The following is a 139,948-nucleotide window of genomic DNA, read 5'->3' on the forward strand; positions in this document are numbered from 1 at the left end:
TATGTAGATGTAGTTTTGAACAAATTACAACACAACTAATTCTGTCAATGCATGAAATGGCATTCATGTAAGTTCAAGTTTGAGGTAACTTTTTCTTTTGTTCTGGGAGTGTTCTTTTTTAAGTTTTGTCACTATGCTTGAACAAATGAAAAGCTCTTATTTTATTAAACCTTTATAACAGGTTATATGTGTACACATAATGATGCTATGATGGCCTGAGTCATTTGTTACACAAAAAGCAAAATATGTATAAAATATTAGAAAAATGGACAGGTGTCCTTATAAAGGCCTGTGCTTTGTCCATCTGTCAGATGTAGACTTCTCCATCTAACAGAGAATCCTCGTTTGTCACTCCACAGGCTCCCACTGCGCTGCAGCCGAGTGATGGTGAGTGTAACACGGATAACACAAGGTTGCCATGGCGTTGCAGTCCCATCTAAGCCATTTTCTTCCGATTTTGTAAATGCAAACTGCATGGGAGGATCTGTAATTTTATGCCATAGAATTTGGTTCCAACAACTAAAATCAACATAAACGTTAACATAAACAAGATGTAAAATGTTTGTTTACCTTCATTAATTTAGTGTGTCTATGTACCATAAAACCTGGTCCCGTAGGACATTACAGAAATTTATACTTTGTGCATTGCACTTGTCCTGATGTTTTTGTTGTTTCAGTGGTCCCAAAGGGTCGACTTTGCCATCAGGCTGTCATTTGTTACAGCCGTCTGTCTGGGGATGTGCACACACAGCTATAAACAAACCACGCTGCAAGCACCAACATTTATTGGCTTCACAAGAAGCAAACAATGACAATAAAGCTCTGAAACATGTGACAAATGGAGTCATTGTGCAGCAAAGGTCTGTGCACAGCTGCATCTGTGCAGAAAATATCTCTCTGTCTCGTATAAATCAAAACGAAGACTACAAGATCTTTTCACAATGCAGTCAGTCTTGAGTCATGCAGACGAGGTTTTCTGATGATAAATGTTTCTAATGTGGAAATTGTAGACTCCTTTACAATAAGAGTTTTTTGAGAATTTTAGAACAGAAAAATCTGTCATACGGTTCAGGTCGTAAGGCAAACGGGAAACCTTTCAATTTTTTAATAAAATGGACAATCTGGTGCGCATTTTCTGTGAATTCTGGTTGTGCTTACTGACCAGGAACCGATTTGCTATAGTACACGGTGCTCAAAAGTCTGTCAAATGTTTTAGTAGGACCAAACTATAAAGATGCACCACGTCATCGATTGTTGGAACGCTATCACTACCGTAGTAAGGGGCCTGGCAGAGTGATACGTACTGTGCATCAACATACTGAACTGAAAAAATGAGAGTATTGCTTTCTAAGTGTTATTAGATGTTATTCTCAATAAAGTTTGACCTATCTGTCTGGTCAAATTTCTGCAAAGTTACTGCATATAAAATATAAAAACATTAAGAGCAACACAGTTCACTAGAAAAACTACCCTCGGCATTCTGGGTAGTGTAATCATACCACATCATATGACTGTTTGGTGTAATGCACCCCATAATTCTGTGCCCCTTGTAGTTTGAGAAATGCAGTATAGAAATCTTAAGTTTCATTTAATGATTCAATGTTCATAAAATCCTCTCTTGTCTTTTTTGGAGCCCACAAGATTCATGGAGTAGAAGACATTACACAAATTGTCAACACAAATAATTAGTTGTTTTTGTTTACTATATAGTGAAGAGACAAAGGATAAACATACCGGGAGTCTTTGGATTTTAAATATTTTATTTCATAAACAATATTGAAATTGAACTTGTTCAGATACATGTACAGAATAAAAAAAGAAAAAATGCGCAAGTTGGTGTAAGAGAAAAAGAAGGGAGCATTTGTGTCTTCTCTGGGGTGAAGGTTACACAGGTCAGCATGTGGACGCTGAGAAGCTACCTAGGTCCACACGGTTTTTGCTATTACAGCCTAATTTAGTCAAGTTGAAAAGGGGGAAAATGGTGACAGAATTTTGAAAAAAGTACATTTCAATGAGGGCATATTAAGTTCTCATTTTTTTTTATTATGAAATGCACTGAAAAGAATCAAAATTAGAAATGCCTGTGTTTAATTTTATTCCAAACAATCCAATAATTTAGTCTGAATTGGATTGAACTTTATTTTATTAATCTTTATTTCTATGTAAAGCACCCTGAGATCACCTCTGCTGTCCTACAGAAATAAATGGCATCACATTTAACTGAGATTTTAGTCTTTAATTACAGGTGGAAGGTATAAATCAGCTACGTGAGGGTCATGGTGGCAGTGTTTATGGATCTCTCAAGTGCAATTTCAAAGTATTACAAGACATTGCTCAAATTTTCTGGATACAGTTGCTGACTAATGTGTTGTCAGACCTACAGTGAAACTCTTCTGGACCAGAGAGAATGTGCTGTCCGTGTACAACCCTCTTTCTATTCTCACCCATTTGTTTTATAATCTTTGGACTCTTGGGATCAACCTTATGAGTGTCATCACATGAGGGCTTCATGGTCCATCCCAAAGGTTTTTTTTTTGCTTTCTTAAGGTTTTGTTGTGTTGTTATGAAGGTTCGTGTGAAGTCTGGTGCGGGTCAGACAGTTAAGCTGAAATGAGGGTTTAGGGTTACCCAGGGATGAAACTCATACAGCCTATATCGCCAAAGAGTGGATGTAAGCTAAAGAAAGACACACGGCTCATATGGTAAATGGCGTATTCTTATATAGCGCTTTTCTACCTACAAGGCTCAAAGCGCTTTACAGTCACAGACCCATTCACCCATTCACATTCACACACTGGTGGAGGCTCATATCCACATAACTATAAACCATAAAGAAGTGGCTAAATATCTTGTTGGATGAATTTTCACAATGTTTTGGTGCTTGGTCATTTTTCATGATTTCCCTTTTGCACCCATGAATTTTCTCCTGGTAGTAGTGTGTTTCTCGTAATTGAAAGTTGGTCCATAGGGGCAAGTGTTAGCCTTAGTCTGTTTGTGACCTGTCATCAGGCATCCAAGCAGGAACCGCAGGGTACAGGTAATGGATGAATGAAGTAAAGAGGTGTCGGTGCGTAAGAGCATAACCACTACTTATGCTTTATTTTCTTCCTGGTCTGTGTACATTTCAGTACGAACTGTCCAGTGCAGCCTGAATGTAGACCTAAGATGTAAAAGGTTTCAGTTTTGTTTTCTCAGTTGGCTTGTGCACAACTGAGAACTGAGACATTCTTTATCAAAGTGGTTCTGTTCATCACCGATCATTCAATGAACTCTCTTGGTGGCCAATTGGTAGTCAGTTCCACTCTATTCATACAACGGAATAGAAATATGTGCACAGGTCAAAACGGATTCTGTTGTTTTGCAGGTGAAAAATTCAAATTTATTCCAGTTTTGATTATCGAAAGCTTCATCTGAGGGAATCATCACTGAATATTACCTTTACACCCGCATTCATATAATAAAGGTTGGAAAATAATAAAATCCGTCCTCTAAAGTAGAGTTTCCACGCCAAAACAGTGCTAAGGATTCTCCTGAATTATCGTTTTTCCATTTTGGTAGAATAAAACAGCAAGCATTTTGGTCCGTCACCTAAAGAGAGCATTAGAAAATATTATCACATTATTTCCCTGCCTTTAAACAAGGCTAATACGTTCCTGACAGGTTGGAAGACCTTCACCTACATGGCTAGAACGTTGTACATTTCCTCGAATACTGAGCCAGAATATTGCAAAACATTGTGCAACAGCAAGGACACTGTTTGTGCAAATAATACGTGCTCAGCTACTACAAAAAGCTTTCGATGGGTCTGGGGGGATAGTTTTCAAAAGAATTTCCCACACTAACACCAGCACGACACTGAAAAAAGGCATTTGCTGCTTAGACTACTGTGGATCAGTTAGAAGATATTCTTTGAAGAAAACACAGAAAGCACTCGTCACAAAAAGCCATTAATGTTAGATAGAAATCCTGCCGTTGGTGAACTTCCAGGAAAACTTCCGGGAAAATGTCAGCAGAGTTGCTTCGTTCTGGTGCTTTTTGCTAGACCTCACCTCTCTTTGTAGTGTTCAGCCCGCTTGACCCTTGTCTTTTTTCCTTTGCACTGTTGATCGCTCTAGTTAGTGGAGCACGGTGCTGAGCAGGATAGATGGGCGCTTCATTGTGCAAACGCTGCTGTGCTTTTTCATCCTCCGGACCACGTCTGCAGTGCACACAGCAGCATCCCAGAGGAGAGGCCTTTGAACTCCTCTTTAAATGTGTTTGTTACCAATGTTGGTCAGGCAGTGAAAATCTCTGGTCTCCCCTTAGCAGACTGTAAACAGCAGATTTAGTCTACGGTTTCACACACAGGCGAGAGCAAAACCATGGTGAAGCAGAGAAGCAGCTCTGAAACCAGTTCTTTTTTTTTCTTTGTTCTTTTTGTTTTTTTTGGCTTCACAGCAAAAAAGAAAAAAAAAATCTCATCGTCTGGTTCTTATTTGTCCTCTGGACCGGCACTCTGTTGTAAAAAAGGTATCCAGAGGCGATTCTCCCTGGTAGCTAATACAATGGCTGTTTATGAGGTAACCAAGGAGTAGATCATACTGAAACACATAGAAAAGACAGAAAATACAGAGTTAAAACACCTTGAGAGGAAAAGAGACATTAAAAAAATCAATCTCTTTTCAAATTTCACCTTCCCCCCAGAAATTTTGCCCTAAAATTTATTTTAGATGTTGTTTTTACTTTCAACCACCACATTTGTTTTCAAATATGTCTGGCTTTTCAAATTTTGTTTGATTAAAGTTAAAAAACTGTACCACCTCTTTTATTCCTATGTTTTTTTTTTTAACATGTGGAAGTAAAATCCTGTAAAAAAATGAGTCCAACGATTAAAAACATAAATAAAATTAATCATTTTAGTCATGAAAGACAACATTTGTGGAAAAAAGTAGTAAAACCTGCCCTTGACTCAATTTAAAATCATTTAGGGGGTTGGAAAATCTTTAATTTAACAATTGCGCTTGGATGAGGATTTACAAACTACATGTATTTGCCACCGTCACGCGTTGACTGTATAAAAGAGCTAGACTGAGTGAGCTCTTCCAAATACGACAAAAGGTTTTTCCAAGCAGGTACACTGAAAAAACGGGAAAAGTGGGGTTGTTCAATTTACAAATAGTAAACATGTTTGTTTAATATGAACAAATTATGTTTACCTTCGAAACATAATATAATCTTGAAAATCACACATCATTTCTTGCTGTGTTACTTTTATATATTTAAATCATGTTGACAAAACATGAAATAGTTATGCTTGATCCTTTGCCCCTTAATTTTGGATCAGTAAACCCCATCGGTGAAGAAGAATTCCAGGAGGGGAAACTTTGCAGTCAGCCATTTTAGAGAAGCTACAAGCACCTGCTCTGGCTGGAGGAACTTAAAAAAGGTAAGTTAATTTACTCTAACAAATTAATTTAAGAAAGTGGAAGGCGTAAATGTATCATTAGTGTTATTTTTTTCCACGGGGAAGAGCTTTGTAATCCACTTTTGTCGTAGTTATCAAAGTTAAGGCTCTGCGCGCCACTTTTGTCCCTGCCGGCCGCAGCCCTCGGACGGCAGGTAGGGGGGAGGTGTGTGCGCGCGGTACATTGTACTTTCATGTCGCAGGCAGATTCAGCTGTAAACGCGGTGATTTCAAATGATGTACGGGGAAGAGTGGTGAGTAGTTATGCCGTAGGAATTCGCTTTTGACAGAGGGCAGTGGGCGCTTGTGGGCACGGCTTTTTTTTTTTCCACAGGCAGGGGAATTTTCATCGTCACTAAGTCAGTGGATTTCTTTTTGCTAAATTCTGCGTTGTGGAGACCGAAATTGAAGGAAAATGTGAGAAGCTATCATTACTATTGTCATTATTTAGTTTTTCCATACCGTTCCACCATGAGCTAGTTTAAGGACAGCATTATTTGACCAGTAAACAGCAGCGCACTTCTGTCTCAGTCAGCTGTCAATCATTCTCCGTGCGCGTCTCGTGCACAGAATGCGTTTGGTGTGTCCAGTTTACATAAATCTTTGGTTTCAATCAGAGCTTTGTTTTCATTCTATGATGCTGAACATATTTTTTATTTTAGCTTTGAGAGTTTAATTGAGTGAAAATATTCATGTCCTTTTGGAACAAGTGTATAATGTGTAGTAAAAAGTTTACTGCCTTATAATAATGTCTGTAATCCTACTTCACATATTCCTCCCATTTGTGATAAATTAATATGGGAATCCTTTATGGGTGGGGGGGATTATCCACTCCCGATCTGCTAGTTTAGTTTTGCAGTTTCCATTTCAAAATTCGCGGGTTCTCATAAGCCTGGTTTGAATCCTGTGGGGGGAGGAGGTGTCTAATGTTCTTTCTGGTCTAATTTCTTCAGAATATTTTTGCAGCTATTTATTTCAAACCAATGCATGTTTAGTTATTAAAATGATACAACAAAGCTGTGGAAGTCTCACTCTCTATATATATTTGAAATTTAACTAATAAACCTCCGTCCTGATTACAGTGCTCATCACACAACACTTCCAACTGCTCCTCCCTGATCATGCTGGGGTCCATGCTCCAGTCTTCACTGAGTCAGGTGGGTCACCATGCATTTACTATATATTATTGGAATTATTGTCTCCTGGATTGTCATCGAATCGGGAGGTAACCAAGATTGCCAGCCCTACTCTTTACACGCACCTTTTATGTAGAGAGATACATAATAAACCTAATAAATAATGAAATTGATGGTTGATCAGTTATCCCACTACCTCTGTTAACATGACACTAAGGATATAATGATTTTGTTAACACAGTAACTATAACATTTATTGATGAGCCAAGAGTAAGAATTGTATTTTTCCAAAGTTTTCATGTGAATTTAAAATTTTTTGACTCTTTGTATTTCAGACTGCTGAACTTCTCGCCAATATAAGCAAGTTCAGGGGTTTATTCAAAGTATAGGTGAGTTGTGTAATCTAGACGCTTTAACTAAACTTCAAATGTGAACTGTGCACACAAATATCTTCTGTGTTCTTCAGAATGAAGACCATGCAGCACTCCAGGAGGCAATCGAGGACACCACGGTGGGAATTTCCCTCCTAATGGAAACTGGCAGTGGTGAGGAAGAGGACATTCTCGTGGTCCACATCTCCCAGGCTGTGGTGGTCGACCCACCAAGTGTCTGAGTGGCAGATGCCAAGGCTTTTTTGGCCTTATTTACAGCACAAATCTGATTACCATCCTCATCTCAGAAACACCTTGTCATGGGGCCGTGACTTTGCTCCTGCTATGATCTCCTGGAGGCCCTTCCCTTCTTGAGCTCTCCCGCTGGTCACAGGTGTTGTGTATTATGTTGATTGGTTTGTCTATTTATGCAGTGTCTGATCTTGTTTCTGTGTCGGAGCGTCTTCGTTCTACGCTCTGGTGTTATGGTTCTCTGGCATTAAAGCCCCTTCGAGTGAACTATTGGATTTGGGTCGTTCTTCCTGCTCTTGGGTTCTCTCCCTTGGACATTCCGTCACACACCTTTGAGGTAATCCAAAAAAAAACTGTATTAGAGTTGTAAGGCAAAGTGGTGTCTAAGGTTTCAGGCTTAAAGATCCAACTCTTTGAATAAAATGACCTTTAAATAGTTTAACTTTTTCCTAAGAAGGGATTCCAGCTGTTTGCTTTGGCTCTGTTATCTTCTGTTTAATAAAAATGGCAAGCCCAATTTATTGTGATTTGTCATTTTATGCTACACTGTAAACATATTTTTCAAGTTTAGATAATAAAAAAGTTAAATCTGAAATTTGTGTTCAGTGTCATATGTTCATTGGATTTTCATAATGCACAAGAAAGTATTTGCTTTAAATAATAATCTGCAATTGCAATTTTATTTTTCAATTTAAATTTTATTAAAATAATTTATAAATTAAATGAACTATGTAGGTGATTTCAAACAAATAATAGCGTTTTAAATGTTTGAAAAAATTATGGTAAATGACATAATAAAATCTTGTTTGTTTATGTAAAATTATTAGGTGCAGAAACAAAGAAGCATTCATTACAGTAGAACATGATTTTATTATGAGCAATAATTATATTGGTTCAACATGATTTTTTTGCGCGCAACCGCTGTCCATGATTTTTTTATGTCAATCCAACAGGTCTTTTTTTTCAGTGTAGTTCCAAACAGGAAGTACCTGGTGACTCCAAGAAGCTTATATCCCATTGACTCCTATTGAGGAAGAAACAGTTATTACTCAGTCATTATATTTGTCAGAATAAGCATTTTTGCTCTGCTACCTTTACACGTTCTTGCTAATCCTTTTTTTTAATATCATATTTATTTCTGTAGTGCCAGTTATTTAAATTATAAACTAACCAATCAGATGTCTTGATAGAAGTATGCAGTGGCTACATTCAAAGCATTTGATTGACACATTTTGGATCAATCATTGCTTACTGAAGACCTCTGGCTCCTACATGGCGGCGTCCACGTAGCAAAAAAGTGCCGACTTAATTGACTTAATTTCTTTGGAACTGAAATTAAGCAATTTTCTATGGGTGACATCCTATTCACTATAAAGTTAATGGTGTCACTAAAAGCATCAAAAATTTCCAATAAGGGGTAAATTAATTACTTTATTGTTCCTTTTTCCTAAATAGAAACACTTAATTTTATCAATCTTGTGGAACAGATTTGCGATCAGTTTCCCATCATTCATTTGAAGTCAGTGTTCCTTTTTGGGTACTCCTTATCCATTTATTATTGAGTCTTTTTTTATACAGAAACCTTGGTGCAAACTTTTCCCCAGGTGGGAATTATGGGTAAATCTGTCAAGAAATATAAACCTTCTTGTCATGATTTGAACTTGTCTTGTTTTTGGTCCTTGTTCTGTCTTGTTTCTGTTTCCTGTTTTATTTTGAAAGTCTCCTGTCTTGTCTGTTTTCTTGAGTTTTACTTCCTTTGGTCCCCATCAGCCCTGATCGTGTCCACCTGTGTCTTGTCTGCCCTGTCTGTATTTAAGTCTTGTCTCTGCCTTCCTCCTGTGTTGGTCCATTAGTGTTCCTGTTCTGGTGTTCTCGTCTTGTCATGCCAAGTTCCTTGTTTTCTTGCCACGTCACAGTGAGTTATGTTTCAGTTCTGAGATCCTGCTCTGCAGCGCTTTTCGTTTGTGTTTCGCATTAAACCCCTTTGCCTCTGATCCTCATGCCTCCACCTCTGCGTCTGGGTCCAACCGGCTCTCGAGCCACCCTGCACCATGACACTTCTTAAGGATATATTGCAGCAAAAAGCAACACAAACAGGAACTTAGTCCAAAGTTAAGTATGTGTGACACAATGAGACGTTGGTGATGATCTCAGAAAGGTTGATGTTTCACATTAAACTGGAAAACAGTTTCCAAAAAAGTATATTGTAATATTTTATAAGAACAAAGACACCAGACACAAAGTCACCGTGACAACAGACTCATGCCCGACTCATTAGAGTCTGATAAAAGATAAAGTCCATTTCAGTACAAATCCCTTAGGTCTAAGTAAAGGGTGGTACCAAATAAACTTTTCATATAAAAACTAGTCACAAACTACAATCCACGCTGATCCGCAAACTTTATTTTACAAGTGAGACCAAACTGGAGATGTTTGACCATGTGGAATGCTTAGAGCTAAACTCAGCAGTGGCTGAATTTGTAGCCAAAGCACCTGGCTAACATGCAGTCACCTTGGACTCTGTATACCAGAGGCATGAGGCCATCTGTCCAAGAGCATTTTAGCAAAAGTAGGTCGTATGGCATTGTAAAAAGCAGGAGCACTGTCCTTTATATTGTGAGGTTTTAAACAAAAAGCATAGGACTAAAAGAGGAGGTACAAACCTTCATGATTTCATGATCTTACAACAACAGTTTCACTTGATCTTTCTTATTGTTGACCAAACAAAAAGTTTTTTTGACTCTTAAAAAACTCCCATCAACTTCCTTTCCTTATTAAATGTCACAAGTTTACATTTTTAGGTTTTTACCATGACCTAGAAATGTAAAACTGCTTATCCTTCCTGGCAGGTGTTTGTCGAAATCGGACCCACAAATCTGTGAAAAACTTGCAAACCAAAAAAGGAAAAAGCCGATGAGCGTCATGTAATGCAATGAGCATGTGCAAAACAAGCTGTAAAGCACAAGTTAGCAGTGAAATGGCCAAAGGGATTTTGCCAAGTTTTGTATTTTTCGCATTAGCGCTGTCGCCCAACACCGCTCGGCTGTTTGGCCTCAGAACGGCGCTGCTGTGTTTACCTGAATAAAAAAACCCATCAGAATGAAAGTCCCTCCATCAGTAGCGGCTTTATCCCCGGCTGAAGATTTGACACTTGTCAGGCTGAGCTTGGACATGACGAGAACAGATCAGCACCTCACAGACAGAAAGCTATAGCGCTCCAAACGTCTTGTGCTCTCTCCTGGAGGACTCTGCCAGCTCATGCCGACTCAACCAGTGTCTTATGGTGACAAAGATGCAATTTCACTCTCTGGTTTGTGAATGTTAACAGACAGAATTTAAAAAAAAAAGTGTTAGAGAGAAAAGGATGGGTTTCTTCAGAGGGAGTCCTCCTGTTAAAGTCCTACTCCGATCATCTTTTGAGCTATTATAAAAACCTTTCCAGTGGTCTTTTAATTATGATTACGCCGTTTCTAGAAAAGCAAAAAATAAAAATAAAAAAAATAGTGTGTTTTTTTAGGACATAGCAGTGGTTCATTTGAAATTTGCCTCTCAGTTGTGGGCGGGACCAACTCTGCACGCGCACCCTGTCACCCGTCTATATGCACACTCTCCCACCAGCTTATAGCCCGTCACACTCAACTGAAAATTAGTGGAGCAGCACAAAGGGCTATTCAGCTATTCAGCCTCATCTGAGCCAGATACCAGCTCCAACAAGGAAAACAAAAACGTACATGGATCTAGTCGTATACCAGTGGGGGATTGCGTGTTTTCTACGTATCAAATGATCTCTTTTAGAAAACAGCATTTTTTTGGCTGCTCCTGATTTACAACGATTTGAATAAAGCAATACTCAGAAATGCACATTTATGCTTAATTTCTTTAAAATATGTCCTCCATTGTTAAAAAAAAACACAGGAATGTGTTAAAAAAAATTTTTATGGGAGTGGGTCTTTACAGTTTCACCTGATTAGTGGATAAGAGATCTTTAAAAGTTAAAGTTTGATTTGGCTATTTTACTTCTAAAGATCATTTGCAACACTAAACTCTGTGTTCAACATAAATACTGTTGTTGATTTAGTTAATCACGTGACTAATTTATTTATTCCTTTATTTGCCATGATTATGTTTAATTTTCCTTAGAACCCCAACATACAAAATTAAATAGTGTGGCCAAAAAAATGAACAAAACCCTTAATTTCTGATGTTTGCATAAAGAGTTGAGGTTTTGCGATCAGCTATGCAGAAAAGACTACTGGTTAAGAAATTGAAATGACTAATTCACCAGCAAAAGCATTTGTCTTCTCAGTTTGTAATTGCATGACTACCTGTTCATGCATTTCAAACCCCTGTCATGACCAGCGAAGTGTTTGTCAGCTTATTTAAGACACAGGTCAGCCTGTTTGACATACTTAAATAAGAATCTGAGCTGAATTGTATTACTGGAGGTAATCCCACTACATCATCCGCTGGTTTGTCTCCTTCTGCGATTTATTTCTCGTCTGTGTCGTTGAAACACAGTGAGGTCAAAGTGATGAACAATCTGTCCTGATTTTCTCTAAGAAAATGCAACCATCAAAAAAACAAAAATGTTAACCTTTTTTCTGTATTTTAATTGAATCGATCATGAATAAGGAATGCATGGTAAATTAAAATTATATATTTATATTTTTTGGATACTTGTATTAAACAACAAGAAATTCATTAAGAACTTTATGTGGAAATTTTCTGTAAATAATTAGTGATGACCTAATATTTGTTAGATTATACTGTAAAAATTACATTAATGTTTATTTGTGTTATAGTGTTTTAGTATGAAGTAATGTTAAAATACTGTTGAAATTATTACATAATAAAGTTTGATAATTATAATTATATTAAAATAGGTGAAACATACTATTTATGATACATTTTACTGTTAGACCATAAAGCACACTTAAAATCCTTTAATTTTGACCATAATAGACAATCCAGAGCCATAAAAAAAAAGAAAAAAAAAGTTAAAAAATGTCAGGTTTTTTTTAAATTACAATTTGAAGCAATATTGGGATTACCTGTAGCTATGAAAAGTGCATTCAAGGGCATTCCTTAATTTTTTGTAACATTTTCACATCACAAAACAGTCACTCTAATTGAAAATGTTCAATTTCTAATGTACAACTGCCGCTCTGCTGAAACTATTTCTTAGAAAAGGACAGTTTTTGTTTGTTTGTTTGTTTTTTGGCTAAAAATGACCACTGGGAACGCTTTGAAAATAGATAAAAAGATAATCGGAGTGGGACTTTTAGGTGAGTATAGTATAATATATCTATAGTATAATATACAGTATATATATATATTGGTAAGCACAAAGTATCCTGGTATTGTGAGATCAAGTTCTTTGTGGGGGAAAATAACAGACGCCTTGATTAGCAGTACCATACACTCAAATATAATTCAATTAAAAATAATTATTTTTTTAGTTTAAAAATGTTATCGCCAAATGTTCTGCCAGAAAAATTTACCACAAAAATGGATATTCTGGAAATCAGTTTTTTGGTTACATGTGGCTGTTGCTTTTTTATGCAGCAAGTTAACCAAGCAAACATTCCATTTTCATGCTCCGGAAAGACAGAGGAGAATCAAGGTTGGGCTGCCTCAGTGCAGCACACAGGCTGATGCATTTAACAACATGCTTCAGATCAAGCAATGAAAGAAAACCTGTTTTCATCTTGCAAGGAGTGAAAGTTTTTGTTATTGGGAAGGACAAGGAGGGTGAAAGGTTGAGGAGTCACAATCCGAGCAGGTCTGAGGAGGGGGAGCCGATGACAGACAGTGCTGTAGAAGCCCATTATTGACGCCTCCACTCCTGTTTTTCCAGATTTATTAGGGAAAGGTGAACTCCATGCTGTTGGGAGTCAGCACTTCTGTTTTGCTGCACGCAGGTGGATCAAATGACAGGTTAGATTCAGCCCAGTGAGAAAAGTGTGTTCATCTGTGCCTGATAGAGCATGCTTAGTTCTGTTCTGTGTTTACAGTGCTTAAAGACAAGGGTCAGTGAATGTGAGCTTTGTTTTGAGGGTTAACATAATGCAGGTGAGTTGGTTTCTGGAAAAGAGCACATCAAGCACAGGTGCAAAAAACACATACAAGCCCCGCCCAGAAATGAAAGAAGGCTTCAGGCTGCTTCACTTCCAGTGAAACCAGAACCATGGCTTCCAAATGCCATTTTCTTTTAATTTAAGGAGTTTTTATTTGGAATAAATAGAAAACCAAAAAAAGTAAAGCAATGTCAATTAGTTTTTTTCTTAAGTTGTAAGAATCATTCATAATAATAGGAAAAAAATTAGCCTCCTAAAACTCTGATGCTATGTTCACACCGAGCATGTGACTCATGTTCAATAATGTGCTTTTAGCATATAGTGTTCACACTGGACTGCCGCTACCTGATACTAGTGGGTGTTTACCATCTACAGTTGGAATAGGCTTGATGCGAAATGTCGGAGCGGTTCAAATATTGTGAATCTTGTTGGGTTGGTTTTTTTTTTTCAGTTTTATTCCGATATATGAAAGATTTCATATAATTCCGCCCGGGCACAAACCACAATTATTAATTTCTCCTCCATGATCAATTTTCAAATGTTTAGCATGTTTGTTAATTAATGGAGACTTTATCCATTCGTCATGACCAAATCTGAGTCCCTGATTGGTCAAAGTTCAACCTTGTTTCTCTTTTCAGTGTGTGCGTATTTAGTATGTAGAGCCTAAAAAAAATAGTAAAAACTTGTGTACTGCTTAGACACATGTTTATTTAGGCTGAATTCCAAATTCTTCCCCTACTCCGACAGTCATGGAAAAATTTGTGTCTTTGAATCCGAACGTTAATCCCACTCGATGACATCATCAATCGTTAGCGTAGAGCTGCTCCTGCTCGGAAAATCCATAACAACACAAGTTTTATAACCTTAAAAAAGGTCTTCCTAAAACAAATAGTCATTAAAATATAAACTATTTCAGACAACCCTTTCCCTCCAAATGCCCTTACAATTGGAGAGGAAGGGAGAAGCCGTAGGGGTAGTGGAAGAATTCGGATTCTGCCACAGACTTTTATCGGAAGTGGTCGGTAGAATGCATCTTGCTGAGGGCGGTGTGAACGTAGCTTCAAAGAAATTGTAACAAACTGGAAATGTTTGATTAACCACACAGAATTGGAAGTGAATGCACCATCACCTGGAACAGCAGAATACCTTCCTCCTGCCGTTGCTGGCACCATGGGGTCTGTAAAGCAGCACGGTCCAGTATGAGCCGGAGTGGGGCGGGATGGTGTGAGATGAAGAAGCGAGATGGTTTCAGTTCAAGCTGAGCACTTATTTCACAACCATGGATAAGCAGTGCCCATAGCAAAAACAGCAGCTAGGAAGACGCTTTACTTTGCTGAACTTATTTGTTGCATTTAAACTTAATAAAAAACTAAACCCACTTCTTTAATTAAAATTTTACATTTTTAAATTTGAAGTTATTTTCTTTGACAATGGTGATGCTAAAATTAGCTAAATACAACCTCAAATGAAAACCAACCTTTATCTATGTCTGCAACAAATCTAACTAGATAGCTAGGTATTAAGTAAACATCTCTCAAAACGGAATGCTAATTAACACAAACCTTTTGTATTTAAAGCTTTACTGCATTTAAAATTGCGTTTTTTTTTTCATGTTGTAGACCAATTCCTACTCCTAAAAATGTCATTAATTTAGTTTTATAAAAAAATGTTGGGATATATTAAGCTTTTCTTCGGTCTAATGATGGCGCCTACTGCACTATAGGACTGACTACATTTTACCGCCTTGTCTCTATCAGTGAGACAGACATTTGTACACAAAGGTTTTTTATTCAACACTTTATGGTGGTAAACTGTTGAATTTGGGTGCAAAACAGCTTTGTTCAGCTTCAGAATTTGTTGTAAATACGCCAATAGTGTAAGCACTCAAAGAGTTACGGTAGTTTGAAGAGCGTGTTATTTCCTATCACCGGCGTCACTGGTATTTATTTGAGGTTGAATCTGCCTATTTCATAGGGTGCTGTTTTTTAAAGACTTTATGCATTAATTTTTATTAAACTGTAATTAACAAACAAGCATTGATGTGGATAGAGAGATTTTCTTCATTAAAATAGAAGCACTTGGCATTGAAATGGATGCACTACAAATGAAAATCATAAATTGCTTGCTCAGCTTTATTGCTTCATAGAAGAACAACTTTGTGTAACACCGTGCCAGGAGGGAGCCCTCAAGCGCCACAACTTATTTGTGATGGTTGTCAAATTTAAAAAAAAACTTGGACGAATGTTTATTTCTCAGAATCTCATTATTCTTATCAAATGCTGAAATGACTGAGTTTAAAACGCAGCTATAAAACACAGACTAACATTAGTACAGCATTTGTGTAGCTCAGACTTTAACTTTAAAAAAGTCTGTAAATTTACCATATTGGCCCAGATATAAAACAACTGAGAATAAAAGAAAACCCCTTCCGTTAAATTTAGAAAATGTGTTTGAAAACCTTTTTTGTTAGTTTGATTAAACTGGTAAATATGTGTCTATTACAGTACATACAAATATGCTTTCCTTTAAATCCTAAAAACCAAGAGATGTTTATCCATAGATTCAGAACTAAAAAAATCGTGTTATGATGAACGTTTACTCTGGACCACATAAGAGGCAGCTAACTTTAATGGCTAGGCTGGGTTGGGCTCTCCCACCATCTTCCACTGGTGAAGGAGGGCACTTACAGCGGGGTATTTAGGCCTCACCAGAGAGACAAAACCCTCAAACTCTAGTCTACCTGAAAACAAAAAGTTTCCATCTGGTCGCTCATACAACCAGTTTACATACATTTCAAGTAGGAATTTCAAAAACAGCTCAGTCTGAATTGGAAAAAGTTGTTTAAAAGAATCAATTTTGACTTAGCAGTAAAAATGAATTATCCTATAAACAAGATACTCCTATGAAAATGTATGGGACTGCATGGATTTCCTTTTTTTTGTCCTGGTCCATAACTACCAGCAGCCTGTGCATCTCCTAGCATTTCATCCCAATTTATTCTATTCAGTTCGAAGCAAACCAAAGTAGATTTTGGCATCACCCAGACCATTATAAAGGCTGTAGCTCATATATTTTGCTCATTCTGGGATTGAAACAATTAAGATTTTAGAACACTTAAAGAACACACTGTCTTATATTGGGACCAATACAGACTAAAACCCTTTAAAATCTCTTACTACAAAAACAAGAACAAAGCAAAAAGTATAAGGGTTGTACCTTTAAATGTTTCCATTGATTAGACCTAATAGAGGGATATGTCCAGGTTCCAAACACTGCAGCACCCACAAGACGCACGGGACAGGAATCCAGAGAGATTACAGTTGGACAGGGATAGGAAAGCTCTGACTGTTGCTGTTACATAACAGTGAAAAATTCTTGCAAGAAGCAGGTGAGCATTGGAGAATCCCAGGTAATTCAAAGTGAAGGCATTGGAACAAAAACATTCTTGAGCAATAAAATGTAGCAAACATCTCTTACAATCTGTTGGCTGGACCTTTACTGGTGGTGCTCGCCAATGAAGTAAAGAATCAAGTTCTCCTAATATCACATGCATCTAACGACTACAGTATACTCAAGAGTTAGCATGTGATTGACAGAGAAATTGTTACTTTATTCAATGATTTGCACACACTTTGCTACAAAACTGAAAAGAAAAAAATCTAAATTCAATTGAAAACATAAAATTTCTACAAAAAAATAAGATTTTCTCTACAGAAAATCCAATGATTTCCCCACGCCTTGTAGCTCCGCACTTACCAGTAGAGATAGTAGAAGAAGGAGAGGACAAAGAAGGAAAGCTTGCACCAGGCCTCCTTCAGGCAGAACTTGAGCGTGTCACCATTCATCACAGATGCGGGGTCGTACAGCAGCTCCTTGGTGTCCGTTGGGGAATGAAAGTACCTGCCACAAGGGGCAAAAAAACCACACCCCGGGTAGTTGACCCGTTCCAGACCACAGACAATGGGAGATAGTTGAGGGAGGTTATGGGAGGAAGAAGACAGCGCGGGTAAAAATGGCTTGTTAGGCCGGGACACCATCATGCAGAAGACGTGTGTAACGCTGGTCGATTGGAATCGACTTTTTAATAAGATAGCCTCCAAATCTAGCACACATATCACTGGGGGAAAATGGCACATCTGATCTAGGTAATCAGCACAAAGGGCAAACTTTTGTTTTTCTCCATGTGGATGGGGGCAAAAAAAATGTTTCCTAGAAATCACACACTCAAAAAGTCATGAGGAATTGTATTATGTGCAAGCAATGTGAGTTCAAAGCAGTCTATGTGATGCTAAAACCATAAATTAGGGTAACGCTTTTTCTGCTTTACTGTTATGGCAAGAACTGGCACAGTTATAGCATCCTTTGTACTTTGGTAAATCAGATGGCAACCTGGACGAGGGAAACAAAGACGTACATGGATCTAGTCGCCTGCAAGTGAACGCATCAGCATAGAGTGGAGTAGAGAGCTTGTGGCCAACCGATTGTAGGCCCTACCTCACTGCTACGGCCTTTTGCTTCACTTTAAGTTCTGTTTGGTTGGAATTTAGTAATTTGTAAATATATTTGTATGGAGACAATTCTTTTGGTGTTTTGTTAATTTACAATGGGCAAAAACATTTTCTTTGATGTTATGCTCCTCTACGGCCCCTAGACTTAAAAAGGGGCTTAACATAAACATTCAGAAGATAGATTTTAAGTTTAAATTTCTTTATGTTTTTATGTTATAAGAAATGTTATAATGTAATGGAACTTCTTGCAAAGATTTGATCGTTAAATGTTTCTACTGGAAATTGGATAGTACGTGGGAAATTGTAAAACTCTCCATGACTTCCCAACACCAAATTTCTCACTTTCAGAACATTTTGAAGCAGAAGTGTAGAAGCACTCTGCCTCTCTCTGCTTTCATTTGAACTCCCTTTAATATCACCCCTAAACAAGCCAAATTACACACTTCTGAGAGGACTGAATCTCATTCATACATTGAGTTCCAAGTCTTCTCTGCTGGATCTGTCTACCGTCTTTCATCATGGCGTTACTTCCCTTACACTTGCCCCCCAATCTCTTTCTGCCTCGTCTCCTGTCTTCTTATCTCTCATCTGCTGCATCTGTAGCCAGTGGGCATCTGGCACAGTCTGCACTTAATGAGACAGCAAGATGCTCTGTACTCTCTGACCAAATAACAGCGCACAAAGATAGAGAAAGTGGGGGAAAAAACCTGAACATTACCAGTTTGGCTTCATAGGCATTATAGTAGTGTGCAAAGAGACACAAAAATATAGGTATTACAAGCCTTAACAAGGAAGCAATTACTGTTTTTTAGGTGCTAGCTTTATACCATTGAATGACACTTGTTCCAAAATTGATTCAATGAAACATGCCTGTGCAGATTCTCAGTCATTCAGGTCATTATAAAAGGAAAGGTTCTAAAAAAGCTTGTTTTAAAAATGAAATTTTTAGAACTTTTCATTTGATGCAATGGAACGTTATGAAATAAATCTTTAAATTGTATTTGTGTGAAGTTGCTGTGCAATAAGACCTCACCATTGGGAAGGAGTTGATGGAAATGTGTATGTTAGAAGATGTTAACATTTATCGTTGTTACTTTATGAAGATACAATTACCCAAAGTGCCTGAATTATTTAAATTTCCAATGGGATTGTTTTTAATTCTACACTTTAGCCTTAAAGACACAGAGCACTGACTGTATATGGGAACTAGACTAAGAAACCCCTCAAGTTAGATACTTGAACAACTTGAATCTCAATAAATGTATGTGGCTTCCATGAACGTTCCAAACATTTCACAGATTTTCGGGTAGCCCACTTTCAAGTGGTAGGGGTGTGGAGTTCCAACAAGCTCGCTTCTGATTGGCTAGAGTGGTTGCCATTGAAATGTTGGCCCAGACTAACTCAGACCAATCACTGCTTACTGACGTTGTCTGGCTCCAACAAGGCGTTGTCCATATTGCGAAAAAAGCTGGAAGAAGGCCATTTTCTATGTGATGTCACACCCACTTGGTTCAATTACATTATTCAATCAATGACACCGAGGTAGAGGGTAAAGAGGAAGTGTTGGTGAAGGATAACGAGAAAGAAATGATATTGGGCTAAACTGTGCAACAAAAAAACCCTCATACATTCATGTTTTGTGACATTTTTGGACATGGCATGGACCTGTTACATAAGTAGATACACCTGTTTTCCTGAATGTTGCTAAACAATGCACCTCTCCTGCTAGGAATGAGTAGTTCAGGCTGGCAAGTAAATAGTTTTGTGCCCATTGGTACCAACTCAGCATGGTTTTAATACCCAAACTCTCATCTTCTAACTGCTGCCTTCATTGCAACAATGTTAAAGATGTGTAATTGGTTTCTTCAAAATAATGTGGTCAGTCCTCTCCAACTGCCTCCTGTGTCCACATGTCCATCCATCAATGCATACCTGCCCAACCCTGACACCCTTTCTGCCTTACAGATCTCTTTGAAATGTGTTTTGCTAATTTCCTGTATTGTGTGTTTTCACATTCTGATTGCCTGAACACATGATTTAGGTATTCAACAAGAAGGCCAGGAAAAGCTAGAAAACAGGGTGGAAGATCCCAAAGGCCATGGTTGGGCAGGCTGTAGTAAGGGGTCTTTGATGTGTGACAAAAGTTGATATTCGTTGATAATGTCTTGTGTTGATATTGTGTCAATTTCAAGCAAATGTATGAGAAATGCATCCACTATTAGTTTAAATTTAATAGTTACCTCCATGTGTTGTAAAAGAGGAGGGGGATGTTGAGCCCAACGGTCAGCCACTCCTGTGCGCACAGGAACATGATGCAGAAAAGCCCATGGATCGAGTACTCTGGCAGCACCAACTATAAGACAAGAAGAGACACCAAACAGCTGAATTAGTCACAGGGGGATGCCAAGTCACCAGTGCTTTTATTTTGTTGTCTAAGGCCTATTTTTCTGTACATATGACACAGAGGATAATCCTAACACATGCAGTACACCTTTTGTAACAGACTAGACTCAGCTGTGATGGCGAGGAAATAAACTACCAAGCTTTAGGAAACCCTTGATCCCCTGTGGGAGGCAGTTTCCCCATAACTTTCAAGAAGCAAACAGAAAAAATACTCCCACCAAAAGTCTCTTTTATTTTTCTTTTTCACAATGACAAATAAAATTATTGTCATATTAACAGTTGTGATAAATTCTTTCCTCTTGATGTGTGGATTCTACTCAAAACTCCATCTTATAATAGTATAGTGTTAAAAATATGAAACAAAGACAAGCATGATTGAAGTTGGATTACTAAACATGTTTTGAGTGTTGTTCAAGAGCTATACAGTTGTCCCATGCACTAGTTAGGTTTCATTAACAAAGGATATGTTTCAGAAAACATCACATTTGTGCATTCCGAGCTTCCGTGATCAAATATCTCACCTACACATGTAGCTACACCAGTATTTACAGTTTTTTTTTTGTTTTTTTTACAATGCATGGTTATTGACGGACGTTGACAGTTAAACCAGGTTGAACTTTGACCATCAGGGTCTGAGATTTGATAGTGACGTATAGACAGTGTTTGGGGTTAAGGATTTCAGAGTAACAAATTACTGTAATTTAATTAATGTGTCAGTAACTGAGTAATTTAATAAAATTACATTCCAAATTTTGGTAATTAATTACAATTACTAGACTATAGAAACCCTTGTTGCTTCATTACTTAGGTTTTGTAGGCGCTGACATTATCTGTAGAAGCAAGTTTGAACGGATCATCTGGTAAGTATACAGGCTGATGAACATCAAGAACCAGGGTTGGGCAGGCCTGGTCTAAGCAATAGTTCACAAGGTTATTTAAACTCTACTACAAGAAAACAATCCACTACTGTAGACTTGCGTGTACCTGCAACTGCAGGAGTTGTCATATTGAAAGAAAAACTGTCAAGTTGCTCAACCACCATCGTTAGACTGCTGTAAAAGTTGCTTGTGGTGCAAAACCCTCTGAACACCTCAACAATGCAAATGTCTGCCCTAAACCAGCTTTTTTTCTAGGTGCTTCAGTTAACATTATGCACAAAGAAAAGCCACTTCGCAGCTCATGTATATTTAACAGCACACAGTCAACACATTATGTTGTCACACCGGACAGGCTGGCCTTGAACAATACGGCACATGCAACCAGCAAGACGGCAACACTCCTGATGCATTATTCACATGAGTACATGTGTCCTGATGGCAAAAAGCACATTTGAACTCAAGAGCTTTTGGACTGCTGGAGAAAAATGCAGCTATAACAAAATCTATTCATTTACTTGTACACACATTTAAAAACACACACACACTTTTCTCCTTAGATGGCATGCAAACACCATTAAAGTTTTGAAAGTCCTAATGCACATGGTGTTAAAACGGTTGTTAAAATACATACTTTGTGGTCGCAAATGGAGTCCCAACAAAAAGTTGCATTTACTTTTTAAGTGGGATCAACAGTTTAAATTGAAATAGTTTTCAGAAAGACATGTTTTATTTTAGTTAAGCTACAAACCATCAGTTCACAATCCAGTCTCAACGGACTTTGCAAAAAGTTGAAAAAGAGATCATCTAGTCATGATAAAAAAATACAAATGTTTACACGTTAGTTTAATGTAGAAAACACCAATGAAATGCTAAGAATGACATGAATGTACTGCAGCTTCAACTTTAGCATGTTACCGAAAAAAGAAAAAAAACGGACTAATCTCAACATTGTAAATCTTAATGGACAGATACAACTTAATATAACTTTTGACTAACTCAGACAACACATAGTCAAAACTGGAAAATGATTAAGGACTACCTGACTGCTCTCTGTGTCCGATTGTAAGCAAAAACATTGACTATTTAATTATTATCATTTTTTCAAACAAAACTATATTTTTTTTAGTAAGCATCATGCTTCTTGATCATAAATAGGGGTTTGTTATTGATAACAAGTACTGTAAGTTTGCAGCTGGGACAACAGAAAACTCAAACTAAAATCAGAGATGATTTAAAACTAGAAAAACATCAAAGCATTTTGTTTTTAGTTTTTTTTGGTTTCCCTACAAAAGACACTGAATCTTGAATATGGAAATCATTTCATAACTGTGGGTGTGAGTGTCTTTGTGTGCATGTGCGTGTGTGCACAGAGAGGACCCATCTGGGACTCTGCCCAATGAATTGTAACTGCTTTTCTGGCTGGGGGGCTAGGGGTCCCCCCGTACTACCATCTGATTCATTCATGAAGGACAACACCGCAAGATGTAAACAATACATTTCTGATGGTTTGCTCCGTCATGTGACCACAGTTGATGCAGGAGAAACACACAGACATGCTTTACAGACAAACAAAAAAAAAAATACTGATTGTATTACATGCAGGATTTTTACTTTTTATTTTTAATCGCTTTATCAACCTATGTCCTTTCATATTTATATTGGTAAAACTAAAATGTAATCTTAAATACACAAAAAAACTTTTTAAACACAAAAGTTGCCTGACTAAGGGAGGCTGATGACCCCATTTGGAGCTATTGAAGTATAAAAAGTGAAATATTAAAATTGGTCCGTTAGTCTGCCACCAGAGCCCCCTGCAACGTCAAGCATTTCTGCATGAATTATGCATGAAGTAAATATTACAATACTTCCTGGTCAGAAGGAGAGGAATATAATTTTCTGGCTAGATGAGGCATAGAGGATATATGGAAATGTTAAAAGAAACCCATCGGTAGCAGTCACCGTTTAAGCAGATGAGGTAGCATTGCCTCACATGAATAACTAGTTTTAAAAATAAGCATTGGTTTCAAATAAAATACCTTTTTGTAGCAATATTTTAACCGATTCAGTGTTTATTTTGGCACATTTTTGCCATATTTGAAACCATACCCATCAGATAACTCTGGAGGTTTTCTTTCGTGCTCTGAATGGTAATATTTTCACATCTCTACAAAATAATAGTGGTGGCACAAATACCATAAAAAATAAATAGTTTTCAATTTCCAAATTAATTTTCCTAATTTGAACCCATTATAAATAGCCTGCTTGTTAGGCAGCTGAAATTCTTCAACTGTAGGCTACTTACCCAACTTTTGACTACAAGAATGTAGTTGTGAAAGAACATGCTAATTAACTAGCTCAGTGTGCAAAAACAGGTGTTTACGCATTTGTAGTCCAACAAATGTAATTAAAATTGTTCAAACCAATAGAGGTGTGATGTTACGATTACAAATCAGGATTACCTGAGGTAGCAAGAAAGTGCATGTTGTATTTGCTTTTTAAGCTTTCAGCTAAAATATCTAAAAAGAGCATAAAACTTTAAAATTACTGTGTTTTTTTTCTTCCGCGTACTTCAGTTTCCTTCCACAGTCCAAAGACATGCTTCTTGGTGACTTTTTTGCCATTTTGCTGTGACTGTAAAGCTCTTTGGGCCTTAAGAGAAGGTAGTAAAGCTCTATACAAGTATATAACATTTACAATTTTTCAAATGAGTGTCCAAAATCCTCTATAGCTAAATGAGTCGATCTAGTGTAAGTATGCATTTTTTACAGTCTACTTCATTCCTTTAGGTTTAAAAGAAAGTTGCAACCCGAATTACTTTTTAATGTCTGTAATGGATGTGAAATAGTATCACATTCATGGAGGTTAAACAAGTAAGCAAGAAAAAAATAACATGTAAAACAAAAGAGAAAACTCTGAAAATTACAATGAACTACAACAGTTAAATTGGGGTGGATACAAAACATTTAAGGAATGTGACCTCTATTCCTTTACATAAAAGTGCATTAACATAAAAAACTTGTGCATTTCATGTCCTTTTTTTGGCTCCCGTCAAAGCGTTTTGTTTATTTCAAATGCTGTGTCATCATCCAGCCTTTTCTGGTGTAAACATCCAAACATAACATGCTCACACGTTCAGCAGATGAGATGGAGGCCTGCACTCGCTCAGTGACAGTTGTTCCTCACCCTCCAGGGATTTTATGCAAGCTTGACTCCTGTATTAACCCCACAGAAAGAGTAAAATCCCTCACAATGATGCAAGAAACAGCAAATTACAGCAGCGTACCTAGATTATCCGAACGGAAAGCTCCATTTAAAACGCCTTTTTGTATATGGCTTAATGAGATTAAACCTCTGTGGCCTGATGCAATAAACTAAGTAGAATTGGTTCTCTGTGGCTGTTTTTAGAAAACCTTTATTTTTACTTTTGGCTTTTAACACAAGGGAAACATTTTCACTTTCAAGCTTGTCTTTTTAATGCTTACAAAGATTGAAAACCTTTTGTTTAGACATACTTTACCAGATCTTAACTTATCTTATTTATCAAGACCTTTCGAAGGTTTTAAAATGCTTTTGTGGAACTCCTTGTTTTCTTTTTATACAATTTCTTATGTAAAAATGACGGCTGCATGGACAGATCATTTTACTACTTTCTAATGATTTTCTTCTCTTTTCCTATTTTTAGGCAATAAGTTTTTGCAGCATAAAGTGCTTAAAACAAATCGAAGTTTTGCATTCAAAATAAATAATATTTTATACAACAATTTTCCAAAAAAAGTATTCATTTAATTTACTCGGTTTGATTTCTATTTTCTTACATATAGCACATGTGTCTTAGGAAATTCATAAAAGTCCAATAAAAATGTTGGAAAAGTTGGCTAAGTCTGACAAAACTGTCTCCCCATGGCATACAACGGTGCTTCATGTAGAGATTGTCATTCTGCATGTTCAGGAAGATGGTTCCTTACAATTTTATGAGACTTGAACGATGACAATGTGCATATTTTTGTTGTTGTATTAATTCTCCAAAAACCTCTTTCAGCATGCGGAGGATCCGCTTTTTAATTGATCTTTTTTGTCCAGCTTGTATTTTCCTCTCCTCCCCGGGGCTCCTTCTTCCTCTCATTACATCTGTGCTGAGGCAAACACCTTCACCTTTGACTGCAAATCACCCCCCAGCACTGAAAATGAGGGCTCCGGCCCACGCTCCTTTCAAAACCCAAGCCAAAGCTGACAGCTGTGTCGAGGCTCGCCCTCAACCTCTTCAGGTCCAATTAACGAGGGTCCACCCACCAGAACGCCTGGCCTTGCCTCTAAAAGGAAAGCCGGGGAGCTTTTCAGATGTGACTTTTCAGCCTTTTCTGCTGGGAGGGACATGGGGTATGAGCGCTGGGTCACCGAGCAACACTCTCAGCTAATGAGAGACTTTTTTTTTTAGAAATAAAAACAGCAAAACAAGAATGAGACAGAGATTGGCCACGGCGGAGCGGTGACAACCCGGCTCTCCATTTCACCACGCTCACTCTGGCTCGGTGACTCACCTGGTTGTGCAGCTCCCTGAATAAAAGCCCAGATATTCACCCAGATTCCTGCTGGCTTTGATTCGGATGACTCTCTTAAGCCGCCTTCAGAGCTGTCATTGTTAAAAGCAGCTAGAATCACCACTTTTCCCCGACTGCTGAGGTTGGAAAATTTGTTTTTTTGGGATTTTCAGTCAGAAAGAGCAAAAAAAGTCAAAGAGGACACAAGTAGTGACCACAGCCATAAACGAACCATTACATGCATAGTAAAAGCTCAAGGTGGCATTTAAACATTAAAAATTTGGGTAGGTCCGTTTTTTAATTGGGTACTTTTGCATGAACCAATTATATATGGACTTACGTATTTTCACCCTAAAGCTATGTTCACATCGCCCTAGGCAACGCATGTTCAAGCGATAACTTCAGTTGAAAAGTTAATGTAAACACACAAAAATGCATGTTTTGGCCTTTGGCGTTCAAAACTCCTGCGTTCATCTGTCGCTATGCGAGTTTCTACGACCGATTTTGGGCTCTACTTCCAAAACTGAACACGCATTAAAAGTTAAACCAGATCCAACTTTGACCATTCAGGGGCGCGGATTTAGTGACCTTTAGATGGCGTCCCTTTCGAATCATAAAAGCGCCAATTCTTCAAAAATTGATCATGAAAGAGAAATCAATAATTGCGGTTTGTGCCCGGCTGAAATTATAAGACACCAAGTATTTCATATGTCGGAATGGAGCTGTGAAAGAAAAAGACTGGAGCGAGATTCACAAGACTGGCACTGCTGTGGCAGACATGCGCTAGTATTGGGTAGCGAGTGTAGTGAGATTCCAGAGTAAACCTTAGGCTAAACGCGCATTCTTGAACGTCACATCCCGGTGTGAATGTAGCATAATAGGTCTGCTTTGTAGTAAGAAACAAAAAAGATGAAAGTGTTCATTTACTAAAGGACTAAAAGAGAGAAGTACTGATGCTATTTGAACTCTTTTTCTCTGTGGTTGCAGAGGTTGCTTGTGTAACCTGCAGCGGCTCAGATTTAGTTCCTCTCAGCCTTCAAAAGACTCATTATCCAACTGTAACGAACTCCTCAGCTACAGTGTGGATGCAGCTTCTTGTCAGCATCTTCTGGACTGCAATATCTGCCTGTAATTAAAGCACTCCTCATAAAAAAAAAGAAAAGAAAAAGAAAACAAGTCATGACTTCAGGGTTCTCCTCATTTTAAAGCTTTGCTTCAGATTTCGAAAGGAAAACCTTCTTCATTTGCATCACCAAAGGCTCAGTTTACGGTGCTTGCTTATCACCCACTGCATCATGATCTAGTTCTAGCAGAGACACAGCCACTGCTGGTTTATGAACTATCTCAATTTTGTCTTTTTCCCTGCACAAACTCCAACTTGCATGGTAAAAAGAAAACCTTCTATTTGCTGTTAGAAATGTTCATAACTGAGCCTTGAAACATAAACAGTACCTAGGTGATTTAACTCAAATCCTGAATAAAAGCCAACAGACTGACCATAAACAATCCAGGTCCAAGTACGATGCGATTTCAGTGGGTTTTAAGGGTGGAACCAGCATGCACTTGCTCCCTAATGAAGAAATAAAAGGTATCAGGATTTAGAGGTGCCATTTTACCAGTATGTGTGACCTTTAAAAAGACAATCTTTCTAATGCAGCTAAGTACAAGTAATATCCAAGCCCTCACCTTCCATTTCAAAATCTGATGATAACCAACGATGCAAAAATACTGCCGTTCTCCAAATGACCTCTAGGAGGTGGTTTTTGAGGAGAGCTATTTCCCATTGACTCAATGGGAAATGTTCTGATTTTACACCAAGGATGAAAGTATTTATAGCCTAGGAATAGTTATTTTTTTCAAGTTCATTGGTTTTGTCTTCTATTCATGACCAATTAGAGCTCAAATTTGTAAATTGAGATAACGTTGTTGACCTCTGCTTGAACGAGGTTTGGTTCCCACTTTGGGATGTGTCCTTGGGCAAGAAACTGAACTTCACATTGCTCCTGGTGGTTATAGCTTGGCGCCAGTGTTCGGCAGTATGTGAATGTGTGAATGCACGGGTGAATGGAATTGTGACTGTACAGGGCTTTGGGCTATAAGGCATGACAGAAAAGCTCTATATAAGTCTACATTCTTAGACACACTATATAAGTCTACACTCTACCACTCTACTAGAGGCATCTTTCTTTGATTTTCTATGGGTATACTTATCAAAACTCTCACTTTTCCATTCCCTAACCAGTTGTCCATTATTTTAAAGCAAACTCTGGTCAATGTGCCTTTTCACACCAGGGGCCTCATTTATAAGCATTGCGTACGCACAAAAGAAGGCGTACACCACTCACTACGCAATAGTTGAGATTTATAAAAAGCAAACTTGACGGGAAAATGCAGCATCAACAACCTGGAGCTGAACACCCAGAAGACAGTGGAGATGATAGTGGACTTCAGGAAAGTCACAGCCCCCTCACCCCCTCTCACCCTGTCAGACTGTCCCATCACCCTAGTGGACTCTGTGCGTTTCCTCGGCACCACCATCACGCAGGACCTCAAGTGGGAGCCCTCCATCTGCTCTCTCCTCAAAAAGGCCCAGCAGAGGATGTACTTCCTGCGGCAGTTGAAGAAAGCCCGGCTGCCGGCCCAGATGATGGTGCAGTTCTACACGGCCATCATTGAGTCCATCCTCACCTCCTCCATCACCGTGTGGTACACTAGTGCCACAACCAGAGACATTAACAGGCTACAGCGTATTGTGCGCTCAGCAGAGAAGGTGATCGGCTGCAGCCTCCCATCTTTCCAGTAACTATATGTCTCCAGAACCCAGGGACGTGCAGGCCGGATAGCTGCCGACCCTTCTCACCCTGGACATTACCTACTGAAACTACTCCCTTCAGGCAGGAGGCTAAGGTCCATCAGGACCAGAACCTCCAGACACAAGAACAGTTTCTTTCCCTCTGCAGTCAGACTCTTAAATGCCCTGTAACCCCCCCCCCCCAAATTTCACTTCAATGTCCAATCAGTCACCAGCCCACTACCTGCACCTTGAACATTCTCAGTTTGCACTGTTTTGTCACTCCTTGCACTACTGACTCTATTTATATTTTTGTTCTGTCCATTGCGTAAAAAATTTTGTTGTTTACTGTTCTTCTGTTTTATGCTGCACATTTGCACCGAAACAAATTCCTACTCTGTGTAGCTACACAGAATATGGCAATAAAAACCTCTTGAATCTTGAATCTTGAATCTTGAAAATGTGCGGTCCTTCACGCAAGCTCTGACCTAGGCGTACGCACAAAAACGGATGAAATGTGAAACGGCGACACCGTCGGCAGATGGAAGAAACACGTGAAAGTGAAAATGACAATACTGCCTCTCAGAAATTACATGAAGACTTCACAAAGCAAGTCTTACAATTAACAGCCTACATGAACACCCGTTTGATCGATCAGCAGTGAAACAAATAAAAAAAAATCAAACGAAAATTACAACAGAAATTCAAATGAACACTTATTTGCAGAAAGAAAAATGAAATATATTCTGCAATATTGGCATGTTGTGCAATTCATCCTCATAAATAATATAGTTAACAGAACGAAATAATGTACAAAACTGATATTCTCGTTAATGTGTCCGTCTGGCGGAGCAGATAGGTGCGGGTGTGCGGACGGACGGACAGACATATTAATTGTCCACTGGGGAAAGTTGTTTTCAGAGCAAAACATTTCTTCATAAGCTATGGAATTATGGTATTCATGCATATGCCTTTAGTTTGTTTTATTTTTGATAAAACAATGTATGGCGTATGTCTCAACCATTCAGAAAGCAACAAGAAATTACATTCGCGCTGAACAATTTCCCATTTCCACGTCGATTATTACTGACATCTGTAGCTTGTCAGATGCAATAAATGGAGGGAAATAAAATGCCCCATCACAATGCGTAATGACGCACAATGGCTGATCTTGCGCTTTTAGAAGATGTGGCAAATGGAAGAATTCGGAGTGAACGCATCTTTAGACAGCAAGAAGACTTGCTGGCAAATGGGGACGACATCTGGCGCTCCGGTGCCCCGGTGCCCCGGTGCCCCCTCCTCCCGATTGAGCGCTAGAAGTTCTTTCGCCTCGACTTTGATGTCCGACCATTTTTTTTTTATTTCGTCCACGGTCCGAGGTTGTGAGGCTACAGCATTTTCGGCGCCTGCCGCCGTTTGCCACTCACGTGCCTTTTAGGCATTAGTAATGCCCACACTGTGCCCTCCAAACAACACTTTTCTCCTCTATTCCACCTCGCCAACGATAAATTCTACTTCACATTGAGTCAAGTTACGTTTTTTTCATTTCCTCTCGGTGTGTGCCATGGTTTCGCAATCAATGAATATTCATTTGTGGGCGTTTCACGGACTATTTATGGGCAACTATGGGCGTGTCATGAGTCCGCAAAAGCTGCGCTGCATTTAGAATTGGTTGTGATTTATTGAGGGAAAGATGCGTAGGATGTGCGTGCGCACGGTTTTATAAATCCGAATATTTCTGTGCGTACGCACGTCTTATGTTTCATCCGTACGCCACTTCTGACGCAAATCCTACGCAAAGTTTTATAAATGAGGCCCCAGATGTATGACCTCAAACTTCATGTATGGATGTACAGTATAACACTGTGTTGAATCCACTTTTAAAGACCGACATGTTGAGCATTGCACTGTTTTGCAGTTTTGGTGATGCTGTTGCACAACTGTTTACCAGAGCTTTGGCTAGTGACAGTCAAAAAATTCATCTTGTTCTGTTTTGGAGTCACTGCATCAAGAACTACCACACAGACAAATACTAGACATGGGCTTAAATTGTTGCATTCCTCATATCATCCACTCCTGAACTACAGCCATCGCAACTTTTTTTACCTGGACTAGTACTGTCATCAACCAGAATCAAATCTGTCCTCTTACCTGTGTTTCTCTCCACTCCTAATTTGTTGTTTTCTCATTGGTTTGCCTTCCTGTTCAGCATTTTATAGTTTAAGTCCAGTTCATATGGTTCTGACCCGGAAATGTTCTCAACCTTGTCTCTGCTTTAACCCTCATCTGGTGTCACGCTTCTATCTTTGACATAGACATCAGGAGTCTTCCTGTTGCAGGACTTGTCCCGCCCTCAGCCGAGGACCAAACTCTTGTAAACTTGGACTTGTGGAACTACAATTTCAACAGACTTCCTACTTTCTGTTTGAAATTTCTAACCTCTATCTAGATTCTGTCACATCCAGCTAATACTATTATTTATAATTAATTCACACAGTCCTACAGTTTTTCTTGGTTGTCCATTTTCTTAGTATTCTGACCCTACAGTTGTTCAATCATCCAAAGCCTTCTTTACAGATAAAAGTACGCTTTCATTTTTGATAGAAAATAATGCCCCGGAGTCTGGAGGAAGAGTAGAGAGGTTCAGAATTCATGATGCTTAAAGTCCAGTGTGAATTTTTTTTTTATTGTGTCTCATGGAGCAATAAGTGTCATCAATCGAATCAGACATTGACAAATTTTGTCCAAATTTTTAATTAAGATCTGAGAAGAAGACTCTAAGATGGGCCGGAACATTTGCTTAGATAGTAAACCCAATTCAATTTGTCTTGTCAAGTCAAAGGTGAAATAATTTCCTGCTGCATTTTTCATTAAAGACATTTCCAAAGCAGTTCAGACTCATCAGCACTACTTTTTTTCATTAATGGGGAAATGTCAAGACTTATTTTCCACCTACAGCGATTTTTCATTGGTAAACTAGTCTCCCCCACTGCAAGAGTACTCGACAGTGCACAGTTAGTCAATTATCTATAGCGGGTGTCCTACTGCCAAAACACCACAGGACCCCAGAGGTCCCACACGCCTGGACAGCTCTGAGCTGTTTTGGAGGCTTGACAAAATGTCAAGCAGAAATGTAAGGTTTTGCTATCAGGTTAAGCCAGATTGATGTAACTGTGGCAGCGTGTTCAAACTGAAGGATGAGGAAATAATGCTCACAGTGTAAGATTTCATTGAAGATCATGTGCAGCGTAAAAAAAAAAAAAAACATGAGCATGGCACTAAAGGCTGGCAGACGGGCAGCGAGCCGGCTGCAGATGAAAACCACAGATGTACGGAAAAGTCTTTGCCAGCAGGAAACATATGGTCCTCTTTCTCCAGTCTCCCACTTCAGCCTCATCACTCACTCCACACTCCTATCCATTGAATTTTCTCAGCCCCATTCTGTTTCTGGTCTGGAAGGTCAAAAACACACTTAAATATTTCCCAATTACAGTTTCAACCACCATCGGAACAAGAAACCATAATACAGCTTGGTAAAGGAAATATGTCTACATATTTCATGACTATTAAATGATTTATGTTTCACTAAGATGCTTCGGAACAGAAGCCATGTTTTATGTAGATTTTCAAACAGAACCACAGATGGAACAACCCACAATGGAAAAACTTTTTTTAAGTGGCAAAAAAACTTGACTACACTGAAATTATTTAAAGCTGGTATAGTTGGGCTAAACTAAACTTAACTCAATCTGAGTATAATGACAAGCTGCTGGTGTCTACCAGTCAGAACAGGTTTGTAATAAAGTAGGGCAACAACTATGAATTTTGTTTGATAATTGGAAAAACTCTTCTTTGATTCTTTAAGGCTTCTGGTATTTTTCTGTATCTTTGACCATCAATCACCATCAACTTTATGTCTTAAGCTACGTTCACACCAGGCATGTTCAAAGCGTTCAAAGCTAAATTTATGTTCAAGAACCTGCTAAAAGTCCATTTTTGAATGTTCATTTAGCCCATGGTATTTACACTGGACTGTCGCTACCCGGAACTAGAGCATTGGCACTACCTACAGTTGGAAGAAGCTTGGTGTGAAATGCCAAAGTGGTGCAAATCTTGCCCCATACTTTTTCGTTCACAGCTCTCTTCCGATATGTAAAAAACTGGCCACGCAAAAATACATTTTTAAACAGTTGGCACTGAATGCAAATGGACGCCATCCATATGTCACTGCCACATCTAAAGTCCTTGATCGGTTGAAGTTTGGCCTGTTTTAACTTTCAATGTGTGCTGGACAGTTGTGCATTTTGTACGTTTAACTAGACTTTTCATTAGAAGTGGTGGCTTTGCACGGCATTATTGAGACTGCTGTGAACGTAGCTTCAGACCATTATGGTATCAAACCAACAAATCAAGACAAGAAAGTTGGTTTTGCTTCTGGTTGGTACCTAGCTCTTCACGTTTGTTTTTATTGTAAGTTCTTTCCTAAAATAAAGTCAATGTTACAAAGAACTGTGTCTTCACACAAATACAACAAAATTAGAGTTGAATTTTCTGTGCTCTTTGTTTCCTCTCCAGCTGACTGCTTTAAACCCAGAGATTAAAAGACAATCCCACTCCCCCTCCCACTCCTCACATCCAGTGGTTCTTGGCATCGTTCAGTCCGATTATACCACGCCCGGGTAGCCACTAAAGACCACAAAACTCTTGCATTGCCTCCTGACGCTATAAACTCCACATCACAACCTTGCTGGGATCGTATGCTCTTAAATTAACAAATCTGTGAGAAGTAGTCACAAAGTGAGTCCAAATGTGCTGGTTTGAAGATCCTCAGGGCAGTAGGATTTAACAGCAGAACTTCCAGTGCGTGCAGTAAGAATAAAACTTATTTGTGTTCTGTTTTCTATCATTTTTTCTTTTAGTTTTTCAGTTGAAACCTTCATAATTACATGGTCTATTAAAATGGAGTAACATGTAACTCCCCAACAGCTGTTTCTCCTAATATAAGATCAATGGTGTCATTATTCCAATGCCTTTGTATGCAGCCTCATTGTCAAATGGTCGAAGTTTCTGCTTTGTTTTAAACTCAACTCTAGTATCTACTGCCCAACAAATGTGCTCTTTGTTGGTCTATTGTCTCTCAATGGGCATAAGATTGAGGATTTTTTCCTCCTGCATCGAGACACCAATTAACTCATCCGATTGAGCATTCCCTTGCTGGGTATTTTACCGTAAATGCTGTGTGAAAGGTTTAGACATTAAAGTAGTAAAGTGTTCCATATCAGTGTATAATGACTTTTCTCAGTGTCAGAATCAGTTGGGATTACACTAATTGTGTAAACAGTTGAAAAGCTATGGTAATTCATAGAGTGTCAACAGCAGTCTTAACTGTTTAACACCTGAATTTAAGCTTCAATGTTGACATTCCTTCGACTACCATAACTCTTCAACCGTTTACACGATTAATGTAATCCAGTTGATTCTGAAGCGGAAAAAAGCAGCTTTGCTATTATATGCTATGGTAGTGATCAATCAATGTAAATCAGCGGATTCTGTCACCAAGACAAGTTGCTATGCTTTGTTATGCAACATTTTATGTTAGTTGTTGTTCACCTTTCGGATTTCCCATCAGGGGTCCCCACAGCAAATTCGATTTAATGGATTCGCACAGGTGGTTTGGCAGAGAGTCTTAATGCTGGATGCCCTTCCTCACACAATCCTGTATTTTCAAGGCACAGATATCCAGATAGGCAGCTGTGTAAAGGATCCTGCCTAAGGTGGATTTTGTCACTTTGCACGCCAGTCCCACAACCAGCCAACTGAGCCATCTAGCCGCTTACAACATTTCATTTTAGCAGTATCGCATAATGATGCAGAGCCGAATTAGTTGAAAAAGCGTGTGTTATTTAGGTGTAACAGGTGACATCTCCATTGCTAGAGGTTTAAATACAAGGAAATATCATTGCATTTATTTTCTTGAGCCTTAGCCACCCTTACGGCTGTATACGGGCTGTCTGCTGGTGAAAAAGGGGCACAGGTGGTCCACACAAAATTGTAAGGTTGTACACCGTTGGGCGAGCCTGTAGGGTAAAATGTTCATACAAAAAAGTTTTACAGGCATGCTGAAAGTGACAAGTTTTAACAAACACTTATACATCATTGAAGGGTAAGTAAGGGTGACAGCGTACCCTTACTGCTCTGCTGGAGCTCACTTTTCTCAGGTATTTGGTGCCTCATCTTGGATGCAAATTCATCAATGCTTGGTGTCAGGCTTTGAAATGAAGAGATCCTCAAAAGTTAACGGAAACCGGAAGCTAACAAAATATTGGACGCCAGTTTCAGCCTTGTACAGACTGGTCTGTGAAAATATTCTCTGACATTAAACCAGTTGGGGGCCCAACAAAAGGCTGGACACCACTGATCTAGAAAAACCCTCTGATGTACATGAATACTGCAATAAATCAAAACTTCAAAGTTTTTATATTTCTTATGATTGATGATTATTTGTGTTTTTCTATTCCTCCTTGGAAGCTAAGGGCATAATTAGATTAGGCACAAAAAGAAAAAGTAAAGATTGCTTTTATAATAAAAAAATCAGTCAGTTACTTTAAAAAAAGATGCCCATTCTGGCAATTAATTGCACAAGATTTACTTGTTAGGCATTTTTTTAAAGGTTACTTAAGGAACCACAATTTACTAAAACCGAATCTATCCCTAGAATCAACTGCTGAGATCCAATTCTTGGATATGATCACTTTATGGGAAGGTACGATCTAGTCACTTTGTGGGGCCAGGAGCAAAACGTGAAAAAAATTGCCACTATCCTGTCACATATGATTTTAAATGAAGGCAGAATGCCATTTAAAACTCTCTGGAATGGAGCAGTGGCAGAGCCGAGACAAAGGCTAAATCTCTCAGCTGACAGTTTTGGCCCCGAGATGAAACATTCCATTTGACTGAACCATTTTCTTTTGTGTCTCTGTATTTACCAGTTATTATACTAGGAGTGTGCTAACAATAAATCACAGGCAGATAACATCATTACTGCTATTTCAAATAATAAGAACCTTTCAGAAATGAAACATATTTTAGGTTTCGTATTTGTGAAGCAAAAGTAGAGACACATAAAACTCAAAAAACCCGCATGTACTACATGTTCATCAGTACATGAGATGACAGAGGCTTAGTAATGTGATCAAAACATACAGGAAAGCATAAGGGTGAGGACGCTTGCTCGCAGTGACTGGTTACCTTTGCCACCATAATTTTCTCTAAACACCTTGGGAACCCCCCCTTTGAGGACAGCAGCAGCTGCCTCTCCAGTCAAGGTTATTTCCTGCCTCGGATCAATGCTGAAAGGAAATCAAACGAGGACAAAGAGCCTCCTTAGAGGTCCATTTCAGAGCATGCTGGGAATCTGCACGCTTGGATAACTAGGCAGAGCTGGTTTTAGTTTGTTTATCAACCATGATTTATGACATGAAGAGGTTTTTTCAGTTCCAAAACTAGAGTTTTCTTGTTGCAAAGCATTGTAAAAACAAAAAGGGGAAAATGACTCATGAAAAATGACAGTACCACAGAATTGTTTTATTTGTAGAATAAATGTGCACCCCATAAAAATATTAAAGCATTTCTTGACTATATACTTGCATTACATTAAATATATTAGTGCTGGGCAACAATTTCAAATTTTAATTGTGATCAAGTACCTTGCTGACGGAAAAAAAAAAAAAAAGTTGAAATGAATGTAAAAAAAAAATGGTAAAAATAACTTGTAGGGTATAAACAGATACACAATGACTACTTTTGTTTTTAAAGCTCTGAGCAGTCAGGCCCCTCGGTCAATTGGCAGGCCTCGAGAAGCGAGTGCTTCTGGACGACACTGCTGCCTGAGTGGGCTCAGATCCCTCAGGCAGAAACCGTTAAACCAGCAGAACGGTTTGGTCAGGGGGGGCGTCACAATATCGCTTCGAATCGAGACACGTGTACAGCCCGGGCCTCAATAAGCACTCCCGCCGTAGTGACCCTTCGCCGGGGACCCAGCACACAGCCAGGCCCGCAAAATCTCTCCATGGCAGGCAGAATGCGCTGGTCGACCACACATCTGAGGCTCAGTGTAGTCAAACACACATGTGCAATGACGTATGTATCAGAGGATGTTCCATTGGCCATTCCGCTTGTCAATCAAGTGACACACTTCTTGTTTATTTATTTTTGATGGCCCGCAATCTACCCACACATCCTTCACGAGCAACCGGTCAACCGGTCTTTTTCCAAGTACTAAATTTTAGAAACCTTCCAAATTTGAGCTACAACCGTCAAATTAAACCTTCATTCTGTTAATGCTAAGCACTTGACATACCAAGGCAAAAAACTACGACAGACACTGAATAAACAAAGAAGAAGAACAATAACAAGCTGAGTCATTCAGTAAAGACACAGCTTCGTGTTTGGAACTGCGGTATTCGGTCAACAGTTACATTGTTCAGCTACAGTTTCAAAGGTGTTGATGTGTGAGATGTATTTACACAATGCTAAGTGGGAGAACTAATAACACACATTTATTATTCATAAGAGATCTTTATGTGAGTGAATGTAATAAATAATGCAGGTATTTTTCAACTATATATAGGCTAGAAAGTCAGTAATGTTGTATGATGAATATCATTAAATTGTTTTTCCTATTTAAGGAGCTGATAAGAGATAATCAAGTTTAAATGTGAGACCTTTCGAAAAATATTTCACCCATAATATTGAATTACAAATCCTAACTTTTGATTAGGATGAACTCAAATGTTTTCCCACATAGACCAACCAGGAATTTAGAAAGTAACCTTTCTTTTTTGCAGAATCGATAATCATAAATACCTATAAAGATGTTTTGCTTAGATATACTGAAAACTCATGTGCAGCAGCGACTGCTGACCAGCAAGAGTGAATGCTTCACATCTGCTGTGATAAGAAATCACTGCTTGATGAGACTTATGGAAGATTCCCTGTTAAGAAAAGTACATAAACATTCAATATGGTGCCACACTTCCTGCAAAACTCAACCTTTTTAACTCCTCCTGTACCTATAAGGTATTTTGCCTGGTACCAGAGGCGGGATACGGTTTGCACATGCAGCCACGACTGACAGTTTCAATGTTTTGTGCATAATCATGCATGTTTGCAGAATTTTATCAGCAGCAGAGATGAAGCAAAAAGATGGAATCGGATAAATCTGAAATTGTAAATCGGGTAAAATTAAATGTGAGGCTAATTTAAACAACCTTTGATGAATTATTTTCCAAAACATTGCAAATTGTCTCCAAAACATAGGGTTATGTTGTAGGCACAGCAGGAAAGTACAAGTTTGAACTATTCATTGGGCCTCTGTGCCAGGTGTTAGCATGTTTTTCCCGTGCTGCATGTCCATTAACACCAGAGATTTCCCAACCTAAATAAGACGCGCTTTGACCTAACATAACTCTTCAACGGTTTACGTGTTGAACGGGAATCGGCTAATGCGGAAAAATACGGCTTTTCATATTGGATTTGCAACAATTACAACACAAAGCAGCTCTATGTTGATTGCAGAAGCACCTCACTACTGTAAAGTGTTGCATCTCAGTGCAAAGCTGCTTTTCTCTCATTCAGAATCTGCTAGATTTAAGTTAATTGCGTAAACGGTTCAAGAATTACGTTTGTCGAAAGAACGTGAACACACACGCTAAAGCACCAGCGTTGAACCAAAGTAAAAAAAATGTTGAATAAGGAGTACAAGATCTCCATGTGTGCTTATTGATCCCTTAATATTGAGAAAACTTTAAATCTGTCAACACAAAGGTTCTGAGATTCTGAAATCGTCATAGAATTCAGTTCCTTTTTAAGCCAAAAATGACAGAATCTATAATACTGCAGTTACACATCTCTATCTTTAAGAACCCGTAGCTACGATGAGGAAACATGAGAAACACTTGAAAAATACTGATATTTCTTTGCAAAAGCAAACACAAAACTATATCACTGAGCAGTTGCAGAAAAACTCATTCAAGGCTGCATGAAAAACCATCCAACACAGAAGTGAAGCTCCCACAATCTTTCAGCAGCAGTTTATGCTTATTACAGTGATTTAAAAGACTGGAGGGCTTCAGAATTTCACACAAAAAAAAAATGCTTTCATGACCCAATAAAGAAAAGGGTGGAAAGAAATCAAAGGAAGAAGGAACTATAGGTCTAAATGCATTTAAAAAGGAAAAAAAAAGGACGAGACCTGAAAATACAGAAAGAGAAAGCACAAATGAGAGCACCCGAGTTTACTCAGTTGCTGTGACAACACACTCGCTTTTTGCCATAAGCTAAACACACAAAAAGTGGAGGAAAAAAATCCCACTATATATGGATTTCCCCACTCTGAGGAAGCATGGCACACATCCATCTACCTGCATGTGTGCCCAGTGAAAACTAGCAAATGGGATGCCAACGCCACAAAACCCGGCCAAAGCTTTCATGCAGACCATCGAGGACTACTGCAGTGGGAGCGAGCCAACACCAGGGTGGAGAAGGGGAGGAACATCTCCACAATGCTCACCTCAAACAGATGACAAGCACTGGATGGAGCAAATGGAAAGAAATGAGGCTCTTCCTAAATAACTCAGTAAATTAAGAGGACATATTGATCAAGTCGGTGTCAGGAGAAAAGCTTCAGTTTCAAACAGCTGAGCAATCAGAGGTGGGCTAAGATATATTTAGATGTGAAAGGTTGTTACATCTGCATGTAGCACGTATACAGTAACCCTACTCCGCATGTTGACCTTGCTTCCAGCAGGAGAACCAACCGTTCTGTCCTGTCTGTGTGCCGTCTGCAAAAGGAGTTCAGAACATGCAAAAAAGCTCAAAGACTTTGTCTGAATTTACAAAACAACAAATAGTAAAATAGTTATAACAAATAGTTAAACCTTAGGAAAACCCTATGTACCGGTAGTTCCTTTTTTGACAAGAACAAAATTCATGAATATATGTTTTTTATTTTTGTGTCTCTTATTACTTCAGTACAGCTTCTTGATGGTTGAATCCAAATCATTTTATCAATAAAGATGGATTTAATTGGATTCGCAATCTCAAATCATAGCAGATTTTTTTGGGGAAGATTGTGTAATTAACACTGCAGTCAGAAGACATGCACACAAATCAAATTAACTGTAATAGTGGCCAAAGAACAGGTTAGAACGCACTCCGCAGATGCAATCGCATTGCAGTCGTCAGTGAATTGGGTTGTTATTTTCCTCTAAGCTTTTGTGTGGAAGCACATCTGCAGCCACCTCCAATGATCTCAAAAGGTCAGAACTTCAAGGGTACTGTCTGGATGAGTGAGTGAGTGAGTGAGTTTCTGTGTGTGTGTTTATTGTACTCTGCAGAAGCAGCGTAGAGAAAAAGCCCTCCCCGAGGACCATCGGTGGGCTTGAGGGCTCCAGTCGACGACACTGATAACAGACATCAGCTGCTCGGCCGATGAGTGTGCGCGCCCCCGCGAGCATTTTAGAGAGGTGTGGTGGGAAACAGATGTCATGCTGAAGCTGAGAGGAGGGCTTCTCCTCTTCCTCAGTTGGAGTCCTCGAGGCGAACACGGTGGCTGGGTCTCAGCGCTCTAGCCACCGTCTCCCCTTTGATGTCAGGTTAACGTGTGGCGAGATGACAAAAAGAAAGACTCACCGTTTGAGTCAGCGCTCCATTGATTAAAAGGAGCTGCTGGAGTTAGACCTATGAGGGATGCGCCACTCTGTAGACCAAACAAAGAGCGGGTGCTGCTACACTGTGTCGATGTGTGGTGCTTGGATTTACATGTATGACGCATGTATGAGTCCAAAGTTCATGCAACGATGCTCATGTTCAGGATTGATAGAAAAATCCTTAGGGAGCACCTGGTTCCTCAAACCAGGCTACAGCGTGGGTCTTCAGTTTCACCTTAGCTGAAATTAAGTTATATATATAGGATATATGGATGCTAAAGGCCAAGGACTGAGCTGTTTTTATGGCTATGTAGCTCAAGACGAAGTGGTGTATCTTGTGGTTTGGTTCATGTTGTGGCTCATGCCATAAACAACGTTACATATGAGAGACGACCACAATCATCCATCCATTTTCTAAACCTGGTCAATGCCGTTTTGGGGTCATGAGGATGCTGGATCCTATTCCAGCTACAGTAGGGTGTAGGCAGGGTACACCCTAGACATTGCAGGGCCACTCCTACAGACATTGGAAGCACTAATTAACCAAGAAAGTATGTTTTTGGTTTGTAGATGGAAGCCGGCATGCCTGGAGAAATCCTACGCATGCATGGGTGGAGCATCATGTGGTGCTCTGGTGAAAAGGCAGAGTGATCAACCTCCATCAGTGTGTGAATTTGTCTATGTGGATGTGGGAATAGGACTGTGACTGTAAAGCGCTTTTAACCTTAAAGCAAAGGTACAATTGCGCTATATATGAATACACTATTTACCATGCAGACTCCGCACAGAAAGAACCAAGGTGGAATTCAAACCAGGACCTTTTTGTCGTAAGGCAGGAGTCCTGACCACTAGACCACCATGCAGCCTGAGACATAGTTTGATAAATTGTGCCACATCTCGTTAGACAATAAGAGTCTACCAAAGTTCTGGATCTAAACGATGACACCAGCCAAAGTACAGGGTGGGGAACTCTAGGCCTCAAGGCCCAATGGGTCTGCATGTATTCCAGATATTACTGCTCTTCTCAACGCTGATGCCCTATATCGGGTGTACCCAGCCAGTTAATTGTGCTATCTTACATGACCCCACCCTTGCATTGACGTGTTCTCCCTACCATGACAAAGGTGGATAAAGTTGGAAAGATTTCATGTAATCCATGGACACCAGTGAAGATCACAAATCATTGAAGAAAAAAGGTTCGGGGCACTGTCTAGTGGGTCTAGATGACCCAAGTCCCAATGTTAAAGTGCCTAGGATAGCACAAGGGTTAAAACATGCCAGAGTTGGGTGTGTTGTAAAACAAGCAGGTTCCCACCTTTAGGTTAGTACAACCTTAGCGTGCAAGGTCAAACTATGGTTGTCCAGATGACTCGATTCAATCAAGAGAGTTTTTCAAATCCCTGTTTGGTTTTTAAAGTAGACCATCTGTCTGGACAGACATTAAGGCACAACAGGTGCCTCTCCTAAGGGGCTTTGTGGCTCACCTTCCTCAGCAGGTTGCAGATCCTCTCGATGTTTCTCAGTCTCTCCCTCTGGTGAAGAAAAAAGCAAGAAGGCATCAGTTTCTTACCGTTAAAGGACTTGTGTAAGCATGCTGCATTTACATTAATAAAACCAAAACAAAGTCAGTGGGCTGTGTGTTTAAAGCTGGAGTGTGACAGGTAAGGCACCTTCCGAGTTTAAATAAACAATTAAGGAACCAAGAAGGGATATAAGACCTTAAATTACGGATTTCTGAGGGGAATGATTGGTTGCCACACATGGTAATTGCTTTCTTCCTGTTTCTAATTGTTTTTGCAGCAACTTTTCCATCTTCGTTTCTCTTTTGAAACATTTGAGTCTTCTCTTGATCAAAAGATGTTTAAACAAGCATTTGTCACAGTGCTGTCACCAACAGGAGTGTATTTCACTAAAGCTTTTACCAATTTTGAAATATTAACTACTTCCTGGATGTGGCGCAACAGTGATGATGAACCTAGCGAGTGTCATTACAGTTTCTCTTTCTATTTTCTTCCTCATAAACTCAATGCCAGAGGCAAGATTGGCACATTTATGCAAACCCAACAGCAGAAAAAGAGGTTAGGTGATAGATGACAGGGAAACCAAAGCAGAGTGAGAAGACTTGCATTTCTTATGAAGCCACTCACTGTCATTGGTGAAAAGAAGAATGCTGAAATATTTTGATTTCTAGATGTTCAGGAAAAATTATTTTTGAATCTGATGCATCAAGTATAGTTAGAGAGCAGACGTGGCATGGCTTTTACCAGTCCTGTATTATTTTATTGGGGGGGGGGAAAGTAGTTTGTAACTAAGACAGCTCCTGTGATCAAAAAAATACATTTCAATTCATCTAGGGGTCCCACACCATTACCATTCCATGGGTCATTATTTACTATCTGACTTTAAATATTTTACTTAGACAAAATGTCTTCATTCTCTCCTCCATATCTGCCTATGACTGATTTTTGTTGCATGCCAAGACATTTTTTGCTCTTCTAAAGTGGCTGCTCTGACAGCTAAGTTGAAAGCCCCAAGCTAGAAAAGTTAACAAAAAACCTTTGTGGAAAATAAGTCAGTTAGAAAGTTGAAGAACTTAAAAATAGAAGAAATCCACACTTAAAAGGACAAAATTAGGGTTTTTTATTCAAAATATTAGTTTCCACACACCAAACCTGCTCAGCATAATGTCATAATACAATATTTTCTGAAAATACCAGTATTTATGGCAGTCGTATGATATTATTTTGCTAAATTATTGGCCACACCCTAAAAGTCAGACTGGACTGGAGTTGGCGTTTGTTTTTTTCACAAAATTCACGAACATAAAGATGTTTCAACTATCTGCAGAAGTTTTTCAATAACACTTAAGTGAAATAAAGTTGCTAATTTATGGAAATTTAAAAATGTTGGACCATTTTAATGTGAAAAATAGTTTTTAGTTTTATTATGATTATGCATTTTTTTTTACCAAAATCAAAAAACCTGTGTTATTTTCTAGAACATAGTGTCTGCAGAGCGGCAGTAGCACGTTAGAAAATAACCTCTGAGTTGTGAGCGGGAATGTTGGTGTGGAGCAACCCCGCCCCCACTTTCCTTCACTCATAACTGAACTTTTTAATTTACACTTGTGCATTCTTCCGGTCCCCCTACAACCGCTGCAACAAAACTGGCGAGCAATATCAGAGCAATCCTGCCTTACAGTTTAGAGCCAGATGCCAGCTGGAAGGAGGAAAACTGAAATGTTCATGGATCTTTTTGTCCACAAGAAGATGCATCAGAATGGAGCGGAGCACGGAGTTGTGTCGACTGTATACTCTACATCCCAGCTGCAATCTTTTTCAAACAGCATTTTTTTTGTTTTTGTCTGCTCCTGATTCACAATGATTTTAATAAAGAAATACTCAAAAATGCATTTTAAGATATTTCTTTTAAAATATTTTATAAAAAAAATATTTAAAATGAAATATATTATCATCTGAAAAAACCACAAGATGTTAAAAAAAAAATTAAAAAAAATAGCATTTTCATCAGATTAGGTTTTTAAGGGAAACCAGAAGCGAAAAAAGACACGCCAACTTTAGCCTCATAGGCCAATCTGCCAAAACAATGTATCACATTAACTGGTCAATGACCCAAAATGGTTGGGGACAACTGATCTTCGACATTTTATTTTGTTTTTTATTTTTTTTTTGCATTTACTGTATCATTTGGAGCAGTGTTCATTGCGCATACTATAAGCGAGTAACACATGACCTACAATTATGTCAGTTGTGTTCGTCCATTGTGCCTCCACATCTGTTCTAGGATTGCAAATACAACTGGCAAAGAGAACCATCGCAGTCCAGTTCTTCCAACATCCCTGTTTAAACTGTGTTTAAAAAAACAGCAATGAAAAACCTTCAGCTGCCATATTTTACTCTAATCACTGATTCCATGTTAAGAAAATGTCATTTATGTTATACAGATTTTTTAACAGATTTAATGTAAAAATGTATGATGATATCATCATGGCTACTAATCAACATCAGTAGTATCAAATCCAAAGTGGGAAAAGGTTGTTACTGGAGTAATTTGTCCTTCTGGAGAAGTAACCTTATTTTCACTGGCATCTGGCGCTTTCTCGCTGCTGTAAATTTGCCTCATCTTTGGATCTTCAAGCATCATCCTCAGGGCCAACAATCCTGTTATGCTCCTCCTGAAGCCCATCTGAGTCAGCTCATCACCAAGCTCTGCACAGCCTGATCATGACACCCATGACACTTGTATTTCTCGCATTTTCTGACATCTGCTCTGAGAAACCAACAACAAAAAAAAGGCTGCAAGAAATTTAGAGCTTATGAAAATAAAAGTTGGCATCTGCACATTAAAAGTCATTCATTTCTTATCTTTGCTGTTTCTGGCATCTCTGCATGAGTGCTGAAACAGTAGGCCATCCCTTCTGCTTCTGTTTCTGTGAAGGAGCCGCATGCATGGAGCGTGACCTTAATTCATAAAACCACACTGCAGGAAAATATGTACAAAGTTTTTTTTCTTCGAAACGTGCAAATAATAACTAACAGGCAGTGCTGTGTACAACCGAAAAGTGCGGTCAAGGTCTGAATTTCAATTTTATTTCCTCTCATTTATACGAGTTGCTGATTCCAGCTGTGTTTACAGAAGTGTTTGATGTTCTCTGGCTCTGTAAAGCTTCATCTCCCCTTCACTGGAAACAAACAAGAGTGTTCTGGTCTGTAGCATCTGGAGCATGAATGCACCGTGCTTTCACTTGTTCAGTCATTAGCAAGCAATTAGTTGGATTTCTCAGTAAAATATTTCAAAGAGCAAAACTTTTAATTTGTCAATGAAAGACCAATCTCTAAGCAACTTTAGCAAAACTTTCTAGTGTTAACTTCCCCGAGATCAAGGACACCTCGAGATGAAGAGTTTGTTGGTTTGCTAATGTTAGCAGTCGTGAAATCAATTTCTTAAGGAAGTCTTGAACATAAGTGGAAGAGACAGCCATGAAGCAGCAGGAGAGACAAGGTGTTAAGAATGGAGAAGGAACATTATGCAAGTATGGTCCAACTTTTTGTTAGAAAATGCCAAAAAAAAAAGCCTTGCTGCAAAACCAAATACCCCAAAGGAAAGGATACATTTATTAAGTCTGAACAACATTCCGATAAGATATAAAAAAGCAGAAACACACTCAAGGCAACAGTACAGTTAAAACTAAAATATGTTTTTGTCACAGGACATCTGTGCTCGTGTGGAAGTGTGAAATCACTGCTGTGCACAGCAAGCTGCTTTCTTTAATGGCTTGTAGACTAAAATCTGTTTAGTGCAGACAGTGTCTGCATACGTGAACTGACGTGTTTGTTTCAAATGTTCTTGATCCTGGAGGAATTGGAGGGATTAAGGTTTATAGAACTATAATCTATGTATGCAGTGGGCAAGAAAACACCAAACATAGGGTTTTGTATGTGCTTTTAGCATATGGTGTTGACACAAGTCTGTTACCCTGCAAATTCATATTCACAAACGTAATGAGATATAGTTGCTGCTTAAACTTTTTTTTTAAGGTAGGCTATAATAGCAAGTCTTTTTTTAAAAAAACGAAGAAAAAGTTTGTATGTTTTGATCAGTCTGGCAGGCTTTGACTTCTCCTGGATGCCCTCTCCTCCTCCGAGGTCTCCTGTGAGAGTCACAGCTGCTATTTAATTCTCATTAAGCTGCTTTTTAAGGTGTGGCCTTCTTGTGTTTAGTGTCTGAGCGTCTTTTAACCTCCTCTGATTTTGGTTCTGTTCATTCTAGTTTTTTAAACTTTCCTAATTGGATGACCTGCGCCTTGTCCTTCCTATTGGATTTCATCGTTGGCCAATCCGTCCCAAGTTTATCTTAATAGAGATCTTTTATTTGCATTTTATTTTTGTAAAAGAGTGAATAAAACAAATGCTAATGTGCTTCCGTTTTACAGCAGTTGCCATAAAGTGGAAGTAACTGCTAACATTTTATCACAGAAATGGAGCCAGGGGCCATGTTACTAACGAAATGTTGATAAATCTCAGAAAAAATTAACTAAAAAGTGATCTGTTTTGCAAAAAAAAAATGATTATAATGGCAATTGCATGAATAGAATTTTTTTATCTTAAAAAAATCAGAGACATGGATGAAACACAATGGGAAATTTGACTGATTGATCTCATCCATTTGTTAGTTTAGCTGATTTCACAAAATCCATGTAGTACACAAGTTCACTAAATACTTAAAAAAGTGAAATATTTTAATGTGAAAGGGAATCACAATTTTATTTCCCAAAGAATAATAATCGAGGTTCCTCTTGTTTTCTTCCTTTGGAATAAATAATTATTGCAATTATATTTTTGTAATTAAGGAAATATAGCCTATTGCTTATATCCCTTCAGTTGGCTTCAAAAAAGTTCCCACTTTCAGTCTTTATCTTGTCTTCCACCCACTTTAGATATTTATTTTTTACTGTCTTTCACTTGTCCCCAAAGATTTAAACAATCAATGTGCTTCAGAGAAACTTTACAGACAAAGCTTTTAAGTCAAGGTCACCTTCAGTGGAAAGTCTTGTTGTGGGCTTTTGCATTATTAAGAGCAAACTGTGAGAGTGAAGGTCCATAAGGCTCCAGGGGGAAGGATTTAAAGCTCAAATTCATCCTAAAACAACTTAACTGCGGGCAGTTTTCCAAACCAGGCCATCCCAAATGTGTACTTTACCTCACAAATTGTCCTAATTTGCTTTTGTAATGCTGAAGAACATACCGCTCTGTCTGATTCAAATGCGATTTTAAAAATGGGTTTGGATAAAGGTATATATTTAGACATCTTTATTTAATAACATTCTGTCTCAAAGACAAATTAAAGAAGGTGGGCTGTTGTTATTTACTTTGGGAGAAATGAGAACAAATCTGAAATCCGCTGTATTACGCTTCAAATTGGCTATTATTAATATTAATTGCTGAGATTTAATAAATAAATTGGTCCATTCAAATAGCACAGTTTTTTCCTAAATCCCTACTATGCTGTAATAAAATGCTTCAGAATCATATTTAAGCATATCACATTTTGAAAGAAATGTAAAATGAGTTTTAGTTTGGGTGCTTAGCTGTTCAGTGATCAAACGGAAGAGTGTACTGTGATTATTCAACATGAACAAACCATAAAAAATCACAACTCAAAGGCAGAACTGCTTGTTGTTTGCATATAAGGTGATTTAAACAATAAAATGAGATTTTTTTAATGTATTTTTAATACACTAAATACATTGTAACCACTAATTTTTATGTATTAATCTTATAATCAGGGGCGTAGCTTCCCGGGGGGGCAAGGGGGCAGCTGCCCTGCTAAAAAAAAAGCCCATCCCAATTGCACCTCATTTATTGAGTCAATATTTGTATCATTATTCACAAAGATTAATAAACCATCAATATAAGCTTCTTTAAGCACAATACATGAAAAAAGAAAATACATTTTTTTAAATGAAGTCTTGAGCCCCTCAAATTATTTGCTGTATTGTATAAGCTGGCCAATCTGGGCCGTCACCTTACACAAAATCTATGCTGCTTCCTTACTCTGGCAAGAGGAAATTGTTGTTTTACTTATTAATAAAACCTTATCAATAATAAAAATGCTTGAAATATTTTTTAACCTTTCATTGCCTTTCACGCTGCTGTCTAATCTGCAACCCTTCCAAAGTCCTCGCCCCCACTTTCTGCCCCCTTATTTAACCCTCGTGCCATCTTAGATGACCCCACCCTTACTTTGACGTGTTATTACTACCATGACAAAGGTGGATAAATGTGGAAAGATTTCATGTAATCCGTGGACACCAGTGAAGATCACAAATCATTGAAGAAAAAAGCTTCAGAGCACTGTCTAGTGGGTCTAGATGACCCGACCCCCAACGTTAAAGTGCCTAGGATAGCACAAGGGTTACAATGTTCTAGCTACGCTACTGTACATAAATTAAGATTAAATATGAACAAACACATACTTCAAATTTTCTAGAGTGACTCTCTCTTTTCCAACATTAAAAACGTTCAGTTTTCCAAAATTTGTAGAAACCTCTCATGTAACGACTAGACTACAGTTGGATTTATTAAGATATTCAACAAGTTTTGGTGTTGAAAGAGAGTAGATTCCTGGTTTCGAAGAATATATTTTTTTACCAGACAGCAGTGAATGCAGTTTATTTTTCTCTTACAACAACACACATGTAAAATGTTCATGTGTTAGTGTTACTTCATAAAAGGCATATATATTAAATTGCACAATATTCACTCAAGGTTCATGTTCTACGTTGATTTACGTTTTCTTTGCGCGGTTTATTCGTACTTCTTTCGTGGTTTTACACATGGTTCATTTGTGATACACCTTTTAAAATTTCATGTACAGACCACAACTTTTCTGCCTTTTTTCACATATATAAATGACCAATTTTCATCTGTGCAATGTTCGCAAAACGTGCGTGTTATCTGTGTGACATGGTCTTTAAACCTTCTTCATGCTTACTGTCAATCTTTAGTTTGAGTTTGCCTATTTGTCACATGAAGATCAACACAAGGTCAATAATGCCATGAATTACTGAGGATAAGACGGACCATTTGAACAGATTGACTCGCTAAGGAAGACAAAAAAAAGTACTCATAGCATGAAATCTTTGCAGATAGCCTACAATGACAGTCAATAAAAGCTAGTGTGGGTTTAAGGACTGCAGAACTTTGTGCCTCGAGAGCGATTGGGAGAAACACAATGGGGAACTCCATTTTTCTCCAAATGTCCTTACAGAGTTTACAAAGCAGGAATAGTTTCATAGGAATTACCGAAAAAAAACAATGCCTTAAGTCTTTGTGTCTGCTCAAAATCTCATGCACCTGTATTTCTGTGCTTGTACACGACAGTTGGGTTAAAACTGTAAACAGTAAGCCCAATTAAAAGTAAGTAATTTAGCAGCAGCCTATCAAAACAGACCGGGCCTTATTCCAGACCACCCGTGTCAAATCACATTTGAAGAGCAAACATCACTGGTTTGCTATCTTTTAGCTTTTTTAATATATTACTGATGTTTAGGTACATATTCAAATATGCTTGTTTGTAAGGAATTTATGAATAGAAGGACTAATTTTACTTAATATGTACATAAGTATTTCATTATTTTGTGGCTGATCAGCAGTTTTTTATTTGATTCCTAACTAAATGGCATTTTTCATAAAGTTTAGCAACTGATGAAAACAAAACCAATTAAATTGAAAAGGATATGTCAAACCTACCGCATGGAGTGGATTCCCCTGATCAATCGGCACCTTAAAGTCAGCCTGGAGCTCATCAAAGGCTGTTATCTGACAGACAAACACAGAGGGAGAGAGGTTAGAATCACAGCGAACAACAGGATATGTTTTTAGAATGAACAGAATAAACAGAAGCACAGAATAAAAATTAGAATCTTACTATATAGGGAGACACTGAAAAAGGGCTTCAGGAAACAGTATTGTTGTTTCAAAATACCATGGTGTGTATAGTTGTTTTCACGTTCACTCTGCAAAACCACACCAACACTTTAAAAAACTGTCTGCTGTTTTTCTTCTCATAGTTTACTTCAAGCTAATCCCAGAAACGCCACAATTTTGCAATGAACACTCAGCAATGAACCTATATTTGGATGAAAATGCCCCCCATTGAAGCATCCTGTTTACTCTGAGCAATGTGTGCAGCAGGGCCCCACTGTTTCAACAGCTGGACTTTCACTCATTGGCTGTTTGCATGGTGGGTTCTTGCCACTTCTGCGTGAAGGGTTTGGATTGGGGCAAGAAGATTATACCTCACATCAAAATGCTAATTTTGTAGCTTGTTATTTTTACTCAGCTCTGATTTGGAGGGATTGTGATGAGTCACTGGTGCAAATGTTGGAACTCAGCTTTTTTTCCCCAGCTGCTTTGAAAACCCTTTTTTTTTTTTTTTTTGCTTATGGTACAGGAATCAGCCATGGAATATATATGTATTTGTAACAAATGGTAAAACAGCTTTAAGTCACTGGTAATTTCAAGTTTTTTTAATACAAAAAAAAAACTGTCTTGGGATGAAATCGGTCTGTGCAAAACTGGCAACTACCCAATATCTGCCCATAGGTCACAACTGCCCTTAAGGCTAGAACTGGGCTTTCTGCAGGCCAATAAAAAGGGGAACACAAGTGGCTCGCACGAAATATCAAGGTGCTAGATGACTCAATGAGCCATAGAGCAAAAATCTTCATACAAATGTATTTCTACTGGCATGCAGCAACAAGTCATAGCAAACATTTATATGACACGTAAGGGTAAGTAGGGGTGAGGTAGGTGAGGCGCAGGCGTGTTTTAAGACTCATCAGACCAGGCAACGTTTTTTCAATTTTCTATTGGAAATCTACTCTGCTGCTGTAGCCCATCTGCCTCAAGGTTGGGCATGTTGTGCGTTCAGAGATGCTCTTCTGCAGAGTTTCAACCAGTTCTTATTTAAGTTATTATTAACTTTGGAATCAGTCTGGGCATTCTCCTCTGGAATCAACAAGGCATTTCCACCCACAGAGCTGCCGATCATTGGAAATTTTCCCTTTTTTGACCATTCTCTGTTAACCCTAGACATGGTTGTGGGTGAAAATCCCAGTAGATCAGCAGTTTCTGAAAAACTCAGACCAGCCCATTTTGGCACCAACATCCATGCTACGTTCAAAGTCACTTCAATCACCTTTCTTCCCCGTTCTGATGCTCAGTTTGAACTGCACCAGATCATCTTGACCATATCTACACATTTAAATGCATTGAGTTATGCCAAGGGATTGGCTCATTAGAAAATTTCCGTTAATGAGCATCTCTGTGCCTAATAAAGTTGCAAGTTAGAGTAAAATATTGTCATTTCGATTCTACCACTACTGCAAACTGGCTTGACTCCGTCACAAACCATCTTTGATCTTATTCTTGAGTCATAAAATAAACTAAAATGTAAAGACCTTTGTTAAGGTTTTGCTGCTTTTCAAACAAAATTATGATTAGTTGAAGACATTTGGTATAGTATTACATAAGAGAAGTAAGTGATAGTACGGGAAGCAGTGACATATATCGTAACTTTAACCAAATTAGTCTGTTTTATCTGGAAGTTAATCCCCGGAGGTCTCCAATCCAATCAGGCAAAACTTTTAGTTCCTTTAATTCCAAATGAAACTTATTAGACGATGGAGCTAAAAAACTAGAACTCAATAGAATATTGCCATGTTGCTTAATAAAGACTCAGAAAAAAAACAGTTTGACAGCTCAGGAAAAATGTTCCTACAAGAAGTCTGATTCAAATCTTTACAGCTGTGAGGGATATAGACTTTTTAGAAGAAATTTCCAACAGCATTATTTTTGCACAACTGCAGTTTCCAACAATCACATTGTTTAAAATCTCATTTGGAGATTCTTTTGTCTCACAGAAGTCAAATCGTATGATATATAAGATACATCATCTTGTCGTCTGTATTTTCTTTTTAATGCTGATTCATCTTCCCCCGTTTATAATCTACTTTTCCTGCAGTTACTCATCATGGCTGGTTTCTAAGTGTGAGGATTACTGTCAGAAATACTTCAGGTAACACATTTTCCAGCAAGACAAATAGCCTTAAGGGCCGTACACACCGGGATGAATATCGGCGCACGTTATTCGCCAGCGTTTTTCAACACGTTTTTTGGGTTCACACCCAAGCGATTTTCGCTGACGATGAGCCGAGCGAACATGCAATTTCATTCCCTGACATTAGATGGCGCTTAATGTAAAGCAGAAATACCCCTGTACACAAGGTGGCGCTGCGCAACTTCACGCTTCTTGAACTCGCTTTTCACTCAGAAGAAGAGAGCAAGTATTTACGCGCTTCTCAAAATCCAAAAAAGAAAACATGAATATTTCCAGCGCCAGTAGCTCCAGCTCCAGTTCCAGCAATGAAGAAATTATTGTTCTGTTGAATGATGAAAGATGCTGGAAAAGACGTCGATTTTGGGTACATCCCATAGTTACGAGAAGAGAACAACATGGGGAGTTATATAGACTGGTACAAGAGCTGAAAATGTATCATGAGCGTTTTCGGGGATATTTTAGAATTTCCGTCAGTGGGTGCGTCTTCTTCGTCTTATTTCTTCGCGGCAGTGTAGACGCTACTTGGCGTATATCTTCTTTGCCGTTACGTATGTGTGCTCAGCAAGACAGTTTTGTGTTTGAGCGCTCCCAAGTTGTGTTTTACTGTAACTTCAGAAGCTCCAGACACGTGTGCAAAAGTGCCATTCTAATTGGTCGAATAGTTTTTGACGCGGAGCGTCGAACCAAAAAAAGAAACCCCAGGTGTTTTTAAAAAAATGACGCTTTTACGCGTGGCGTTTTTCGCGTCGGTGTGCACACTCACATTGGTGCCCTTTGTTTAGTCACGAGGCGTTAAACGTCGGCGAATATCGCGCACGAAATTCGTCCCGGTGTTAACAGGCCTTTACTGCGAAATAGGTTTAAAATATTTCAAAGTTAATAGTTATTGAGGCCAAAGCAAGTGCAAATGGCAAATTTTAAGTCAGTTAGTGACAAGCATAAAAAAAATGATTTCAAAATGACTAAAAAAATTAATGCTATAGATTTTAAAAAACAAATTAGCCTTAAACAGTATGATATGGCCTGCAATAATGTCTTTAGGATAAATGTTGTTTCTCTTTCGGCTTTTCCCATCAGGGGTTGCCACAGCGAACGAGTCGCATGGTAAACTTGGTTATGTTTTGTGACGGATGCCCTTCCTGACGCAACCCTCACAAAGCAACCGGGCTTGGGACCGGCACAGAAGTAGAGAAGGGAACAGGGAGCAGCCTGGAGTTGAACACTGGTTTCACGGACAGAAGGCGCTGCAAACCAGCACGAGCTAAACCGGCTACAATAATGTCTTTAGGATAAAACTAGATTATAAATATAGAAAAAAAAATTTTTTCATTGAGCTAGAATGAGTAAATTTTCCATTGATATCAAATAAAATAAAAAAAGACTGATTATTTTTATTACTAGTCTGAATGCACTCCAGTTTGATTCCAGCTTGTCATCAGGGTGTTAACTGTTTCATTTCAAATGCGTAATCAAATCTGCCCCCCGAGGCGCCGTACTCACTTTTAACATACATTGCGACACTCGAAATAAGACTGTCTTGGATTAGCACTGCCAGATCCTTCCAACCACCCACCACTGCACCATGAGATTGAGACGATGACACAAAGTACTGATGAAACTATTTACCGGATCCAGCGCGGCTGCATATGATGCAGCACCAGTAAAAAAAAACAACAAAAAAGAACAGATGTCACTGCTCGACTAAGTGAGCCTCGGGAGAGGATTGTTTGGTGTGTGTGAGAGCACAACAGAGACACAGTTGGTAAAGATATGAATGCGACAGTTGGTGAATTTGCACTTGAGATACTATACGTCTCCAGTATGTGTGCACCATGGGAGAGCTGCAAGATGATAATTATATTACTGTTTGTGTGTTTGGGTGCAAAACTGGTTGTGTAGTAAAAAATCCATGTGCTGTGGTGTGTTATATGAGCCTGAAACAGCAAACGCAGTGGCTTGTGTTCATGTACATATAAATATGTGCATGGGGGGTTGCCATCAGGGAAATGGCAGAGGTTCACAACAGTTTTCTTCTTCTTTTTTTTTCCTGGGTCTGCCCTCATGCTGGAAGGCAGCTCTTTGCATGTTATTTCCCAGTGGATCCTAATAGTTATCCTGGCTCATTGCCTTGTTCTGTTTCAGTGGGTTAGCTTCCCCCTCAGGCTGCTGCTCATGGGCAACAGACACGATTGATGTCATCAAAAATCCAAATGGTCGCGATTTGTCCATTAAGTCATGTTAAGAGTCCCAAATGTTTGGAAAAAAAGAAATGGCCTTTCTGGACACCTTTGAATGATCATACAGGATGACCAGCGGTTGCTTTCACACTTGAAGGGTCTGTTTAAACTTAGAGTTTAGTCAGGCTGAGCAATTTTTTTATTTTTATTTTTTAAATCAAGCACTTGTTTGGTTCGCTTTCAGACAGCATTTTCTGGAGTGGACCAAAAACATCACAAAGTTATAAAACTACTTTGAGGGGAGCATCGCCTGAACACAAATACTGATCAGGAATAAAGAAAACCTACTGGTCCCTCTATTAATCCTTAAGGCCGTGTCATACGTGAATATACGTGGAAAAAGTGAGAAAAGTTGTGGTATTTACGTGCAATTTTCAGAGATGTATCACGAATTAACCACATTAAAATCACAGTAGTAGCACAAAAAAAAACACACAAAGAACACGTAAATCAAAGTAGAACATGAACCGTGCGTGATTATTGTGCTGTTTATATATTATATTACTTAATTTGAACGTGACATGTGCGCCGTATACGCGATATAAAAATTATACATGCATGAATAATCTGTTAGACATACGTGAAACGGTCGGGGAAAGCCACAACTTTGTGTATTCATCTTACAGAAATCACACACAACTGCATAAGATTTACTTAATAATTTGGTGTAAATTATGTAAAATATGTGTAAACTGTCATTTTCAACAAACTACAAATTTTAAACGACTCAAAACTGAATTCACGTAAAGACCCGACGATCGAAACCCTCGACGGACATTGACGAATGCAAGAAGCACTTTGTAACCACGCATGTGTTACAAAAGACCGAGATTGAGTCATAAAAAAAAATTCATGTGTCAAGAGGTTAATCTAATATCATAATTGACCTTTCAACATAAAATGTCTGTATATAATGTCTGTTGTATAATGTTGAATAAACTTCCCCTAAAAGTGTGACTTTTGCTACAATGCAGCTTGTTTATGCTTCTTTCTTCTTTACATGCAGTTTTTCGCTGCTGCAACATGTACTTCATAACAACCTATACTGCGGGAAAATATGGTACGTTTATTTAATACGGGCCATTTAAAAAAAAAATCCAGCATCTATAAGCTGCTTTGCCTTCCTAACGGGAACCTCTGATGTCAGAAAACGCCATCGGTATTAAGCTGAGAAGGCCATAGGGGGCAGTACACGATACGCCTGGGCTAGTTGTCTGTTTTCCTAGGCAATCTGTGAGTGTAATGATTGAAATGAAGCAACAGAACTCAACTTTTTCCACATCTATGAGCACAGCTGTAAAGGTTTGGATTCTGCAGAACTCAAAAGGATATTGGATTTTTATACAATTGCTTTAGAATTCCAGGAGTTTTAACCTTCCAGAGGTCAACAAAAAATAGAACAGATGATTTCAGTGCAAATCTATAAATGATGAGGATTACATTGTTATAAAACAGCATGATAAAGCCTCTTAAAATTCATTTTCTTTGTTGGATCCTTGTTGTATTTATGCATTATTACATTATAGTTTTATTTTTTATTTTAGTCCTACTTTATCCTGTGTATGAAGAAAACCGTCGCCATCCTCTACATTTCATTTTCCATCCACTGACCTTAACATTACTGATTCATCACTCTATCCTTAAGAGTGAAAAAACTTTTCAGTCCTCCTGGAGAAAACAGCCTGAAACAGAATTTGTATTTCTTGATCTTGGAGGACGCCGTTTTGATCCGGAGCAGATTTTGGCCCTGAGCCACAGGAAGAAAAAAAAAGCCGTATTTACAGCACGACTGATGTATATTTGATGGGCATTTGGATGTGTATTGGCTTAACGTCCTAAATAATTTTGCTTTGCTGACTGTTCAAGCAGTAATTGTTTGAACGCATATATATTTCATTTCATGGGATCTTTTGGATTGTCCATGTCGTAACAGCAGAAGTTGATGGTGACAAAAACAAAAGGAAAGAAAACACCACTTGCCTCCTTTATTGCCCTAGTGAAAAAGTTATACTTCAGACTGGACTTTGGTTTGAATTTAATGGTTCCCAAAAGAAAAAACGTTTATTTTGAAAACAAGGAAAAGCTTCTGTTCGCGTTCCCAGAGGAACAGGCACTAAAAAGTCTGTGCTTTAAGTCCTTCCCTAGCACAACCACCCATTTGGAGCTATTAAGCTGAAGCCAATTACAGTATCTTTTTCCAGTAGTATCACTTACAAATCAATAAATGCAACAAAGAAACAAAGATTCCTCTGAAAGTGCAGGCAAACTGAAATATCAAGGGATCCGTAAGCCCTTAGAGGCACCTTTGATCAAGCTGATCCTGAAACGTCGCACTTGTCACAAGTCGGGCGCAGAGCTCTCAACGACATCGCTATCACCCGATGAGTTCAGATGAACAAAAACTCTGGTTGTGAAAAATGCACACCTTTAGAGTCAAGTGATCTAATACTTAAATGCGAGGAGCTGGATGGACGAGCGGCTGGTGAAACGGGGAAGAAAGAGGAGAGAGCGACAGACGATGAAAAGGAGAGGAGATTAGGATCATCTGTGGAGCCCCAAAGGGGGTGCAGTGTGCAGTGGAACAATAGAAACAATGGAGTCAGGATGATGGATATGGAGCCGGCAGGGGTTAATTAACACGCAGATCGATGGTAAGCCAAACCGGCTTACCACCTCCATTAACCTTTGGTACTTGATGCCAGAAAGCCAGGTTGACTCTTTGCTTCATTGCAAATGCAATCATTTGTTTCCTCCTGCGCGTTCCGTCTCCCTCAAAAATTACTGGGGCACCTTGAGCTGCTATCTCAGACAGACAGAAACACTGTGGCAGAAGCAGCTTAACCTTAGAGGCATCCATTTTTAGTGCTTTTTATCGGGTTCTCTAAAACCGAAATGAGGATCATTAAATATATATTCCAAACCCATTTACCATCGTCTTTATCCTTTCTTTCACTCCAGTTTTCTGCCCTAATTCTTTACTGTGGTGTGTCAAATATCCCTAAGGTTCACTGCCCATCATCACCGTGATCCTGTCATTCTGACAGAACTATGTTACACTCATGTCTTGCGGGTTAATTAAGTAAAATTAAACCGGAAAACAGTTCATGTGTTTTTTACTGAACAAAGATGGCAGCTTTTGATCCTTGGTATCATATGAACTGTAAACAAAAAGTTTGGTACAAAAGTGTTTAGCTCTGACTCTCCAGTTCCTATAACTCTTTGGGTTCTTTAATCTAACTACACGAAGGACCACATGAGTTATTGCTGACAAAGTATCAGACGTTTTTGAATTTGACCCAATTAAATCGATTGTTGAATGGAATTTGAACTCTGAACTTTTAACTCCGATCCTTCCTTGGGCAGTGAAACCAAGCTGTAGTAACAGGCATAAGAAAACATTTGGAATTTTAACCCTTTTTTGTGGTCTCTCAGCTTTTGTTCTATGGACCATTTTTCTTTAATTACATTTTCACCAAACATCTAAATGTTCACCCTTTTACCGTTTATTTACAGCAGGGGTGCCCAATACGTCAATTGAAATCAATCAGTTAAAATCGCAAGCCATCGAAAATAAATAAACAAATTAGCTATATCGTGTTTTTGGAGTACAAGTTACTTTTTAATGGCCAGGTGTGCCAAATACTTACACTCTTTGGAGCTGGTTGTTTTAGAAATTGCTCGCATACCAAATAAGTGTGGGCATCCCTGATTTACAGTCATAAAACAATTGTTTTAAACTGCTTTTGTAGTTGCTATCTTAATTCTTTTAAGCTTCAATAGTCCCTATTGTTAACTATAGATGTAAATGTAGAGTGAAAGATAGGATTCTTTTTGTTCTTGCCAGGGCTAACCCTAACCCTTATATTTCCTGACTAGCCCTGACTTTTACATCTATTTCTTGCATTTCTCTTGTGCTGTGGTACAGAAAATACACCTGAGTATTTAGTCTACCATGCCTGAGATTTTTCCCAGATCCTTCACATTTCTGAAAAACAGTTTTTCTATACATCTTCCTAAATAAAACTGCCAGAAAGTTTAAAAAAGAAGTGTTGTGGTTCAGCAGAAAGGGCTGTTACACAGGACCTCTGTTGAATCTGCCAAAATCGTGTACTTGTCAAAATCCCAGCATGATGCTAAATCATAGTCCTTCAGGAAGTAACGGTTACTGTGCAGAAGGAAAATGCAGTCAAAACCATCTGAAAGTGAGAAACCAAACAAAAATAACCAGACGCCGATCTGCTATTTCAGTCATCATCTTTGGCGACAAACCGCAGTCAAAGACACTCCGTATCATGACCTTTAAGAAGATCAGTGTCGGGAAAAAAATCCATCCATACGTTATCTATTGTTGGTTGTAGAGCCCAACCCAGTTGTCATTGGGTGAAAGCAGGTTATACCCCAGCGAGGGGCACATGCAGAGATGTGCATTTACACAATCATAATTTTAAATCTCCAATGAACAGTGGTTTTTAAAATGTGGGAGGGGCCTCTGGAGAAGTTGTGCTAAAGAAACCCAGCTGGGATTTAAAACCAGGAGGCCACATTGCTATTGTTTTAAACCAATATAAACCATAACTATACAAGACGTTCAGTTTTTCAATCCTAATCATAACTTTTTTTGTTTTACAGTAAAACATTTTACACCAGGGGAGTCTGAACCTTTCACAAAGAGGGCCATATTTGATGAGTTGGAAATGTGGGAGGGCCAACCATTCCAACTGTTTTACCAACAATACATTGAAAGGAACTATTTAATAAACATTTCTTTCCCATTTATTCCCATTGAATAAATGCATTAAAATACATTGTTTACCTAAGTCACTGTCAATTTGTCCATTTTTTGCACTGTTCTTTCCCTGTTAGCTTGTCACAGATTGCATGTCTTGTCTGATAGTGTCTCTTAATCGTGAAAATGACAACGTAATTCATCCAACTTCAATCAAGAAATCGAACACAGTTTTTAGAAAGTGCTGGGGTCCGATCTGAATAATATTTATTATTGATTCAGCCGCCTAGTGGGCCACTTTTGGTAAGCAGAACTGGCGCTGCGGGATGAAACGACTTTGGACATGCCTGATATAAACCAAAAACTTTGGACCAATGTTGGACGTTTACATTTCCTGTAAGTACAGGGTTCTCTATGTTTAATTTATCTACTTATTTAATTGATCTATCAGAAATTAGATCATGACTCAGTTTTTGTTTTTTGGTTGTTGCTCCTTTTCTGTTTCTAGATGAGCAAAAACCACCGTGTGTTTAGATTTATATATTTAACTGTAGCCTTCATTCTCCCTGAGTTTAGTACAAACATTCCAGCAAGCAGAATTTTTTTGTTTAATTTTACAAAAAATACATTAAAATCTTGTTCAATTTGATGGAGAAAATTTGGAAAGTTTGAACAAAAATGCCCGAAGAGTTTTCAAATCCTTTACTGTTGTGTACAATTGTGCCAGATTTCTAACCAGAACCAACACACACGTGAACAGTGGAACATCACCAACCCAGAGGAGCTGTAGAATTATCTACAAGTGGATAAAGTGTGTAAAATCAAACTCTAAAAACTAAATGAAAAAGACACAATCCTTATAACATTGTAAGCAATACACTATGAGAATGGTCATGTTGGAAAACTTACTAGTACTTGAAAAATATATAGAAATCATTTTCACATCAATTTTAGTATTAATTTGTTTTTGGGTTTTGTTTTGTTTTTGTTTTTTTAGGGGGGGGGTTGTAATCAACAATTGGTTTTGATTGGACACTCAAAAAAATGATGTTGAGTCAAATCAAATTTGAAAATGAGCCATAAATTAGTTAATCAAGATCAAATTGATTCAAACTTTGGGCAGGGACACCCAGTCTTACTACATAGCTGTTATATAAGCAGCTTTTGAATGATTTTGTACAGTTTGGAAAGTCATAAAGGGCAAATAATTATTTGTAAGCTGATCTCAAACCCAACCTTTACCACTTTTATGGAAACAATTAGAGAAAAAAGGACCATCAAAACTAAGTCCAGCTTTTTAAAAGGGATTTCTGAGAGGATTTTGTCAGGAATGACCCCAAACGTGGGGGGAAATAAACCTTCCAAACATTTTGACAAATTTTAGACAAATCATGAACTGAAATGTGATATAAAAGCCTGAAAATGATGTGCAAAATAAGCTAAATAAGGTAGAGGGATGAATAACTGTAAACTTGGTCTGCTATAACAAGGAAAGCAGAGCCTAACCAAATATGATAAAGACACAACCAGTCGACCTACAGAGGCAGCGTTCAGCTGGACATTCCCTGATCTAAATTATGACCAACATCCCAGAATATCCAAGACGCCCCAAATAAAAGCCTGAATGGTGTCAGCTTGATGTTGTCCCTCTGTCCTTTGCCAATCTGCTCATAGATAGAAGTCCAGGTTCTGATCCAACTGACTCCAATCTTCAGAAAAACACAACACAGGATTTTCCTTCTGGAGGAAAAATGAATTGAGATCGTCAGCTTGTTTACCCATTCACCTCAGCAGCGAGCTAGAAATGCTGACTGATGTTTATCATTTATGTTAACATCAATAATTCTGATGTACATGACTTCATTTAAGAGGTTTCTCCCATTATGCAGCTCAACAAACTTTACCCTGCATGATTTGGACATTTTCATTTACAACTTTAAAGTGCTCCTCCACTGCAGACAAAACATTCTGCTAAACATTGCATGTACTCTATATGTGATCTATAGATTACATTCATAGATTACAATAATAGAATACAATCACTACCCACTTAATATAAAGAAAACACAATGTTACATTTCTTACACGCTTAGCCTAACCAAGGTTTTAGTCTAAGTCAGACTTTTTTCAAGATTCGATGTTTCAGGAGTTTCCTAAATAATTGAGATTTCTTCTTTTCTCCAGTCCTGGACTCTGAATTTTAGTTTAAACCCTTCTGAAACCAGCCTCTTGTACATCCATCTTAAGGTTTGATGACAACCAGCTCAGTGGCCTTGTAGTTAGAGTGTCCGCCCTGTAACTGGAAGGTTCAAGCCCAGGCCGAGTCATACCAAAGACTAAAAATGGGACCTAATGCCTCCCTGCTTGACACTCAGCATTAAGGGGTTGGGTTGGGGGTTTGAACCACCAAATGGTTCCCGAGCGCGGCTGTGTCTGCAGCTCACTGCTCCCCCAGGAGATGGGTCAAATGTGGAGAACAAATTTCGCACACCTAGGTGTCTGACATATAGTGGGACTTTAACTTTTCAGATATTTTAAGTTTGTTATCTGACACCTATCATGATTTATCAATCAAGCTTTCTTTATTTTAAAAAAAAAGTGCTTTTCATCCAGCACAACTGAAAGTGCTTTACAATTAAAAACAGACAGCAAAAAACAAACAAGAGAAAAAGTTAAAGTCAATCCACCCCATACACCGCATGATCCCACTTAAAATCCATACAGGCATGAATAAATAACTATAACTGTAGAAGAGACGTATGGTTTGGCCCTGCCAGGAGGGAAAAATATATCGGGAATCTCTTAGGAACGATCGTCACAGCGCCGTCCCACACCAGACAGAAATAGGGTCCACCCAACAACAGTTAGGCTGCAATGTTAGACCCCAGCCGTCCCAGCAAGGGCGAGCATCGCCGCAACAAGCCCAGACCAAACCAAAAAGCCCTGGTCCAAAAGATTTCCACATGGACTGACTGACCCATGTTCAACTGCTGTTAGCATGAAACCCTTCTCCACTTTGGCCTTCACACATTCAACATTTAGATGGTTATTTTCTGAAGTAACGTGAACTGTATGGGGTCAAATTTGAATCAGCTGAATCAAGTGAATAAAAAAACAGTTGGTAAAATAAGATTGAAAAATTTTAGAGAACAAAAAAAATAAGAAATAATATTGTAAACTTGAAAGAAATATTATATATTGAAAAAAATAAGTTTACATTTAAAAGTTAAATAAGAAGACACATTTAAACCTAAAACTAATTTTAAAAAATGACTTCAAGGGAATACAAAAATGCTCTAAAAAGAAGTAATAAATACACACTGTAATGTAAAAAAAAAAAAGTAAGGTTAAAAAAAAAGGTACGGTAAATCCACATTACAGTACTCACTCTAAAAGGAATTAACTAAACTGGTACAAAGAAGCCTAAACCAGAAAGGGCTGCAGAGAACATTTAAATGGGACTGAAAGCAACCTTAAACCGCCCAAGGCTGCGTGAACACAAGGGATTTGAAATTCTATTAAGACTGAAAAACGGCTGAAGACAGACTAATTACAAAAAAACGTGATTCACAAAGATCAAAGTACACATTATAGGGGTGCACTGATGAAAGTGAAGATCAAGACTCCCACACAGACGTCAAATAACTTCCAAATGACACAACAGAAAATAAGAAAAAGAAAAAAATTACAACATTTCATACCCTTCCTGTCCAGTGGTGTATCTTTATATCACACTAAAAAGCTCGATCTGTTTCTGTGCTTGGACTAACTGTTGTTAATAATAGTGCAGAGCTTCTAACAGGATCAAAGGTTCATAAAACAATTTTAATTGTAGAACCAAAACTCCCACAGAGATTATAGGGTAAAAATCTGTTTGACTTGATTTGCTAAAGAATTAATGACTCTGGATTTTGTGTGGAGGTGGATGGAGAAGAGAACTATGTGCAGTCCGGTCCTGAACATCAGCCACTCTCTACACACCACCTACTCCTTCAGTGACAGGCTGCTGTCACCGTGAGGTACTCCACAGAGAAACTGCTCCATCGGATGCTACAACACCTGCTGGGAAAGCAGACGTGAACAAACCTTCCTTCCTCGGTTATCATGTACTTTTCTAATCATTATCCTAGTAACAGAGCACATGTTTATTTCTTTTGTGTGAATGATGTAAATTTTTTAGCCTCTATTTGGTAGACGTTTTTCAGGATCATTTCTGTCACGGATAATCCGTGCTTTTTTGTTTTTTTAAAGAGGATGCCATTGAAAGTTCTAGAAAGTCTACTGAAACATCAGTTTGTTTCCATTAAAGATACAGGGAAACGCCTTAGTCACACCTGCCCTTGCGGCTAGGTGCACGACTGTCTGCAGGCAAAAAATGGGCAAACTTGTACAGGGGCACTCACGTGACCCACGAAAAGTTTCTAAGTCTTGGAAACCTTTGTAAGCCCGTAGAGCCAAAATGTTCATGCACATGTTTTTTTTACAGGCTAGGTCATGGTGAACACTTATGCAACATGCAAGGGTAAAGTAGTGATGCGTTCACACCGAACAATAGTTGCGCCTTTTTTTGGACACGCAGTGAATTCACATTTCAATGCTTGTTCAAAAAAAGTGTTTGTAAACTTGATGTCCCAGAGGTGTGTGGGAGGAGCCAAATATCTTATTTACAATTCACGGAAGACACGGATGATGTTGAGAGATCAGGTTGATTTATTTTGAAGAGCTCTACCAAATCATCTTTCAACACGTCTCCATGTCTGGGTTCATGAGATCATTCAGACACTCTGCCAGAACGGTGAGTTTCACCATCAGAAGCTGCATCTGAATGACGGCACTTTCAGCGGTACTTCCATCTCTATGAACTTGTGACGTTTTTTTTCCTGACCATAGTATAGGCAGTATAAGGCCCTTGGAGGTGTCCATTATCAGAAATTAGTAGACTTCACTGAAGCAACCACCTCTGCTTAAAGTTAAAGTCCCATTATCTGTCATACACGTATGTGAAATTTGTTCTCCACCCATTCCCTGGGGGAGCAGGAAGCATTTGGTGGTTTAACCCCCCCCCAATCCAACCCCTTAATGCTGAGTGTCAAGCAGGGAGGCATCGAGTCCCATTTCTTAGAAAACCGACTGACTCGTCTGGATTTGAACTCACAACCTTCCAGTCACAGGGCAGACCATCACAAAGCAACTGAGCTGAACAGTTCCCATTGGTCAGCTCACACCTCTATGTCCTCCATTAATTACTGATAGTAACCCTTGTGCTATCCTAGGCACTTTAACATAGGGTGTTGGGTCATCTAGACGCACTAGACAGTGCTCTGAACCTTTTTTCTTCAATGATTTGTGATCTTCACTGGTGTCCATGGATTACATGAAATCTTTCCACCTTTATCCACCTTTGTCATGGTAGGAAGAACACGTCAATGTAAGAGTGGGGTCATCTAAGATAGCACAAGGGATAAAGGGCATTATACCTTAAAAATAATTCACAATGCACTTATCACACACACCACAATTGCACATTGCATATGCAATGAGCCCACCAAAACCAGAACTGGACGGGGCTTAAGCAAAAACTGAATTGTCTTGAGTCTGGACCACTGGTCTCCTGCTCCTGCAAGTATTATAGTTTAAAGCTCCACTCCAATCATCTTTTGATCTGTTGTGAAAGTGTTCCCAGTGGTATGTCAATTATGATCGTACCGTTTGTAGGCAAAATTTAAAAAGCCGGTTGTTTTCTGGGACATAGTTTTCAGCAGAGCGGCAGTAGATCATTAGAAATTCACCTCTGAGTTGTGGGTGGGATGTTAGTGCGGAGTTAGCCTGCGCTCATTTCCCAACAGCCATTACACTTTCTCCTGCTAGCATACAGCCCCTCTATCCAATTGTTCAAATGTGTAAAATTCTTTATATGATCCGTTAAATATTTTAAGCTGTCATGAGATTGTTTTAGCATGGCTGTAAACATTTAAGGTAGCCATTTATGGCAGTTTACACTGCCCTTTGCCAAAGCCGTGTATCACGATGACGATAAACTGGAGATTTGTCATGCATGCCTATTTTTTAGCATTTTTTTAAATCACTGCTGACATGACACTACTAACTTCATTGGCTGCATTGAGATGATTCTTTTATTTTGAAAGGAAGTCATCTGAACTTCGGTCAAAAGTTATAACCCATTTATAGTTATGTTTTATTAATGCTGAGAAAGAATATTTCATTTATAGTTATAAAAATGACACCATAAATACAAAGAAGTGTCTTATTTTTCTAAAGGTAAGATTTTGTAGCTCCTACTGGGTTATCAGTGAGTATCAGTAATTGAAGGTTGCAGACCCCTGAACTTTTCCCCTCGTGTTCTATTCAAAACTGAAGATTTTTGATTTTGTCATTCATTTTTATAAGTTTAAAGATGATAAGGAAGGGAGAACCTGTCAAATCAGGGATGTTTGGGCAGTGTCTTCTCCTAATGATGCTTTTTTGGGTGTAAACGGCCTGTTTACTGCACAACAAACGGAAATGCAATGTGGACTCCCGCTGAAGCTGCAGAGCCATGAGTTGAAATGCCTGACTGTTAAGATAAAGGTGCAGCATGTGGAATTTTTGGATGCACAATTTTGTGCATCATTAATCAGCTTCACCATCCAGGACTCCTTATCTCTGTAATTACAGTTAGTGTCATCTGCAGTCGGTTTTCTCAACTTGTTTTCCAAATAGGTCTTTACACAATTCCCTGCACGCCGGAAAGGGTTTCTCCAAGAAGTCAGACTGAGTGTTCAGATCTGGAAAAAATGCGGTCGTGTCAGATTTGTGTGAAGCAGCCTCATTCAAAGGGCAGGAAGGATGAGGAGGGTGATAAACATCTAAGGATGCAGAGCTCCATGACATTGATCCGGAGGAAGCTGCACAAAGAATCCCTGCAAATGTATCTGGGTCAGGGTAAATTGACCAAATATGAGGCAAATTATAAGCGAAGGGTTGGGGATCCTGAAGGTGCAGCAGCAGACACAGGTGCCTACCTGCCTGTTCTGGAGAGAATTCTTTCCCAGATGCACTGCAGCGGGGATGAATCTGGGCACCGTTTACGCACACCTCCAATCAGAAGGGACGAGCGTTTAGAGGGGAATAATAGGAATCCGGATGTACTTACGTGCCATATCGCGAAGAAGATGAGAGACACGCAGAGGACCAGAGACAGCATGTAGCAGAAGGCAGCAAAAGTGAACATAATTGAAGGGGGAGACGGCGGAAAATTCCCCACGGAAGCCCGATCCCACCGAAAAACATCTATCGCACCCCCCAAAAAAAGAAGAAAAAAAGGAGGAGAGGGGGGATGGGAAAGGGGGGTGATTAGGGCTAAACTTCTCACGGCGCCATGGAATGCCACGGCGTTGGCACCATGACTCCCGTTCGCCACAATCGCTGGAGTCCTCTCCAGATGATCGGCCGCGCGTCCTCCCCGCCGCGGCGACGTGACGCTCGGTTCCTTAAATCAGTGCGCTCCGGCTCAGTCCGCAGTCTGCGCGTGGAATCACAGGCGAGCTGCCGCCGCCACCGCTGCGTTCACTTAGAGGAGCTGATGCGCAAAAAGCCAAAGCAACACACGCGTCAGGAGAAGGACTTGGATGCTCCATCCGCCGCGGTCATGTGGGGAACCGCCGCCGCCGCCGTGCGCACGAAGCCTCGCTAGATGCGCGAGCGCAGAGGTGTGAACAGGTGGATTGAAGTGAGCAGCGCGCGTGGCGCGTGCACGCGCACACAGGCAGACTCATTTCCAGCCTGTGAACTCTGCAAGGACTTTGTGCTAAAGAAAAAGATCCAAACATCATTTGGAAGAGAAAAAAGTAAAAAACCGAAAACAATAAGATAAAAAAATCCAGTCCATTAAATTTGTTATTCAAGAAATTAATATTTGGAAAATTATTTTCTTTGGGGAAAAATTGAACTACACAAAAATGTACATATATATAAAAAACTTTTATCAAGCAAACAAGTATAAATGTGTTTGCGTGTTTTTTTAAATTTCTAAATTGAAGCCAATTTTAATTTAGAAAAAGTTATAATGTATAAAATTGACTTTTATTTTTTCTTTGTACACCCAGTAGATTTTACCCATGCTGTCTTCCTCACACGGCAGAGTCTGTCATGTTGTTCCCCCTAAGACAGAACAAACATGATATTGTTGTTCACCTTACAGCCTGTCCCTTCAGGGGTCGACACAGCAAAGTATAGCTTTCCCTGCTTTGCGCGTTTGGCAGGATGCCCTCCTCTGACACAACCCTGTACTTTATGCAGGCTTATGAAGCTACATAGTTAGGCAGCAGTGTAACAGGTCTTGCCCAAGGACCTACACTGGATGAAGCTCATTGCACACCCTGGGAATCAAGCCCTAATTCACCATGTGGCAGTCCGCTCTAGACAGAGCACGATACGATATTCATTCAGGGATGTGTGGGTAGCGTCTTCTCCTAAATATGATATTCATTGTATTATTTTTTTTAAACAGGTGAATTATGATATTAAAACTACTTTGAAAGAAAAGAGCCTCCTTTGTAAAACTCGAAATGTAATGCTCTGAACACACTGGACATGTGTGGCGCGTTAAAGAACACGCAGAATGTGGGTTCTTGAACATACTTCTAGCACAGTGCTCACACAGGTTGGTCGTTACCAGATGCTAGCGCCGCATGTACTTACAGTAATAAAAGAAGTTTGGTGCAAATCTCACAAATCTTGCTCAAGGCTTTTTCTTTCATAGCTTTATACCGATATGACCGATATGAACGACTTGTGGTCATATAATTCTGTGTTTTGAAAATACTCTATCCATACATCAATATCAAATCCGAGTCCCTGATTGGTCAAAGTTCTACTGGTTTAACTTTGATTCAATACAAATGCTTCGTGTTTCATACATAAAACCCAATAACTGACTTTAAAAATTGCTTAGTGACGCGTGAACGCAAGAGCTGAATGCAGAAGCCGTCTGTTTACATAGACTTTTTAGTAAAGTGATCGCACAAACGCACAATTCTGAGCGTATCTGTTATAAAGCAAAATAACTGCCACCACAGAGAACCAAAGTCGATTTCCTCAGGACAGTTGACTTGTTTAAGAAATTTTTTGTTGAAATGCATAAAACTTGCAGTGTCACAGTCCTTAACACCCACAAAGATCTCCTGCACTGTAAATGGCCCTAGTCTGTGTCAGTGCAACTTCATTATGGGGAAGACTGTTGACTTGACAGGTCATCAACAGCCACAAAAGGTCATTGCTAAGCAAGCTGGTACTTCACAGACTGCTGCATTTAAGCATATCAAGAGAAAATCGAGCAGAAGAAAAAAGTTGTTTAGGAAAAGCTGCATCAGCGCTGCGGTAACCACAGCCTGCAGATTTTATACCTCCATCGTGGTCCTCTGGTTTTAAAGAAACATTACCAACAATTTGAAGTTTGTAGTTTTGGTTAATTTTTTTTAGATAATTGAGGTTTTTCTTTTCTGTTTAGATTTTTTTAGCATGTCAGTTAACCGAGCAAAATAATGGTAAAAGGTTGAATCTATACTTTCAAGTTATTATTAGAATAAGCTTAAAGTACAGTCTTTTTCTCTGCTAAACATCAGTGTCCAGTTGCTGTTCAGAGGCAATTTTCTTAAAGTATATAAATGCGTTTGCATGTATAGACTTAAAAAAATGGGATTCTACACAAATCTTTCCATTTGATGGTAGAAGTAAATAAAAGATGAAGATGCAGCCAAGTCATAATAATAGAAAATGTCATGTTTGATTTGACTTTCTTGCTTACTTAATTAAAGTAAATCTGCTGCAACATTGTATTTTATTTTGAAGGAAACTTGTATGTGCTGCTGTCAAAACTAAAAGACTTCAAAATTGTTGTCTATTAAAAAGATCTGTTATAATTCAATTAAATGTGTAGAATTTACATTTTGTAAATGAATAGATTAATGTTGAAAAAAATATAAATAAATTGTAGGGATGAAGTGGGTGGGGCTTGTCGACTCTCGGTCTGTTGGAAACTGGAAAAAAGTAATATTTTTGCCTTAAAGGTTGCAGGTTTAGGCTGTGATTTGCTGGTGTTGGTCCAGTGTGTTTTCTGAAGTTCACAGTCAAAGCAAACATCTACTAATACACAATTAAAGCACTTTATCCTGCCCTCTGCTGACAAATCCTATGGAGACGCTGATTTTATTTTCCATCAGGACTTGACACCTAGTAACACTGATGAAAGGTACCAAAAGTTGGCCCATAATGCTACTGTAGCAGCAGACATGTCTAACTTGAACCTAATATAAGAAATCTATGGGCTTTGGTCAAAAGGAAGATGAAAGACATCAGACCCAACAATGCAGAAGACCTAAAGGCAGACATCAAAGCAACCTAAGCATCCAACAGATGCTGTATGGACCATAATCATTAAAAGTCCAAGAAATGAAAAATAATCAAAGCACTGAATCTGAACAATGTATGAGTTTCACTTTTTCAAAGACTGATGTATTGAACTGTTTTTCAATGTTCTTCTTTTGTAGACATTAATAAAACATTTGTGACACTAGAAGTAACAATTATGAATAAAATAAAAAATTCACAAGCAGTACAAACTGAATTAAAAATATAATTTTTATATTCAGTAAAAGTGGTTTACAACAGGCAGGCTTAGGTGTTGAAAGCCATCCTGAAACTCAGGCTTTAAAGACCCTCTCGAGTTTTTAACATGTTCTTGCCCCCTTTTTTTCATGAAGGAGGGCATTTTTAAAGAAAATCAAGATTAAAATTGTGTTTCTGAGCATTTCGTCTTTCATATCGCGGTGAATCAAGAGCAAACCATACAATGCCTTTTAAAAAAGCTTGCAGTTGGAACGTACAAACTACAGTTCGCGGGCCAGCTCTCTGCTGCGCTCCATTCCAATGCATCCACTTCCAGACAAATATATGCGTGTACATCTTTATTTTTCTTGTCCAAACTGGAATCTTGATCTAGGGTTGTGAGGGGCTGTAAGTTAGCAGAAGAGAGTGTTAACAAAGGCATGATGGGAATTGAGCGTAGGCTTACTCCATGCTAACAGTCCCGCCCACAAAACAGAGGCAAATGTCTAATGAACTCCTGACGCTCTGCAGACACGATGTTGTAGAAAAAAAACATTATTTTTTTCTTTTTGCTAAAAACAGCCTAATCATATTTAAAACAGCATTGGAAATGCTTTTACAACAGATCAAAAGATATTCGGAGTGGGACTTAGAGCTGTGATTTAAGCTCTTGTAGGTTGTTAGTGATGGTAAAGGTCTTATGGTTGAAAGTTCTGGAAGCAAAGAGCAGATTGGCTGAATGCTCTTGCCCCAACGGTGGAAAGACCAGCAGATGGAATGAGAGGGGAGAAGCTGAAGATGATCTCAGAGTGTGAAACCGTAAATGGAGTGGAAGGAGATCAAAGAAACAGGGAGGGGCTGAGATGGGAAGAGTTTTAAATGAGAGGGAAAGGATTTAGAAGTCTGTTCTGAACTGGACTGGGACACAGTGAAGCTGTTTTAAGATATGAAAGATGTGTTCAGTTTGAGAAAACCCAGACTTGGTCTTAGATAGTATGAAAGGGAGGACGGAGATTTAAACTGAGATTGGTAGGTGGATAGAGCTGGGCGGAATATGGAAAGAGATTAAAATAAATGCTACGTTTCCCTAAAAATTTCGGGGGGCAAGTGGAAGAACACTGAACAAAAGTACAAACACAACACTTTGTTTTTGCTCCCATTTGACATGAGAGGAACTCAAAGATCTGAAACATTTCCTACATCATTTTTTCTAAAATCTTGTTTTCAAATCTGTCTAAATCTGTAATAGTGAGCACTCCTCCTTTGCGGAGAAAATCCATCCCACCTCTCAGGTGCGCCATATCAAGACGCTGATCAGACAATGGGATTATTACACAGGTGTGCCTCAGTGAAATCTGTCACGACCGACCGGAATCAGATCGATACCCCAATGAGGACGACAAGCATGCAGAAGAGCTTCCCTGAGACGGTTTCTGCCAGTTTATGATGATATTCTTTGATTATGCAAACCAAGTGTTTAAGCCGCTATCCGATTGGCTGGTGTCAGACGATCTTGGAGGTGAATTTCCTGGATATGTAGGTCCTGGGCTGATGTGGTCTGCAGTTGTGCGGTTAGTTGGATGTACCGCCAAATTCTCTCAAATGCCTTTGGAGACAGCTTCTGGATGGTTGTGTCTTGGCTCCTCCCTCATCCACGCAGTCTGTGGGGGAGGCAATCAGGTGATTAGCGACACCTGTCTCCCTTCCTTTATTAGGAGCTGCAGTGTCAGTTTGTCTCTACCTGCTCCAGGATCAAGTGCTCTGTTCATGCCAACCTGTGTTTCTGTATTGGACCAATCATCTACTCTGGATCCCCTGATCTACTGTACAGGTCTTACCCCAGCATCCTTGGCCTGTGATGTTTTCCACTGCAACTCAGACAGCCCGGAGTAGATTCTCACTCGTAACCCTCTGTCGTGCACTCACTCCATCCATGCCGTGGCTTAATCAGCTGATCCACATTAATGACTTGTCACAGCCAAATAAGACTCAGATGTGGTCCTGCTTGACTGCATGTGTCTCCTGCCTGAGTCCCTAACCATCTCTCCTTCCTAGTGCCTGTGTGCCCCCTGCTGACCAGAGGCTGTTACCGCTCCTTGTTGCTTCAGAATTCCTTGTCCTGCCTGAACCAAATGAACCCTTCTGTACTCCTTCCGTGCTTGTGCTCATTGGGGTCCAAATAAAACCCTATCAGGTAGAGCAGAGGTGTCAAACTCCTGTCCTCGGGGGCCAGTCTTCTGCTGGGTTTCCAGAAATCCTGCCTTATCTATACCTTATTCCTCCAATAGTGTGCTCCCTCAAGCTGTGCAACATCCATTGTGCTTAGTGATACAACAGAACGCCAGTCTAATGCACACCTGTACAATAATCCAATTGTCTAATCAGCATCTTAATATGGCGCACCTGTGATGTGGGATGGATTATCTCAGCAAAGGAGAAGCGCTCACTATCACAGATGTGTAAACAAGATTTTAACAAAATTTTGTGTTTGTTGGAAATGTTTCAGATCTTTCCGAGGTCTTAAAAAGACAGAAGTAAAAACAGAAGTGATGCGTTAATATTTTTAGTCAGTGTAGATCTTGGGAAAGTTTGACAAAATAAAGGAACTCCAATTTGAATAAGGAAGTGTGTATTTTTTGTCAAATCCAAATCACACAAAACAAAGGTTTCCATCTAAAACCTCATAATTACCATCTTTTGGTAATTATGTGTTGTGTGTCATTGAAATAATTCTTTTTCCTGCATCTACACTTTTTTGTATCAACTTTTGTAAAAGAAATCACAAGTTTATCATTTTTTTTGTTTTATACCATATCCTTTTCATTTTCATCTTATAAAGTTTCATTTTTAAAATAAACACTAAAGCTTAAATATGGAGGGATCACATATGTGTGACTAAAACCACGTTTCAAGTCAAACTCAGGAGTTGCTCTCATTTTGTCTTTAATCTGTGAAACTGAGGCCCCCTCCTGGTGATTCACTCCTGTTTTAGCTTGAATCACAAAGTCAGATTTATTACCTCATGATACACAGCACACAAAGTCTGTTCATGTTTTTTCCTTTATCAGTGTTTTTTTTTTTTTTTTTTTTTTTTTTTTTTTTTTTTTTTCTTCTAACTTGTCCTGTCCAACAGCTAGGCAGACAGATGAGAGCTGAGGGCCTCTTGGGTTGGACATATTTTACTTTAACAAGAGGGGTTATTAATCTTCAGACAAACCAAAGGTATGTCTGAATAAACCCCTTTTGTAATTGAGGCCAAACTTTATTAATTTCAAACATGTCTGAAAATCTTTGGTGTTGGACCGGACGGAAAAGGAAAGAGGGGAAGAAGAGAGAGGGACGTTAGAGAGAGGGGGGGTAGGGGGTGATAATAGGAGGGGAAGGGGGATAAGACCATGAAGCAGCATAAAGCAGCAAGTTTACTGGTTGTTAATCATTATGGTAAGGTTCAAATGAAAAACAAAACAAAACAAAAAAAAAAGGGCGGAGCCTGTCCACACACACACTCAAATGTTATAAACACACCTGTTAGTTGCAAAAATGTCCACCTGTCGACATGTACACAAAACAGATAGTGTTCACACGCATACTTATGCCTTAAAACCAACTAGTGTGAAATATTTCAGTCATTCAGTCTGTTGAGCTAACACCTGTGCTCAGGTGAGTGTTTATGTTCTTCTAAAATGGATGGTGGAACGTGAAAAGAAGGAGGGAGAGTGCCCAGCCATCCCCACCCCAAGACCCCCACCGCACCAGCAGCGGCAGCCGGAATCCCCCCAACGCCACACGGGAACCGGCAGGGAACAACCGCCGCCCGGGCGACCAAGCCCGCCACCCAGGCCAGGGCCAGCAGGGCCGCCGCAAGGCCCCCAGAGCCAGAGAGCAGGGAGGCACGGAGGGAAAGAGGGCGCCGCCCCAGCCCAACCAGGAGAGCAGCCCCCCCGCCGCGCCGGGAGAACCCAACGCAGGGCCCCACCGGAGAAGGACGCCCACAGCCCCAGACGAGCACCCCACCACCACCCAGGAGTTCCGGGCATCCCCCCGCCCCAACCCCAGGTACGAGCCAGGACCCCCCAAGGGAGACCCACTCCGCACTCCAGGCAGCCATCCGCCCGGCCCACGGTTGGTCCAGGGAGGAGCGAGGCAGGGGCCCGCCGCCCCCGCCCAGAAGGGGGGAACCCCGGGGAAAAAAGAGGGCCCACAAGGGGTGTTGTAAATATGGCCCGACCAGGCTCGGCCACAGTTGGAAATTTGGCGGGGCCCAGCACTCAGGAGCAAGGACCAGAACCCACCCCCCAGGGACACGAACACCCCCGGCTCAGATGTAATGTGAACCCCCCCACCGCGCGGAGAGAGCACCGCCGGGCCCAGGAGGCCAGCACCCCGGGGACACAGCCGCCGTTGCAAAGGGGCCCGTACCCCCCACCAGGGAAGAGGCAGGGGACAGATGGTCCTAGGTCCCACCTTCCTTGCAAAATGTGTGTGCGTGTATGTGTGTTTGAGAGAGTGTGTGTGTGCATGTGTGTGTGTTTATGTTGGGATGTATATATTGAGGGGGGAGGGGTGTGTGTACTAAGGGGGGGTGCGGTTAAAATTGGCGGGTAGGGCACTAAGGGGACGTCTCCTGATTACTCACAGTGACGTCCCCTCACCCTCCCCACCAAGGGGCCCTAAATGTCTAAGGTGCGGTTAAAATTGGCGGGTAGGGTGCTAGGAGGACATCCGCTGCTTGCTGGCAGTGATGTCCAAGCACCCCCCCTACCAAGGGCCCTACATGTCTAAGGTGCAAATAAAACCGAAAGAGGGGGGGGCCCACTCCATACGGCAACCACAGGAGGGGGGTCACTGCCTAGTAAACCCCCCCCCCCAAGGCTCATCGCAGGCTAAGCCCCCCACCCCCTCACCCTATTATGAGGTTATATGAGGAAGGGGGTAAGTTGGGGACAGATGATAGACTGTCCCCCGGTGGTCAAACAGCCGTCCCCCGCCCCCCCCCCCAGCAAGGGGGCCAGGCCCACCCAGCCCCGGGGCCCCACCCCCGGAGGCGCAGACACCCCAGGCCCAGCACCACCACCCCCACACAGAGAGAGGGGAGCCAGAAAGCGCCGGCCCCCCCCGGAGCAAGCCCAGGCCCCCACCCCCAAACGCCGGCCCTAGAAGAGCTCTGGTCAGGCCTCGACGGGACCGAGGCAGCCAACCGGCCGGGGAAACCGCCGATGGCCTCAGCGGAGACCCCGACCCGTCAACCCCCCCTGCCCCGTACCAATAGTGCCCCCCCCCCCCTCCCCCAGAATGCCCCCCCACAGGACAGGGCCGACAAGACCCCCACCCCACCCCACCCCCAGACCCCGCAGCCGAAGCGGATGACACCCAGAGCGACCGGGGGCCCCAAGAGGGTTGTCCCGTCCCGCCCCAGAGCCAGGGAAGGGCCGATCCCAGCCCCAGGTGTAGACGGGAAGCCCATCCAGCGCCGCTGGGCCCCCCCCCCCCGAGCAGCGCCCCCCGCCAACCCCCCCCAGCACAGGCAAAGGGACCACCCCCCCAAGCCAAGCCAGACCACCACCCCACCCCCCACCACGCACCCCCACAGCCAAGCCCAGAGGACCACGCAGCGCCCCAGGCCGCCCCACCCAGGCGCCGGACCCGACCCCCCGACCAACGGAGCCCCCACCACCCCCGGCCAGGCACCGGAGGCCCCGACCCCCACCCCGGCCCACGGCAGAAGGGCAAGGAGCAGCGACGACCATGCCCCCCCCACCCCCTAAGTCACGGAGTTAGCTATGGGAGACCAGAGAGACCGAATTCTTTCAAAGTTACTTGAACTTTGGGCTGACGTTTTTTCCAAGCTGATATGATCAAGCAGCAGATTTCTGTGTTGACTTATATTTATATTTTTTTTGCTTTTCCAATTTATTAAAATAGTTTTTTTAGCAATGCAAAGAGTTATGAAAATGATAGATGCTAATCCTCCTTCTACATCGATGGCACTCATGTCACCAAGCACACAAAGTGACGGTGAAGCTGTGATTGAAACCTTAAGCCAGACTGATAGATCGGCACATACCTGCTGCCAGAGAGCCTGGACAGGCGTGCAGAACCATAGTGCATGCATGTAATTGTCGGGTAGATTACTGTCACAGTGCTGACAAATGTCTGAGCTACTGAGACCCATCTTGAACATCCTCTGTCCAGTGTAGTAAATTCTGTGAAGAGTTTTGAAATGGATTAGCTGCAGATTTGGATTTTTTGTCATTTTAAAGGTGTTTAGACAAAGTTCTGACCAGAAGCTTTCATCTGTGCTGATGCTCAAATCCGCATCCCATTTTGTTGTCGGAAGTGAAATATTGTTATCTAAATTACATAAAAGTTTGTATATTTTGGAGAGAGTTTTATTCATTGAGAAATTGATCAGAGTGGTAACTACATCTGGTAGCTTTAAATCGTTGTCTCTGTATTTAAACTTTTTAGTAATAATTGATTTAAGTTGCTGATATTCCAAGAAGTTATATATTCCGTGTTTGTCTTGAAGTTCCTGGGGAGTTATGAATCTTCTATTAATAATTATGTGCTCTAGTTGTTTTATGCCCCCTGCTTGCCAAGCTGGGAAGTGGATAATTTTTTTGTTTATGAGGATGTCTGGGTTGTTCCAGATGGGTGTCATTTTGCACGGTTGAATTGATGATTTTGATATTTTGAGAAATTCCCACCAGGCTGTTAAAGTGGCATTTATATTAATACTTTTGAAACAATCCTGTCTTTTAACTATTTGACTAATAAATGGAAGATCTGACAGGTTGATCTTTCCACATAACGCCTGTTCCAAGTCTAACCATGAGTTGGTTTCTGGATTATTTTTTAACCATTTTAAGATGTATTGTAATCTATTTGCAAGAAAGTAATTGTGGAAGTTAGGTAATTCTAATCCTCCACAGCTTTTTGCAGATTTTAAAGTTTTTAGACTAATTCTTGCAGGTTTATTGTTCCATAGAAAGCTTGATATGGATGAGTCTAATGTTTTGAACCATTTTAATGGCGGTTGTGTGGGAATCATTGAGAAGAGATAATTAACTTTGGGTAAGATTTTAATTTTTACCGTGGCTACCTTGCCCATAAGGGACAAAGGCAGGTTGGTCCAGCGTGTTAGATCGTCCTGTATGTTTTTCAGTAATGGGGTGTAGTTTAGCAGCACCAGTTCTGATATTTTGGGGGAAAAATAAATACCTAGATATTTTATATTGCCTGATTTAACTGGTATTGTGAGTCCTTGCTCCGCATTACTGTTCAGTGGTAATAAAACAGATTTATTCCAATTAATGGAATAGTCTGATATAGAAGAGAATTCATTAATGATTGTTGCCGTTTCATTTACAGAATGTATATTACTTAAAAACAGTAATATGTCATCTGCATAGAGACTAATTTTATGATGGCTGTGTTTGGTTTTAATTCCTTTAATACTCTCATTCTGTCTTATTGCTGCAGCTAGAGGCTCGATAAATATTGCAAAAAGAGAGGGGGAGAGTGGGCAACCCTGTCTAGTTCCTCTTCCAAGAAAAAACCTGTTGGAAGTCTGTTTATTAGTTCTAACTGATGCATTGGGGTTGTGATATAATATTTTGATCCAATTGATGAATGATTCTCCAAACCCAAACTTATGGAGGGCAGCAATGAGGAACTTCCAGTTTACTCTATCAAAGGCTTTTTCAGCATCCAGTGATAGTATAGTCATTTCCTGGTTTTTGATGGTGGCAAAGTCTATTATGTTAACGAGTCTGCGGACATTGTCATCCGAGTGTCTGCCTTTGATGAATCCAGTTTGATCAAAGTCAATTATGTGAGGAGTGACTTTTTCTATTCTCTGTGCTAGTGCTTTGCAGATAATTTTTACATCTGCATTAATTAAAGAAATGGGGCGATAGCTTGAAGGACTCGTGGGGTCTTTGTCTGGTTTTAGAAGAAGGATAATGTTGGCAGAGTTCATGTTAGGTGGTAGAGATTGGCTTTCATTGATAAATTTTACCGTTTTATAAAACGTTGGTGCCAGTTGTTCCCAGAATTCCTTATAAAACTCTGCAGGAAAGCCGTCAGGCCCTGGTGCTTTACCATTAGGCATAAGTGACAGAGCTTCATGAAGCTCAGACAACGAGAGCGGAGAGTCTAAATTTGTGATTTGATCTTCGTTTAACTTGGGCAGGTTTATATCGTTGAGAAATGAGTTGATGCTTTGTTCTGATGGATTGATCTGTGGAGTGTATAAGTTTTGATAAAAGTCTTTAAACGCATTATTAATTTTTACCGGGTCATGGGTGACATTCCCTGTTTGGTCCATAATCGAAGTGATTGTTGATTTTTCTTTATTAATTTTAAGCTGATTAGCTAGAAATTTGCCAGATTTATTTGAGTTTTCATATCTTTCCAGTCGAAGCCTTTGTATCTGGAATTGTGTTTGTTTATTGATGATGTCATTTAACTACAGCTTTAAATTTTTCAGGTCCCCCAGTATGTGTTCCTGTGCAGAAGCAGCATAAGCAGTCGCCAGAGTTTTTATTTTATTTCATAATTCTAATAAATCTGCTTTCTCCTTGCGTTTTTTATGCGTTGAATAAGAGATGATTTTCCCTCTCATGACTGCTTTTGCTGCTTCCCAAAGAATACTTGGTGATATTTCAGAAGTATTGTTGAATTCTAAGAAGGTTGCCCACTCTTTTTTAAAGAATTCAATAAATTCCTGGTCTTTTAACAGAGACGTATTAAACCTCCAGGTTGAACCCGAGGGTCTGGGTACTTCCCTTGAAATAGTAACAGAAACTGGTGCATGGTCACTGATAATAATTGGATGAATGTTGGAACTTTTAATTTCTTTCAAAAGGGAGTTACTGACTAATAAATAATCTAAACGAGATTGTGAATGGTGAACTGGAGAAAAAAAGGTGAACCCCTTAGTGCTTGGATGACATGAGCGCCAAGCGTCACAGAGACCCAGATCATTCATGTACTGCTTTAGAATACTTGCAGACTGCCATGTACGCTGGTTTGCTGCTGTGCTGAGTCTGTCAAGTTCAGGGTCCAAAACAAGGTTGACGTCTCCTCCTATAATGATTGTGGAGTCAGAGTGAACTGAGAGTGAGGTGAAAAATCTGTGAAAGAAGGAAGAGTCGTCGAAATTAGGACCATAGATGCTGGCGATGCAAAAGTCTTTATTCTGAATGGATATATTAATGATTACAAATCTGCCTTCTGGGTCAGTAACTGTATCCTTATGAGTAAATGTAACATTTTTATTAATCAAAACTGCAACCCCTCTTTGTTTGGAGTTGAAACTGGCAGAATACATAGCTGGATACTGGGAACAGCACAGGAGTTGACCAGCTGATAAAGATAAATGGGTCTCCTGCAGCAGAGCTATATCTGCTTTAAGATCATCCAGGTGATTTAACACTTTCAATCTCTTTGGCCCAGAACCAAGTCCACGCACATTCCAGCTAACGATGTTAAGACTGTTCATAGCTGTTCTAACCGGGAGAGTGCAAGGCTAAATAGTGCGTGTGCCCGTCCGTGTGCGCGTGCCCGCTGTGCGTACCTGCTACACTGACAAGCGCTATGCGTTGTGGGTGAACGTGTCTTGGCTGTGAGCTGCATGTTGCGTGCGTCCTGTGTGAGCCTAAGTGAGGTTTTTGCAGTTTATCAACGTGTGTGTGCGGGATCGCGTGTGCATGCTCTTATGCGCGCTAGTATGCGCGCGCGCCCGTTCCGTGCATAAATAAATACTCACCGTGGTTGCGTTGACTTTACCTGATTCACATATGAGGACATGGGAAGGGGGGGGGACAAGAGAAAAGAGAGAGGGGTTGATTATTTTCTCTTTGGCCATTCTTAAGAAATTGAAGCTTCACATAAATACAACGAAAAGGTCTGTTTTTTTCTCTCTCTCCTTTTTTTGTTCAATTCTGCAACGATTTCTTTGTAAGACAACTGTGAATAAAAAAAAACAAAGACAAAGAAAAATGTGCTTTTTATTTTTAAAGAAAGCAACTTTTTAGCATTTGTTCGATGCATCATTTGACAGTAATTAAAGAATAGGTGAAAGTAACATTTTTAAAATAAAAGATGTATAAACAATTGTTGTTGAAGAAATGGTTGAGCATTTCACTCAGGCTCCAAAGATCCAAATCTACTTTAATTGTATGTTTAACTTGTTTTAATAATTTTGGAAAAGGTTTATGGGAGAAAAAGGTCATTTTTCCATTTATGACACACAAAATACTAAGAACGAACTTAGGTCTATCTTTAATAAAAACATCACAAATTTTAAAAAATTTACATATTTAAAAAGAAGGACAAACATCCAAAGGACTGAGATTTTTGTAAATATTTTCAGACTTTTCATACACAAAACTGGCAAGTTTTGCCAGATAGCGTCCCCGTTTTCCAGCCCCGTTTACATATTTTCACGGGAACTGGTCGCTATATGCGTTTCCGAGCCCGGTGTGAACGTAGTATTAATGTTCGTCAAGACTGAGACTTTTTCTCAAGTCTTAAGTGTTTCAAGTCAATTAAAGTAAGTTAAATAGACACATATTTTATGTAACCTTCAATAATTGTATAATTTTTTACAACAAAGCAAATCCTTTAAAAAAAGTGTTTTACTCTACAGTCCAATCTAAATAAATTAAACTTTGAATCTCAGAAACCTTCAACTGAAAGAATCTTTTGCACTTCTTATATCTTCACTTAGAAAATGCTAACTTTCATCGCTTGACACTGATTGGCTACTATAAAGCATAACCCTGTTCTTAGCCAATCATATTTGCTTATTTGCTGTTGTTGCAGTCTCCCATTATGATTGAAAGACACTAAAACATCTAGTAATGCACCATGTTTCACGTTTAGCAACAGTAACAGCGTCTTAAAAACCAAAACAGTCATTAAGTGGATTGGGCCGATGCGAAAAAATGTAGAAGAAAGTGCTTAATTAAAAGCTCTATAGAGCTCATTAAGTGTAACATGGTGTATCTATAGCTTAGCAACATTAAACTGCAGTGAGTGCAGGTAAAAAAGAGAGAGAAACTTATATCTAACAATTTTATCACCCTGTGGGGGCTTAGATGCCTCCTCACAGTCATATGTCTGATGATAAGGCATCTTTTATCAAAGCTGTTTCATGGTTTTCTCGTCTCCCAGCTACAGGATTGCATGCATTGGAACAGCACACCCCTGCAGCACCACCATCACAAAAAGTCTAAAATTACACAACCGAGAGGGGAAAAAGGTTGCAAGGGTTTTATTCCCGGGTTTTTAAGAGCCAGCCTTTTTACATGATTGTTCTTGCAGATGGACAAGCATGACAGCCGTGCAAACACACCTATTCCTCCAAAGCCCGCTGAAGGATTTGCATGTAATTAAAGTGGCTGCGAGGGCACAGTTGCACTGGAAACACACAGTCTGGGTCTACTCGATAAGCTATGATTCAAACACCTTTTACTCCTTTTAACATGCATGATGAGAGGAGGAGTTGCATGAATGTTTTCACCAATAAACGACTTTTTATAGGTTGAAACTGAAAAGATAATCAAACCACCCATCTTCTCTTGATTTTAATCCTGTTACAGAATATGTTAACGCTGTGTTATTATATGTATCTTTTTAACCTTTTTGATACAGGCATTTCTAGGACCCTTATTTCATTAGCATGATCCAAACTTTCTGTAAAAACCAATTGACTATGACTTGGTCCATGTTTTTTGCCCTGTAGTTCATTATCATTCCACTAGGGGAAGTAGAAGGGCCTTCTCTGCTCATTTCAAAACCGCTACTTCCGTGAAATCTCAAAAATACTTTTGGAGGGAAAAGGTTTTTGCTAAATTTAAGCGTGTTATTGAAAACAAATGCCAAATTTGTTGACAATCAATTTTTTATGATACAGTTACACCATGTTAATAATGTGTGTATCAAATCTGAGACAATGGGTAAATTGGGTGTTTTTTGTTTTTTCCTGAAAGCTCATGTCAATCTTTTTGCATCTTAAACTAACAATGTTGTCATCAAAAACCTACCAAATTACCAAACGTATTGTAACTGATCATATCCATATCTCATTAAATTATGATATTTCAAAAGTGTTCTTCAGTTTTTTTGATTCTTTACAAATAGATCTATAGGTAAATCAGGTGATTTATACACGAGATCACTTTCTTTTAATATGTATTTCTAGGCTTCAAAAGCAGAAAAAAATTATACTGTACTATAAGGCGCACCTAAATGCCATAATTTGTTTCAAAAACCAGCAGAGCATCTTATAATCCGTAGCACCGTATATATGGCTTCATTCCGGTTGTGTACTCCTGTTGAAGCAATTTTTAGAAGCACATGGAGCTCTATCAAAATATCATACTGTCTGTTTTTTTTAATCAGTTGCATACAAAGTTGGCTGTTATTGTATTTTATTTTTTATTGATTTTTATGTATTTATACGGAGCCCGTGTCCTGACATTAAGATATAAAAATATATCATGTTCCCACAGATTATTATCTCGTTCGCACGAAATACTATTCCGTTCCCACAAGATACTATTGCGTTCCCACAAGATACTATTGCGTTCCCTCAAAATACTATTCCGTTCCCTCGAAATGATTAACTCGTGCGAACGCAATAATTATGTTGTTCAAACGCAATAATTAATCCGTTCGAACGCAATAATTATTCACGTCATAAGTCATTCAAGCGGCTATGCTCTCTGTACGCCGGCAAAAGCCGCTTTCAGCGGTAACTTCCGTGTCTCTGTGACCCATATTCGTTCAAAAAAGGAACATGAAAAACAAAAATGATCACTTTATTACCGTCTCAATGAATATAAAAAAATATCAAAAGATTTATGATAACTAGGCTGCTTTGTCATAAGATAGCTCCTGCTGCTACTAGCGCCGCCGCAGAGCTCTTTGATGTATGCCGGCATTTGGGCAACTGGCTGGTCGGTTGACAGACAGCTGATATTGTATTTTAGGGTCGAATAGGGATAATAATTTTCGGGACTTGTCTTTTATTAACTTTAGCAGTCAGTCGCTTTACATTCGAAGGCTATTAGGCTACATGCTAACTGACTAGCCGATCATATCCTGTTATTAATTTACGTCATAGATTTACAGCAGATACCTTCACATTTCTGTCTGTGTGTGTCTCATTACATTGCATTGAAGACACGGAGGATGTTTAGAAAACAGATTTATTTATTTTAAAAAGCACAAAAGCATCCATCGTATTCATGTTCATTCACATGATGATCTGGTACGCCCTCAGTCATCTTGCTGCAAAAGCCGCTTCCTGCCGCTACTTCCGTGTCTCTGTGAGCATTCAATAGGGGTAAAAATAAAAGCAAGAATGGTCGATCTGTTATTTTCTCGATGAAAATCTGAAAAATATCATATTAAGCTGGCTGCTTCGCCTAATGCACTTACCTTTAGCTCGTAGCATAACAACAATAGCACTACGTCACGTTTCCCAGCGTGCTTTGCTACCCGCTACCCGTCACTCACTGCAGCGTGTGAGTGTTGTGTTTGGCTCCGCATCTGCATGTGATCAGTCTTTCTCACATCTACAGAACATTCAGACCAACCTAAGATCACGTTTAAAGTCTCAACACCTGCATTAAGCAGAAACTCACCATGTATCAACCAGACAAGACCATCAGCAAAACCACTGTTGGGCGGGCTGGGGTCCCGCTCTGTGGTCTAATAGCCATGGAGTGGGCCCTGGGCTGCTATGTGTTGGGCAGGCACTGTGGTAATGACCCCTGTGGTCGGGCTGGGCCTTGGAATAAATGGATCCCCATCATATCATTTCCTCGCAGCAGTACCAAGCCAGACCTTCTTTAAGCTGCAGTTCTTTGGTTCTGTTCAGGGTTCTACGGGGGGAACTGGGTAGGTGGGGTGTGGGTGGGTGGGTTGGGGGGGTGAGGGAGGGGTCCCATCTTTGTGTGATTGTCCTTTGTTTGCTGTTTTTAACAGTCTTCGGTTTTTATGACTGTTTTATCTGCTTTTATGTGAAGCGCTTTGTGTTTTTAACTGAAATGAAAGGCGCTATATAAATAAATAAAGTTTGAGTTTGAGAAATACTCATCATTTATTAGCAACAGCACAACAATGTTATTAAAAATAATCCACAGACTTATTGTACTTTAAAAATGTTGAAATTACATCAAATACACATATTCATTTGTATATTTAGTTTTAAACATATCATTGCTTACTGACTTGGACTGGGAGGCTGTTGGGCCGCGTTAAAAGTTCTGGGGTTCATTGAACGCATCAAGCAGAGATCTGATTGGCCCTCAGTTCTGTCGCTCAGCCTGTTGTTAGGTAATTTGGACCAATGGGGTTCAGCTATGGGCCGAATAAGGGAAATGGGGGGGGCTGGAGCGGGAGCAGGGGAATATAAAGTTGGGAGAAGCGCTCTTGTCTCGGTGGGAGAGATTCAGGAGTTGCTGAATTAATTGTACGGCGTTTGTTGTGGTCTGCAGTAACCAGAATAAAGAACCTTAAAAGAGGTTACGTCTCCGTGCCTCAGTGTGGGAAAGGGACACTACATTATTGTATGGCTCTTTCAAAATTACATTTCAAAATATGTGGCGTTTATGGCTCTCTTGGCCAAAAAAGTTCCCGACCCCTGCCCTACACACACAGGCACCTCTCTCTCATCTCATAAACACACACTCTCACTCTTTTCTCTGCCTCTTTCTGACGCACACAACTACTCAGTGACATGCAGTGAGGTTGATGGCTGGTGATTGTAACAACTAAATATTTCACCGTACATCCAACAGTATTTAACTGGTAATTCTTTGTATCTCAACATTCCTCTTTCAATGACCCTTACACCAACAAATGCACAAACATCTGGACAGAGCATCCTTCTGGTGTATAAGTCATTCATATTCACAATAAACAAAAAAGGTCGACCCATGATCGTAAGGTTGCAGGTTCAATTCCCGCCTTGCACGCCCATGAGTCGAAGTCTCCTTGGGCAAGACACTGAACCCCACCTTGCCTCTGGTTGTAGGCAGGCGCCTGTGTTTGGCAGCGGAGCGGCCACCAGTGTGAATGGGTCTGTGACTGTAAAAGTGCTTTGTCCTTGTAGGTAGAAAAGCGCTATACGAGTATTCGCCATTTACCACTTATTTAAATACATTACATTTCAGTTGTGTGTGGCATAAAGTACTTTTAACCATCATTAGAAAATCTTGCTTTTATAATTTTTGTTTTATTTAACATTTAATGACTGACTTTTTTGAACGAAATACTTATGACTGACGAAACATTGTTACATTTCAATGACTCAGCATTATTAACCTACTCTCACCCCTCCTGATCAAATTCAGAACCCGTTTACCTGACCACAGCTGAAAAGCATGGATCTGACTTCTGCTGCAAGGCCCCTGGCCCAAGGTTTTACACACAAGATTTCCCACTTCCCATGAGTCTTAGCGGCTGAAGGCGGGGCTAACCCCCGGGCCAGTTGCAGCCTCTCTGATCGGTTCCTTTACGTGAGTGTCGGTCAGAACGGACGGATGCCTTGATTTCACGTGTTTCAAGGTAATAAACAGGGACTCACAGACATATATTGAGGAGAACGTCGACAGCAGCTTGAGAGCAGCTCTTTTACACACAGGGATTTTTCCGTTCTCCAAAACGTAACAGGGCCTTCTTTCAAAGCGATTTCTGTTCTATCATCTCCGGTTCTCTTGCTGCCTCATCAGTGACAAGCGGGGATCTCAGGGAGCCAGTCTCTGCATTAGAGGATCGCGTGTGTCGTGAGCAACATCAAACACACACACTGCCAAATTACTTTTTTATTATTTAGTTTTAATACCCTCTGATGGATTTGAGTGTGGTTTAAGAGTGAAAAAACTATGAAATGAAGCACAGTATATAAAAAATATAATGAGACGCAAAGAGCCGCATGCTCATTGGCCAAAAGCCGCATGCGGCTCGAGAGCGCTCAGCAGTGCTCTGAACCTTTTTTCTTCAATGATTTGTGATCTTCACTGGTGTCCATGGATTACATGAAATCTTTCCACCTTTATCCACCTTTGTCATGGTAGGGAGAACACGTCAATGCAAGGGTGGGGTCATTTAAGATAGCACAAGGGTTAAAAGTGCAAATATAGCAAGTAAACTCTAGCCCATGCCTCTGTAGTGTAGGAAGTATACTAACTGAATACTTCTTTAGACTAAATTGGAACATTCTAAGCTTACAAAATATAGATAGTTTATAAAAAGTATACTTTAAGTGTACTGCCTCACTTTTAGCATAGAATAGGTATGCTTGTAGTAGACTTAAATCTATGAAGTTTTGCCAAGGGCAGTTGAAATTCCTCCTGATTTAAGAAGCAGCTTTGGGACAAATCAAACTTTATTTAGAATTTTGTACATGAACTCTAAAGTTTTGTAAACAAAACAACCACCATCAAAAGGTTAGGATGGAATTTAGGTTAGGATGGTCTGAAAACAGGTCAAGTTAGCCGCTCGCCACCACCCACCAGCTGCCAGTCAAGTTGAAACTACTGTGTGGCCGCATCTGTAAGTGCTCTACATTTAAAGGCTGAGGGTGGCAGGTTAAAAAACATGACTGAGAGGATGAAAAATCCCAATTACTTTGAGTTTCAAAATAAAAGCATTGAATTTGAACTGATTCAAATCATTACACTATAACGTAATTTTACTTAAATATCTCTTAATAGGAAAAAACCTGGCTCCTATCACCACCACACACCCCACAGATTTAGTAGTAAAGTAGTAGTAGTTTAATAATTTTAGACATCAGTGGTATTAGATGTCCCACAAGAGCTAGATTAAAAAAAAAGCCGTTTTAAAGTCAGACTTAGAGACACAAATAGCTTCTGGTCATCTAATTAGTGTAAATATTTCATGTTTGTGACAATACTTCTTAACCCTTGTGCTATCTTAGATGACCCCACCCTTACATTGACGTGTTCTCCCTACCATGACAAAGGTGGATAAAGGTGGAAAGATTTCATGTAATCCAAGGACACCAGTGAGGTTCACAAATCATTGAAGAAAAAAGGTACAGAGCACTGTCTAGTGGGTCTAGATGACCCAACTCCCAATGTTAAAGTGCCTAGGCTAGCACAAGGGTTACACTTTGTTTCTTGTTGGAACTACTTATGTGTGGTCACCCATCTGGGGCCTGCAGCAGATGGATGGATAATACTGAGTTCCTCAGTGCGTTCTGCACAAAAAGAAAACGCCTGTGGCTGCAAATCCTTCAACAGCTGTGCCGTGTCTCTGCATTTCCTTAAAAAAGCATGAATCTGTCTTTGGCCCCATGAGAAAAATCTGCTTAAAAGTAAATTTAGCAAAACTGTATTTCTGCTGAGTTGGTAGCACTCTTTAACACTGTAATTGTTTTCCTTTGTGCTGCTGGCAGTGAGCTGGGTAAAAGAGACAACGTGTGGGCGGAAAAAGTCAAGAGATTCTGTCACGAGTAAACAAAAACCCTTTCTTTGTGTTTGCATAAACTCAAAGCAAAGACAACCCCTGCACTTCATTTCAGGAACTGTTTTCTGCAGTCAGACTTCGTCTTAAAGCTGATTTCCCCTACCAGAGCTGGAACAGAAGACGCTGCTAGAAATCCTTTGGTAACATGTTCTTCATGAATGAATCACATGTGAAGTCGGCTATCTTGACCATACAAACCCATTTTTCTATCAATGTAGACCTTTAAAATTGCACAGTTTTTGCATCACAAACATTACATATAGGGCCAGTCCGAAAACATTACCATGAAATACCTAAAAACTATTTTCAGAAAGGAAAAGACGCTTTCTGTGGCACCACTCTAGCCAATCAGGAGTGAGCTTGTTGGAAGTCAAAACCCCTAGCACTTAATTGACTTCTGTCAATCAATTGTTTTAAACGTTGGATGTGGGGGGGCCAACGTGAGACTTTTCCTGAGTTCATCTGATTGGTCAGTTTATAACTTGAATAAATGGCAATAAAGAAAAAAATTTGAAAAAAAAAATAGAATTGGCAAGAAAATGCTATTTTCTTAATTTAAAATAAATTATAGTCATATTCTACATATGCTATAATTAATTTTAGCTGTAATTTCATTAAACTATCATTTACCATTAAAAGAGGGATTTTCTTTTCAAAAAATTATGTTGAAATTGTATGTTTTGGGCTTTTATTGGGAACCATAAAGATAAAATTACTTATTTTCAGTGCATGTGAATTACCTGTAGGGTTTTATCAACAAAATGATGGTCCTCCCTGTTGGGGGATGGGGGTTCCCTGGGCTTTGGGCAGGGTCCACTATCAGTACGGGACCTTGGAGGCTTGGTGGGTTGGGGTCTCCACTGAGGCAATTGGTGGTCGCCCCGGCTGGTCGGCTGCCTCGGTCTTGTCGAGACCTGACCAGAGTTCTCCTAGGGGTCGGGGGTCGGGGCTTGCTCCGTGGGGGTGGCGCTTTCTTGGCTCCTCTCTCCTTGTGTGGGTTGAGGGGTCTGGGGCCTGGGGGCTTGGTGCTCTGGGGAATGGGGCCCCTAGGCTGAGGAGACCCGGGCCCAATGCTGGGGGGGGGGGGGCTGGGGGATGGTTGTCTCATCACCCATTTACCCTCTTCCTCATATAATCACTTATTAGGGTGATTGGGGGGGGGGGGGGGGGGGGGCTTGGGCTGCTGCTACTGAGGCAGCAGGAGTGGATGGCTGGGTACTCTCCCTCCTTCTTTTTACATTCCATCATCCACTTCAGAGGAACATAAAATAAAACCTTGAGCACATGTGTTGTAGTTTGTAATAGTTTGTGTAATTGTTTGAGTGATAGTTTGAGTATTTCTTTTAACTACTCAGTTGTATTGTGATGTGAACATGTTGATATGTTTTGTATGTGGGTTTTTTTTGGAACCCACAGATATGTTTGTGTCTGTGGACAGGCCCCGCCCCCTTTTTGGATTTAAATTACTTTTAAACCTGACTGTAATGATTGCATCCAGCAACTTGTTGCCTTATGCTGCTTCACGGTCCCCCCCCCCCCCCCCCCCCCCCCCCCCCCCCGCATCCCTGTCTCCTTCTCCCTTCTTTTCTTTTCCGTCCGGTCCAACAAAAGACTATTACAGAAATGAGTAAGCCTAAATTACAAAGGGGTGTAATTAAATATACACCTATCAAATGTTTCATAACCTCTATTGTTACAGTTAAATATGTCCAATGCAAGGGGCTATCATCTCTCATCTGTCTGCTCAGCTGCGGTTGGACAGGGCAAGTTAAAAAAATAAAAATAAATAAAACATTTGTTGGTCCTAATTCCAGAAAGCCCCTGTGCATTTCTCACTCCCACCACTTGATGGCAGTCTTTTCTTTCTTGCCTTTCATTGTGTTTGGCTCATAAGACCTTTATTTTATTTATTCTTGCCTAACTCCCTCTCAGCTGTCTCATGCAACCCAGGAGGAAAGGTGCGAGGGATGCTTCTTCAGATACAGGTGTAAAGTGCTAGGTGCAACGCTGCACTCTGCTGCAGGCTGTAATCCACTGTGCAGAAAAGCCCACACAGGATTCCTCACGCTTGCAAGTGAAGGATGAATCAGTGATCAGTGTGTTGTTGTGTTCAGAAAGATACCCCTCACCCCACCCTCTATGACTCTTCCTCTCTGCATTAAACTGCGGCTAAATGATTTTCCAAACCGCTGCAGGCAGAAACACGAAGAGCAGATGCCTGTGACTTAAAAGGGGAGATTTCAATTTTCCTTTTCATCTGTTTATTTGTTTTTTTTCATTTGTTAAGAGAGGAAGCGCAATAGAGGAGATGGAACACATTTCAGCAGCTGGGATATACGAGGAAAACGCTCAGCAAAGCAGTTTATTTATTAATTTTCTTGTTCTCCAGCATTTGATAGGGGGGTAAAATCTTTCTATCCTATGCTACGACTGAGTCAACTTCTTTCAGGAGGATAAGTGGAAGCTGCTGCAGGAGAGCACTTGATCGATTCATCAAGAGCAAGTCTAAGGAGCTGGATGAAAGCATATTCTGTCACAGTTTGCATTCTTTAAGTGGCTCTCAAGGCAGGAATGAATGACATCTGATCGTAAAGATCGACGGTTGCTGCCCATCAGATGGAGAAGGCCTTTAGGGCCAATTACAGACAATTTAGACTCCATCATTTTCCAGTGATGAAGATTATTCATAAGAACACTCAAGACAGTGATCTGTTTTTGTGTGAATGAGTTTCAGCAAATTTGTTCCCTTCTTAAAGCAATAAAAGTGTTAGAGGCTTATATTTAGGACTTTAATTAATAGAGTATGATTAAGAAGAACGATTTTTTAAAGTCCCTCTCCAATTATATTTTGATCTGTTGTAAAAGCATTCCCAGTAGTCTTTAGTTTGTGATTATGCTGTTTTTAGCAAAAACACTTTTAAAAACTGTCGTTTTCTAGGACATACTATCTGCATAGGGGGAGTAGTTCATGAGAAATTCACCGATCATTTATGGATTAGGGTTATGGCGGAGGAACCCCCCACTTCCCGTCACCCATGACTGAGTGCTCTCCGTTTACAAGGCCTACCGCTAGCTTACATCCCCTTACACCCTCAACCTAACATTACTGGTACAACAGGTACAAAATGGCCAGCAATATTAGAGCTGTCCAGCCGTACAGTTTTGAGCAAAATGCCAGCTCCGACGAGGAAAACAAAGACGTAGGAAAAATATGGCTCCTGATTCACAACAATTCGATAAAAGATATACTCAGAAATGTAATTATAAGCTAAATTTTCTTTATATACATCCCCCATCTTCACAAAAATGCCACAAGAACAAGTTACAAACACCCAAAACACAATTTTCATCAGAGTGGATCCTTTTAAATAGAAATGACAAAGAATTCCGGGAAAACCAACATGTCGAATGCCCAGGGGGGCGGGAAAAAGGTAATGTCTTTGACAAGATTTAAAGAAACACAAAACCAAATTATGCACCTGTGAAATTATGCACCTGTGTGTTTATGCACCTATGAGATTATGCACCTGTGAGATTATGCACCTGTGAGATTATGTACCTGTGTGTTTATGAACCTATGAGATTATGCACCTGTGTGTTTATGAACCTGTGAGATTATTGACCTTTGTGTTAATGCACCTGTGTGTTTATGCACCTATGAGATTATTCACCTTTGTGTTAATGCACCTGTGTGTTTATGCACCTATGAGATTATGCACCTGTGAGATAATGCACCTGTGTGTTTATGAACCTGTGAGATTATGCACCTATGAGATTATGCACCTGTGTGTTTATGGACGTATGTGTTTATGCACCTATGAGATTATGCACCTATGTGTTTATGCACCTATGAGATTATGCAACTGTGAGATTATGCACCTATGAAATTATGCACCTGTGAGATTATGCACCTGTGTTTTATGAACATGTGAGATTATGCACCTGGTGTTTATGAACCTGTGAGATTATGTACCTATGAGATTATGCACCTGTGTGTTTATGTACCTGTGAGATTACACACCTGTGTGTTTATTAACCTGTGAGATTATGCACCTTTTTGTTTATGCACCTATGAGATTATGCACCTGTGAGATAATGCACCAGTGAGATTATGTACCTGTGTGTTTATGAACCTGTGAGATTATTCACCTACGTGCTAATACACCTGTATGTTTATGCACCTATGAGATGATGCACCTATGAGATTATTCACCTTTGTGTTAATGCACCTGTGTGTTTATGCACCTATGAGATTATGCACCTTTGAGATAATGCACCTGTGTGTTTATGAACCTGTGAGATTATGCACCTATGAGATTATGCACCTGTGTGTTTATGGACTGATGTGTTTATGCACCTATGAGATTATGCACCTATGTGTTTATGCACCTATGAGATTATGCAACTGTGAGATTATGCACATATGAAATTATGCACCTGTGAGATTATGCACCTGTGTTTTATGAACATGTGAGATTATGCACCTGGTGTTTATGAACCTGTGAGATTATGTACCTATGAGATTATGCACCTGTGTGTTTATGTACCTGTGAGATTACACACCTGTGTGTTTATTAACCTGTGAGATTATGCACCTTTTTGTTTATGCACCTATGAGATTATGCACCTGTGAGATAATGCACCAGTGAGATTATGTACCTGTGTGTTTATGAACCTGTGAGATTATTCACCTACGTGCTAATACACCTGTATGTTTATGCACCTATGAGATGATGCACCTATGAGATTATTCACCTTTGTGTTAATGCACCTGTGTGTTTATGCACCTATGAGATTATGCACCTTTGAGATAATGCACCTGTGTGTTTATGAACCTGTGAGATTATGCACCTATGAGATTATGCACCTGTGTGTTTATGGACTGATGTGTTTATGCACCTATGAGATTATGCACCTATGTGTTTATGCACCTATGAGATTATGCAACTGTGAGATTATGCACCTATGAAATTATGCACCTGTGAGATTATGCACCTGTGTTTTATGAACATGTGAGATTATGCACCTGGTGTTTATGAACCTGTGAGATTATGTACCTGTGAGATTACACACCTGTGTGTTTATTAACCTGTGAGATTATGCACCTTTTTGTTTATGCACCTATGAGATTATGCACCTGTGAGATAATGCACCAGTGAGATTATGTACCTCTGTGTTTATGAACCTGTGAGATTATTCACCTACGTGCTAATACACCTGTATGTTTATGCACCTATGAGATGATGCACCTGTGAGATAATGCACCTGTGTGTTTATGAACCAGTGAGATTATGCACCTGTGTGTATATGAACCTGTGAGATTATGCACTTTTGTGTTTAAGCACCTGTGTGTTTATGCACCTATGAGATGATGCACCTGTGAGATAATGCACCTGTGTGTTTATGAACCTGTGAGATTATGCATCTGCTTGTTTATGCACCTGTGTGTTTATGCATCTGTGAAATTATGCACCTGTGTGTCTATGCACCTGTGAGGTTATGCACCTGTGTGTTTATTGGCCTGGAGACCTTTTGTGCTTTTGTGACCACCCTCACTGGAATAAGAGGTCATCCATTCTAGATGGACACTTGTCTGTTTCCTGCCACCAATTCTTTCTGTCCAAGGCTGACCTCTAGAGGTTGTTCAATTCAGTGCATGCAAAGAGACAACCGAAAGAAGGACCAGGTGGAGTTTATTACCCACTTACCTTTGGACTGGATTAAACCATAGGCTGAGGGAAGAAGAGAAGCAGTGGATGTGATAACTTTGTTCTGTTGCATGCGTTTACAGGTGCTCTATATGGTCAGTATATTTATTTTGTGTATATCTTTAGTTCTTTTTTTTTTTTGGTTTAGCTAACCTGAGAGTGGGACAGAAGTCCCTTCCACTAAAGTGAGTTGGTTAGCTCCAGGCTAACCAAATAAATAAATGAATAAAAAAGCGCCAGGTTAACCAACTAGGCTTTAGATCAGTTGAGTGAGATCAGAGGCTCATGCTTGAACTTGGAACTTGGGATTTGGAGTTCTGAAACCCCTGTGTCCTGGTAAGCATTTCATTCATTCATTTAATCTTGCTGGTTCAGTGATTCGAAAAAGTGTGTCAGAGCTTATATCAAAACTAGTGCTGTCTGTGTGATGATTTTAACTAGTGTTGTAACTAATTAATCAAACTAATGTGCTTTAAATCTAATCTAATCCAATAATTACTGTGAAAAGCCTCATTTTAAGGTATTTTCATTTAAATTTGTGACATTGTGGCACAGTAAAAGATCAAAATAAAACTGTAAAGTGGCTTCCTGGAGATTTTTGTTAAAACAGACTTCCAATCTTTAATTTTACACCACCAAGCAGAATTTTTTCAATCTCGAACAATTAAAAAAGAAAACCATAACATCGGGTCCAGAGTTCTCTGATTTAGCTCATTAAAAAAAACTGTAGGAAATAACGACGTTCAGCATTTATACCACTTTCTTGCTGCAGAACAAGGCCGCTGCGGGCTCGGTAGTCGTTACCATGACAACACGTCACTGTGTATGAAATAGTCCGCTTCTTGTGAAAAATGATTTAAAACAACAAGAAAAAAGTGATGAGATAAAAGTGCTAATGATTGAACTAATATTTCTTTCTTTCATGACCATGGTAGGCTTATCAGCAGGGTGATGAGTTCCAAGGTGTGCAGCCTTCTGATGTGATCAGGCCTCTGATTCATCCATTAATTTCTCATGACAGATGTCTCGTCAGGCCATTATGCCTTACATAATAGATAATAATTACAGATTTACAGTTAGATTAACACGATTTAAAGAAATGACATGCTAATTTGTCTGTAATTGATATATCGCAGTTAACGAGATAATTTGACTTCCCTAATCAAAACGCCTGAGTCATGTGACCACTGACATTTGACGTCATCTCTGTTTCACTTTGCACTTCATTGCCTACAAAGCTGTTCATTGTTTCAGACTCTGTTGGTTTATGTCACTGTTCATGGCGTTTTAATGGATTTTGAGCCAATGATAGCTTGAAAGCTATGACAAATTTGAGTGGTTTGATTCTGTACCAGCTAAATAGGATGCATCAGTACGCATCAAAACGGGGTTGTAAGGAGAGAGATTTGAAGAGTAAGTGAAGGAACTTCTGGTCATGGTCAAACAAAATAGAAGTAAAATCAAGATACAAGTGTGATCATTGGAAATCCTTTTTACAAAGACCTCTGTGGGGTTTACAGCAGTATTTTTCAACCTTTTTCTGAGCCTCGGCACACTTTAACCTTGACAAAAATCCTGTGGCACACAAGCATCCAAAAATTAAATAAAAAAAGGAGAAAATCATGGTCTGTATTGGACTTCAGCCCCTCTGCAATCTCACATGCATTTTTGTGATAATTGTGGCAGAAAAAGCTGGAAGTTGCAGCTGTTTTTTCTAAAAGATGTAATAAAAGTTAAATTAGAAGATTTAAAAACTGTTTGATGTGTGTTCGTTGTGGTTTCAAGATGTCAAAGGAAGACTCATTGTGCGCTGAGACGCTGTCACTGTAAACCCAATGCCTCATGGGAGATGTAGTGCAAACAGCTGCCAAACGCAAACACTCGCTTCTCTGAGCTTCGTGGTTTTGTCCACTTGTTCCACGGTCTGATACCGGATCCCGCGGGCTACACGCTAAAGACGAGCAATAGCTGGTATTTTTGTTAGAACTGAGCAGAATCAGAACAAGGAAGTGAGGACTTTAACCACTTCTGATTGGTCAGACTGATGAGGTGTGATTAAGCCTCCAAGAATGATTGGTGGAGACAGTTAAAGGGGCGGGACTTTTCTGAAAACAGCTGACGCTACGGTTAAATCGCGGTACCATTATTCTTATCAAAATATCTTTAATTTAATCAAAAAAACACAAAGAAAACAGTATTTTACGATCTTTTATATTCCTTACTACTCAGTGTTTTAACCAGGGCCTGTTTGGATGAACACAGAGCTGATATCCTGGAGATGGAAAATGTTTTCAGATCAGTTAATGAGGGCAATTTCCCACGGCACACCTGACCATCTCCCACGGCGCACTGGTTGAAAAACACTGGTTTACAGGGTCCTTGATCAAAGCTGTGCTAAAGAAAGAAGTCATGTCAAAAGGCTCCCAGAGTATTTTTAAATAAATAGCTGAGAACCCATTTTGAGAACCCACATATAGCTATAGCAGCAAACGTATAATAATGGGAGTACCTCTCAGAGAGAACCACTTTGCATCTGTTTAAATCGCACTACAGATTCAGCATTCTGATCAAAGAAGACACAAAAAGAACACTTACATCTTTCATGTCGTGACATGGGAAGGCTTTTGTTATTGCCAGAAAAAACATATGGTTAACATCAGCACAGCTTGTCTTCTAAAAGAATGTCACCTTGATGTAAATCTGGAGCCAATCAGTAAAAAAGCTTTGAAAACAATAGGACTGGAGACTCTTTTAAGGCAAAGCCAAAAGTAAATTTATTTATGCAGGAGCTTCTTTTAATCCACTTGTCCTACTTTTACTCTCACTTTAATAACTGTTTTTTTTCTGTCTGTAGCTTCTAGTATTTCCTTCTTTATGCTATAAATCCCACTGCTCAGTTTTCCTAACGAATTTGTTTCCGTCCAGAATCTTCTCTGTAGACAAGGGGCTGTGTTCCCTGTTTGACTTTGACTCACCTCTTTGATTTGACTCGGTTCTTTTGTGAAGGGCTATCAGGGGTGCTGGTTTGGCTTCTGAGAAAACGGTAAATAAAAAGATGTGAGTACATCAGTCACTCAGGACACACTTAGCTAATTAACAAAGATTAGTCAAGCAAAGGCTGAGTGTGCTGATCTGCCAGCCACAACACAAATGTGATTTTTCAAAAATAATGCAGATAATGGAAAAAACTGTTGTGAGGGAACCAAATGTAAGAAGAAGAAAAAAAATCAGTGGATGGTGCACAGTGTTTGTTTACATTTTACAAATTTTCAGGATAGGGAGGCAGTTGTATTGGGATGATGGACAGACCTTATTTTGTGTTTTCCACATAATTATGTACATTGTGTCTTACTTATGGAGACCAAAACCAAAATATTTCTAAAAGGAAAAACATTAACAGTGTGGGATTGATTTCAACATTGTGTGGGTATAAAAAAACAGATTTCCCCAGTAAAGTAATTCCTATTCATCATTTAAACAGCCATGAACAGAACCACATGGCTGTTCAAAAAGATCACATGGACTTCAGGAAGGAGAAAAGAGGCTTGCGTGCCCCCGTCGAATCGATGGTATAGCTATTGAGCCTATCTCCACATCTTGGAAAACTGCACAACACATCATACCACCACCAGCCATTGAGGCCATCTACAAGAAACACTGCCTGTAACTGAAAAGGCTCCACACACCCCGCCCACAGACTGATCTCTCTCTTGCCTTCATGGCAGATGCTTCAAGGCCTCCAGGTCAAGGACTAGCAGACTGGGGAACAGTTTTCTTTCCCCATGCTGTCTCCTTCCTAAACTCTGCCCCCCTCTGATTCTCTCCTCCACTCACAAAGTCCGTCCAATATCTGACTATTTAAATTGTTGCACATGTAGGTAACACACTCGACTGTAAATACAGTCATCTGTAAATGCAAATATATACCCGTACATTTCTAATCAGCAAATAAGTAAATCTCCACCTAACTGCATATTTTATTCAAATCTGTATGCATATTTAACTTGTATATGTTTATCCTGCACTTGTCACTTTTTGCACCCTAAAGTTGAATCAAATCTAATCTCATTTAAAATGTTCATCAGTGTCACTTTAGGATGAGGACTCCTGCACATAAATTTACTATTTAGCTGAAGTTGTGCTCTTTTATTGGCTATTTTAGGGTAACAGTTAAACTGCTATACTTGTGCTACAATACAGGGGGTCTTTAATCCACTGCAAGCATAAAAAGGCATCTGACAAGAAACTTTTTATTCTTTTCTCATCTGCTTTTCCATTCTTTGATATTTTAAGCTTCATTCAAATGTAAACTATTTTTAAATCATTTTTTTTTTTTTGTTCAATGTCGTTGGAGGAAACTGCTGTTTTTTTCACTTGCTGAGCCGCTTTTGCACCTGTTTAAGTTTGAAAAATTACAAAAGGCCCGGAGCAACAATTAGGAAATCGTTTGAAGTGCCACATATCTGAATGACATGACCTAGATTTACCTTAATTAATAGCAATTTTAAAAAATCGGCAACACACGTGCACATAAAATAACATATAAAGAAAAAAAAGCTTCTAAAAATGAGTTTGTAGTCGTGCGAAATTAAACTACAAGATTAGCCGTTTGCCAAAGATTTCATGTTACAGCTCAGTGGGGGGTTACAGATTCAGAGGAGAGAAACAATACTGTAATAAATCAAGACTTAAAACATCGTCTCAAAGGGCTTTGCTTTGTCTCTAATTAAGAAGCTTTGTGGCGCTTATAGAAAAGTGTTTATCTCTGCAACAAATCTCAGCTTATTGGAGAATTTTACTCAGCGTAGAACAAACTGGGCTTCCTAAGGGGTTTTAAAGTTAGAATGTGTGTGGTAATTCACATATGCTGAGAATATCTACACAATTTATTCTATCCATTCCCAAACTATTGCTAATTACATTTAACAAGTTAAACATGGTGGCCCTGAAGTGCAAATCACATCAACAAATCACTCAGTGCAAAAACATATCAAAGCTCAAAAAAAGAAGAAAAAAGCAACAACACAACATTTTATAAATCAAAGCAAAATTACAAAAAAATTAAAATGAAATAAAAATCTAACGTAATTTCCAGCAATCAAAACGAACTGTTTGAATACAGAACAAAACTAATAGTACAATGAGACATCACTGACTGGATTAAGATATTCAGTATTGCTTCATGCCAATTACCTTTTAGTTGAAATGATGGACAAACGTCACCATCCAAGCAGCTTCTTTCTTGCTGTCAACATTGACTACAGTATTTAAAATAACGTGGAGATATTTTAGGAAAATTATGTATATCACCAAGCGAAATTCCAATGTGGATAGGGTGGTGTCCCAGACAAGTTGGTGTATTTATGGCAAGATATTTTCTTGAAAGCAAACGCATTGTACAATATTTGCATGTGCTGTAACGTATATGATGGTGTGAAGGGTAGGGCTGCATGATATGAGAAAAAATTTGCGATATTGGTCATCAGTATTGCAATGACAATATGTCTTGCGAAACATTAACAGATAGCAAAGCAACCAAAAGCAACATTTCCATTTCACTGCAGCAGTTAAATTTAAATTATAACTTAAATTAGACTCCAAATGGGCCTAGACTACATAGGAGGTGAACGTCTAACATAAAAAAGGGTCCATCCAATTGGTCATCAACGCGTAGGAGTCCATCTGATTGGTCAAATGCATTAATGGATTTATTTGATTTGTTAAATACTTAGACCAGGCACACACACACACACACACATGCGCGCACACACTGAAGGAGGAGGGTTTGGGGAAGAGAAGGAGGGAGTTAAAATGGTGTGCCCTGTCTAGGCTACCCCACCTTAATCGGACATAGCCTAGGTATATGATGATGATGAAATACTACAAGATGCCATAAGATTGTTTTAGCACATTTAAGGTAACTATTTATCACAATTTTCGCCGTCTTTTGCCACGTGTGTGTATAGCACAGCTTGATAACGCGATAAAAATACATTTGCGATTTATTGTGCAAGTCTAGTGAAGGGTAATTTAATCTGCACCATAGAGTAAAATGCAATGAAAGTATATTTCAGTTATTGCCTGAAATCTACACTCAAAAAGCTTGAATCATGTAGGAGCCAATCAACCAGTTTTAAATCATCTTTAAAGTTGGCTGTTACACTTACATAAATGAGTAACAACAAAGACTGAGTGGGCTCTAATTTTATCTAAGTGAAATCAAAATCTCAGCTAGAGTTTGATTAGGTCACCTTCAACTTTCTGCTTGGCTCAATCATCCCGCCGCACGGCACAGAATGGGTTTGAATTTGTCACTGTCAGATATGGGATTTCATCATCAGTGGAAGTAAATGGCCTTCCAGACCTTCAACAGTCATTTATTAAGGATTTCCAAACAGTGGAGCAGAAAATAAATGTGTGTTCAGCCCAATCTATTTCTCAGCACTTTAGTCTCCCAGATCAGTTTTCATAAAAAATGTTGCACGTCGACAGTGTAATTGCGTATGTACAGCATGTTTGAAAGTGTAGCTATGATTAATTGCATAGGAAATTAGCATTCATTTGCATGTGCTTATGCATTAGAGTTATGTCTGTACTAGTGGGTTTAATGTTTGTAGGGAACTCCGGAATATTCCAATATTTAGGGTACAGAGTAATTGGTTGACAAATACTAATCAAAGGACAGTTTTAATCTGCTAAAAACTCCAAAAGTAGTTTGATACTGCATATGAGGTACACCTTGATGGTCCCAGGTTGGACAAGTGAGCTCATTGTCATGGGAAAAAAAAAAAATAGGTCCAGCTTTATGACATGGCGCCTTATCCTGCTGGAAGTAGCCATCAAAAGATGTTAGACTGTGGTCATTAAGGGATGGACATGGTCAGCAACGATATTCGAGTAGTCTATAGCCTTGTTACCATGCTCAGTTGGTACTAATGGCCCAAAGTGTGCCAAGAAAACAACCCACACACCATTATTACACCACCACCAGACTAAACCATTGATACAAGGCAGGATGGATCTATGCTTTCATGTTGTTGATGCCAAATTCTGACCCTACCATCCAAAAGTTGCAGCAGAAATGGAGACTCGTCAAACCAGAGAATGTTTTTCCAATCTTTTACTGTCCAGTTTTGGTGAGTCTGTGGGAATTGTAACCTCAGTTTCCTGTTCCCTGCTGACAGGAGTGGCGTCTGGTAACCTCTGTTGTAACCAGTGGTTATTTGAGTTCCTGTTGCCTTTCTATCAGCTGGAACCAGTCTGGTCATTCTCTTCTGACATCAACAAGGCATTTCTGCCCACAGAACGACCGCTCACTTGATTTTTTTTTTCTTCTTTTTTTTCTCTTGTAGAACCATTCATTGTGAACTCTAGAGATGGTTGTGAGTAAAAATCCCAATCTATCAGCAGTTTCTGAAATACTCAGAGCAGCATGTCTGGCACAAAAAGCCTTAAACAGGGAAAACAACTTTTCAAAGTCACTTAATTCCCCTTGCCTGATGCTCTGTTTGAACTGCAGCAGCTTGTCTTGACCATGTCTACATATCTAAATGCATTGAGTTGCTGCCATTTCATTGGCTGATTAGAAATGTGTGTTATTGAGCAGTTGTGCCTAAAAGTGTGTGTGTGTATATGTAGATGCACTATTGGTTCATTTTTTTTTCTTATTGGTTCATTTTTTATCTTTAGCTCAATCAGTTATTGAAATATCGGCTCATTGGAAACAGAACATGTTATTGTTCATGGTTGATTGTTAGTTCTTTACCCGTGTTTCACTGTTAGGTTTAGACTTTGTCAAAAAATATAAAAACTACAAGGTAACAAAGGCAGAAATGAGAACTGAAACAAGAGGATATGGAAAAGATAGAAGTATTAAAAATGTACAATCTGAGTTGCTAAGCGTAGTGTTGACATTGGTGTCACCATGAAGCTGTTTTCTGTGAATGCTGGTGAAAATGTGCTGAACTTTGGGAGTTCATTATTTTTCTGTTATAATTTCAACATTTTTTTTAAGAGATTTATTTTCTGGCAATTATTATGAGCATAATTTGTTGTTTTGCCTCAACTGAGGTTGAATGTCTTTAAGCATTCATAACGTAGTTTCAGTATGACAGAAAATTGACACATAAACTTGCATCTGAAACTCCCGTAGCACTTAAGTCTCATGTGCAGAGACTTGAGACTTAAACTCAAGGACTTGAGATTTTAAACATTATTAGTTAATTTTGTTTTTCATCCACAGGACATAACTGTCAGGTCTAAAAAAAAAGCTGTCGTTTCAATACTTACATACTACTAGGTATGTAAAAACTGCCTGTTTCCATATACCTACACCTTTTTTTAAAAACATTGACAATTTGTGACAAAAAGTTATCACTTTGAACTGAGATTTTGTGTGTGTAGGGGGGGTTTGCATGCGAGTGCCTGCGTGTGATAAAACTCAGTTCAAAGTGATAGTTAGATAGATATACACACACACACTTGTAAAACAATACAAATTTCAACTAGACTAGGCCTTCCAAAACAGGAACAACAAAAAGGATTGAGATTAACTATTTTCTTTAATAAAATTAAATACCAAGGAGCTAAAATCCTGAGCAAGACATCAGAACATCAGAAAAATCTCTACAGATTTTTCGTTTGAACCAATCAAGTTTGTTGAATTTTCAACAATCAAAGAATCAAAAAGCTGTTTAACTAGAAGGCATAAATACCCTTCATACAGCGACTTGTGATAAACCGCAGACCTGTTGAATAACCTATTGGCTGTTTAGTGGCTTAACACAATCTAGAATAACTGGGCAAAGTTTAGGAAAGTTTATTATTTTACTATGATTATAAAAAATAGAAAACATATCAGCTCTCAAAAAGCTGGCAGCTCTGTCACTTAAGACCATGTAAAAAGATGAAAAGAAAAATTGACCATGAAGTTATTGAAATCATTGAAAGCTGAACATAGAGATTTGCTGAATTTCACTTGCTAAAAAGAAGTCTTCATTTTACATTTTTAGCTCTAGTGTAATTGTTCAGTGATTCAAGACATTTGGCCTCGAACTCCCATGTGATTTGTGATCAATGCAGCCTTCGTTTGCTGCCTTCTTCTCAAGGGAAACATCTTGGATCAAACCTCTCACTGATCTCCATTAGCTGCAAAAGCGCTCTGCTTAGTGTCATCTGGGTCATAAGTTATTCGCTGCAGCTTTATTTTATGCGTACACTTAATCAATGAGAGTGGTTTTATATGACATCTCGTTTTATCAAACAAGCCATGCCCCTCAGGGGAAGTTCTTTCCTTGAATGGACTTCCATTCACACGAGGAATATGCACAAGGCTAATGGTTAGCCAGTCCGATTTAAAACCAGAGGATCCAATCAGAACCATATTTTGCCTAATATCCCTCAAAATGTTAGGCAACATACACAAACATGACCACAGTACAGAAAGTGGAAGTTTTGCTTTTGTCATTGGTTAAAGTCATCATTTTGTTCAATAGTAACATGAAAAATTGAAGACTTTCCTTTTCATGTTTTTTTTCAATGTTTACTTTAAATTTGTAATGATAAAATGGCTATGAAGTCATGTGACATCATAGGAGTAAGTCACATGCAACCGTACCGTACGTTGACCTGTATGGGTGCTGAAGGTTTTTGGGTTGTCCGGGGTCATGAAAGGTCGTAGACACCTCCGCTCATAAGGTGAGATGAGGTGTGTGTTGCAGTTCCCTTGAGGCTTGTATGGCCTCCTCAAGGGGCATTATGAAAATGACACCATTTGTGTTCCTGTGTATTGTGAAGTATTCGTCAGGATAATGTAAATTACACACACTTATGATGTACGGGTGATGCTGTTGTACGATATCTTCAAGCAGCGCTGTAGACATTAGTAAGGTGCGAGTACTGGCTCCTTACTGACCAAATTAAGCTCTGATTGTCTAATTTCCTCATTTCTAAAAGCCAGGCTGTGTGTGTGTGCAAGGATCGCACAATGGTTGCTCAAGTTGCGTGCACTCATCGCTTGAAGAGCACTAACGGGTCCTTGATCAGTGCACAGTGGTTGAGGGTCCATATCCGCCTGTAAGGGCAGTTGTGACTTAAAGTCCCCCTCTAATGAACAATTGTAAAAAAAAATCATTTTGTTTTTGCATTTCTTAGTATCCTTTCTTCTAAACCGCTGTCAAACTGTCGAAAAGATGCTCTTTTTTGAATTAATGAGCTGTTGTTATGTCACAACGGTCCAGAAGCGTATGCGCATTACTCAGGCTCCCTGATCTGCCCCCATCCAGCGTGCACGAGCTCAGGAGCGGGAAAAAGAAGATGGCACAATCCCGCTTTGCAGCATGCATTTTAAGTTAGGTATGGATTTTGTTTTTGAATCTTAAACTTAAAGTCCCAAATGTGTTCTCCACATTTGTGTTCTCTCTCTGACCGAGTTTGAGGGCTTGCTGTCACGCATTAACCGGAGAGGGTAAAAATAAAAACAAGAAAAAAAGATCAGGGGACCTGTTAATTATGGCTTCAATGAAAATAAGGTAAATATCATAAAGTTCAGGAGGCCCGAGCAGGCCGGCTCCCCAGCCTGCAGCGGTTCTCTGTTTGGCCACCAGCTTGCTTCCTGGGAGCCGGCATAGTGATCGGGGTCGCTGCAGCTCCATCGGTCCTGCTACAGACTGTCCAGGGTGTATCCGCCTTCGCACAACAGTACTCGTCCCGGCTACTGTCGTTCAGACAAATCGCGCTGCTGCCAGACCTTTGTGCCGCACCCATCACTAATATCGTGCCGCTGGACCTCAGATTGAAACTGACAGCTTCTACCACGCGAATCGTGTTCGGTGAGATTGCAGTTTGAACGTAACCCATAATGTCAAATTTAACCCTTCCTCTAGGTCTGTGCGGCCAAGAAAAAAAGTTCAACACTGGCCATATGGATTTGGAAAACTATGTGCAAATAGTCACTTTCTTTCTGGCATTGCATTTGTTTTGTTATGCAAGTGAATTCCACAATCTGCATGTGCTGGCTTTATATCAGTTCTAAGCCACAGCCAGTGCTGCTTGCTGGTGCAATGTAGCCAATGTAACCCTTTTGTCATTCTACACATTGTTCAAAAAGTGTCAATTTGGAACCAAAAATGTCACTTTTCACTGTTTCTTTCTCGCTGAAGATAAATTTTTGAAAATAGAGACTGTCTGTCTGTGTTGTTTGTGCCCCCCCCCCCCCCCCCCTTTTGTTTCAAGCTCTTGCAGAAAGGTGGGATCAAGGCGGGGCTACTCAGCTCAGCCCGATGGCCCTGCCCACTTAGAAGAGGGAAATATGAAATATGGCTTTTTGAGACATTTAGGTCGTGGTATTTTGGTTAAAAATGTCATAATCATAATTAAAACACCATTTGGAAAGTTTTTGTTTAAAAAAAACTGTCTTGGGGGACTTTAAGTCAAAGTTAGAGAAGTAACTAGAATGGATGGAGTGAGGATAGCAGGTGAGGCAGATCAAGAGGACAACCGGCATGGGAGCAGACAAGTGTGACCTCCAGAGAGGTTGACCTAAAACAGAGGTCATCAGGACAAGGGCCTAATGGAAGATATCACATTTGGAATCGTTTGAGCAGGATGCTGAGAAGCTGACGGGACAGGTCAGGAGATGGATGGAGTGACCCAATGCTTTAATTAATTTGTGTCACAGTTCCAGATCATGTGTCCTTGTTTAAACTGTGCCCTACTTCTGCAACACCAGGACTTCATTCCATCCACAAAGGGTATGTTGATAAGTAAAATTTAATGAGAGGAGAGCCCTGAAGGAGAAACTGAAGAAAGGAGATTTTGTGAAATGAAGTTGCCGTTGGAACGGGCTCCTTCTCTGAGTAATGAGTGAGGTTTGTTTTTTATCAGTCTGCTCCAGAAGCTTCCTTCTTCCCCCAAGCCCAGTTTCACCCCCCTCGTTTTTCTGCAACGCCATACTTTATGTACATAATCAATTCTTCAGCATGCAATTTCCCCAAGCCAAACCTCCCACTCTGCTAACTGTACACTTTGTTGTATGCTCATATAAAAAGAAACACAAAGTGCAGATTGAAGACAGCACAGCACTTACAGATGCCCCCTTTAATCCAAGCCTGAATGGGGCAGTGATCCGGCTTTCATATACATGCTCAACTGCAGTAAGGTGAACAACTTTAATAAATGTTCAGACAGCTGCTTTGAAGTCTTAGATCTAGCATTAAGACATTTTTAAACACCTCGAATGCTGTACAAAACTGTCTCTTTTATTTTTTTTTTACTCATGTCCACTGAAGTAGATAAACTGTCTTCTAAACATACTACAAATAGTGTCAAAGGCAAATAAATCCCAGTTTTTCCACTAGAAACCACCTCTTTACTAGTTTTTAGTCTGGCTAGGCAAGTGGTTACTCGTTAAAAACATAAAATAGATCTGATGACTGAGACGGATGTTGAGAAAGGCCATTGGTCGCCAATCATATTTTTTTCACAACAATGGCTTTACACATCCTAATTGTCAAAAAGACTCACCAAAAGAAAAATGTAAAAAGGAAACCGTGTAGCATTGATTCTTAGTTTTAAAACCAAACTGTATGTTGTCCCATTGAACCAAATATAGGAAACCGTTGCATCCCTACTGTATAAATTTTGGTCTATGTATAAAGTGTCAAAAGTGTCGATTACAGTTTTTGTAACGTTAAGTTGGGCAGAACAAATTCTGGTTAATGTGCCCGACCCACAAAATTCAGAATCCTGTGGGTGACATCCGATGTGATCCGTTTCGTGTATAGTCGTCTATGGAGCCGACACAGTCAAGTCCATTTACACTGTAACGAATGAGAAAGGAAGAGTTAGTCGTGCATTGATTTTTCTTCTTTGCAGGCTAGATTATTCTAATTGTGTCAACCCTGGCCTCAATAAAACTAGGGCTCATTACATCACTGCTTAAATCGCTGCGCTGCGTCAAAGGACAGACTAAAATCCAACCCATCTACAAAGCACTAAATCATAAATATTTTCTTTTCATGGCTTTTAATTATAGCTTGCTCTACACCCCTGGGATCTACAATGCCTTTGGAAATGGTCTGAGGTCAGAAGGTGCTAATACCCTTACTAATGTAATGTCATTTTGTCTCTGCTTTTAGACGGAAACATCCGCATATTCTTCTGGGATTCTACTAGACTCTCCACATAAGCCTGTAGTTCCGACTCAGGCTTTTAATTTTCCCGCAGCAGTATCTGCAGTATCCATATGCTCTCCCTCTCTTCCTGCAGGGGGGTTTCCCTGCTCAGGCATTTCCTCATTCTCTTATCTCTCCTCTGCTGCTGATGCAGCGTGACCAGGATTACACTTTTAACCCTGTCCAATATGGCTGCCGAGAGCTCCCCTTTTCTCTCTTCCTGTGATTTTCAATCCCTTTTTTTCTAGCCTGTACTCATAAGAAAGGCATAAAAGTAAAGGATTAAAAAAAAACATGACATCAGAGAATGGATGTCACTACTCAGCATTTTTTTCCACTGCAACCATTAAAGCTCTGCAAAGAGATTTATATCAGGCGCTGTGTTGCAGCCGATCCCAAGTAATAAAACAACTCTTCCATTTGGCCCTTTAGATAATTAATAACATTGATGATTCTCAGCCTTGAAACGCCTTGAAACTGCAAATAATTAAGGGATGGATGCATTTGTAGCTTTAAAAGACAAACAACTGATGCAACGCTTGTTTTAAATTCCTTCCTTTGACCCGTTAACACTCTAGTGTTGCTGTTCTTTCACATCTCTTCAACAGTTAACGCAATTAAGATCATTTCAGCAGATTTTGTCGTGGAGGAAAGCAACTTTATGCTGATATTAGTTTCAGTAGTAAAGTGTTTATGCGATCAATGTAAATCAGTTGATTCGCGTCTATGAGCCATTATATCAACCTTTTTTTCTTCTGTCAAAATCCACTGGAATATGTTATTGTCGTGACCAGTCGAAGAGATACAGTGGTGTGAAGACCATGTGTCATTTAGGTGTCGCCGGACACAGCTCCACTGTTAAAGGGTGACCTTTGAACCAATGGCTGACAAAATGGCAGAGGATATCAGAATTGTCTTTGTAGAGGTCGAAAGGAGAATGCTAAATCTTAAAAATGGGTTTGAGAGTATAAACCAATGTCTGTTTTTAATTTTTACCTTTGTTTGAGAGCTGCAATCAATTTTTAAGAGAAACACCCCAGTTGCTTCAATAATTTTTTTAATAACATTTTTAAAGTTTAAGCAAATATGCATTATGTATTATGTATTAATGTGTGCTTAAGCTTACTGCTTACTACTGTTTCCGCACTCTGTATTCCCACAAGCGCATTTGCAGGAAAGGCCATGTTTTTCTTTAAAAGGTATATATACACACAGATTCATAACAACTCATAAAAGATCAGGCCGCATTTCCTTTCCACATTTGTGACACTTCCGTGCACTTACACGCTTTAATATGGTCAATATCATGTGAAAGCATGTGTTTGAATCCTGTCCACTGTCTCCATGCGAATAAGAAGCTGGTTGCTATGGTTACTCCTATCTTGTCTTTCAAAAAAAAAATCTCAATCTGGAGTCTCTGCCTGACACTTAAATGAAATGAACAGCGGCTTGAAATGAAAAGGAAGGAAGTGCATAGGAGGCTGGGGAAGGGGGGGGGGGGGGGGGGGGTTGCACGTAACAATGAATCTGACAGAAAGTCAAACACAAAGATAATTTAGTACAGCACCTCGTTTTCACCATTTTAATACCTTAAAAATGCCCAGTGTAAAAAAAAAAAAAAAAAAAAAAAGTATCTTCTTGTGTATCTACGCAAGAGAATCAGCAGATTTCTTTCAGTGCTGACTCCAGTCATCATGTCACAAGGTCATGGTTATACACTCCAGAGACGGGGCTTTGCGCCATTTATTCATTGTACATGTGCTTGTTTGAGTTCAGGAGTTTTCGCTTTTTGGTTTCGGCAGAGTTTTTCAGAAATTCAAAGAGCATGCAAAACTAAATATGACCTTGAAAGTATCAAAGAAAAAAAACACGCAAATCCCAGACTTCAGCAACCTTTGGTGTAAAGCCAGTATGGTTTCCGAAGCTGCGAAAAGATGTTGTCATGCAGTCAGATGTGTTTCTGTGTCGTAATCAATCACCTTCTGGGAATTAGAATGCTAAAGCAATATTCTCCTACCTGGTATTTGTTGAAGTGAAGATCAAAGACACTGCTGGAGAGTGAAGTTAAGCAGGCGGCTTTGAGCGTTCAAGACAATTCAAGGTTTTTTTTGTTTTTTTTTCCCTCCCAAGTCAGGGCTTAGGACCGACAGGCTCACTCTGACAGCTCGTCACTGTGGATCTCGGGGAAAAGCCCCTGCATTTGTAAACAGGAGGTTAAACAAAGTGGGAGGGATGCACACCTGTACAAAACATTCACTAGAACAGCAGCATCAGTATTTAAACCCAACACTTAAAGTCTTAGTCGCATGCACCCTCGCTGTGGTTGACCCGGACGGTGCTGCAGTCTCTTAAGGGGAGCACAGGTGTGTCGTGCCGTCCCCATTAGGCTCCTGGGGTCACCTTAAGGGACGTCATGAAAATGGAACGTCAAATTGTTGTACATGTGCTAAGTATATCTTAAAGTATTTGAATGGATAATGTAAGTTCACGCACTTACAAGGTATGGTGCCACACTCTAGTAGTTAGTAAGGGGCGCACACAATTCTGCACATCCTGGATGTGATACTAGGCCGTAGGATACCAGTATGGAGCGTGCACTTATCACTTGTACAACACTAACAAGATTTTTGTGGCAATTGAAAAAAAAAAAGAAAAATCCGTCTGAAACTCATGCATCTCACCTGCTTTCCCCTTTTTTCATCCTAATGTTTTATTTAAGGGCAGGTTTATGCACGCTCGTGACAGCTGGCATGCTAAACATGTTTTGCTTGTTTAGCGCGTTCGTGAATCACAAGCCTGGTTTGTACACAGCTTAAGGCATAAGAAAAGTGAGGCAGTGCAAGAGGTGACCGGAATCAAAGATTTAAACTTATTCATACCAATTGATTTCACCTTTTCATTTTTGTGCTTTTTTTTTAGCATTGTATCAACACAATTATGAAATTTTGTCTGATCTAGGAAAAATATGACTTTACTTGAAAAAAATCAACATTAGTCATGTTGTTTAATGTTTCTCTATTTTTAAAGATCTAAATCAACAAAAACAAACTGAACAAAATATAATTCATTTTCTGTGTATGTCAAAGCCTTTTAAAGGCACCTCTGAATTATTTACTTAGGCTTAATACAAAGCTGGGGTGACTTTTCTGATTTATTACCCCGGGCTGAGTGGGCAGCTCAGAACCATTACCCATCTACTAATGCAGATCTTTCCCCTTTAATGCAGTCATTTATCTCCGCCGTATTCTTCACTCTGTGATTCTAAAGCGTCCAGCGCACGACTGCCCCCAGTGTTACTTTATTTTACTTTGAATGACAACGCTAAGGAGGAACCCAATCTTCCAGCCTTATGGGAGCTGTGGTTTTAACTATAAAACACCCCAAAATTAACACTTGAAATGGTTTGGTCGCACTCCAACACAACTTGAGGAGTAAAGTTTGTATTTGGTTTTAGTTTACATTTCCTTTTAAACAATATATGTTGAAAAATGAGCACAGGTCTATAATCGCAGCATAGTATCACCGCACTGGTGCTAATTGAATGAATGTTTTCGTAATTTTTTGCTTTTTAAATTTCAGTTGACAATTCTATTGAGTTCTTGGTAAAGTGCCAGTGACTTTTCCTGGTCAAAACACTGTAGATGCTAGAGGTGTTACGACTTGTCAACTTAATCGGTATATCTTCCTACAATCCAACCAAATCAATCTGTCTGAGGCAAGTTGTAAATCGAATCGAACCAGACCATTAGGAAATCATTGTAAATTACATAAATCAATAATGAACAATATTGTAAAATATCATTTACATTAAGACACCATAGGTTTATTTGAGAACATAAAAACGACCAAGTGCATCACAGCGAACAATACGTGATGTCAGCAAAAACTGATCAGTCCATCATTCCAGTCCAATGTGTGGAAACACCTTGAATTACGCAAAGACATGTGACCAGTGTGGCAAAATATTCTAGTAATGTTCCCTTTGGATTATTTTGGTGTGGAAGAACAACAGTGGAATGAACTAAAGTGTGAATGGATTTGACATGAATTCTTGTTTACTAGTTTGTTTGTACACATGTTGAATTTACACTTGGTTATCGTGCAAGGAATCTGGAAAACTTCCCCCTGCACTGTTGAGTACCAGGTAGATGTCCTCTTCAGCTGTAATGATCGATTTTAAGTCAGTGAATCACATTGTTCAAAATGAACCAATATCGACTATGAATCATAACGTCAAAAATAAACCATGATAAGAATCTAATTCAAAATGAAATGAATTCAAATGAATCATCACACCTCTCATAGAGGACACTTCGGCACACAGACAAGCAAGGCAGGAACTGAAGATGCGATGTTTCGATCAGAAGTCAACAGTCACCCAATTGAATCTTGATGTTCTCCACTCCAGGCTCTCCACTAACCTTCCTTGCTGTCTGTTCACACCGCAGTGTGTTTTTGAAGTGTAAAATGGCTCCATTAATGCACTGTCATCAACAAAGTGTGAGTCTTTTGACATTCTTGTTCTATTTTACCTGTGTCCATGTTAAAAAGAACACAGCTTGAGGTGAAGAGAGGCGTAGATGAGAGGACGGAGCATTTTTACTCTTAAATAGGGCTGTGAAATAAAGCACTCTGGAAGTCTCACTAAAGAAACATCTCAAACCATTGAAGGCTCAAATAAAGTAACCAAGTTGTGTTATGGCAACACTTTTAGTAGATGGTTATGGTGCTTTATGATCTTCACTTTAATGAAAACTGTGTTTAAAGTCAATTTGCCAATGTTTTTGCATTTCACCTTTAAAGAAAACAGTCATGAAGACGAGGCGTGGGATATTTTTAGACAATGCACAGCAGACAGTTCATGCTGAAAATAGGATGAAGCATAAACAGAGCTTGTTACCGGCAGATCGCAAATTCAAGCCTAAGTAAGGTCACAGCCTGATTGTGTCAGAAATGACACCCAGAATGAAACTTAACGCCAAATCAAACACTGGGGAGCAGTTGAAAATCATTATCTGTGACCTGTGAGCAGTTTCACTTTGGAGAGTAAATCCTTCAGAAATTCTTTTTGTTGTTTCTGGAACGTTCACATTCTATGAAGTAAAGAGAGAAAAGTCAAGGTGATCGACAAAATCTCACTCATTGATTCTGGGGCTCCAATAGTGGCCGTTTTATTTTTATGCAAACATTCATCAATAGAAATTGGTACCAGAACTCTGCCAAGTTGGTACCGGTACCGATGTATAGGGTGCTACCGGTACTGTATAAAATGTAGATCTCTGTGCTTTGTTCCGGACATGTCAATTTTCTATTCAGTACCATTCAAGCCGATCATTTTACCTTTCCAGCAATTGTGGGCGGGCTTATGTGAGAATAGGTAACCCAGTGAAGGTGGGCGGAGCTCCAGTCAAAATGCCAAAAGCACGAAAAGGAAAAGTTTGGCTGCCATTCACAACAAAAGATTTTATTTTGGCGACCTGATGGATAAGACTCGCGTATATAATGCTCTGAGAAAGGCCGTCGTCGTGGTGATGACCGGCTAAATACATGTCTACTTTAGCGTGAGTAAAATTGGAGATCCAGTGTTGCACTATATACTGTCAGAAAGAAGGAAATAAAGCATCATAGACCCATTGGAGCGCTCTTCTTCACCCTGCGATGCTGCTTTGTCACAACTAAATGTTGACGTGTTGTTTTGTTTTTGAAGCACCATTTCGGCACCATAACTGTTTCAAAAATATCAGGTCGTCATCAGTACTGGATAAAATACAAACGGTAACATCCCTTTTCATCAACATTACAAATCTCTACTTCCTGAGGAGGCTGAGGAAGCTCGGCATGTCCCCAAAGATCCTCAGCAACTTCTCCAGCTGCAAGGTTGGGTCCATCCTGACCAGCTGCATCACAGTGTGGTACGGCAGCTCTACCGCCGTGGACCGCAAATGCCTGCAGAGAGTGGTGAAGACTGCGTTCAAGATCTCCTGGACTCCTTTGCCCTCGCTGCAGAGCATTTACAAGCGTAGGATCCGTAGGAGAGCTGCCTCCATCATCAAGGACCCCACCCACCCGCAACGAGGTCTGTTCACTCTCCTCCCTTCAGGACGGAGGTACGGTAGTGTGAAGTGCAGGACCACCAGACCCAGGAACTCTTTTTTTATTTTTATTTTTTATTTTATTTTATTTTTTTCCCTCTGCTATCAGACTCCTTAACAGCTGACAGGAGTCTGGAACAACAAACTGCACCTTGCACACCCTTGCACATCCTCATTGTTCGCTATTGTTTATTATCACTGTTTTTGCACAGTTAGAAGTTGCACGACATCTTGTGTTTTTGTGTACATGTTTGTGTAAATTTTCCGTTTCCTGTATACTTTTTGGCATTCGGAGCAGACAGCAAAATAAGAATTTCATTGTGCAGGGAAACCTGTTTCTAACTGTGCATATGAACCCTTTGAATCTTGAAATCCAGATTGGACTACTATCTTAATATATGTGAATAGAAAAAAATCCAAATACAGAAAAAACTAGTCTAGAGGGGCAATCTGAAGACCTAATTATTAACAGATATCTGAACGTCTTTTGGGCAATTCCAACATTTTGTTACAATGTTATAATAAAACATTAGAGTCAAAATCAGAATTTTTCATGTTCCCAAGAATGACTTTGCAACAGCTTCTTTCTTCCAAACCTCTGGAATGACCTTGTGACGACATGCCCCACCTCTACAAGACAACCGTATAGTCAAGCAAGCCTCTGGGGGCCAGTGCGTCATGCTGAAGGGTAGTTACATCATTCACATGATAAACCCCTTCTACAACCCTTCCTGCTCAATTATCCGACCAATGAACAGCGACTGGTTGTTCCTGCACCATCAAAGTCCTTCGGTTCTTAGATTCACAGTAAATATTCTTCGTTCATCAGAATATTAAGAAAATGCTAAAGACTAGCCTTGTCTGGAGATTACTATGTGGTTAAAACGTAATTTACCTCTTGACATGTACTGTGGTCAAAACATATCTCTTTGGGTGCTGAACTTAGAATGTGTCCCCCTCAGTTGTTGCTAATTACATACAGTATTTGTAAGTCATTTTTGAAAAAAGTATAGGCCAAAAATGCCTTAGAGGTAGACGTAACTTCTAGGATTTATCATGATCCTAAAGAGAGTTTTGCTAATGGAACATGTTCTTGGACAACATTTATATGAGGTAGCAGTGAATGCAGTTCATTAGTTATATTTCGACTGAGACTTAGACATGGAATTTTAGTTTTTACTTTACTTTCACTGCTTTCACTTCCAAATACTGGGCATCTTAGTCAACTGCACTAAACTGTTAAGCTGGATCTACTTAAAAAACTTTCATAAATTAGGTAGTGTGTTAGTACGACGGAGTATTAGGGCCACCAAAAAAAAAAAAAAATTTAGAGCCACCAAAAGAAAAAAAGTAAAATTACGAGATTTTATCTCGTAAATTTAGGAGAGAAAAACTCGTAAATTTAGGAGAAAAAAACTCGTAATTTTAGGAGATTACAGTGGAAGTGAGCATGCAGAGCAGCAGGTGAACGCCGTGCAGCCGCAGAGAAGACCGACTAAACTTTGTTGAACAGGTGAGCTGAATGTTTATTGATAACGTTCCAAATGTCTGGAAGGTCATTTGTTTGATTTACGATTCATTAAAGTTTTATTTATCGCTGGTTGGTTTGCAGGACCTCTGCAGCCCGATGAATCCGTCGTCGGTGTCCCTGCAGCTGTTCGCTTGAATCCTTTCTTCCTCCACCAAAGACAAGACTCTACGTCTGTGTGACGCTTCCGTCACACAAAAGGAGGAGCACTTTTTTTGGCATTTTCAACGTTCCAAAGCTAATATAAAACACTATTTTCATTCCTCTTTATTGTTTTATGCTGAAACGGGACATTTCATCTGCAGGAGGGGGCGTTTGTAACACTGTTTACTTCCGCATTGGTGTTGGGATGACAGGTTCATGACGTAATGAGACAAATGAACTTCAGGATATGTGAATGAAAAGGAGAATAAAGGCTGCAGCGATTGTCTACACCCAAACGTGTCTCTGAGCTCCTTATTTTACATATTAAACTCCGCTTTACTGACACTGAACCCCGGAAAGACTGCTACACGGAAAATAATCTGATTTTGAGTCGCCAAAAGGTTCAGAATCTCTTTGTTTTAAACCTATAATAATCCGGAAATGAAGCTTCACAAAAGGCTCCACATACTTCATCTTCAAGATAATTTACGAGTTTTTATCTCCTAAATTTACGAGATAAAATCTCGTAATTTTACTTTTTTTTTTTTTTTTGGTGGCTCAAATTTTTTTTTTTTTTGGTGGCCCTAATACTCCGTCGTAGTGTTAGTTTGCAAACACTGCTGAAAAATAACATGTGAGGGACAGTTCAACTTTTTTTTTATTTTACTGAAGTAAAACACAAAGAACTTAGCGATGTGTAGCGGGACCCCTATATGAATTGGTCTCATCCAAAGTTGTAAACTGTTTCATGGCCTGTATCTTTTCTACCCACAAGGCCCAAAGCGCTTTACAGCCACACACACATTCACACACTGGTGGCAGCTCCGCTGCCAAACACACAGGCACCCGCCTACCACCAGAGGCAAGGTGGGGTTCAGTGTCTTGCCCAAAGACACTTCGACTCATGGGCGTGGAGTCAAGGCGGGAATCGAACCTGCAACTTTACGATCATGGGTCGACCGCCCTACCGCTGCACCACAGTCGTCCCCAAAACTGAGCACGTGTTCTTATGGTCAGCTGTCAGGTAAAAATCTATAGGCTTAATTTAAAATGTACATTTGATTTTTTTAATGCCTTAGTTGTAGATCCTTTCTTGAAATGAATAGAGTAACCAACCAACTAACAAATATTAAACATTAAAATATTATCATTTTGTTGTATAAAAGCAGCCATCTAATAGTCAATACAAAGGTATGAATAATTACAGATCAGCACGTATTTATTAAAATGGCAGTGGAGCCAGTGTATTGTGGTGTTCCTTAGTTAAGTCCTTTGCTGAAACCTCTCGTGAGAATGAAGATGAGTGGTGCACATGGTGGTGACCTTCACTGTGTCTGCGGGGGACAGCTGGCAGGTAACATTCCCATAATGCAGAGCACATAATTGGAACATTTATTAGCCAAAAGAAAAGACTCATCCTTGGTGAGTTCATGCTCCACAACTAGGAATAAATTGTAAGGGCACATGCAGGAAGCTCTTGTTAGTAACTTTGACACATGAAGTAAGGAGAAAGCTGATGTATTTGAGTTGAACATGGCAGCAGATTGGAACACATTGAAGATTCAAGTTATTCCTCCTTCAGAACTAAAGGTCTAAAATGTAGCTGTAAACAAAATCTGGTTTGTATTTTTGTTTTTACTTTATGACACCATTTCCATTCATTTTTCTCCCTTCAGTGGCAGTATTAAGTAGAGGCGTGTTTATGCTGACATCAGTGACAGTGATCTGGCTCTGTAATTTATGTACACAGCGGAGTCTCCCCGTCAACGTAGCAAAATTTATACAAGAAAATATGCAAATGAAACCTGCTGAGTGACTTTACAAAGATTTGTAGTGGGCAATTCATGAATGCAACATTATTTATAGCATGCCACATCCAGTACAGTCCACTGTGTTGTTCATCAATGTGAATGTAAAAAGATCAGCATGTGACAGTCATCATAGAGTAGTTAGACTTTACAAATAATAACTTTTGAGCTTTTTCAATGCTCCTGATGAAGCAAAAAAGAGATGCATGTTTATGCTAAGGTTCCACGGTGCGCATTGGTTAGCCCTCTTGTCTCACAGCAAGAAAGCTTGGGGACCTTTCTGTGTGGTCCCCCATTGCATATTTTCCTTGTGCATGCGTGAGTTTGCGTGGGACTCCGGCTTCCTCCCACTGTCCAAAGACATGCTTCATAGGTTAATTGGCTACTAATGTAAATTGTCCCCAAGTGTGAATGTGTGATTGTGGCCTTGCAACAGACTGGCAAGTGATCCAGGGTGTCCCCTGCCATGACCCCAACAAGGAAAAAAAAAAAAATTAGAAGATGAATGAATGAATGAATGTTTATGCTACTGATCAAATAGAATTTTGTTTTTATACATAAAATAGTATAATGTTCTAATGGCACTGGGTTTCCCTGGGACAGACTGGCAGACTGTCAAAGTGTGTCCCAGCGGTAGGGTCTACCAACCCTGTGACCTTAAATGGGATTATAGCTGGGTTAGATGATGGATGGATGTTTTAAAGCATGTCAGTATTATGTGCACATGAAATTGAGTTACTTTTCCATCCTACTTTCCAAACTTAATCAGAGACATATTCCTTTAGTGTCATAGTCAGTGAAGTTGGCCACAGAACGACACAACCCAAGATATTTAGGAAAACCCAGTCTAGGGTTACTAACGTCAGCAACATTTTATTGTAATGTTACCAGTAATTTGGATTTATGTAAAGTGACCGCAAAACCACATCTGTTTCTGTAAAAGGAAACCAATACTTAGCTAGTCGAAGGCACATAACTGGATTAAGGTGGAGAAAAGCTGCAGATCATTAAACTAAAATGTTACAGACTCTGCATGTTACCTTAAGGTAAGACTTTTTCTCTCAAGCCCCCATCAATGCACATCGCCTGCAGCCAGCACATTTCTGAAACACGCCTGGTTGAACACGCACAAGGAGAACACGTCCCAGTCAATGCGCCATGCTTGACCAGGGTCTGGTTTGCCTGGGCTTTAACTGCATTGGTAACCTTGAAATGTGAAATGGAGCCAGGTGAGGACAAAACTCTTGGTACAAGTTCAGACTAAAAATGCAAGTCTGAAACTACCTCAGTGATAGTGCCCAAACCTTTGAGTACTAGTTGCATGTATTTTCTTAATGTTTCTTTTTTTTCTACTAAGAAAAAGAATGTCAAGTATTAGAGACGTGTTCTCTCCAAAACATTCTGATTGGTTTGTACCATTTATATGGTTACAATCAAGTATTTCCTAACTTTACCCTTCACTGCTGATTCAGAAATTTAAATAAAAAGCCAACTTCAGCCTTTTGTTTTTAGTATTTTCCACATCATCATGTTTTTAGATATGTTATTCTTTCGCCCATGTGCCATATTAACCAGCATAATCATAACTGTATGGTTGGCCAGGAAAACTAGCCAATCTGGACAGAACCCCCCTTCCTCATGACTTTGTAGAGAGTCCCCAACAATTTTCTGATCTGGGTGTAAGAATTTTGTTTTTGTTTTACGGATCCATTCGGTGGCACACCCATCCCCCCATCTAATGGGTGCCATTTTTCAAATCTTTGGTATGACGGTTGTAAAAACAAAAATGAGTAGAGAGCACTTTACTTTTGAGTAGAACTCATCAGTAGACACAACGAAACAATTTACAAGCATGACCCGGGGAAAGCATCATTACAATGAAGAGCTGTGGCCATTAAGGTTCAAGTCTAGACTAGATCTGCTGTAGACCTGCTGTGAAAGTGGTGGAAAGTCAGACCACTAGGATCTATATCTTGGACTGGTTCATAGCATAGTCAAGCAAGGAGTTGGTACCTTTTTAAATGTAAACCAACGGTAGAAAAAACTAAAATTAATGGAAATTAACTCAAAAAGACTAAAAGGACACTTCTAAAAATGGCATCTATTTTTTTTTTCTATAAATTTAAGAAGCTTAATATTTTCAACCCGTGAGCCATGTTGTTTATGTAGCTTTAGTGTTTGCCGTGATATTGCAAAAAACACCACCTACAGTTGAATATTTCTATATAACAGGGCTGCTCATTCCTGGTCCTCAAGATCTACCACCCTGACTGTTTTCCAGATCTCCAAGACCTGCTAGCTGCTGATTATCTCAATCAGATGTCTCCACATTCTGATTGAATTAACACACCTGAAATACTATTTCATTTTTAAATGTGATGAACTGAAAATACCAAGAAATAATAACTATGTCTAAAACGAAGTTATCGGTTGGTTGAAAGCATTTCCTGCTGGACAAGCTCTTAAATTATTTTCTTTTCTTAAATAATTGAGGTTGTATATAGTTGTGTTTTCTGCATACATATACCAACTTGGTTGCTCAAACTGAGCTGTTATGCTTGATAGTTATGCAAAATGACATGAAAAAAATAGTTTTTTTATGTTTTTTCAACCCTTTAGACTATTCTAATGGTTTCTTTCCATATGATACATTATATGATAAACACATTTATAAAGTATGCTGAACATCCAGAATCCCATTTTATAGTCAAATAAAATATAAATTAGATTGCTTAGTCCATGGGTGCTGTAATCGTGTTATTTATATGCAGAGTTGCTTGTAAAGTAAACAATGGAGAAGAGCTTGGTGTAATGCTGAAACAAACAAGATCTAGACAATGGCATTTGTCATACACCCATAATGTGGAGAAGGTGGAGGATTATTGATAAATCTCCATGATGCTGCTTAGCCAAAGTTTAGTATTTCTCATTACAAACTCTTATTGTCAAGGGGTGTGAATTCGGACACAAAAGCAGGACGGCAGAAGTTCGAATCAAAAGGATATTTTAATCCAAGGAAGGCTTCTTAAGCTCGTAGAGACCGAGGTCAAACAAGTAGAACGATCCGGTGACAAGTGAAATCAAAACAGGAGCTTATATACACACACATAAATGAAAACAGGTGGGTAAACAGGTGCCGGTGAAGACCGGGGTAAGTTACCTAAAGAACCAACAGAAGACAGAACATGAGTTAACAAAATAAAAGCCAGAACCCGGAAGTGAGACAAAGATGAACCGCCCTGGCCCCGGCTCCTGACAGTACCCCATCCTCAAGGGGTGCCTCTGGGCGCACCACCGGGCTTGTCAGGGTGACGCCTGTGGTACTCCCTGAGCATGCCTTTGTCCAACATCCTAGATGTGGGTTCCCAGGACCTCTCCTCAGGACCGTAACCTTTCCAGTCAACCAAGTACTGCAGACCCCGGCCCCGACGTCTGACGTCCATGATACGTTTGATCGTCCATGCGGGCAGACCGTCGATGATGCGAGGTGGCGGAGGTTGAGACGGAGGGGGCTGGAGAGGACTAGTAACATGGGGTTTGAGTTGGGAAACATGAAACACTGGATGTATGCGCATGGACCGAGGAAGGCGTAGTCGGATCGCCACAGGGTTGACGACCTTCTCCACCTCGAACGGTCCGATGAATCGTGGAGACAGCTTTCTAGACTCTGTCCGCAGCTTGATGTTGGCAGTGGACAGGAGTACTAACTGACCTGGCACGTAGGTAGGCGCCGGTAACCGACGCCGATCAGCCAGTCTTTTGTTAGCTGCGGACGAGCGAAGAAGAGCAGCGCGAGCCTCCCTCCAGATCCGTCTGCAGCGGCGGTAGAGGTGTTGTACCGACGGCACCGCCACCTCCTTCTCCTGCTCTGGAAACAATGGGGGTTGGTAGCCTAGAGAACCCTCAAATGGGGACATACCCGAGGCAGATGACGTCATCGAGTTGTGGGCATACTCAACCCAGGGCAGAAGGGTGCTCCAAGAGGTCTGGTGCCGGGAACAGATGCATCGGAGGGCCACCTCCAGGTCCTGATTGGTCCTCTCGGCCTGCCCATTTGACTGTGGGTGAAAGCCCGAAGAGAGACTGACCGTGGGACCAAAAGCTGCACAGAAACTCTTCCACACCTGTGAGACGAACTGTGGTCCACGGTCAGAAACGATATCAACTGGGATCCCATGCAGTCTGAACACGTGTTCCACAATGAGTCTGGCGGTCTCTGAGGCCGAAGGCAGCTTCTTCAGGGGCACGAAGTGAGCTGCCTTAGAAAATCGGTCCACAACAGTCAGGATCACAGTTCTGCCAGCAGATGAGGGCAGGCCGGTCACAAAGTCTAGGGCTATGTGGGACCAAGGGCGGCTCGGAACAGGTAAGGGATGCAGCAGGCCAGCTGGAGGTCGATTGTTGACCTTGTTTTGGGCGCAGATCGTGCAGGCAGAAACAAACTCCCGGGCATCCCTCGCCAAACTGGGCCACCAGAAACAGCGACGCAGGAAGGCGATCGTCCTGTGTACCCCGGGATGACAGGTAAGCCGAGTAGCGTGCGCCCACTGGAGGACCTGGCTCCTTACGGCCCTGGGAACATAGAGTCTGTTAGGGGGGCCCCCACCAGGGTCTGGCTCCCGGGCCTGTGCAGTCTTGATCTCCCTCTCCAGCTGCCAGGAGAGGGTACCCAGAACACAGGAGGCAGGAATTACAGTCTGAGGAAGGGAATCCTCCATAGCCGGTTCCAGTTGTCGGGAGAGAGCATCTGGTTTAATGTTCTTGGAGCCAGGGCGGTACGACACCACAAAATCAAACCGAGTGAAAAAAAGTGACCACCGTGCCTGCCTCGGGTTAAGCCGTTTTGCGGTCCTGATATAAGACAGATTTTTGTGGTCCGTCCAGACCACAAAAGGCTGTCCCGCCCCCTCTAACCAGTGCCGCCACTCCTCCAACGCCAGCTTGATAGCTAAAAGCTCCTTATCCCCCACGTCGTATTTCATCTCCGCCGGAGTAAGCCGGCGGGAAAAAAAAGCGCAAGGATGAAGCTTGCTGTCAGCACCCTGCCGCTGGGACAGCACAGCTCCAACCCCGACGTCCGAGGCATCAACCTCCACAATAAACTGGGCGGAGGGGTCCGGTTGGATGAGAACTGGGGCGGTGGTAAAAAGGTGTTTGAGCCGCCGGAAAGCGGCCTCTGCAGTCTCTGTCCAAACAAAAGGAGAGGAGGTGGAGGTCAAACCCGTAAGGGGGGCCGCGACCGAACTATAACCCCTAATAAAACGGCGTAGGTAATTGGCAAACCCCAGGAATCGTTGAAGCTGCTTCCGATTGACCGGAGCAGGCCAATCAACCACCGCGCTGACCTTAGCTGGGTCCGGTCGCACCTCCCCCTCCGCAATCACAAAACCCAAAAAAGACACACTGGAGGAGTGAAAATCACATTTTTCTGCCTTGACGAAAAGCTTGTTCTCCAATAGGCGCTGAAGAACCAGACGAACATGCCGCCTATGTTCGCCGGGACTCCTGGAGAAAACAAGAATATCATCAAGGTATACAAAAACAAAATGGTGAATGTAGTCCCTGAGTACATCGTTTATCATGCCCTGAAATACAGCTGGAGCATTAGATAGTCCAAAAGGCATCACCAGATACTCGTAATGTCCCAAATGCGTGTTGAAGGCGGTCTTCCATTCGTCTCCCTCCCTGATGCGAACCAAATGGTACGCATTCCGTAGGTCCAATTTGGTGAAACACCGGGCCTCCTGCAGCGTCTCGAAAGCGGAGTTCATAAGTGGAAGAGGATAATGGTTCTTTACCGTAATGGCATTCAAACCTCGGTAGTCAATGCATGGGCGTAATGTTCCATCCTTCTTCCCCACGAAGAAAAACCCCGCCCCCACAGGAGACGAAGAAGGTCTGATAAGGCCCGCCTGAAGAGAGTCAGTTACGTACTGCTCCATTGCCTCCCTCTCAGGTTTGGACAGACTATAGAGATGGTTCTTGGGCAGTGTGGCACCCGGCTGCAGTTCAATAGAGCAGTCATACGGTCTGTGCGGGGGCAAGGAGAGAGCCCGGAATTTGGAAAATACCTCCCCTAGGTCATGATATTCAGGAGGGACCTTGGAGAGGTCAGGTGAGGGCGGCTCCCCTACCGGGTCAGCGGAGTCAGGCTCTGGATGCCGAGCTGAGCGTAAACAGGCCTCGTGACAATGAGTACTCCAACTGACTACGCGATTGGTTGGCCAATCGATGACTGGGTTGTGATTCAGAAGCCAGGGAAACCCTAGAACCACCGGATTATGAGGGGACTCAAAAAGAAAAAAACTGGTATGCTCGTGGTGGTTCCCAGAAAGGATGAGGTGAACAGGTTCAGTGATCTGGTTAACTGTGGCGACCACCTCACCGTTGAGGGAGATCACCCGCCAAGGGCGGGGAAGCGACTTGGTCCTAAGACCGGCCTGTCTGGCTAGCTCAGCATCCATAAGGTTCTGTTCAGCCCCAGAATCTAACAAGGCCCGAACAGGAAACCCCCCACCTTTAGACACAATGTGACCCTCCAAAAGACAGGAGGTGGACTTAGAATCGACGGGCACCTGGCCTCCGCTCGTCAGTGTGCCCACTTTTAATGACGAGCGGAAGCTTTTGGGCAGTTCTTACAGTAATGACCCCGCTGACCACAGTAAAGGCACTCACCTGCTGCCATCCTTCGTCTACGCTCAGTGGGGGACAAACGGCCACGACCCAGCTGCATAGGTTCCTCCAACGGGGCTGCAGGAGGCACTGTGGGGGTAACAGAAGACATATGAGGGGAGGGCTGGACGTAAACGTCAGGGTGTCCCCTGAACTGGGAAGCGTCCACCCGGCGCCCCCGCCGACGATCCTGCAGTCGATTGTCGATACGAATCACCAGGGCGATAAGAGGCTCCAGGGATGAGGGCAGCTCCAAGGGAGCTAAGTGGTCCTTCAGCTCCTCTGATAATCCCTCTAGAAAAGCGTCCGTAAGCGCTGCGGGGTTCCACCCGCTCTCTGAAGCGAGAGTCCGGAACTCAATAGCATAATCCGTCACCCGACGGTTACCTTGTGTCAGCCGCATCAGCGCCCGAGCCGCCTCTCTGCCGGGTTTCGTGTGTTGAAAAACCTGGGTGAAGGCGTCGAGAAAGGCAGAGAGAGAGGCGCAGGTCGCTCCTCCACGTTGCCACTCCGCAGTGGCCCATGCTCCGGCTCTGTCAGAGAGGTGTGAGATTATAAATGCCACCTTGGCCCGATCAGTAGGGAAACTGGCTGCCTGCAGCTCGAAATGAAGCTCGCATTGAGTGATAAACGCCCGACAATCCCCTGAGTCGCCGGAAAACCTCTCTGGTCGGGCCAGTTGAACCCCCGGGGCGAGTGACGTCGTCTGGACTGGAATCACCGGTGTCGGCGCAGAGGTAGAGTGATGTGGCGGATGAGATGACGGCGGCTGCTGGAGCTGCTTTGCCAATGTCTCAATGCGATCACCGATCATGGTCAGCTGATGCTCCTGGCGCCCAGCCATCTCCAGCATACCTCGCCTGAGGTAATTTAGCTGTTCCTCCTGCTGGAGAATGACCCTCTCCTGGGCGTCGCTGCTCGTTCGTGGAACTCCTGCGTCCGCTGCGTCCATGATGACCGGATCGTAATGTCAAGGGGTGTGAATTCGGACACAAAAGCAGGACGGCAGAAGTTCGAATCAAAAGGATATTTTAATCCAAGGAAGGCTTCTTAAGCTCGTAGAGACCGAGGTCAAACAAGTAGAACGATCCGGTGACAAGTGAAATCAAAACAGGAGCTTATATACACACACATAAATGAAAACAGGTGGGTAAACAGGTGCCGGTGAAGACCGGGGTAAGTTACCTAAAGAACCAACAGAAGACAGAACATGAGTTAACAAAATAAAAGCCCGAACCCGGAAGTGAGACAAAGATGAACCGCCCTGGCCCCGGCTCCTGACAGTACCCCATCCTCAAGGGGTGCCTCTGGGCGCACCTGTTATTCATGTTGTTCTGTTATTCATCTGTAGAAAGTCTCAGTCCAATCCCAGTTGACAACTCTGCACGTTGATAGGTGGGTAGTAACAAGTTATTTTTATATAAGTAATACTTGGACAAATAACCTGACTTTAAAATTTATTTTTTTTATTCATTTCTATAGAGAAATGCTCCTATTACTTACCAGAAACTTAGAATGGGCAAGCCCCTTGAGTCATGGAACCCACTCCATTGAATTTCATCTTAGTCACACTTACCTTTCCAAACATGGATAAACAGGTTGAAATATTTCCCTCAGGTTGTTGGAGCTTAGCTAGTTAGACTGTTCCAAACTAGATGATTCCACTGTCGGGAATTGATTGGACAACCCAAGAGGACAGACTCAGAGAGAAAAAATTATAGTTTATTTGGGGCTCAGTTGTTATCTGGAGGAATCTAAGACGAAGAACATGAACTTGAATGACACTGGAAAGTGAGCAGGGAGCACGTCTAAAGGCTGATTTCCACTTGTCTGTCTTCAGTGCGTCTCCATTGCGTTGACACATACAATAGTACCTTCGTTTTTCTATCATTGTGTCTGCGTCTGACATCCGTCTCTTTGCAATGCAAGATTCATGCACGAGCTCTAGTTCCAGTCCGTTTACTGGAAAAGAAACCTCTGTCGCAGGAGAAATGGGGAAAAAGGTCCAGGTTTTAAAAATTAACTTCCGTTGTACTTTCCAAATAAAACATTATCAAATTCTGTTCTATATTTAAGGTGATGTGCCCACATGATAGCACACGTTAACACCACAGTTAACACCAGCATCCATTTTCACCATAGACAACAAAAGTTTAAGTTTAAGTTTAGCAGAATAAAAGCATACCAATTTATGACACAAAACCTGCATTTTACAAGAACTAAATGAGGAAGGAAAGTGCATTGGGCATGACTGCTTCTGTTTTGGATGAGCAGAGAGAGCGGGACAAGCTACTTGACTTGGGGGGTGTTAAGACAAACTACTACTCCGTCCAGTCCAGGATGGAGATGCAATGGACACAATGTAAACTAACTATCGAGTCGTGAGACGGACTCGCCATGCAACGCATGGACTAACAGGCACAACAAAGTTGAAATTGAAGAGCTTAGGATGGATGGATGGATGGATGGATGGATGGATAGATATGTTTGATTTAGTTGTGAAATGAGTTTGCTTTTAATAAAGGAAATTGGAAGTGATTTATGTTTATCACATACCACCTAGTGGTTACTCCATTTATTGAGATGCACTAGTTACATTGGGAGATAGATAAGCCTCCGCCTCTTTCACCTGCTTCAACACAACACAAAAACATGAAAGCACAAAAGCATCGTTTTAAACCAGGAGTAAAAATAATAAGACACCTTTAGGTTGGCTTTATTGCAAAGATGTAAAAATACTGCTCTTGTGTTTTAGCGATGCAAAGCTTCAGGCTGGTGCTTTTATTTTAAAAGTGTGCACTTTCAAAGCAACGCATTACATTTCCTTTGCCTGTCTCCACTGAAATAACCAATTTGGCCTGGTTCATCACACACTGTAATAGCAATTTTCTCCACCAATGCTAGTGTACTTTGATTGCATTGTCAACTCATCTTGATGTTTTTTTTTTTTTGTTTTTTTTTCTAAACCGATGGCGATCTTGGTTTTCTGCTCACTTATGCAGTTGTCCGGTCCTTCTCTTTGTGCTGGTCTGCCTACATCTACCATTTTCTTCTTTGTGCGACTTAATGAGGATCTTTTGTACCGACAAAAGTGAAGTGATGCTTTATTCTTTTGCTGACACTGCTTTCACTTCACAGCGCCTGTCTGATTTCTCTGTGGATTTGGTCTCTATATTTGGGCTGAGATGCTTTGAAGTCTAAAAAAGCATTTTGGGTGTTACTCTTGGACTATTTTAGAAATATGTCATCAAAGAAGCTTGTAAGTCAATCTTTTAATTCGTAGGAGACTGCTGCTCTCACAGGGTAGTAGTTGAAACACAGTCTTCCCTCTTTCTGGCTGTGGGCATAAGCTCTTGTGACCATGCAGTGAAAGCTTTTAAGACATGCTGCTTTTAAATGCACGCACCTGCTGTCTGTAATGTCAATGCACCACGTTGAAGAGATGGGTTTGGGTTATCCTCCAGCTACCGTCTGTTGAAAATAGACAATAGCAAAGACAAATGACTTAGAATTCCAGCGGTAGGAATACTCCTCTAAGACTCTACTTGCAGTTGAATCAGTGAGCAATAAAATATAGACAAAAAGATCATTTTTACATTTTAAATTTTACATTTTTGTATGTTTGAATACAAGCAAAACTCACTTTTACAAAAGAAACAACTTATGAACAAATTTTGTTTGTGAAAAGTTATATTGCTGCGTTCAAACCAAACGCAATTTGCGCATCAGTGGCCTCAGATTCAAGGTTAAGGCACAATCAGAGGTCCTGCGTTGGCTGATGCCATGTGAATTCTCTGCCAATTAGGACGCCAGCTTTGACCTGTGATATGATCAGTGGGTGGAGTCCAACATGCAGGAGAATCTGAATCTTAATTTAAAAGCATACATCCTTGTGTCTGCATCTTATGTGCTGGGGCAGAAAACGCATTCACATCCTACCAGTAAAGCACATCATTTTCCTAACTGACAGTAATGGCCTTAAAGCAACATAACAGGGACTGAAGAAGGCTGCAGTACATGGAAAGAACCAAATTGCAATGTCCAGCCAAGGGAAATATAGGCTTTGAGAGAACATGAGCTACAAAGGCAAAGTATTATTTAAATATGGTGGGGATTGCACATCTCTTTTCATAAAAAGAGGGGGAAAAAAGTAAAAAGCTAATGCTTTAAAACTAGCAAAAGGAAGATTTAAAAAATAGTATTTTCCTCCTTTCATTCCATTTGTAAATGTTGCTATGATACCACATAATGTCTGGTCTATGTTTGAGTTGTCATTTTAGTTGCACTCTGCCATTCTCTTTGCAACAATCAGTCTTGTTGAGATCACTAGAGCTGAGCTTGAAAAGAACATAATCAGATGCAAATGTCATCTTGCACTGGCTTTTTTCATGAGGTAGAATTGGAAGATGTGCTCGTAAAAAAGTAAACATGAGATTGCAGAATAAAAAAATATATAAATATATTTATCGTAACTACTAAATCAAGACATTTAAAGATCCACTCAGATAAAAATCCTGTTTTTGGTGTTTTTAACATGTTCTTGTGACATTTTTCTTTCGATGGAGTACATATATTAAGAACATTAAGCTTAAAATTCCATGTTTGAGTACCTGTATTTCTTCATTTGAATTGTAAATTCTATCTGAAAAAGCTTTAAGTTGTGATGTAGAAAGAAGATCTGCTGGGAGGGGCACGATCTCCCTGCTCCGCTCCATTCTGATGCGTCCACTTGCAGACAAATGGATCCATCTTTTTTAAGTTATTGGGAGAGAATGTCAACAGATGAATGGGCTGATGGGATGGAGGCAGGATTACTCCGCACCAATCATCTTGTCCAAAACTCAGAGGACACTTTGTAACGAACAGCTAATGCTGCTCTGCAGAAACTATGTTGAAGAAAAATAATTTTGGGATTTTGCCTAAAAATGACATCATCTTAAGTAATGATGTGATCCTGCATTCACACTGGGCTTGAGAACGCGTGTTCGAGCAACCACTTCCAATAAAAAGTCTCTGCTTCAGCTGCTTGATTTTTAAGTTGAACTTTTTTATGTTAAAGCCACTTGAAATTTGAAGTATTTTAATGTCTCACTCTAATCATCTTTTGATCTATTTTAACCCTTGTGCTACCTTAGATGACCCCACCCTTACATTGACATGTTCTCTCTTCCATGACAAAGGTGGATAAAGGTGGAAAGATTTCATGTAATCCATGGACACCAGTGAAGATCACAAATCATTGAAGAAAAAAGGTTCAGAGCACTGTCTAGTGAGTCTAGATGACCCAATGGGGGTTACAAGCATTTCTAGTAGTCTTTTAATTATGATTATGCCGTTTTTAGCCAAAACTCAAAAGCCTGATTCGTTCTCTAGGACATAGTTTCTTCATGAGTTCATTAGAAATTCACCTGAGTGAGTTGTAGCCGTAGTCATTGGCACAGAGTAAGCCTGTGTTTCCTTCCCATCATTCTTTTGTTTATCCCCTCTCCTGCTAGACCTGAATGTATCTATTTGTTTGCATTGGAATCTATAACTAACAATATCCAGTATGTCCTCCATTGTCAGAAAAGAACATGAAGAAAAAAAAGAACATGTTAAAAACACCATTTTCATCGCAGTGGTTCTTTAAATGTCTTTATCGAGTAATTACAATTATCTATATAGTATTTGGTGAAGCTACTGTTTCGACACATTTAAAATGGTTTACATTTTATGTGTTACATATATCTATTTCATATTTTTGCAAACAACGGCTGTCTTTCTGTATCTTTAAATAAAATAAATGCTGAAAAGCAGCCAGTAATTGGCCAATTGGAAACATTATGCATTATCGCATTGTTCGAATAATCATCTGATTTTTTTTCATCATTTAATATGCCCGTGCGTCCTTCAGCATGGACAGGCTTTGAGAGGGAAACCGTCCGATGTTTTACTTTGCAGAAATGGTCTGTTTTCCTCCACTGATCTGTGAAGTGCAGCAATTTATTCTGGACGTGGAGTGCTAAACCAGCCTCAGTACATGAAGATTGAAGCTGTGCTCTGATACATGAGCTTCCCTGCACTCACCTTGGGGTCTCCTTTTCTGTTCCGTATCACCACAAGGACTCCTGCATTATCACAGCCAGATTTGGAAAATGCTTTGTCACAAAGTGACTGAGGAGAGTCCATGCCAGCCATCAGCAGCAGAGTATTCTGAACTCTGCTGTGCAGCATGCTCACTGCCCTTATGCTGCATGCTTTTTTTCTTTGTCGTGCATGTTTTCCTGCAACAATACGGTGTTTCATTTTCTGTGACTTTTTGTTCCGCTGCCCTGGTTTTAGAGCTACAGGGCTTATGGGACCAAGGGTGCAGAAAGCAAAAATCAATACCGTTGTGAAGAACATCATTTTACTAGTGACAGGTGCATTTATCAAGTAAAAAGCAGTCCTGCTTGGTGTGCAAACCTTTCTACATATCATCCCTCCTAAAGCTGTGCTGTGTTATTAATGCGGCGTGTGAAAAGCCGGGAGACACGGAGGTTCCCCTCCTCTGTGACTGCTGTTAATTTTATGGAGCCCTCTGGGAACACACTCGCCTCTCAATACGTACAGATGTGCTTGTAACTGTTATCACATGTGACCTAGTTTTGCGAGGAGCAAATTTGATGAGGTCTTAATGCTCTCTTGAGACCAACATGGTCATAAATGTGGGATCATATCTATTCTGAGGAACAGGCCAAGCGCATCCGAGAATGGCTTTATAGCCTAAAAGGGGTCATCCTTCCTCTCCTTTTCGGAAATTGCGATTCTTCGGACGTAGTTTCTAACAGAATTTAGAAATATTGTTGCTACTTATTGAACTGTTTGAGAGGAATCCATAGACTATGGATTCTGAGTCAACTACAGATGGTTCCTTTTGTTACCATAAGGTTCCTGATTTCACATGGAAATCTTACATCATTTGCATTTTTTGTTTCTGTTTCATACTCAGTGACTTTAAAGCTCCGCATTAAACATCAAGGGCAGCCATAACAATTGCTCAGGTTTTATCTGTGCTCTGCTAGGGGCTGGGCAGTGAAAAACGATAAGGCTTTGAGGACTTAGTGTCGATCTGGCAACCGTATAGCTGACCTTCAGATGGGGCCTGCCCACTGTGAGTCACATAAGTAACCACTTTAATAAAGACCAACATTGAGTTGTCCAGAAAAGGGCAGTTTGAGAGTCCATTTGTAACAGAACCTGGCACCGCAATACATTCTCAAAGCTCAGTGTGCATTAATAATGAGAGGTAATTGTATTTTCATTAGTGAGGCTCAGTAGTTTTACTAATGAAATTTTTGTGTTAATTAATGGTCTGAAATTTTACTAATAACACTTGTTATTGCAGAATACAGCAAAAATGGATGTTGAAGGTCTGGTAAAACAAAAAAAAGTTTTTTCTTTTAAATAAAATTTTTGTTTCCACAATAAAGTTAAGACAAAAGTAATTTAAATAAAAATCTAAACTGGTAGAAGTTGATCTTTGACATTCTTCAGACGATCATAAATCTTTAACCGTTTATGCATTTAACACAATCCACCAGATTCTGAAGCAGAGAAAAGCAGCCTTGCACTGATATCCAATACTTCACATTAGGGAAGTATTGAACTAAAGAAACATCCCTAAATCTGTAAACGAACAAATTCCAAAGAGGAGTGTAGAGTAGCTAAAAGACTAAAGAATGCATCTTCACTCTAACAGGTAACAAAATTAACAATAATCTGTTAATCTACTATTTTTTTTCTCAGGTCTAATAAAAAAAATATTCCCAGAAATTTAACAGTAAACATCACTAATTAAAAAGCTGCTATCTGAGTAAACGTTTATTTGTGCAGAGGATGTGTGTGGTCAAAAGGCAAAACATAGGTAACTAAGTGCTGAGTTTTGCTGCTAATTTTGCTGTGTTTTTGAATCCAGCTGCTGGTTAGTCAGTAATGGGCAGCATTTGGTATGTTTGCTGATTATATTTTACTGTGGGCTTAGTATAAAGCACAATTTCCTACTCCTGTATTCCTGCTACTCCACCCCCCCACCCCCACCCAGTATGTAACTCCTCCAACCTTGACACCAGCACAGCTACAGACTGTTGCATCACCCTCTCAACTTGCCCTCTGACCTCTAAACCTGCCTGACCTTCAGCTTCTGTTGCTCACTGATCTCATCTGTGAACAACAGTGGGCAGCAGGAAGGAAGTAGCTCAAATCCAATCGGTCCAGATGGTGCATTGTCTGCTAGTATCATAGGCCTTTCGTAAACATTGTCACCATGATGATACACACCTCTCGTTGTGTTTTTCCATCAGATGACATGACGGCCACATTTGCATTCCTTAAAGACAGATGTGTTTTATAAAGTACAGCTCGACTGTGGGCTTATGGTTGTCCATAATGTCAGACAAATGACCCTATATAAGGGTCATTATTGACGACCACATATCACATATCAAAAGTCCTCTCCTCAGTCTCTGGAAGATCACATAAACCTTTTAGTTTATGCAACCCAACTCTTTGTTCAAGTAGTTATCAATGCTCAGCTCAAGCCTTGGTGTTACATGCACGTACATGGGTTGACCAGTGCTAGTGATGCAGGTTTTTTGTTTGCCCAGCCCTATAGAGGATTGTACAGAAAAGCAGCCATGCTTACCAATGCTTTTGTTGAACTCTTCAAAATAATTAAACCTGATCTCTCAACATCATCCGTGTCTTCCATGCATTGTCAATGAGACTTAAAATTTTGAGGGTAGTTCCCCCACATGTCTGGAGCATCTAGTTCTAGGACAAGCGTCATAAGACAGGCGTCCAACACAAATTTGATGCACAAATCACATTCAGGGTGAACACGGCTTTAGGCTTTAAGCAATACTATTCTCTTTTATCAGGGCTATTAGCCTACAGAACCAAGCTCCTACATGCTGATGTTGCCCAACTCATTTTTAATCTGTCAAAAACTGTTTAGATTTCTGCCCCGGTTTTCTGTGGCTAAAGTTTTGACACTAGCCTACATAGTTGTCAAATCATCACCCCTCATCCAGATCTACAACCCTTTCAGTTCACAAGCTCTGCCAATAAATGGGGACTAGTGGTCCCTGTACTGATCCATGCAATACATATTATGAATATTGGTGATTCACTATTGGGAATTTCATTAAAAAAAAAGAAATACTTTAATAGGCTAAATGCTTGTAAAAAATAAATAAATAAAGTTGAATACAAACATGCTACTCAAGGCCCAATATTGCTGCCTCAATAATTTGTATAGAAAAGACGATAAACAGTAGCAGCCAAATTAGTTATAGGTTTTGAAAGCTCTCTCATCGGAGTCAACTAAAAATACTTTTCTCAATCTGTGCATGACACCTCGAGGTTATAGGAAAGCTCCTTTAGTGACAGCCTGCTGAACCTTAAACGTGTGAAGGTGTGATATCTCTGGCCTTTCCTTCCTGTGCTGCAGAAATGGCACTCTTTCAAGCCGAACACATAAATATCACAGATAAATGCCCTGCATCTTCTTTACATTATTTTCCTTTTTGTGCTATTAAAACTCAAGTTAAAAAAATCAAATGTATTTTACATTTATGTATATTGACTTACTATTAAAAATACATTTATAGTATTTTTTTTCAGTGTTTAATTTATGTATTTACATCAGGAAATAAGTCATAATTGGCTGTAGTCACTATGAAACTTCAGCCTGAGTTTTAGTTTTAAACTAATAGATGGCAGCATTTCAGTTTTGGGTATCTCTCGGCTGATGACAAACTGTCAACATTTGTGTGTTTCAATAAAATGTCTTGCTTTCCTTTGCAGGAAGGTCTTAAAGCCTCACTCCAACAGTATGTCAATGGATGTCAATATGTTCCATTACATTTCTCAGACTTAGGGACTCCCACAGTCTAAAGATATGCTTTATAGGTTAATTTATGATTTTAGGTTTGTTTGTGGTTTTCCATCTCTGTGTTTCTGCAACAGACTGGCAATCCTCTCAAGGGTGTAACAGTACACAGCACAGTGATTTAGAACACTTAAGCTATGTGACCAGAACTTCTTTTTTAGGCATGCGGTTATCACTGTGCGTTATCACTTTTTAATGCACACCCAGCAGCCAATCAGAATCGAGTATTAAAAATGTTGTTAAAGTAATTGCATTGTTTTGGTCTTCCCTGTACTGACGTTGGGTGTTTTATCTTTTTCAGACATAGCGGAGCCAGTTAGGTAGGCATGGACATACCTTATGATCCCATCTTTCAGAGAAACATGTTAGCATGGGAAAAATCCAAAATGGCGGCCATTTGTTAAGATGGCACTTACACACAGTTCTTTAAATATCAATATTCATACCACACTTTCATTAAAATTTGAGGACGGACGTAAGCATTTACATTCGGAAGAGGTTAAAAAACCCAGAAAAGTGCGTGTTTGTGTTGTCGTGATTACAAAAACCCTCAGACATGTTTCACTTTTATTTGCTTTCTCTAACTTTTATAATAACGTTCATGTCAAACAGTCCATTTTCAGGAGGATAAAAAAGGCCTTGAATTATGTTTGCCTTTGTCCGTCAACACAAATGTGCTCCAAAAAGTCATTTGCTGTATAAAACTGATTACTTGTTTTTCAGGGGTGTGCTAATTTTCCACCTCAAAGGCAATTTAAAAACCGAAAAACAAACCAGGAGGGGGTGACAGAGCAATTAACCCCTAAACAAGCCCATCTGCGCTCAACGTTCATGTAACAAACATCCGTTTCCCAACAATATTTTCCAGCTCACACAGTTTTTGTTTTCTTTTGAATATTTGATTATTCCATTTATATTGCATCATTACACAAGCACGAGCAGCTTTTGTAAAATAAAATGTGCATTATAAAAATATTTTTCTTTGTAATAGTATGTCAAAAATCTTTTATTCATTGGGATCTAGAAATAAATTCAGGTGTCAAAAGGTTAAATGGGGATTGCCATAAACATATAGTGACAACCTACTTTGAATATCTTGATTGAACGCTTCTATTGTTTTTAAAGCTCCAGTTGTCATCTGGCACATAAGTACCAGTTTTGAATGTAAAAAGACTGAAAAGGAAGAAACCCTATGATTCAGAGTTGTAGCTACTTGCTCAAAAGTGTTGAATCTCAGTTCCACTTGCCATCTTATGTGTTGGATAGCAAAAGCCCTCCCTGTGGTGTGCACATCTGCCGTTAGCAGCAGCTCATTATCCACCTCCATAACACTCTGCTGCTGCCCGCATCACACTGATGGCCTTGCTACATTTAGAAGTGGTCCTTCTTTTTTTTTATCTTTGTGTTAGTGACACCAGTTGATTCAGCTACACAGAAATAGTTTCTCGTCAATCCAACCTTTTTTTTGGCCTAAAGATCACCAGATTTATTTATTTAGAAATTCCAAACACCCCTTTCTGCTGATGATTACCTCATCTTTTGGCTTTTAGTTCACCAAGTCAGGCTTTATCAGACCCAACTTTCTGTTTCCATTTGCATGGCAAAAAAGCCATTGCAAGGCAGGCATTGTTTTTTAGCGTGTTTGCACCTAGAGAAAAAATAGTGAGAAACATACAAACCCCCAGCTTGTAGAGGGACTAGAATAAATTTGCAGTTCCTTGGAGTTTGGAAATAAAGCAACATCAATTGTTGTCCTTGTAGACAACACCTTTAAGCTTTGGTTACATGCACCTGTATAGTAGGATTGACCTGTAAGGGTTTTTGGGCCCTTGGAGGGATGTAGAGATGAGCGGCCACAGCAGCTTGCAGTTCCCTTGAGGCTCATATGGCTACCTCAAGGGACGTCATGAAAATGGAACGGACCATTGTGTGTGGAAAATGTATCATGAAGAATTTGTATGGCTAATTTCTTTTCTACGATCTCATGGAGCAGTCTATGACCTTGATATCTGGTCTGGACCATCTGCGTGTTGGCTACAGGTTTGCCCGTGTGCACCCTCAGACACTCCTTTTTTTATCTGTAAAGACACTTGTGATTAAGGCTTTATGCTATTAAGAAGGGATTCAACAGGAAATAGTACACCTGAATGTCATCCTGTCACATGACCTGTATGGTTACCAACCTCCAGTTTATCAGGATTCTTCAGGAATGTTTGCAAATGAAACGTGACCCCTGTGTACATTTTTAGAAAACCTTTGGGATGGAATGGCAGATTTTAACAGCCTTTTTATGAGCTAACATCATGCAAAAGTGCAGCTAACCAGTCTAAACCAGTAAACAAAGATATTTTAGTTTACTTGTTACAAGGCATAGCCCTACCTGTAAGCTTGCTCTTTCTAAAACAAAACAAAAAAAAGAATTGCACACCAGAATATAGAACATTCACTGCTACGGAGGCAGGTTTCTCCCTGTTTTCCTCCCTTTCTCCTTCATTAGCGCTTTCCCTCTAAGCAAAGCAATTAGCAGGTGGCATCTTAGCTAACCGTCATGTCTAATTTGAGCCAGATTTGAGACGCTGCTTCAGCACTACTGATCGAAGTGCCATGGCTGCAGTATTCAAATGTGGCCTCACATGAGTACAAACACGGACGCACTCAAAACCAGAGATAAAACTACTGATGGCCATCCAATCAACGATGTGTTCTAAATTTAACTTAATCAGTGATTGCAGTAATGGTGGTTTTGTAGTGGCCCTTGACCACTGTTCAAAGCTGATTGACTAATTAAGTTAATCAAGGTTAAACTTCCTGCTGAAACTAAAAAAATCTGTTTAAGTGTCCAAACCAAAAAATGTACTATATTTACATTACATTGTTGATTGAAAAGATGAGTCCTCAGCTATGCAACAACCATTGTGTTACAACAACTACTGACTGTTTTGTTTTTTTTTCTATTGTGGCTATTTACCACTTTTAAGAAATAATTTTCTGTAATAATGACTTTCTATAATGTATTAAGCATTAAGCTGAAACACAAGCCTAAAATTGCCCCGACACAAATCGGGGACCCTATTTTTCATTCCCGTACTTAAAAAATATTGGTTGTTGCTTGAGCCGTGTTCAAATTTATAGTTTTGACCTGTACTGCCAAGATCCATAAGGTCAACTCCAACCTCTGCAAACCTCCTAGAGCAGCACCAATTTACTGCTGTTCCTGAGAAATGCTTAATTTTGGTTCAAAATTCAAAAAGAAAAAAAAATAAGGCTCAAAGTAAAGAGAGACAACCTGTTTTTTTAAATAAAGATGCAACCACAATTATTATTTATTGGTAGTAATTAAGCAACTGAGGGTTAGCAGCTTTTTAAGGTCGTGCAGGTTTGAATAAAAATCCACACATTAGCAGGGGATTTTTTTTCTTTTTTGGGTTTAATCATGTTCATAATAAGTTCTTGTTGCTTTTGAAGCCCTTCAATACTTATGAGTCTGTAGTCAAATGTCAATATCAGGGGGGAAAATGTGAGCTTATGAATTATAAAGGACATAAAGAGACCTTTTAAACCAGTTTATGAGGCAATTTCTTTGGTAAAACGTAGTTGGATGATTTCAGAGCTTGTGCCTTTGGGCTTTTACACTCAGTAGGGAGATTTCATACAGAGCACCAACCTATTCATGAAGGTCACCAACTGGCTTTTTTCATGATTTGGTATGAACCGTCTGTGACAGCGCTTTCACCGCTTTACTGTCATGCACACCATTGTACTGCACAACAAATGAAAATGAACTGAAGTTGAACTCTTTGGTGCAGCTAGCGTGTCTCTGTGTCCGCGTAGTAATCCTTCATTTTCTTTCTCATGTTTAATTGTGTTGGTGCTCTGAGACACAGAGAAAGTAGATCATGTCAGGCTGGATTAGCATGATTCATAAGAAGTTTGGAGTCTGCTAATTAAATGCTATAGCTGCCTTTGTTCTGTCATAAACTGCTGATAAAGGATCGGTTGGGTAGGTACAGTGTCTATCATTGAGCCACATGGGAACCACTGAGGATGAGGAGGGAAAAGAAGGAGAGATAAGAGAATGACACAGGACATAGAGGAAGATGGGGGAAAAAAGGACAGCAGAGATAAATACATCAAAATTCTTTGGTCACATCCTACTCAAGTTTGTATAAAATGATAACTTCTATATGCCCCCTCATCCAAACTGCTCCATACATCTCAATATTTTTATTTTTTGATGCATTTCTATTGTTAAATCTGCTTTGACAAATCTTTTCCAGTGATGAAATCACAGAAAGTCCAATCCAAACGGCATAATTTATTTATCGTGAGCATTGAATGAGTCAGTCACCTTAACTGGCCCATTTCCCACAATGATACAGGGATATAAGATCAGTGTAGCAGTCGCAAGCAGGAGTGACGCCTCCCTGCTGAATGGTTCCAAAAATGGACTGAGTTTATTAATGGCCAACCCAGATGTCTCGAAATAACCTAAATTCATACCAGCAGACATTCAGTGGGGGTCGGTAGTCTAGACTGGCTGGTCTGGAGCACCACGCTGCCTCCGGTGACTGTCCTTCAGAGGACCTTTCACCTGCAGGTGCCTCCCTGTTGACTGATAGCTGTCAGCATATTTTAAATGCTGATTTGGGCCTGAGGCTAAACAAATGAATGGTGTTTCAAAGTGATAGAGCAGCTGCACAAGTCAGTGTTTAAGTCTTGACCATGGGGTCGTTGGTTTTTGTATTGCTCAAGGACACATGGATCAGTGCTCTTTTTCAACTGTTGTGTTATAGACAATTTTTTTACTCGTGGCCTGTCAATCATGAAGATGGAACTTAAATGGTGGTTCCTGTTGGAGCAGCAGTGAAAAGAATTCTTGATTTGTAAATGCTACGCACCAAAACAGGTTTGCAAATTAAAAACCCACATTTCCCATGCATCTTAGAAAACTCATATGTGTACCTTATCTGAAGCAGAGTGTAGGTTGTTCAGGAGTTTGGTAGTTGTACCTAGAACCAGTTGACCTAAAGCCTTAGTCACATGCACCCATATGGGGGATGCAGCTGGTTTTTGGATTGTCTGAATCCCTGGAGGGACATAGGCAGGAGCGGCTGCAATCTTGAAGTGACTTCTAGCTCCCTTGAGGCTAGTACACCCCCTTCAAGGGATTTCATAAAAATAGAATGACCTGTTGCCCTTAGCGTGCCCTTTGAAAGAATTTATTTGAACGGGCTCACCAAGCGGTCTACGACCTTGCTATTTGGTCCCGGCCACCTATGTGCCGCATACAGATTTACCTTTTTTTTTTTTTTTTTACCTGCAGACAATCTGTATCCACTCGTAAGGGCCGTTGCAACACGCACTCAGTGTCAAAGCGTTTTGTACTTTTAGTGCCTGAAATTGGTTGTAAAAATTCTGTATCTACATCTGAACACAAGAGTTTAGAACGGGGAAGCCCAAAACACGCAATTTGACCACATGTTCACATAGACTTTTTTTTATTGGAAGTGGCCACTTGAGCATGTGTTGCCAAGGGTGGTGTGAACGTAACTTTAGTCAGACCATTAAAACAAGACAAGAGAAAAATGTTAGTTTCACTCCAGTCTTATTCTGTCTCCATTAATTCCTCAACATTTGCAACACAAGCTCATGAAAATGCAATTACAAGTTTTTTTATTGAAATTATTATTTGTGAAAGCAAAAAGTAGAAGTGCTCAATTACACCAGAATATGCTAGGAGGCTAATCAAGACCCTTTAGGTGAAAAAGTTTTGAAAAGGGACCATCCAAGGAAAAAAGATATGTCAGTGAGGACAGATCTACCACAGTGTTAAATGTGTCAGGTTTTAGATCTTTGTTTAATACTTCATACATTACTTTAATGTTCTATAGTTTTTAAAATTACAGAGTTAATACAAACATATGTCTTCATGGGACTGCCTCTGTACACAAGTCTTTTCAAGCCAAAAGAGCAGTAGGGGCGTCTGGCAGCATTGACGCATTTTCACTAAGCCACCCTTCAGGTGACTTCTCACATGTTTGATTATCCCTTTCAGCCCTCATCACCTTCGGTTCGCCAGCTGACCAAGCATAAAATGGTTATTGGGCTCCAGACTGCGAGATGGTATTTTCCGCTGGGCCTCTCTGCTGCCGACTGCTTTGCTTATTGGCATAAATCAGTTGAAGGGACAAGAGTGGAGGGGACAATTAATCAAAAGCCGTCTATTTTTAGACACGGACGAAGACAGTTGGGAGAGAGATTAGATTTTTTTTTTTTTGAATGGTGACTTCTTCCTTCCCGTTAAATTAGGAGTGAGACAGGAATAAATGAGAGAGCAAAATACGTGAGCGGAAGCATTGGAAAGAGAACAAGGTGACATGGATAGGCCTCAAAGGCCTAATGACCATTTTCACAGCTCACTGGTCAGATGGAACCATTCAGCAACCTTGGCAAAGCCCATGAGAAGCCAATCATATATCTGAGACTTTACAAGCTACATTAGATGACTGTTCGGGTGTATGGCATCATCAAAATGCAACGTCAAACATGGCTATTGGAATCATTAGCCCAAAACGGATGCCTTTGCTACAATAGTGCAGTGAAGAATCTGCAGCTTTTCTACACCCTGACCCTAAGCTTTTATACAATAGGTTATGGTAAAACAGAAATTAGGCTGCAAGATGTTTTTTAAAAATTACACTACTGTGATTTGTGGCCAGTCTGCCACAGGACCACAAATCACACACTCAAACCTAGGGACAATTTAGAGTAACAGTGGGAGGAAGCCAGAGTCCCTGGAGAAAACCTGTGCATGCTTGGGGAGAACATGCAAACTCCACACAGAAAGGTCCGCCATTAGCGTTCTGTTTCAGGTCCCAAGGGGGGCCTTCTTGCTGTGAGGCAAGGGTGCTAACCACTGCGCCACCGTGAACCCTTTCTTCTTTATTATGCTCTGATAAACAAAAAGTTAAAAAAAAATTATGTCAGATCATGAATCTAAGATGGTATTTCACTAAATTTTGTTGCTCCCTAACCCCTAAAAGACTACATAGTGTGGGACTGGCTAGTAATTATCGCAATTAGGACACACTACTTTTCATTCTTTTTTCTTTTTTTTTACAGCTGAAATATGACGTTGCCCATTTGCCAAAGTATAGACTTAATAAAAAATAACATTTTACCAAGACTATTTATGAATCAACTGTGTTCGAATTGAGCGACAAATTGAACTGCATATGCTAAAAGCGCTTTCAAAGACCCACATCCAACACGTTTGTTAACAAGCTACTCATTCCTGGCGTCTATGTAACGTAAGGGAGCACCCAACCCAACTCTGCGGAGGAAACTAATTTTGGCCAATTGTGTTCCGGACCTTGTTCTTTTGGTCATGACCTAGAGTTCATATCCATAGGTAAGTATTGGAATAAAAGACTGACCGGAAAGAATGGCCGCATAACAGCAACAACACGGCTCCAATCCTTGGATATCATACTCTGATATCAATGCAAAGCCTTGTGGTACATATTCGCCAATATAATGAGTATTGATGCACACTAGTTTTTGCCAAGACTTCAGGGGAAATTTCTAGGGCAATGGATTTTAGAATTGTAGATTCAGACAGCCCTACAAATTGGCGAGTAGTGAGGCAGCTCAGACACAACCCATTTGTCTATTACCTTTTTTTCTTATCAGTTCTAGGAATAATTTTGCAAAGAATCTGAACCAAAGGTTTAAAATTGATTATTTGAATTATGGGGAAAAAAACAAGGATTAATTTAGTTAATTTTGTCTGCAGAAAGCATATATATCTTAAGGTGATTTTTTTTTTTTTTTTTACTTGATGAGCATTATATGATGTAGCAGAATCAAGCGTGTGTTGCTGCCTTATAAACCTGTTCTGTCATAAAAAAGCGTTTTTTTCTTTTTCGCAAACGGTGTCTACAGAAGAAAAAGTAGAACGTGAATGATTCGGTTCCGGCTGAGTAAATAAGAGCTGACATTTAATATAAAATAAAAAACAATAGAAATGCTATTTGGCTTGAGAATCTGAAATGATATTAGGCATGTTCAGTCTCCGGGAAGGAGAG

General features: G+C 40.0%; 1 protein-coding gene and 1 long non-coding RNA gene across 8 annotated transcripts; one reads left to right on the plus strand and one right to left on the minus strand.

Moving 5' to 3' along the window:
• Positions 1 to 1,742: 1,742 nt before the first annotated feature.
• Positions 1,743 to 66,538, minus strand: cnih3 (cornichon family AMPA receptor auxiliary protein 3). Of its 7 annotated transcripts, none has more exons than XR_013654037.1 (8): positions 65,865 to 66,538; positions 49,378 to 49,446; positions 41,590 to 41,637; positions 20,028 to 20,140; positions 17,036 to 17,179; positions 16,496 to 16,551; positions 14,426 to 14,456; positions 1,743 to 4,580 (listed from the first exon to the last, which is right to left on the minus strand). XR_013654037.1 is itself a non-coding variant. In XM_020714519.3 (7 exons), the coding sequence occupies exons 1-6, from the start codon at positions 65,940 to 65,942 to the stop codon at positions 16,521 to 16,523; spliced, it is 483 nt and encodes a 160-aa protein (XP_020570178.1). In that variant the 5' UTR covers positions 65,943 to 66,531; the 3' UTR covers positions 1,743 to 4,580; positions 16,496 to 16,520. The 7 variants fall into 7 exon arrangements, 4 of the variants coding, with proteins under 4 accessions (XP_020570178.1, XP_011490017.1, XP_078798816.1 ...); XR_013654036.1 differs by having other exon boundaries at positions 14,409 to 14,456; positions 17,036 to 17,182; positions 65,865 to 66,518; XR_002293168.3 differs by having other exon boundaries at positions 17,036 to 17,182; positions 65,865 to 66,517.
• LOC111947083 (uncharacterized) lies at positions 5,116 to 7,469 on the plus strand. Its single transcript, XR_002872887.2, has 4 exons — positions 5,116 to 5,425; positions 6,526 to 6,600; positions 6,915 to 6,968; positions 7,046 to 7,469. It is a non-coding gene; the product is annotated as an uncharacterized LOC111947083 (long non-coding RNA).
• Positions 66,539 to 139,948: the final 73,410 nt, after the last annotated feature.

The sequence above is a fragment of the Oryzias latipes genome, chromosome 24 (genome assembly GCF_053564925.1).
Source record: "Oryzias latipes strain Hd-rR chromosome 24, Olatipes_Hd-rR_3.1".
In the NCBI taxonomy this organism is placed as follows: domain Eukaryota; kingdom Metazoa; phylum Chordata; class Actinopteri; order Beloniformes; family Adrianichthyidae; genus Oryzias; species Oryzias latipes.

Bases quoted from the DNA above. Each gene is read 5' to 3' on its own strand.
- cnih3 (XM_011491715.4), bottom strand. From the start codon at position 65,942: ATGTTCACTTTTGCTGCCTTCTGCTACATGCTGTCTCTGGTCCTCTGC. The intron at 41,638-49,377 runs GTAGGTTTGACA...TTTCTTCACCAG, and splicing joins AGGGGAATCCACTCCATGCG to AGGGAGAGACTGAGAAACAT. The intron at 16,552-17,035 runs GTAAGTGCGGAG...TGGGTGCTGCAG, and splicing joins TTCTTCTACTATCTCTACTG to TGTTTGGAACCTGGACATAT.